Source organism: Salmo salar, chromosome 01, assembly GCF_965601325.2.
Source record: "Salmo salar chromosome 01, fSalSal1, whole genome shotgun sequence".
Lineage (NCBI taxonomy): Eukaryota > Metazoa > Chordata > Actinopteri > Salmoniformes > Salmonidae > Salmo > Salmo salar.
Window position 1 is genome coordinate 13,666,584 of NC_138291.1, and position 142,010 is coordinate 13,808,593.

At 42.4% G+C, this 142,010-nt stretch overlaps 10 protein-coding genes and 3 non-coding genes across 18 annotated transcripts; 4 read left to right on the forward strand and 9 right to left on the reverse strand.

Moving 5' to 3' along the window:
* Window positions 1-9,090: 9,090 nt before the first annotated feature.
* Window positions 9,091-17,547, reverse strand: LOC106562977 (heterogeneous nuclear ribonucleoprotein R). The gene is made up of 11 exons (XM_014128176.3): window positions 17,398-17,547; window positions 14,205-14,362; window positions 12,737-12,855; window positions 12,526-12,633; window positions 12,297-12,410; window positions 11,528-11,707; window positions 11,192-11,327; window positions 10,582-10,787; window positions 10,244-10,393; window positions 10,012-10,133; window positions 9,091-9,868 (listed from the first exon to the last, which is right to left on the reverse strand). Exons 2-11 carry the CDS (start codon window positions 14,356-14,358, stop codon window positions 9,259-9,261), a joined length of 1,899 nt encoding a protein of 632 aa, XP_013983651.1. The 5' UTR covers window positions 14,359-14,362; window positions 17,398-17,547; the 3' UTR covers window positions 9,091-9,258.
* A 360-nt stretch (window positions 17,548-17,907) lies between these two features.
* rpl13a (ribosomal protein L13a) lies at window positions 17,908-22,579 on the reverse strand. The gene is made up of 7 exons (XM_014128281.3): window positions 22,485-22,579; window positions 21,076-21,148; window positions 20,803-20,868; window positions 20,393-20,494; window positions 18,760-18,845; window positions 18,534-18,593; window positions 17,908-18,162 (listed from the first exon to the last, which is right to left on the reverse strand). Exons 1-7 carry the CDS (start codon window positions 22,503-22,505, stop codon window positions 17,953-17,955), a joined length of 618 nt encoding a protein of 205 aa, XP_013983756.1. The 5' UTR covers window positions 22,506-22,579; the 3' UTR covers window positions 17,908-17,952.
* LOC123726809 (small nucleolar RNA Z195/SNORD33/SNORD32 family) lies at window positions 18,282-18,363 on the reverse strand. Its single transcript, XR_006758960.1, has one exon. It is a non-coding gene; the product is annotated as a small nucleolar RNA Z195/SNORD33/SNORD32 family (small nucleolar RNA).
* Window positions 20,118-20,189, reverse strand: LOC123726819 (small nucleolar RNA SNORD50). The gene has a single exon (XR_006758972.1). It is a non-coding gene; the product is annotated as a small nucleolar RNA SNORD50 (small nucleolar RNA).
* Window positions 20,594-20,675, reverse strand: LOC123726808 (small nucleolar RNA Z195/SNORD33/SNORD32 family). Its single transcript, XR_006758959.1, has one exon. It is a non-coding gene; the product is annotated as a small nucleolar RNA Z195/SNORD33/SNORD32 family (small nucleolar RNA).
* A 1,107-nt stretch (window positions 22,580-23,686) lies between the features above and the next one.
* Window positions 23,687-25,604, reverse strand: atp5if1b (ATP synthase inhibitory factor subunit 1b). Its single transcript, XM_014128385.3, has 3 exons — window positions 25,446-25,604; window positions 24,134-24,246; window positions 23,687-23,971 (listed from the first exon to the last, which is right to left on the reverse strand). Exons 1-3 carry the CDS (start codon window positions 25,512-25,514, stop codon window positions 23,830-23,832), a joined length of 324 nt encoding a protein of 107 aa, XP_013983860.1. The 5' UTR covers window positions 25,515-25,604; the 3' UTR covers window positions 23,687-23,829.
* Window positions 25,605-27,553: 1,949 nt separating this feature from the next.
* On the reverse strand, window positions 27,554-36,405 carry zmpste24 (zinc metallopeptidase, STE24 homolog). 2 transcript variants are annotated; one of them, XM_014128473.3, is made up of 10 exons: window positions 35,936-36,390; window positions 34,971-35,117; window positions 34,727-34,813; window positions 34,514-34,630; window positions 34,225-34,377; window positions 33,930-34,071; window positions 33,534-33,691; window positions 33,072-33,176; window positions 32,809-32,952; window positions 27,554-31,984 (listed from the first exon to the last, which is right to left on the reverse strand). In XM_014128473.3, exons 1-10 carry the CDS (start codon window positions 36,038-36,040, stop codon window positions 31,760-31,762), a joined length of 1,383 nt encoding a protein of 460 aa, XP_013983948.1. In that variant the 5' UTR covers window positions 36,041-36,390; the 3' UTR covers window positions 27,554-31,759. The 2 variants fall into 2 exon arrangements, with proteins under 2 accessions (XP_013983948.1, XP_082822614.1); XM_082966488.1 differs by lacking the exon at window positions 27,554-31,984 and adding an exon at window positions 32,016-32,708 and having other exon boundaries at window positions 35,936-36,405.
* A 4,320-nt stretch (window positions 36,406-40,725) lies between these two features.
* Window positions 40,726-41,867, forward strand: dynlt1a (dynein light chain Tctex-type 1a). The gene is given in 5 exon segments (NM_001141503.1): window positions 40,726-40,789; window positions 41,079-41,120; window positions 41,228-41,351; window positions 41,468-41,545; window positions 41,678-41,867. Coding segments are annotated over 5 exon segments (342 nt in total). The 5' UTR covers window positions 40,726-40,762; the 3' UTR covers window positions 41,749-41,867.
* Window positions 41,868-43,828: 1,961 nt separating this feature from the next.
* rlf (RLF zinc finger) lies at window positions 43,829-56,801 on the reverse strand. The gene is made up of 8 exons (XM_014128598.3): window positions 56,542-56,801; window positions 54,395-54,549; window positions 54,076-54,157; window positions 52,457-52,592; window positions 52,105-52,307; window positions 50,358-50,494; window positions 50,077-50,218; window positions 43,829-49,155 (listed from the first exon to the last, which is right to left on the reverse strand). Exons 1-8 carry the CDS (start codon window positions 56,719-56,721, stop codon window positions 44,356-44,358), a joined length of 5,835 nt encoding a protein of 1,944 aa, XP_013984073.1. The 5' UTR covers window positions 56,722-56,801; the 3' UTR covers window positions 43,829-44,355.
* A 19,556-nt stretch (window positions 56,802-76,357) lies between these two features.
* znf593 (zinc finger protein 593) lies at window positions 76,358-78,019 on the forward strand. The gene is given in 4 exon segments (NM_001140614.1): window positions 76,358-76,446; window positions 76,802-77,019; window positions 77,129-77,191; window positions 77,370-78,019. Coding segments are annotated over 3 exon segments (390 nt in total). The 5' UTR covers window positions 76,358-76,446; window positions 76,802-76,819; the 3' UTR covers window positions 77,497-78,019.
* Window positions 78,020-81,995: 3,976 nt separating this feature from the next.
* Window positions 81,996-89,241, forward strand: selenon (selenoprotein N). Its single transcript, XM_014129048.3, has 12 exons — window positions 81,996-82,489; window positions 83,851-83,968; window positions 84,093-84,223; window positions 84,534-84,746; window positions 85,000-85,124; window positions 85,210-85,347; window positions 85,518-85,599; window positions 86,460-86,648; window positions 86,812-86,917; window positions 87,157-87,269; window positions 87,632-87,733; window positions 87,935-89,241. The coding sequence occupies exons 1-12, from the start codon at window positions 82,268-82,270 to the stop codon at window positions 88,100-88,102; spliced, it is 1,707 nt and encodes a 568-aa protein (XP_013984523.2). The 5' UTR covers window positions 81,996-82,267; the 3' UTR covers window positions 88,103-89,241.
* Window positions 88,634-118,568, reverse strand: si:ch211-15d5.11 (oxidation resistance protein 1). 4 transcript variants are annotated; one of them, XM_082966568.1, is made up of 17 exons: window positions 118,414-118,528; window positions 117,143-117,965; window positions 116,631-116,841; window positions 114,285-114,475; window positions 112,789-112,868; window positions 105,683-105,793; window positions 104,919-105,092; window positions 104,111-104,242; window positions 98,898-99,082; window positions 98,185-98,600; window positions 97,764-97,926; window positions 97,341-97,521; window positions 96,429-96,545; window positions 94,437-94,589; window positions 94,001-94,096; window positions 93,376-93,449; window positions 88,634-90,160 (listed from the first exon to the last, which is right to left on the reverse strand). In XM_082966568.1, the coding sequence occupies exons 3-17, from the start codon at window positions 116,693-116,695 to the stop codon at window positions 90,025-90,027; spliced, it is 2,274 nt and encodes a 757-aa protein (XP_082822694.1). In that variant the 5' UTR covers window positions 116,696-116,841; window positions 117,143-117,965; window positions 118,414-118,528; the 3' UTR covers window positions 88,634-90,024. The 4 variants fall into 4 exon arrangements, with proteins under 4 accessions (XP_082822694.1, XP_013984190.2, XP_013984335.2 ...); XM_014128715.3 differs by lacking the exon at window positions 117,143-117,965 and having other exon boundaries at window positions 118,414-118,568; XM_014128860.3 differs by lacking the exons at window positions 105,683-105,793; window positions 117,143-117,965 and having other exon boundaries at window positions 118,414-118,568.
* Window positions 118,569-118,992: 424 nt separating this feature from the next.
* On the forward strand, window positions 118,993-130,001 carry mtfr1l (mitochondrial fission regulator 1-like). 2 transcript variants are annotated; one of them, XM_014129176.3, is made up of 8 exons: window positions 118,993-119,111; window positions 120,040-120,188; window positions 120,406-120,513; window positions 120,654-120,766; window positions 120,997-121,208; window positions 122,193-122,568; window positions 125,626-125,776; window positions 125,972-130,001. In XM_014129176.3, the coding sequence occupies exons 2-7, from the start codon at window positions 120,174-120,176 to the stop codon at window positions 125,747-125,749; spliced, it is 948 nt and encodes a 315-aa protein (XP_013984651.1). In that variant the 5' UTR covers window positions 118,993-119,111; window positions 120,040-120,173; the 3' UTR covers window positions 125,750-125,776; window positions 125,972-130,001. The 2 variants fall into 2 exon arrangements, with proteins under 2 accessions (XP_013984651.1, XP_013984721.1); XM_014129246.3 differs by having other exon boundaries at window positions 120,427-120,513.
* The last annotated feature ends 12,009 nt before the right edge of the window (window positions 130,002-142,010 follow it).

Below are 142,010 nucleotides of genomic sequence, written 5' to 3' on the forward strand. Positions count from 1 at the left end.
CCAGTTCGCCCTGTGCCAGCACTCCGCCCGTGCAGGGCTACAGTTACAACCCAGCCAGGACGGGTTGTGCAGGCTGTGCGCTCCAGACCTCCAGTATGTCTTCGAGACCCAGTCTATCCTGTGCCTGCTCCCAGAGCCAGGCCTCCTGCATGTCTCCCCAGCCTGGTGAGTTCTGTGCCTGCTCCCAGAGCCAGGCCTCCTGCATGTCTCTCCAGCCTGGTGAATCCTGTGCCTGCTCCCAGAGCCAGGCCTCCTGCATGTCTCCCCAGCCTGGTGAGTCCTGTGGCTGCTCCCAGAGCTAGGCCTCCTGCATGTCTCTCCAGCCTGGTGAATCCTGTGCCTGCGCCCAGAGCCGCCAGAGCCGCCCGCCAGTCCGGCGCAGCCAGAGCCGCCCGCCAGTCCGGCGCAGCCAGAGCCGCCCGCCAGTCCGGCGCAGCCAGAGTCGCCCACCAGTCCTGCGCTGCCAGAGTCACCCGCCAGTCCGGCGTCGAGGGACCCCGCTCTAAAGGCGCCACCAGTGTGGTGAGCCAGTGGTGGAGCGGGATCTGCGTCCCGCTCCTGAGCCACCACCGTAGGGGGAAGGATTGGAAAGGGGGGGGGGGGTGTAGCACAAGAACTGTCGTTGACGGTGGCCACCCTCCCTTCCCTCCCTTTAGTTTGGGGTTATTATTTTGTGAGTTTTTGTTTCAGGTGCATTCGGGGACTGCACCTTTGGGGGGGGGGGGTACTGTCACGTCCTGACCAGTAAAAGGGGTTATTTGTTATAGTAGTTTGGTCAGGGCGTGGCAGGGGGTGTTTGTTTTGTGTGTTTTGATGTATGTTCTATATTTTATATTTCTATGTTCATTCTATGTTCCCTATCTATGTTTTGTATTTCTATATTTTGACCTGGTATGGCTCTCAATCAGGGACAGCTGTACTTCGTTGTCGCTAATTGGGAGCCATACTTAGGTAGCCCTTTTTCCACCTGTCTTTTGTGGGAAGTAGATTTTTCATTGCTGTTAGTAGCCTGCGAAACTGTTCGTTCGTTGTGTTGCTTCTTGTTTATTGTTTTTGCTGGTTCACCGTTTATATTATTAAAATATGATGAACCCAACCCACGCTGCGCCTTGGTCTCACTCTAACGACGGACGTTACATCATGTAGCTGCTGGGCTTGTCGAGCTTGCACTGCAGGAAGGCATCTGTGGTGTCCACGAGCGTGAAGACTCTGGCCTTCGGGAGCTTGTAAAGAACATCGCAGCCTGATTAACTTTTTCAGGAGTAGGGCCATTTGAAGTTTTTATTTGGCAGGTAACTTAGTAAATACCTTTGGTAATGGTTAATCATGGTTAATGGTTCATCTATGTCTTTACAGTTCCTGAATCATGTCAATGACCTTATGCATGGCCACTACTGCAGTGGTTAGCCACCCACTCAGTTACCAGGGACCTATTCTGCCACATCCCAAGAAAAGGAGAGTGAACCACCCCTCCTTAAATCTATAGCCATTGACTATGATACACGCTAAGAAAATAATTACATCAAAAAATGGTTCTTCGGTAGTCCCTATAGTAGAACCCTTTAAAGAATCCCTTTTTGGTTCCAGGTAGAACCCTTTTGGTTCTAGGTAGAACCCTTACCTGGAAACAAAAAGGCTTATCCAATGGAGACAGCCAAACAACCCTTTTGGAAGCCTTTTTTCTAAGACTGTAATCTGATCTTCAATGTGGACAGAGGAGCAAATGCCTTTGCTACCACTCATGTGCACACCAGTGTAGTTGCTAAGTTACATGTGAGTTGAGACATTTAACATAGACAATGAGACATTTTTTGTAGATTCTGTTAAATATACAGCATTTTACTGTGCGTTACTGTTCTGTGGTGTCTTGCATGTCTACATTATGCCAATAGGTAATTTATTTTCTTCTCTTTTTATGCTTACAGTAAGTGTCATGAAAAGCCAGAAAACTCAAGAGGTTGATGTGTTGCGGGCCCTCTGGAAAGTCCTAATATACACCCCTGACCGCCGTAATAAAGCTGATTCTCTTCACAACAGATCTGACTCATCACACCACTCTTGAAGAAGGCCACCCCGCTCCAGTTCGCCTTCTGTGCTCAGAGATCCTTGATGAGGATCTACCCCATCACACCATTCATCATTAATACTATGCATGTAATGTCTGTGGGTGAATCTTGAAACAATTACTGTATGCAGATGTGCAAAAAATTGTGATGTAGATTTGTTTTTGCCATTGCTTGATCTAATAGGGGCGGCAGGTAGCCTAGCGGTTACAAGGTAAAAATTTGTCTTTCTGCCCCTGAACAAGGTAGTTAACCCACTGTAGGCCGTCATTGTAAATAAGAATTTGTTCTTAACTGACTTGCCTAGTTAAATAAATGTTAAGAATATGTTGCAGATTTCAACTTTCATTGGTGCCTATGGAAACAAATAGAAAGGTAACGAACAATGTATTCAATTTCCAACTTTATCCTCTGCAATACTTTTTGCAGCAGGTGGGCATTATCAGGTTATGATGAGGTCTTAACTATGACCACATAACATAGTGGTCAGAGTTAACAATTATGGTAACAATTATGGCCAACTGGTCGTATGGTGGTCAGAAAAAATATGTCATATTCTGGTCAGTAAAAAGATGTACAAAAAACAACGTCCATTTCAACCAGTTTGTGAACAGAAGACGTCTTTTCAACCAAGTTTTGCCCACTGGGTAGTCTTTTGAATGTGAAACATTTTAGTGCCTACAGCTACTATGATATAAATGGAGCTATGAATTTGCTATGACAGCAAAATTCAGATTTGTTTTCTCAACTCCATAAGTGGAAAAGTGAAGTTATATTAATAAATATTCAATTAGCTACTGGGCATTGACGCGGATTTTTTTTACAAAACATAGAGCAACAAATTGAATTCCAGAGAATCATAGAGCTGTCACTCCCTGATCTGTTTCACCTGTCTTGTGCTTGTCTCCACCCCCCCATCAATTGTATCCCATTTTCCCCCATTATCCCCTGTGTACTTATATTTGCGTCCACTGTTGGTCTGTTGCCAGTTCCTCTTGTCAAGTCTTACCAGCATGTTTCCCATATCTCTAGTTTCTGTTTTCTAGTCCTCCTGGTTCTGACCATTCTGCCTGCCCTGACCCTGATCCTGCCTGCCTGCCATTCTGTCCCTAATTGAAGCTGCCCTGGATTACTGACCTCTGCCTGCCCTGGACCTTCCGTTTGCCTGCCCCGTTTTGTAATAAACATCTGAGATTTGAACTGTCTGCCTCCTGTGTCTGCATCTGGGACTATCCTGAGTCGTGTTAAGAGCAACAAATTGAATTCCAGAGAATCATAGAGCAATAAATGTAATTCCAGAGAGAAATAACTCCAACACTGGGAGCTGATATGCAATTGGAGTAAGCTCAAAGAGCTTCAGGCTCGAACCCAAAGAATTTATAATGGGGTCTGTAGTGGTTTAGACTAGAGACAGAGCTCTTGTTTTCACCTCTAAAAGGCAATTGCCACAGGCAGCTATTTTTGCTAATCCTTACGACACATTACATTTGATAAAAGTAGTGTTTAGAGTAAGTTTCTGTAAACTAAGGCTTTTGATAATGAACAGAATTAACAATTTTTGGTATTCTGAATCGTATACTGTATTCTTTCTCCAAGTAACTCAAAGTTTCTTCCAACTCCAAAGTTAACTTCTCTAACTGTGTATTGAGGGATACAGTGCTTTTCTCTCTACCTAAACTCACCCAGACACTGACGTTTGCTTTCCACATCTTAATCCCCACAGGGATTTGGTGAGACCTGAATCAGAGGGAGAGAAAGACAGTGAAAGAGAACAATGGTTTGGGAAGAAAACATCCTAAACTTACCCCGTAGTCCTTACAGCTGCCTCTGTCTGGGAGCCCCACCTAGCAAGTCCACATCGTGACAAGACTGGGTCGGGGCCACCTCGGACACGCACCCTGATAGATAAGCCAGGTGACAAAAGCAAGGAGTTAAAATACGATAGAGAAGTACCTACATCACTCCTCCTGGAAGTCATCTGAAATTAATCAGATTCTTTTCTTGATTCCTTTTTGTTTTTTGGAACCACAGGGTTGAGAATTAAAACGGTTTGGTCGTGAATTTCTAAAGTTAGGTGTAGCTAGTGCTTTGGCACCATTTGGTTGTTGAATCTTTTGTAGCATGGTAATAATCGATTGTATTTGGCTTCTGGTTGAGTGATCATTTGGTTCTAATTGCAAAATTGCATTGCATTGCAAATTGAGCATAAAATATATATTCTGTACATGATGTTATCCAGTGTTTATCAATTAATTTGAAGCAAATTAGCAACATTCAGATCCTTATTCAGAGATAAGGGTGCTTGTGTGAGCCAAAGTTTGATGAATTTACATAGGACTTCCACTTCATAGTCATATACAGCATCAACAAGACAACTCTCAAAATCTTACATTGCAGTTCCATGGCATTAAAAGTGTTTGTAACATACAAGAGATAACAGGGCAAAATACATGTGGAACAATATACAGTACCAGTCAAAAGTTTGGACACACCTACTCATTCAACGTTTTTTTCTTAATTTTTTTACATTTTCTACATTGTAGAATAATAGTGAAGACATCAAAACGATGAAATAACACATATTGAATCATTGTAGTAAGCAAAAATGTGTTAAACAAATATATTTTTGATTCTTCAAAGTAGTCTTGATGACAGCTTTGCACACTCTTGGCATTCTCTCAACCAGCTTCAAGAAGAATGCTTTTCCAACAGTCTTGAAGGAGTTCTCACATATGCTGAGCACTTGTTGGCTGCTTTTCCAGGTGCTTTTCCTTCACTCTGCGGTCCAACTCATCCCAAACCATCTCAATTGGGTTGAGGTCAGGTGATTGTGGAGGCCAGGTCATCTGATGCAGCACTCCATCGCTCTCCTTCTTGCTCAAATAGCCCTTACACAGCCTGGAGGTGTGTTGGGTCATTTCCTGTTGGAAAACAAATGATAGTCCCACTAAACCCAAACCAGATGGGATGGCGTATCGCTGCAGAATGCTGTGGTAGCCATGCTGGTTAGTGTGCCTTGAATACTAAATAAATCACTGACAGTGTCACCAGCAAAGCACCTCCACACCATCACACCTACTCATCCATGCTTCACGGTGGGAACCACACATGCAGAGATCATTGGAACCAAAAATCTCAAATTTGGACTCATCAGACCAAAGGACAGATTTCCACCAGTCTAATGTCCATTGCTCATGTTTCTTGGTCCAAGCAAGTCTCTTGTTCTTATTGGTGTCCTTTATTAATGGTTTCTTTGCAGCAATTTGACCATGAAGGCCTGATTCACGCAGTCTCCTCTGAACAGTTGATGTTGAGATGTGTCTGCTACTTGAACTCTGTGAATCATTTATTTGGGCTGCAATTTCTGAGGCTGGTAACTCTAATGAACTTATCCTATGCAGCAGAGGTAAATCTGGGTCTTCCTTTCTTCCTGGGGTCCTCACGAGAGTCAGTTTCATCATAGCACTTGATAGTTTTTGAAAAAACTTGAAGAAACTTTCAAAGTTCTTGAAATTTTCCGCAATGACTGACCTTCATGTCTTAAAGTAATGATGGACTGTCATTTCTCTTTACTTATTTGAGCTGTCCTTGCCATAATATGGACTTGGTCTTTGACTAAATAGGGCTATCTTTTGTATACCATGTCACAACAAAACTAATTGGCTCAAATGCATTAAGAATGAAAAATTCCACAAATTAACTTTTAACAAGGCACACTTGTTAATTTAAATGCATTCCAGGTGACCTCATGAAGCTGGTTGAGAGAATGCCAAGAGTGTGCAAAGCTGTCATCAAGGCAAAGGGTGGCTACTTTGAAGACTCTCAAATATAAAATATATTTTGATTTGTTTAACACTTCTTTGGTTACTACAGGATTCCATGTGTTATTTCATAGTGTCGATGACTTCACTATTATTCTACAATGTAGAAAAAAGTACAAATAATGCAAAACCCTTGAATGAGTGGGTGTGTCCAAACTTTTGACTGGTACTCTATAGGTATACAAATTTCACATAAAGATGCCTGGGGCCATATGTGTGCAGGGACCATCATGTATTTATTTTAGCATAAGATAGCACTTGCACAGATGCACATTAGGGCACGGGTCAAAACTATACGATACAGAACGGTGGAGGGCTGATATGTCAGGAATAACACCAAGTAAAAATTCCGAGCCCACTCCAGGATATGACTCAGGAACTGAGAGCAGCCTGAGATCTCCATTGAAAAGATAAATAAGCATATCCAATAGATTGCCTCACAGTTGAATCAAACAGCAATAGGTACAGCAACAGGATTTACTCTGGGTTGGGTACGGTCAGATACTTAGCTACTTTTCATTTTACTTTTGAAATGTATTAGGATTGAACATGATTGCTAGCTGTGAATGAGAGGACGTGAGTATCCAGCCTGGAGCGCTGTAAGCTGGATAATCAATTATAATAAATGTATTATGTAATATATAATACATTTAATTTTTGAACATTCAAGCCTATATTAATAATGAACAGAATGTGATTATATTATCATAGTTGGCTCTCTTATAAAAGTCGACCATCAACTGTATTAGGAGAAAAAAACTTATACCAGACGCCATTGTATTGAAAACCCTAACACATCAAATATCACTATTCACTAACCTCCAACATGATGATAAACACTAGACACGCGGTCCTATTCTAAACAAAACGTATTCTGTCTATAATACAACAGTAGCAGGCTAACGGCTTTATTCCGTCCAGCTAAACCAGCATGGAACTCTGTGCCCAATAATCTGTTAGAAAACAGCTATCTGATGAGGGAAGTAATGTGAGTGTATAAACAGATGACTTAGGGGGGTTGTTGGTTCAACTCCAAGGCATACCATTTCTGTGCCCTTAAACTGATTAAGTTTGGCAAATTTGTATAGATGTATATCTGAATAAGCCCTAGACAGGGTGCCAGAGTAGAGACAATGAACAGCGATCATAAAGTTCATATGTACTTCCAAAGATCCATTATGGGGCAACAGCATCCAATCTGTCAGTACAAACAGATTAGCCAATCGTGTGGTCCTTCCACGAGACGTTCAGCAGACATAAGATTCCAATTGCATTAGTCCTCGAGATTCCAAATGGTGAGCAGAAAAACATTTATCTCTATCTTCAGATTTGTTTTGCCAAATTTAGACATGAGCATTTGGAACATGTGGCCATGATAGGTCAATAAAGCAGGATTGTCCCAAGTGCAGGACACAGTTGAATGTTGGCTTTAATTCACTCTTTTCAGGTGAACTCAAACAAAAAAATGGCTAACGCAGCACTTACACGTAATCACAGGATAGTCTTTTTCATCTGCCCTCTTTTATGATTCTCGTTCAGGATGGCAGTGAACTTTTGACTTTCAACAATCAAGTGATATGCTAATACAGCATATACACACAGACTGATCCTTTTTCATCTGCCCCCTTTTTGTTTTTGTTAAGGACAGCAGTGAACTTTTAACTTTCAACAAAGGGTGACACCTAATCTGCATAACCTGTACCTACAATATATCTTTGGTCTCTGGCAAGGTAGCCTAATAAAGGCAGCGCTAGTTTGGGGAAGCTTTGTGACTGTAGTCCTCATACGAGGAGAGAGCTATTTTCTATGTTCTGCTCAGTAAACACACCACTGCATTATCTGTGTTCACGCATAAACCTCTAAGTATTAAGCAGAATTTCCCATTCACCTTACCACAATTTGTTTTACTAGAGGTGTTTACCAGAAAACGAATTGAGTCATTTTCAACATGATTTAACATCAGATACTAGCTGATGTAATAAAACTGGTGCATTATTTTACTGAGCAAAACAAGTGAAGTGGGCCGAGCCCCTCAGCAGAGGAGAGTAGCGCCAGTTTAGCGGTGAAGAGGTAAACCAGGCTCACCCTTCTTTGGGGAAGAACACAGCAGAGAATAGATGTGTTCCTCACTCACTCAACCGCTGCCGTTCTCGCGTCTTCACCTGGGGTAATTCGGAATAAAAGGAGAAACTTAAACAAACAAAACACAAAATAAAACTGTTAAGTTGTAATAAAATGGGAGAGTAGCTAAATAAGAAATCAAAAGGATAAAAAAATTATCCGAAAAATATGCTGTACTATTTATATTGCCGGGAAATGGAGGGGCCAGGAAATAGCACATTTGCGTGAATTGCCAGGTGTTCGGTGTAAATGTTTTGATGTCACTTTACACTATTTGGTGTAAAGATGCCCAAATTGGAGTAGCAAAACATCAGTCAAATAACTATATGATCTTAATAAAAGCAGTTGCTTTGTGTCTTTCATAAAATAATTCAGATCACTCACATTCAAGGCCAAACATGGAGGTCAAAATTAGTCTAATCATGACACGACTTGACACAACTGAATTTGAAATTGCTGATAATTGAATGAAGTATGGTTGAGTTTTATTGAAATGTAACAAGAACATTTTTATAAATACAAACACATCAAAGAGCAAATTGTCTTGGCGATTAAGGTTTTGCCAGACCCATTATCTAAAAGGGCAAATTTGAGAGAGTTGTAGTAATACGTTTAGAAAAACACAGTTTGTCTACTTCTACGAATGCTTAACATACAACTTTTACGTAACTATTCCGGTACATGAAAAAGTGCAATTTTCCTCTCCTTTTTTCCCCACCTCTGCAACAAAACTGAAAATAAAGCTTTCAGTTTAAAGCCTTTATGTACAAGCAAAGTCCTATGCCTACCTATCAGAAATCTGGGAGGGAAAATGTCCAATGGGGAGAGGGGTCTGGGAATGGGTTGGTGGCCAGTCACTGAACGATTCTCATGATTGCAAATGCTTTCTCAAAGAATTTTTCTCTTCTTTTTTTTTTTATGATCGTCCAATTTTTCCTGTAAATGCCAGCTTAAAAAAGCTAAACAAAAAAATCTTAAATTTTAAAAATAATAAAATAATGGTAAAAAATGTCCCAAGTAGCCACAAGCAAAGCAAAAAAGGATTAGCACAAATTATTAAGCAAGCTTATGTATGTACATTCATATTTTGCTCCATATTGGTACTATAGTGCAACAAATCCATATTTCTAATGTTATTTATGCATTTTGATTCATTTTTTTATTTTTTTTCTATTTCTTTTGAATGTGAAGGGTGATATATACACACAGCCAATCAAAGGTTGCTGTCAAAGCCCAATCCGTTCATGTTTTGTCTACTTCCATTGGTGCCCATAAGAATCTTGGTAAAACTCCTGGTTGTCATTATTGTAACCATAGTTACCAGAGTAGTCGCCACCTTGTTGCAGGGGTTGCTGGGCAATGGGTTGGGAGCCCCAGTTCTGGATGTTGGTCTGCCTGCGCTTGGAGTCCGGTTGGTTGTAACCGTCAGCCTTCCTCTTCCCGCCCAAGTTGTCCCCGCGGTTTCCCCTGGCCCCTCTGATGCCGCGGCCCCTCTGCTGGGGCGGGCCTCCCCGGCTCCCACGGCTTCCCCTCGGTACACCCATAGGAGCCCCCCTTTGGACGTAGCCACCTCTGCCGCGAGGGGGTGGTGCTCCTCGGCCTCTAGGGGGAGGGGGGGCACCTCGACTCACCCTGCCCCCCCTTCCTCTCGGCACGTAGACATCATCGTATCCCCCATAGTAAGGGTCGTCGTAGCCACCTCGGTAGTCATGGTAGTCGTAACCACCACCGTAGTAATCATCGTAGTAGTCCTCGTAACCGTAGTAGTCTGGAGGGTAGGCATAGCCACCTCTCCCACCTCGGCCTCTGCCTCGCATGGGAGGCGGCATGCGTGGAGCAGGATAATAGTAGTAATCATCATATCTGTGACAACAACAAAGCAAACAGGGACATAGGAAATAAGACAAATGGCATATATATAGAACAGGAAAAAAATATCATAATACAGTCATACCAGCCACTCCCAGCGGACTGGGCGTGGCTAGGTGCGGTCAACCTCTACTCACCCTGTGGTCCTAGTTGGCTGTCTCTGGGCCTGCCGCTCTTTCCTCTTCCTGTCCGGAGGCTTTGCCAGAACAATCTCTATCTCCTCGCCTTCCAATTCTTTGCCATTCATTTGTTGCATTGCCTAAATAGTGATGGGTTTCCCCAAGTGAATTTCCCAGAGATTTTCTACAAGCACAAGGCAAACACATAGCATGCATACTCCAAGGAGGTGTAGAAGATGCCAGTACTCACCTTCACGGCAGCATCTCTGTCCTCAAAGTGTACAAAGGCATAGTCCTTCAGCTTCTTTACCCGCTCCAACTTCCCAAACTGGGAGAAGGTTTTCTCTAGGAGCTCCTCTGTGACTGGTGTGGCCAGGTTCCTCACAAACAGCACCTTTACCTGGTGGAAGACCAACTCAGACAGTTTAGAAGTTGTTCTCTGGCATATTACGGCCAGTTCTCTCAGTGTAATGTTTCTACATGAAAGATATCTGGGTATTTCCTCTACTCCCTAGTATCTGTGATTTAACATCCTTGTCTGTAGTCAGATACTAGCTTGACGGAGGGGGGGGATCTTCAGGACCTTACCTTTGCCATAATCTCTGGGTCCGGTTCGTCTACTGGATCTGCCCACTCAACAGTAACAGGGTTCCCCCACACCTTCACCTTGCCACTCATGAGGCGGCGACGGGCCTGGGCTGCAGTTTTGTGGTCCTCGTATTCTAAGAAGCAGAAGCCACGGTTCTTCTTTTTATCATCTGGCTGGTGGTAGAGTATCACCTCCACGAGGCCCTCTGGTGGAGGCACACATATGTGCATGGTCAAAAAGAATCACAGGAAAAGCCTCCATTACACTGATTATATAATATGAGTGTAATATGATTGACTAGGAAATGAGGTCACCGGTAAGAATAGATTCATGAAATCATTTGGGATGAATGTCAGAACACACAGGGCTGCACCAACTAATATACGGTATGAAGATAGGGAAAGAATGGCAGATATTTATATCTAGGTGGGGTACCCAGGTATTCAAGCATGAATCAGATAACTTAATAACTTGTTGAAAATCTCTATGAAAGTATGTAAGAATCTCCAATTTCCTTGTACTTGTCAGCCGATGTTTCAAATATAAAACCTTGTTTAGATTGAGGGCACCAAAAAAGATGACATAACAATGGTACTGATTTTCTCTAACCTGTGACTTTGCTGAAATCTTCCAATATGCTTTCTCTTGTCTTGTTCTTTGGAATTGACCCAACAAACAGACGATTGTTTGCGACAGAGATGCAGACACCCAGGTATTTGCCCGACCGGATTTCATAATTATCACACTAGAACAAAAATATAAACAAAAAGTGTTCTCAAAATTGACCCCCACACAGATAAGTCATGCAGTTACACTTCATAGATAACTCTGGCATGATGATACACAGTGACCAACCTGTCTACAACGTTCATGGCTAGCAAAGCAAACACAATAAATTACCAAGTCATGCTCTTTACTTGTGGCGATTAAAAGGGGAAATCTTACAAGCTTGACGGCCTCTAGGGCAGCATCTTTATTGCAGAAGGTGATGAAGGCATATCCTCTGTTCTGACCCGAAAGGAGGGGGTCCATCATTAGACGCAGGTCCCAAATGGGCCCGGCTTTCTCAAACAGAGGCACCAGCTCATCCTCATACAAGTCTCTGGGGATCTTGCCAACAAATACCTGCATTGATAAGATCAAATTGGCAAATTACAAGCATACTGTGTAGCTTTGATTGTATTCAATGCATTTTTGACTTGGACAAGATGGAGCACTCTAGAAACTTTAGAGGTCGATTTGTGAAAAGGCATATTAGATAATATTATAACTTTAAAGGCTGAGTAAGATGTTTCAGAAGATTGTAGTCATTACTTACCAACAACAGCTGCAAATCACAATAAAACTACATCAAGTTTTAAAGTTGACTTTCCTTCCGTTGTCTACCTAATACTAAAAATGTTGTGGTTCAAAGTGCGGTATTTATTTTGTTCCAATAGCACCAATGTTTGCTAGCAAGTTTCTAACTGCATTGTGGCATTAACTAACCATTAATTACTTACATATAACAGATTTTAATTTCCGTATATTTGTGGACAAAAATCGGACTTATTGCACCTTAAAAATGTTGAACCGTAATAAAATTGCATTCGTTTCCATAAGGTTGCGAATATTTTTTTCAACAGCCCAAAATTGAGAGGAGGACACCTCCTTAACAGCCAATAGCCTGCATGAGAAGACTGACAGGCAATAGAAAATAGGTTGTGCTTCTTGCCTCTGTTCCGATTCCAGGCTGGGCCCCTGAGTACACCTCGTCAGGTGGAGGCCCCCCATACTTCCTCTGTCCTGTGGTGACGTCCAAAGTGTAACCTGTTCTTTCCAGAAGAGCCTAGACAGTATCAAAGACAGATACATTCACTCAGAGACCTTTAGTCCATATGTCCATCATTGTTAAAACATAAGCTTATGGCACTTAATGGGAAAAGAAGAAACAATTTGTTCACCTTTATCTTAGTCTCATCAGGACCCTTTGTGGATTCTTGAACTTTACTTCCTTGCTTTTCTCGCTGTCTGTATGTCTTCATCACACCACAGAGAAATGCACTTTTGTTCTGAGAGAGAGAGGACCAATAGCGTTTAGTGTAAATCACTTTTATACCTTGTTGCGTCTTTGTATGACTACTCTTGAGGGACGATGTGGACAGGACCACTCACCTGCACATGTGACAGGTCACTCTCCCTGAACTGCTGTAACACTGACAGGGCTCCCTCTTCATTGAACTCCCTCAGGGCGTCGATGGCTCTCTCGTCCAGGTCAGCGTAAGCCACCAGTCCTGGGATGCACACACACACCCACACAACACACAGAGAGAGACAGAGACAGAGACAGAGACAGAGAGAGAGAGAGAGAGAGAGAGAGAGAGAGAGAGAGAGAGAGAGAGAGAGAGAGAGAGAGAGAGAAAATGTTATTTAGGCCGAGTCTGCGGATCCATAGGTAACCACCCTGCCCCCTTGTTTTTTTTGCCCCGAGAGCTGAAGATCCAATTTACGTTCTTTCGCATGTATTATTTTACAGACACATTTTTTTTAACATAGCTGCTGCTCAACCTCCCCCTTCACATTTCTCTCTTTACCCACCCTCTTCTGAACCCTCAACCAATTTGATCTACATGATCATGTAGGCTACGTCTCTGCCTCATATTTCTGAACATGCGGCTATTTGAATGAACATTCCAAAAAAAAAAGAAAGTTGGCTAATTTAGGGTGTAGGCTACAACCTTCTCTGTCTGTTGAAACTAAGGATAATGCCGTAGCACAAGCAGGGGCGCAGTTTACACAATGCATTGGGGCAAAACAATCTGCGTTTTAGTCACACGTGTACATCTCTAATAATGTCATCTTTATAGTTATGCTTCCATACTGTAGCCTGAGAAGCTAAAAAAAGAACACTGCTACTTTGACTGCCCCCTGCTTTACAAATGTTTGCAGTGACGGTGAACAAAATAACATTAAATCGCTATTTAGACTGCGTGTCTGTGTCTTGCTCGTGTTTGATATGCTGTCTAAATTGCTGCATGTACAGCCTCTTGACAAAAGAACATGAAATCGTTACTTAGACTGCCATTTTGTGTTGTGCTTATGTTTGCAATAGCCTACTGTTACAACAGACAAAAATGTTTGCTGTACAATAAGTTGATCATGTCTATTGTACAACATGTCAAAGTCTGTAGACTACACCAGGCAAAGATGTCCGATCATCGATGGGGAGAGAAAGGGGCAGCGGTAACATAAAAAAAATCTACATAGAGAATCCTGTACATGCGCAGGCCCTCTCTGACCTTTAGTTGTCGGGAAGAAAGGTTCAGGAAAAGTCGGATCAGCAGCCACTCCGTTCTATTTATAGGGTCACAACTAAGTCATACATTCCTGGTGAGAGTCACTGAAACATGATGATGACGCCCGGGGGAGAGGGCTCTCTCTGTAAGTCACCATTACACAGCTATGAGCACAACGCTCACTGACTCCTTCACTCAACGTGACTTACATCATACCACCGACCACGGTGGAATCCTTTGGTTGATAGTCTTCTTGAGCTTGCAGAAATATACATTATGATGTCTTAAGAAATATCATGCAATGCAATCAAGAAGTAGTGTGAACAACCCTCGCCCTTTGCACTTACCAGTCTGAAATATATTATCCAGGCTCTCCGCCACTTTCTGTGGAAGGCCTGCATCTATGAGTGTCTGGTAGTTCTCTGTGTGTGTTACAGTTATGTCCATTGGTTCGTCTTCCTCCTTAACTGGAGCTGAACTGCCATTCACTTCAGCTGCCATTCTCCTTTGGGTCAAATGATGTGAATCAAAAGAGATAGCAGGGGACTAGACACCACATGAAGAAGCAGGCCTATACATCACCTATGCTGCGCATTCACAAACAATATGTAAGACATAATAATACAATACTAGCTACTCTACAATGAGCAGAATACTATTTACTGCCCAATTATGGATATGAACATGTTAGGTATTGGGTAAAATGCAACTGTGATGCAATAGGCTTATTTATTTTCCATTGCCACCTGACCCACCATTAGCTAGCTAGCTAATGTCATCGTCATGCAAGAGTCCAATAAACCTCCACAGCAGGGAAAGAATTATCAAGCCTATGTCGACAGAAATTCAGTGGATACATTTTTAAATGTGAATAATAGAAATACGGAAAGTTCAGCTTGGTAAGTTAGCTAGCTAGCTCGCTATCTATCTACAGAGCATTGTTATAGAGCCAACCACTGATGTCTGACAGGGGGCACTGTATTGAAGCCACCAAGCAGCCATTTTCATACTCCTCCATGATAAAAAATTATTATTTTTAAATAATAGATTTTGGAAGGTATAAAGACATTTATTAATGTCTACAGTCATTTTTGCAAAGTATATTCTATTACAGACACCTTAACACATATTTTTTTATTATATTATGTGAACTAAACAAAAAAAGTAAAAATATCAAATAAAAAAATATATTTAATGTAGGTTACTTTTAGTCAGTAGTTCTGAAAGTAGCACTCACGAGCCAAAAGTGGTCCCCAAAGTTGTGTACTACATCACATATGTACACTGCAATATGTGCACCATGTCATTGCTCTCTCTCTCGCTCTGATGTATGTGCATCTTGCTAGATGTCACTCAAATGGCGAGGGGCTGAAGCTCATTGGCTAGAACTCGAATTGCTAGGGGGCTGGCACACGTGGGGGGAAATGTAGGGAAATGGTGCAGAGATTTTGTGGCTAATGGGGAACATGCATAAAGATGGCAGAATTCAGATATGATGTCATTGGCCTTGTTCGAGAAGATCAAAACTGTAATGTATCATGGGCAAATTGTGATTGACTGACCTACAAATAATAATGAGTAGTTATTTATGGTTCAAGGTTCTTTGTAGATCAGTCAGTCAAACAAGCCCATTGTCTTAGCCCTATATACTGAGTTTTTAAACTACTGCGACACGATATGGTTCAATGTACCAATAAATCAGCACAATCTACGTTTTAGTTTTTCCAAATTGCTGGTGTCTTGAAGCTAAATTTGAGATCATGTATGCTCTAATGGCCATACAAATAAAAGCACAACGGAGAGAGCTATATACAATACTGCTAATTTAGCAAAACGAGGAATTTGTGGTAAGTACATGAGAAACACCATCTTTATACACCTCCGCTATTGAGGTAAAACAGTAATTCTGCTCATAGATTATGCACGCATGAACTACACATTGACACATCCAGACCAAAGCGGGTGGATTAAAAAATACTTAGTCGCCAAAGTTCCGGAGCATGTCTTTAAAACTTCTTCGGGATCGGTGTCCAGTCCACGGGACAGTTGAGCTAACGTAGGCTAATGCGATTAGCATGAGGCTGTAGTAACAAGAACATTTCCCAGGACAGACATATCTGATATTGGCAGAAAGCTTAAATTCTTGTTAATCTAACTGCACTGTCCAGTTTACAGTAGCCATAAAAGTGAAAGAATACCATGCTATTGTTTGAGAGTGCACAGTTTTGAACATGGAAGTTATTAATAAACAAATTAGGCACATTTGGGCAGTCTTGAAACAAAATTTGGAACAGATATGCGATGGTTTATTGGATCAGTCTAAAACTTTACACATACACTGCTGCCATCTAGTGGCCAAAATCTAAATTGCAGCTGTGCTGGAATAACACATGGCTTTTCTCTTGCGTTTCAGAGATGGTACCAAAAAATAAAAGGTTTTTTTCTTTGCATTATATTTTACCAGATCTATTGTGTTATATTCTCCTATATTCCTTTCACATTTCCACAAACTTCAAAGTGTTTCCTTTCAAATGGTTACAAGAATATGCATATCCTTGCTTCAGGGCCTGAGTTACAGGCAGTTAGATTTGGGTATGTAATTGTAGGCGAAAATTGATCCTTAAGAGATTAACAAATACTTAAATACATGTAATTTTGTCCTTGTAACGTCTTACTAAAATACTGTAGAATTCAATTCATTCCTGTGGTCTGCTGCTGAGAAGTACCAATATGGCAACCGGTGGCTTCAAAGCCTCTCATTGGCTATTACATTGCATCCGCAATACAGATTTACACATCATTGGAGCCAACCAAGCAGGAGTTAAGTGCCAGTGTAATGTGATGTTATTTTACCCCCTAGCCCAACTGTCCATTGTATACTCTTTATATACACACAGACACACACTTGTGTCCCCCATGTACCTTTGTATTGATTTGTCAATAACGGTAGCATTCTGTAAAACCACACACACAAAAATGAGTGCCAGTGTCGACCAGACAGCCACCTGGATACTTTTTCGCGCGCTATATTACAAGTACGAGGTAATACACCATTCACGTGCTAGATTGCTAACCGAGATGGTTAGCAATTAATCTATGAAATTCAAGCACGATATTACAGTAACGTTGCTTTTAACTGAAAAGTGCGACAAGTAGCAAAGCTAGTCGTTTGAAATATATTTTGCATGTGGGAGGTACATCTGGCTAACGTTACTACTAGCTGGGTTGCACGATGCATGTCTGGTTGGTATGTCTGAGACGTGGGCTCGTCTGTAGTACACAAAGCCAAGCAGACCCGCCCCCCTCGACTGAGCATAATTGGCAATTCGCTTACATTAATACCAGTACACACGCAATTAAAAATGAGATCAAAAGGCAGGGATTAAATTCCATTTGATTTCAAATGTTTTCCCCCTATGATTAACTAGTGTCCAACACCGGGGCCTAATCGCTCTAGCTAGTTGCTACAGTATCGCAATTTCAACAGCCCATTTTGCTAATCCTTCCCGATCAAGAACAACAAAACCTGGAAGCACTTACCGCTCCACAAATCCCAGTATTAAAAAAAAAAAAGTTAAAATTGTCACAGTATGCCAAATGTGAACAAAAGTGTTCCGGAAAATGTGATTCTTGTTTATTTGGGTTTGCACATCGGAGAATGACCGAACTGGCGCTCGTTCACGCCCCTTTCTCGCGGTCAACCCGACCCTGCCAGCCGCGCGCACGCATTTGATCCACGGGGTTTCCTACAGCATTTCACAAGGACCAACGCCATAGAAATATGTTACATTATTAACGCATTTAGCACCGATTAATAATCACTTGTTACACGCAAAATGTGTCCGTTATGAAAAATGTACAACCTGGATGTTGCTCCAATTGTAAATAAAACAGCATTTTGTCTAGGCGTGCTTCCATTGTGTTCTAACTTTGATTAGAAGTAATACTGTTCATCTCTAGCAGTAGGACTGCATCTCAAGATTCATTACATTTCCTTCTCAACTTCATGCAACTCAAACACACCAAAAAAATGAATCAAGCGAGTCAAGCTTTCTATAAACATTTATTTATCTTTATTGGCCACCACGAACCAGCTCAGACAAGGACACCATATTGTTTCAGGACAGCAGTGTACTTTGAAATCGTGCTCTCCACGTTCTTCTCTGCCAGCTTTGACAGCTTGGTCACTGTCTTTTTCTTGGCGTACCGGATCTTGGCCTTCTCCTTCCTCTTCTCCTCCAAGGTGGCTGTGATGGCCTGGTACTTCCAGCCGACCTCGTGGGCCAGACGCCCGAGGAGGGCGAACTGGGGAAGGCAGGTTCACACAAAGTAGAAACAATGTCAAACAAATCATTAGCCCAACAACCCATATAAAGGTCATAAGAATAGTTTCCACTACTTAGGGTTATAATTATTATTTGGCTGTTGTCTCAGATGGTAGTGCATGTAAAGTATTCTCATGGTCGTTAAACTCGAATATTTACCGATGTAAACGTCACTGACAAGAATAGATGGGTACCTGGCTAAATACATTTCGGCCAATGTCTGGCTAGCAAGAATGTGGCTAAACATTAGCTAAACTACAGTGTTGCCTGCAACTTTTGACATCTACCTACTAGTCAATGAAGAGTTGATCAATTCAGTGGTGTTATTTGCTAAACCGATTTTAGGCTTACCTTGCGAGTGGGCTTCAGACGGACAATCTTCAGGGCAGCAGGTACGACCATGCGCTTCCTCTGTGGAACAAAATAAATGTCAGCTCCAAAAGCAACAGCAAGTTCATTAAAAGGGGTAAGACATTCACTTCTCATACTCAAAGTCAATACTCAAACAATGTAAGTATTAAAAAGTAGCATCACCAACAGCACAAGATCAGTTATGCTGGATGATTGAAACACTCACCTTGTCATAAGGAGGTGGGACACCATCGAACACCTTCAGCCTCTCCAGTGCAGCCTGTCCCCTCTTGGTTTTGTGAGGCAGCATGCCTGTTGGGTTCCAAGGGGGATCAATAAAGTTCGGATCTTACTAGGCAATTAGGTCAACCCACATAGGATAGGCAATACGCTGTAGCACAAGGGAAGCCAAGGGAAAAAAATATATCTATACTTATGGAGACAGTGTCACACACAGGTTCCATGCCAATTTTAAATTGTAAATATGAAATAGGTATAAATCCCAAATGTGCAGAAACTTCCCTCTAACTGTTAACTTCTTATGGCTTGGGGGCGCTATTTTCACATCCGAATGAAAAGTGTGCCCAAAGAAAAACTGCCTGCTACTCAGGCCCAGAAGCTAGGCTATGCATATAATTGGTAGATTTGGATAGAAAACTAAAGTTTCTACAACTGTTTGAATAATTTCTGAGTATAACAAAACTGATTTGGCAGGCGAAACCGAGCACAATCCATCCAGGGGAAAAAATTTGAGGTCAATCTGTTTTCCATTGGTTTTCTATGGTAAGCCCGTTAATAGAAACATGCTTGCAGTTCCTATAGCTTCCACTAGATGTCAAAAGTCTTTAGAAATTGGTTGTTTTTCTTTAGAGAAATGAAGTAAGGCTTTTCAGAACGAGGGTCCAGCCTAGGGCTCTCTAATGTTTTGATGAGCGCGACCTAGAACACGCTCTTTGTTTTCCTCCGGTATTGAACAGTTTATCCCGCCTTAAATTCGATTGATTATTTACTTTAAAAAATACCTAAAGTTGTATTAGGAAAGTTGTTTGAAATGTTTGGATCAAGATTACAGGTAACTTAAGATATTTTGTAGTCATGTTGCGTGAGTTGGAACCGGTGTTTTTTTATTTTAATCAAACGCGCCAAATAAATGGACATTGGCGATATAACGACAGAATTAATCGAACAAAAGGACCATTTGTGATGTTTATGGGACATATTGGAGTGCCAACAGAAGAAGTTCTTCAAAGTTAAGGCATGAATTAAATCGTTATTTCTGACTTTTGTGTCGCGCCTGGCGGGTTGAAATCTGATTTTCATGTGTTGGTATGCTGGGCGCTGTCCTCAGATTATCGCATGGTTTGCTTTTGCCGTAAAGCCTTTTTGAAATCTGACACGGTGGCTAGAATAACAAGAAATTCAGCTTTAATTTGGTATATTGCACTTGTATGAAAGTTATTTATTTTTTTTAATTTGCATTTGGAGCTCTGTCATTTCACCGGATGTTGGTCAAATCGATCCAATTAATGGGATTTGAGCCATAAGAAGTTAACAGACACCAGCACAACATTGTGGCCCTGACTAAACTCAGCAATCAGATCCGAAAGTTTGTCTCATCAAAATGATCAGCTTCGGGATAAGTGTTCATCACAGTCAAGTAGGAACCATATGCTGTGCAAGGTGGAGTTCAGAATGTGCATACTTCATGCCACTGAATCACCCCATAGGGACCATTTAAATCAATGTCCATAAAGGTGAGGTCCAAGGAAGCCCCTGGACTAGTAAAACAGGCAGCTGAAAAACAGCCAAAATTTGAGCTCGAAAAAAATCCCAGTTTAAAGAAGGGACTGTGATCTTACCCCTTACGGTCCTCCAGAAAATTCTGCTGGGCGCTCTGAAGTGATATGGTCCACGTGAGGGGTTGGTGTTCATTCTCTTACGCAGGAAAGCCAGGTACTTCACTATTCATAAAGATAGGCGCAATACATTCAAGCTATGCCAGTGTCTAAACCGTTACACAACAGCCACAATTTCACAACTCTGGTCATACCATATTGCTTTATGTCTCAGATGGTAGTGCATGTAAAGTATTCTCATGGTCGTTAAACTCGAATATTTACTGTGGTAAACATCACTGACAACAAGCAAATCTTAAGATTTGGCTCAAAATAGTTACTATGAATCAAAGGTAGGACATCAGAATCACACAACACATTACAATTACACCAAAGGGGTTAACCTGAATATATACAAAGTGTCAATAACTTACATTTGTTACGGTAGAAGTTTCCAGAGATGTTGATACCCTCACATCTCACAACTACCACCTTGTGGCCTGAAACGGGAGAAATCATGACTTACATGAGTTATCATTGTAGTTAAGCAATGTAGGTTAAAAGCATCACTGACAGTTGTAGCAAGCTAGTCAAACATAACTAGGACCAAATCAAGGTGCAATTACACATCAAGTGACATGAAATTCTTGGATTTAATATTGATTAAAGTAACAAGATGGGTATTAATTTATCGCGACATGACTCACCAAGCAGAACTTGCTTCGCCACAATGGCAGCGAGACGACCAAGTAGATGGCCCCTGCCATCAAGCAGCAGAACCTGGCAAGGTAAGACGCACATCAAGTAATTGAGAATAGCTGCACACCACCTGTGGTTCAAATGATTCAACAAAGTTGCCTAAGTCTCAGATCGTAGTGCATGTACAGTATTCTCATGGTCGTTAAACTGACAAACAAAACAAATTAACTTGGATAAATACATTATAGCTACGGTTTAGGGCCAACATGGCCGAATCTGGCTAACAAAAGCATCCAGTGCCTTCAAGTAAAGATATAACATTCAAAATGGGTATTGTTTTTGTGCATCTCTGTGCAGCGTTCCAGCGATTCCATGGCAAATTTCATGTTCACGTGAATCTGAGCTACAGCCATTCAAGCAGGGAGAAATTAGGCTCGTATGACGTAGCATCGAGATGAAGCCACTCACTAAACTGTTAATAGGAAAACGACTATTAGATCTAAAACGTCCATCATACATGTCAGATATCAATATTGGCCGATGTCATAAGGCAGGAGGTTGTACTCTACAAGGAGCCATTATTCATATTTTTGTTGCATTCCTACCTCAAAATGTCTAATTCAATTGGGGGTTTAAAACATTTCTCCCATTGGTTTGCATTTTCAGTTCCGGTTGCATTGCGCCATTGCGAATGCCAAACTCCACTGAGGCACATCGATCTTCATGCTGAAAATCGTGAGATTGTAGAATCCTAAATTGAGCTATTTTACAGCTAACTACTCCACAACACGCTGATAATGACTTGGGTATTATAGTGTGTTGCTACGTTTGCTAGCTAGCCCATAGAGAGCATTGCATTGTGGGGTTAGTCGATTTGAGCTGCAACAGATATCCACATGTTGCTACCAACCTTATCACGATAAAAATCAAACATTCACAAAAAATTGTTCGTGTTAAGTAACCCTTTAAAATTATAGGAATGAGTGGTTTCGGGGGGGATTCCATTTTAACTGGGTCTAAACATTAACTCGCGTCAACGTGGCCCTTGGCTTACCCAACTACCGTTATAACGTTAAATAGTAAATTCAGTGTTAAGAAATCTTCAAAACTAGACGCATTTGACCTCAACACTTCACCAAAAATGCCAACGAACCAGGGATTTATTCTGAAGGGTTTTTGTAGCCAACTATCCAGCCTAGTCCGAGTTAGCCGCGTTGCGTTCTTTTAGCTATTTAGCTAAGTTGCGTTAACCAACATATGACATCCTGGATGTGTCAAATAATACGACAAATGCTACGAAATGATCTCCACTAGTCTTCATTTACAATACACAGAGATATTTAACCGGAATAAAATGTATCTATATGGATGTATTATTTACAAATATAGATATGTTGGTTCTTGAGCGCTTACACACCTTATTGAACCGGTCCGCCATGATGTGCGAAAAGAAAGACAGACGGGTTGTCCCGCAGTAAAAGACAGGGGTTTCTAGGCGGAGCAAAAGTTTTAGAGGAAATGACGAGTATGTTCATTCTTATTTACGGGATTTATACAGGGCTTTATACGCAGTGTACAATGTGCTAATTGCCACCCTCTGGACAGCGTGAGGATTAAAGAAATCATTACTCTCCCTAGACATGCATTGGTCCCTCTTTATCTGGGTCCATTGGACACTCTTACAGACTGTTGTGGCTGCTTTGCTTGATGTATTGTTGTCTCTACCTTCTTGCCCTTTGTGCTGTCTGTGCCCAATAATGATTGTACCCTATTTTGTGCTGCTACCATGTTGTCATGTTGCTCCCATGCTGTGTTGCTGCCATGCTATGTCTTAGGTCTCTCTTGATGTAGTGTTGTCTCTCGTCTTGATGTGTTTTGTCCCATATTTTTATTTTTAATCTCAGCCCCCATCTCCCCAGGAGGCTTTTTGGTAGGCCACCATTGTCAATTCTTTTTTTTTTTAACTGACTTGCCTAGTTAAATAAATCCATACAGTCAATGGGTTAGATGCATGTAAATATCAGAAATAGACACGTCTCAAATGTATAATACTCCACAACAAGCATCTCCTTCACAAAGTGTCAGCTTCATGTTTTCATACATGTATTGGCTTTCATACATCTATAGCAATTAGATAAACATGACTATTGTGTGTCCCTTTCAGGAAATGTCTTGCATAGCAACAGCACAGCATCAATACAATGAAAATCAAACAATATTACAAACATGTGGATAAGGTTCATGTGGTGGGGGTGATTTCTGTGCTCTGGCGGATGTGTACATGGGATCTGTATCTGCGGCCTGATAGTAATAGCTGGTATCACCTTCAATTAGCAATGTTGCATGATTGTTTCTTCAATGGAGGATGTTATGGCATTGGCAAAACAGAGTTGTGTACGGACACCAATTCATGGGATAAGTTTCAATAAAAGACATAGCATCAAATTGTCTTCTCTTTGCCATTCATATTGCCAGAACCCATTTGGACAGTACAGCTACACTAGCTGTAATCATCCTTCTGTAATGTGGCGAACAATCATCCTCCATAATGGCACCCCACATCTCAAATCTTAATTTTAGCACAAACAATAATTGAAAGCAATAACCATGACAAAACAATAACCATTTCAAATAAATGTTTAATAACCTCAAGCATATACAGAACAATCAATCACATATACACAGCTGCCCAGAGACAGTGCAGGCGATGACTAGGATTTGGCAATAGAGAATCCCTGGCCTTTATTCTAATGGAGTGAGTCTCAGTCATCGTGCTTCAGTTTCCTAATTTTTCCCTTGTGACGGTCAATCTCACTCTGCAGCCTCGAAATCTCCTTCTTGTGGTGGTCAATCTCCTCTTGGTGATGCTGCTTTAGTGCAGCCAACTGTTCTTGCTCTTTACGCCTGTAGAGGGAGATTGGAAAGTGTTAGGTACAGTGAGGACACAGTATGAATACAGGCCAGGCAGACTGCCACAAAGCCTCGATAAATATACAGTGTCAATTTTGGCAAACAAATAGGTCTACCACCAATTGGTCGTACAGTATACTGTAAGTCCCAACTAACCGGAAGTACATTTCCTCCTCTGCTGCCTGTTTCTTTCCGAGGGCTCCTCCTGCCTCTCTGACAGATCCTCCACCGCCACCTCCTTTCCCTGCACCTTTGCCCAACTCACCCAGCTGGTACATGGAGAAGATTAATCAACAGGTGAACATATAAGAACAACAAGATGTTCCTTAGTAGAACTATGTATGAGATTGAAATGTTGGCTTATGGACAACCTTTGTTTGAGAAAAAAACATGACCACATTGCATAAAGCTTTCATTTTACAATGGTAAAGGCTAGGCTGTTATCAGCATACAGTATATAGAAGTAAAGGGTTCTCACAGAGATGGAAAGAGGTATAATCTTTGCATCAGTGCCATTATGGCGTCTGACAGCATGGGCAGCGAGAATGAGCTACCTCCATTTTAAAGTAGTCAATTGTTTTTCTGTTTGAAAAAAGTGCAAAGCTAATATTAGTGATTAACCACCACCTGCAGTGCTGGAGTCCTGAACCAAATCTTGTCATTCATATGTTGTGGCCACTAGATGCTGGTATCATAGTGGAGATCATTTCATAGCACCCCATTTGAAGGGGACAATGCTCTGATCATTGGCTCTCTGCTCCCAAACCATAGACATCCAAGCCCAATTTACTACTTTAAAATGGTGGAAGCCCTAAAAGGCAACGTCCATGCTAAAACTGGTTATTTCCAAGTTGAGTCCTGTATACATCTCTATGGGTTATCCTTATGAAGTGTCACGTGACATGCAGCTAAGGCACATATTGAAGTGGGGAGTTTTTTGCACGCGGAACACCGTAATCTATGTCAATGCATTGCAAAGTGTTAGGCTATGTAGCCTCAAATAATGCATACACTAATTCTCATGTCCCAATGAAAAACTCCCCCCTTTAATGTTGACTGAAAAGACCAACAGAATTGACCAGAGAACGTAAACACTGCCTTTAAAAAAAACCTCTGACCATTGTGGGCAACAACTGTAAGGTCAGAGAATTGTTTCAATAACCATTCATAGCGGACGCATTCAACCAAATTCCATACACACATTAGACCGAGGTGTATGATTGAGCTGCTTACAAAGCTATTTCGATTCATAGAACGGCGTCAGTACAGTCGTTTGCTACAATTTGTATCAGAACGTTCCAAATACCAGCTAAACATTGTAACATACTGACATAGTAACAAGAGCATTACAAAGTGTCCAAGGCCATCGCGAAATCACTTGACAATTGAATACGACTCGTTTCATTTTAACTTTGGACTGTATTAGCAGCGAGACGTGGTTGTCTAATCATATGTGGCGCATTTTTACCTGGTCAGATGCCATCCTTAGCTGTGTGGTGAGGAGACTCCTAACATCAGCTCTCAAAAACCTTGCCATTTCGTCCCAAAAAACAACTAAATTTAGACCGTTTGCCCTTGTCTACCAAAATAAACCAAATCAGGGCCTAACCATTTAATACAATGGGGGTGTTTGTGGATGAGAATGAACTGAGTCTTTATTTTTCTATGAAGGATCAATAAGATACAGCGAAATAGATGACCATCTGTGAAAAGTGGGTTTTTACCAGTAAGAACGTTTTAATAAATGGTGATCTGCCTCAAACAACAATTATATTTGAAAAAACGTTCACCCCTATGCGTAATGGTACGGTCTCATAACGGACAGTATGATACCAAAGATGTTTTATCATATTGACAAGATAGTCGAGTGACCGCTCTTACAAGGGAAATACATGTCCTCAAAATTGAAGGCAGGCTGAATGACGCAAGATCAGTTGGGACCATTTTATAAAGTCGTTTTATGTCAAAGTTGCCGAAATGCCACGTGCGTCTACTTACATGTGCATTCATAACAACCTAACCATTACAAAACTTATATTCGATCAAATGAGCTTCACGTAGCAAAAGAGCAATTACATGTTTTGTTGACCAAATTCGACACTCTCATTGACCTCCATACAAAAATTCCTCACTTTCAGGGCGGCGTAAACTCCTTCGCTTTGCCTTTCTGATGACACCGCTATAGCTAGACCGTTTGATATAGATGGACTGCGTACTACGTAGTGGCGTCGGGAGTGGCCTTGCACTTCTGCTAAATTATGGCTTTGATGACCACATATGCATGTTGTCAAACACACAGTAGGCCTACACCACAACTATTTGACATTTCAAAATTAAATTCTATTTCGAAATTAAGGTATTGTATTTATAGCCTACTATTAAACAAGTTCAGTCATCAGAAAACAAGCAGGAAAGCCATGCATGACTCTTTACCCAGTAGTAAATCGTTTGGGTAACTGACATTTTCCATGACCTATATTCCAAGTATCACACTTTAGAGGCAGCGTGAAAACAAAACGTTTGTTTTATGGTGTAACAAGTGGTCAGTTAAAAGGGCAATCAGCAGGTGCAACAGCAATTTTTGGCCTTAAGTATATAAATGATATACACATTGATTTTTGAAGAATTAACTTATGCCTCATGAGCTTAGTTCATCTGTTGTACTGCATCAGAACCCAAAATGTAAATTAGTTTTATTCCAATGTTTGTAAACAAACTAAATGTAACACTATATAGCCTCAAAACATGGTTAAAACTGTACATTTAATATAATTTATGGCCAGTCCTTTGAGAGTGGTTACATTTCTCCAGCCCCATCCCTCAGCTTTTTACCGAAAGAGATGTGGGGATCAAGAACACTTTGTTTCAGGTGCTGACTGCCACTTTAAAGTCAGTAATGAGATTATGTGGTCTGTAATTTACTGTAATTGGTCCCTTATGCAGGCTATGCTTACTATGTGTAGACATAATTATTGTTTTGATAGCCATAATCAACTACGCTATACAAGATATTGGGCTAAAATATGTACCCTTAGCCTGGTCTCAGACTAGACGGACATAGTAAATGTAAATCCAGGACACTCATTAGTATGATATGTTACGTTTGGCATGGTTACACAAGATAGATGGTTACTAACGAAAGTAGGGTGGTTGGTCGGGGTGGGCGTATAACGCGAATGTCTAGCAAACCAAAAGTTGCGAGTTCAAATCATCACAGCTAACCCTTCCCCCAACTCCTAACATAGCTAACATTAGCCACCTAGGTAGAATTAATAAAATATCACACAGTTTGAAAATTCATAACATAATACGAAATGTAATTCGTAACATATCATACGAAATGGACATCCACAAATAAATACCAACGAAACATGAGTGTCTCAAAACTAAATGAGTGTCTCAAATTTACGTACACAATAATATTGTACACAATAATATAAAAAGCTTTGAGACCTGGTTGGCAGCGATATGACTATACAAATGGGCCATATCACAGTTAGTGCAGTAGTGCATCTGTCACTATATGTGACTCTCACTACCCATAAAAAGGTTGAGACACAAATAGGAAAAGACAGCTGCTGTAAGGGACTTTATTCACAATGCTGCAAGAAAAGTATGTCCTTCTATAACAAACCAAACACTTGATTCATCTGATGTAGCCCCCCCCTCTTCAGTCAAAACTGGGTTCATTATCACACCTCGCACACACAGGCACCAGAAGATAAGAAACAAAACAATAACACATTAACAGTAGAGTCCAAACCACATATTACAAATGCATTCACTTTTTTTCTCCCTTTGCCATTAAGCTATTCAATGATTTAAAAGTACAGTATGGTCAGACCGTTAAAAGTGCATTAAAAAAACAGAAATTGTGTTGAAAAAAAAAATAAACTTGGAAATGTAACCTTAATTGAAAATTCCTTTGGTCCATCATTGGCCCAAATATTACTTAAAAACTATCACCACAAGTGACAGATCCCTGGGAAGTCACAGGCACTCAAACCTTAATACAGGTAACTGCCAAAATAAAGGAAATACCAACAAAGTGTCTTAATAGGGTGTTGGGCTACAATGAGCTGCCAGAACAGCTTAAATTCACTTTGGCATAGCTTCTACAAGTATCTGGAACTCTATTGGAGGGACGCAATACCATTATTCCACAAGAAATTCCATAATTTGGTTATTTTAATGGTGGTGGAAAACGCTGTCTCAGGCGCCCTCCAGAATCTGCCACAAGTGCTCAATTGGGTTGAGATCTGGTGACTGAGACGGCCGTGGCATATGGTTTACATAGTTCATGTTCATCAGGCCAAGTCTAGGTCCAAAAGGCTCCTTAACGGCTTCTACTCCCAAACCATAAAACTAATGAACAGTTAATCAAAAGGCTACCCGGACTATTTTCATTGACCCCTTTTTTTACGCTGCTGCTACTCGCTGTTTATTATCTATGCAGTCACTTTACCCCTACCTAAAAAATCCAAATAATTTCAGATCTTCATTGTAAAGGGTTTAAACACTGTTTCCCATGCTTGTTCAATGAACCATAAACAATTAATGAACATGCACCTGTTGAACGGTCGTTAAGACACTAACAGCTTGCAGACGGTAGGCAATTAAGGTCACAGTTATGAAAACTTAAGAAACTAAAGAGGCCTTTCTACTGACTCTGAAAAACACCAAAAGAAAGATGCCCAGGGCCCCTGCTCATCTGCATGAACGTGCCTTAGGCATGCTGCAAGAAGGCATGAGGACTGCAGATGTGGCCAGGGCAATAAATTGCAATGTCTGTACTGTGAGACGCCTAAGACAGTGCTACAGGGAGACAGGACGGACAGCTGATCGTCCTCGCAGTGACAGACCACATGAAACAACACCTGCACATACATCCGAATATCGCACCTGCGGGACGGGTACAAGATGGCAACAACAACTGCCCGAGTTACACCAGGAACGCACAATCCCTCCATCAGTGCTCTGACTGTCCGCAATAGGCTGAGAGAGGCTGGACTGAGGGCTTGTAGGCCTGTTGTAAGGCAGATCCTCACCAGACATCACCGGCAACAATGTCGCCTATGGGCACAAACCCACCGTCGCTGGACCAGACAGGACTGGCAAAAAATGCTCTTCACTGACGAGTCGCGGTTTTGTCTCACCAGGGGTGATGGTCGGATTCGCGTTTATCGCCAAAGGAATGAGCGTTACACCAAGGCCTATACTCTGGAGTGGGATCGAGATGGAGGGTCTGTAATGGTCTGGGGCGGTGTGTCACAGCATCATAAGACTGAGCTTGTCTTTGCAGGCAATCTCAACGCTGTGCGTTACAGGGAAGACATCCTCCTCCCTCATGTGGTACCCTTCCTGCAGGCTCATCCTGACATGACCCTCCAGCATGACAATGCCACCAGCCATACTGCTCGTTCTATGCGTGATTTCCTGCAAGACAGGAATGTCAGTGTTCTGCCATGGCCAGCGAAAAGCCCGGATCTCATTGAGCACGTCTGGGACCTGTTGGATCGGAGGGTGAGGGCTAGGGCCATTCCCCCCAGAAATGTCCGGGAACTTGCAGGTGCCTTGATGGAAGAGTGGGGTAACATCTCACAGCAACAACTGGCAAATCTGGTGCAGTCCATGAGGAGGAGATGCACTGCAGTACTTAATGCAACTGGTGGCCACACCAGATACTGTTACCTTTGATTTTGACCCCCCTTTGTTCAGAGACACATTATTCAATTTCTGTTAGTCACATGTCTGTGGAACTTGTTCAGTTTATGTCTCAGTTGGTAAATCTTGTTATGTTCATACAAATATTTACGCATGATAAGTTTGCTGAAAATAAACACAGTTGACAGTGAGAGGACGTTTCTTTTTTTGCTGAGTTTACATATTACATCAAACATGGTCCAAGCACACCAAGACAGTCGTGAAGAGGGCACAAAACCTATTCCCCCTCAGGAGACTGAAAAGATTTGGCATGGGTCCTAATATCCTCAAAAGGTTCTACAGCTGCACCATCGAGAGCATTCTGACTGGTTGCATCACTGCCTGGTATGGTAACCGCTCGGCCTCCGACCGCAAGGCACTACAGAGGGTAGTGCGAACGGCCAAGCTTCCTGCCATCCAGGACCTCTATACCAGGCGATGTCAGAGGAAGGCCCTAAAAATTGTCAAAGACTCCAGTACCCTAGTCATAGAATGTTCTCTCTGCTACCGCAAGGCAAGCGGTATCGGAGCGCCAAGTCTAGGACCAAGAGGCTTCTAAACAGCTTCTACCCCCAAGCCATGAGACTCCTGAACATCTAAACAAATGGCTACCCAGACTATTTGCATTGTCCCCCCTCTTACTCTGCATTGTTGGTTAAGGGCTTGTAAATCAGCATTTCATGGTAAGGCCTACACCTGTTGTAATCGGCACGTGACAAATAAAATGTAATTTGACCACTCATGCCCTGTGGATTGGGCATCGTCATCCTATGGGGGCATAGTCATGGTAGCCAAAATAATGGCCTGCCCAGCATTTTTATACATGACCCTAAGCACAATGGGATGTTAATTGCTTAATTAACTAAGGAACCACACCTGTGTGGAAGCACCTGCTTTCAATATACTTTGTATCCCTAATTTCCTCAAGTGTTTCATTACTTTGGCAGTTACCTGTATAACTTCAACAATGATCCATCTCAAGCATAGTCTTGACTAAATCTGAAAAGGTGTGTATCTTTTGAAGTTCTAGTGTTCACACACACGTCTCATAATAAACAGTTGTAGATGGAGCCAATCAACCAGCAGGATATACTATTAATAATAAATTGATGGCCCATTCGCTGTACATCCTATTGTCATTCTTGATATTTTTTTCTCAAACACCCCCCAAAATGGATTGGATAGGGATAGTTCCACCCCTAGTGGCCAGGGATAGTTCCACCCCTACTGGCCAGGGATAGTTCCACCCCTACTGGCCAGGGATAGTTCCACCCCTACTGGCCAGGGATAGTTCCACCCCTACTGGCCAGGGATAGTTCCACCCCTACTGGCCAGGGATAGTTCCACCGCTACTGGCCAGGGATAGTTCCACGGCTACTGGCCAGGGATAGTTCCACTACTGTACATTGAGGTTTTATGAGAAAACACTTGGAATGACAAATTCTCAGGGGAGTAAATGAAATTCAAATAGAACTTCAGTAAAAAAATGTAAACCTTGCTGAAATATGAGAAATCCTTGATCAATGTGACCTGTACTAGCTGGAAGTGCTTAAACTAAAAATGTTTGGGTAATTATTTATGCCCACAATTGTATTGCATGTTCATGTTTCCCTATGTTACGGACGTCACTCTGCTTGCTTAGTGAGTACAGGTTCCTCCCGATTCGGCTCGCAGAGCTCGAACTCAGGACCTATGCCTGGCTAGCACACGTGACCGCACTCCTTGACAACTTACAAACCGTTTGAGCTATCGGGAAAATGTATAAATCGATAGCTCCATCGGCGACATGTCAAGCTAGCTGTGGCATGAGCTTATGGTACATTCTTAACTCCATTACACCTAGAATAAGCATAGCCGATAGATCTTGTCTCACACTAGATTTCTGAAAACTTTTGGTATTGTGCAAATTTGAACCTGGAAGAAAAAAAAATTACCAAAAAAGGAACATAATGGCGAGGATAAAGGAGAACAAGAATAGGGAAACAGAGGTAAATAAGGGAGACTACATCAGAGTGCCAGAAGAGGCCTGCGGAAACCCTTGGGGAGAGGCAGCGGGCGTGGCTCTCCTTTTGGGACTTGTCAGTCCTGCTTGGTGCTTCCCAGGGCCCGTAGGCGCTCCAGGAGGGGAGGGTGGGAGTAGTGCCACATGGAAAAGAGCCAGTCAGCCACAGGGAAGCCCAGGTTGTCTTTGTTGAGCTTGATGAGTGCAGAGTAGAGCTCTGAGGCTCGACCCATGCCCCGCGCAAAGGAGTCCGCCTGGAACTCAAACCTGCGGCTAAGGACAGTCAGACAGAATGACAGGACCTGGAGGTAAGAATGGGAGAAATATCAGTTTTCCTCAGTGGCCTGTAGCAGGTACTCATCTGCTCATCGCCATCACAAAAACACTTTCTGTTTAAGCGGACTTAAGAAATATATTGTAGCTTTAGATGTATATTTCTTTGGCCAATATTTACTACTAGTATGCTCAACGTATTTTCGCCAAACAAACACTGGACTTAATGAGAATAGCTGCCACAGCACTTGCAGGGCCAACAGATAAGGCCTCCGCTGAAGTGTATTAAGAGGTCAGATAGACAGAGTGTACAAAACATTAAGAACACCTGCTCTTTCCATGACAGACTGGCCAGGTGAAAGCAATGATCCCTTATTAATGTCACTTGTTAAATCCATATCAAAATCAGTGTAGATGAAGGGGAGGAGACCGGTTAAATAATACTTTTTAAGCCTTAAGACATGGATTGTGTCTTTGTGCCATTCAGAGGGTGTATGGGCAAGACAACATACTTAAATGCCTTTGAAAGGGGTACGGTAGTAGGTGCCAGATGCACCGGTATGAGTCAAGAACTGCAACGCTGGTGGGTTTTTCACGCTCAACAATTTCCTGTGTGTATCAATGATCTACCACCCAAAGGACATTCAGCCAACTTGACAGCTGTGGGAAGCATTGGAGTCATCATGGGCCAGCATTCCTGTGGAACGCTTTCGACACCTTGTAGAGTCCATGCCCTGACGAATTGAGTCTGTTCTGAAGACAGAAGGGGGATGCAACTGAGTATTAGGAAGATGGTCTTAATGTTTTGTCCACTCAAGTGTAAATGCATTGTTTAGGAGACGGAGTCACTCACCTCATTGTATGGGGAGAAGATGAACTGGAATATGATCATCAACCCAATCAAAGTCGGCTGGCTGTTATAGAAACCAAAGGCCACGAACAGCTCCTTCCGTCCAATTAGCACAGCAAAGAGGAAGAAGCACAGGAAGGAGTTCATCTGCAAGGACAGAGGCAGGGGGGAAAATTGTATCGATGACATTTCTGCATCAACATGAAAGTGGCCTATTGGTATAGAGGTGATGTGCAGATGCATATCAAGGGAATTCTCAAACAAACCTGACTGATAACTATGTTTTTCACAGTGTGGCCCAACTTCCAATGGCCCAGCTCGTGGCCCAACACCGCCAAGACCTCTGGATTGTTGCAGCCTTGCTTCTTGTTCTGGAAAAAAATAATCAGTTAGAACATAACTGGTTTGATTTTTAAAAGAATTATGCATGAAATATTGACTACAACTTCTAGTACACCATGTTATGTTTCTATGATAGGACCACCACGACAAATTAGATTTATAACATGAAAAGTTGTAATGTGCTGGCGGTGCTCTAACCAAGACTACAGAAATGGTATGTATGGCTGAAGTGGTGCTCAGTAATACTGGAGACCTTTGAAGAAGAAGTTTGCTTCAGCAATAAATATTATTGAATGGAATCAAGTTGCCTTCCTAAACCTTTTTTCAATATTTTATATTTATAACATTGTGACACCCAGTTCTCTGCGTAACGGAGTAAGTCTGACCTTGAGCTTGGATTTGTCCTCGGTTGGTGTGTCAGTCTCTGGCTCTCCGTCCTTGTTGAGGGGAGAGTAGTCCTCCAGCAGGGTGTCGAACAACACTATGCGCTTGTTCTTGAAGAACCCATAGAAGTAAGCGTTACTGTGAGAGGAACGCTTGGAACCTGAAAGAGTAGGTCAAAATGGATCATTACAATACAACTTTATAGTCCATAAGTAACAGCAAACATCGGAAAGGTGTTTCTGCTATGTTTTCAACCCCCACACGTCACCACACACAGTTAAGACGAACACAGGGTCAAGCTGCAGAGTAGCGCCCATTATGCCTTGCTCTCCTCTGATGTTAAACAATTATAGATACAGTCTATGGTGTTACATCTTTGGGACAAAACAAGTTATTACCTTCTACAACATAGACCTTAGTGAGAGGGAAACTGATAGACTTCGACATGCTTTCAATCTCTTCCTTCAGCTCACCCTCTGGCAAAGGGGTGAACTTGTCAAATAGGGGCGCAATGTAGTCCGCATAGATGGTCACCAGAACCTAAGAGAGAGAAGGAACAACGAGAAAGAAATACATTTGTAATCTATTAGGATATATTGGATATTAGTTTAGCTCCATTAATTCCTCCCCAGACCCTAAACAACTGTTGTTTGAATATTCCCATCCAGCCAGTTATGAGGTGAAAGGACTGACAAGTGAGACACCCAGTGTGAAGAGCCAGGCGTAGATGAAGAAGAAGTCTCCACCAATCTTGATGATGTAGAGGAGCAGTGAGGTCACAGGCAACAAGATACACTGGGTCACAATAAACTTCTTTACAGCATCCTTTAGGAAGAACCCCAGCGTCTGGAAGGAGGAACATAGACGACAACAAAAACAAATAAACTGGGTGTTAGAAACCATGCCAGTGAAAAAAAGTAATTGATTCAATCTAGGAAACTGTCTGTATAATAAGAATGTCCTCAGAGAGTTGACAGTCTACCTGCTGATTGAAGCCATGCTTCTCCTCAATAACAAAGGTGTTGTAGATACTCCAGGGAAGGCCAGTGAATGCACTGAACAGGGTTGCTAGTATCAGAAACGAAAGAGACTGGAAAATCTAAAAGAAAAGACAGAGCCATGGAATGATTCAAGAAAATTGCCAAAACATTTGTAATACTGGACTACCAATTTTAACTGTGGACCATACACACACCTCATACTCTGGACCCAATCCAAAACGAGCAGTCACTGTCCCAGCAACTTTCCAAACAAAAGGGATTCCGCCAAATAGCAGGATCAGCTATGAGAGAACACAACAGTGTTATATCGGGAAAAAATGAAATTCCCTCTGTGTGGAGGTGGTACTCTCTGTCAGCAGATAAATTGAGGTAGACAACTAGGTTGTAATATAACAAAGTAGGTCCTAACAAATCAATGGATATTTTAGTTGTACCCACCGTCCCCTCTGTTTCTGAATACAGTCCAGACCAGAAACTGAAGTTGCTCTTGTCTAGTTGATAAAGGCGTGACTTCTCAAAGGTATCTGTGTCCATGATCTTTCCCAACTCTTGTGGTACGTGCATGGTCAACCTGTATATTCTCCGCTGGGTGTTAGAAGAGACACTTAAACATAATGTTTTTTCTATTCAACATAGCTAATCAAAAAAAGAAATGTCCATGTTACAGAATGATTAGTGGGGCCTCGAGTTGCAGTTGGGCAATTCCATGTTAGTGGAATTTTGCCAAACAAAAACCATTGTTTTCAAAGTTTAACAAACCATATAACTCTACGCACAATGAGAACTTTAAACAATTGACACAGTAAATAAAATAAAAACATTTACTGGAAAAACTGCAGATGCAAAGTTCTTTCTGTAAACGTATTTCTGTAAAAAAAATAAAAATCTGTGGAAATTGTTAAAAATAGTTATTGTGGATAGAGTTGTATGGTTTGTTAACCTTTTAAATCAATGATTTTTGTTTCTATTTTTTATTTTATTTAACTAGGCAAGTCAGTCAGTTATTTCTTATGACGGGCTACACCGGTCAAACCCGGATGACGCTGGGCCAATTGTGTGCCGCCCGATGGGACTGCCAACCACGGCCGGCTGTGATACAGCCTGGATTCGAACCAGGGTGTCTGTAGTGACGACTCAAGCACTGAGATGCAGTGCGTTAAACCGCTGCGCCACTCAGAAGCCCAGTTTAGAATACATTTTAGAGCGTAAGTCTGTTACCATTGATTTGCACTGTATAAAGAAGACGTCACTCCCGAAAACAGCTTTGTTCTTGGTAAAATATTGTAGACAAACAACAATGACAACAGTCAGCATGCGGCCAGCTAGCCAGCAGTGAAATGCAGTAAAGAAAGCCTTGTTATTGACAGAGACCGTTACGAAACAAAGTAAAGTTCAACAATTACCTGTCTGTAGGCAAGGTAGGCCTCCCATAGATACACCGTCCATGAGAACACCAGAACAGCATAAAATATTTTATTTTCGATTGGTAGGTTAAGTATCGTTTCCATCTTTATTCTGGCCTTGGTCTCTATTTAAAGTTAGCAAGCTAGCTCGCCTGCATGTGTTGCTAGTTGGACTCACTGGCTGAACCCGTTGTTCACACGCCTTCCAGTCTTTATTCAGAAGATACGATTGTTTATATTTAAATAACTTAGTATGGTTTATATCCCCAGTTTAAATTGATTAGCATCCAGTCCACTCAAAATGATAGCAAGCTCATTCGCATCCAGTTCCCATTCATGCTAAATGTTCTTCGATAAGGTTTAACGGCGGTTGTCATCCAATAGAGGTTGCCATGCTAAATGTCAGTGCAGCAGTTAATTTTGTTCCCAGTGAAACTAAACCAGTCGTCTAAATAACTAAGGTTCCATGCTCACTATATTATCTCTCAAAATATACTGAACAAAAATATAAAAGCAACCATTTAAAATATTTTACTGAGTTACAGTTCATATAAGGAAATCAGACATAGGCCCTAACCTATGGATTTCACATGACTGGGCAGGGGTGCAGCCATGGGTGGACCTGGGAGGGCATATGCCCACCCACTTGGCAGCCAGGCCCAACCACTGGGGGGCCAGGCCCAGGCAAACATAATTCGTTTTTCCCCACTTAAAGGGCTTTATTACAGACAGAAATACTCCTCAAAAATGCCTGTGTGTGTGTTTTGTGTGCGTGTGTGTGGGAGTGTCAGTGTAGTATGTGTGAGTGTGTGGTTAGAGTCCAGTGACTATACATCGAGCCTGTGCAAGAGAGTCAGTGCAAGAAATAAGAATAAATTAGGGTTAGGGTAATGGCGTTGTGATGAAATTGTATCTTCTTACTTTACACATGCTAATAAATACATTTATATAAATATATTTATATATACATATATATATATATATATATATAAATGTACTTATTAGCATGTGTAAAGTAAGAAGATACAATTTCATCACAACGCCATTAGTTGCTTTCATAATACACTTTTGCCCCCCTCCCCATGAGTTGTATATACACATGTACAGTACCAAAAAAGGTACAGCAATGAATACAGGGAAAAAATCTGACCTACATATAATTATTATGAGGACTGTTTCGCTAGCACAGACTGGAATATATTCTGGGATTCATCCAATATACACTGCTCAAAAAAATAAAGGGAACATTTAAACAACACAATGTAACTCCAAGTCAATCACACTTCTGTGAAATCAAACTGTCCACTTAGGAAGCAACACTGATTGACAATAAATTTCACATGCTGTTGTGCAAATGGAATAGACAACAGGTGGAAATTATAGGCAATTAGCAAGACACCCCCAATAAAGGAGTGGTTCTGCAGGTGGGGACCACAGACCACTTCTCAGTTCCTATGCTTCCTGGCTGATATTTTGATCACTTTTGAATGCTGGCGGTGCTTTCACTCTAGTGGTAGCATGAGACGGAGTCTACAACCCACACAAGTGGCTCAGGTAGTGCAGCTCATCCAGGATGGCACATCAATGCGAGCTGTGGCAAGAAGGTTTGCTGTGTCTGTCAGCGTAGTGTCCAGAGCATGGAGGCGCTACCAGGAGACAGGCCAGTACATCAGGAGACGTGGAGGAGGCCGTAGGAGGGCAACAACCCAGCAGCAGGACCGCTACCTCCGCCTTTGTGCAAGGAGGAGCAGGAGAAGCACTGCCAGAGCCCTGCAAAATGACCTCCAGCAGGCCACAAATGTGCATGTGTCTGCTCAAACGGTCAGAAACAGACTCCATGAGGGTGGTATGAGGGCCCGACGTCCACAGGTGGGGGTTGTGCTTACAGCCCAACACCGTGCAGGACGTTTGGCATTTGCCAGAGAACACCAAGATTGGCAAATTCGCCACTGGCACCCTGTGCTCTTCACAGATGAAAGCATGTTCACACTGAGCACGTGACAGACGTGACAGAGTCTGGAGACGCCGTGGAGAACGTTCTGCTGCCTGCAACATCCTCCAACATGACCGGTTTGGCGGTGGGTCAGTCATGGTGTGGGGTGGCATTTCTTTGGGGGGCCACACAGCCCTCCATGTGCTCGCCAGAGATAGCCTGACTGCCATTAGGTACCGAGATGAGATCGTCAGACCCCTTGTGAGACCATATGCTGGTGCGGTTGGCCCTGGGTTCCTCCTAATGCAAGACAATGCTAGACCTCATGTGGCTGGAGTGTGTCAGCAGTTCCTGCAAGAGGAAGGCATTGATGCTATGGACTGGCCCGCCCGTTCCCCAGACCTGAATCCAATTGAGCACATCTGGGACATCATGTCTCGCTCCATCCACAAACGCCACGTTGCACCACAGACTGTCCAGGAGTTGGCGGATGCTTTAGTCCAGGTCTGGGAGGAGATCCCTCAGGAGGCCATCCGCCACCTCATCAGGAGCATGCCCAGGCGTTGTAGGGAGGTCAAACAGGCACATGGAGGCCACACAGACTACTGAGCCTCATTTTGACTTGTTTTAAGGACATTACATCAACGTTGGATCAGCCTGTAGTGTGGTTTTCCACTTTAATTTTGAGTGTGACTCCAAATCCAGACCTCCATGGGTTGATAAATTGGATTTCCATTGATTATTTTTGTGTGATTTTGTTGTCAGCACATTCAACTATGTAAAGATTATTTCTTTCATTCAGATCTAGGATGTGTTGTTTAAGTGTTCCCTTTATTTTTTTGAGCAGTATATAATAATACCATGAATGTAAAATGACTGAAAACAAAGTAATTTGGAAAGTAACATGATTATGAGCGTGATAAACATCCGAGCAGCGTAGCCAAGTGGTTAGAGCGTTGGACTAGTAACCGAAAGGTTGCAAGATCAAATCCCTGAGCTAACAAGGTACAAATCTGTCGTTCTGCCCCTGAACAACCCACTGCTGTTATTGAAAATAAGAATTTGTTCTAAACTGACTTGCCTAGTTAAATAAAGGATAAAAATAAAATGTGGAAACAAAGTCAACTGAGTAGGTAAACCTATTTTGGATTTATTCCATGCTATGAACATTACAGATAATCAGTAATATTCTCCTGTGGGAAGGCATTGATTTCAAGCAATTAGAGATTTATTTGTTGTAGTATGGCTGTATGACCGATTACTTAGCCCTTTTAAGTGGTGCCTATCATTTTGTTAGTACAAGAATGAAAGAGACAGCAGAGATATTATTGAAAGAAAATATATTTAGAAAACAAGTGTTTTCTCATGCCAATGAAATGCTGTATACACATAGGTGTCCTGCACAGTCTAAACTGCAGGGTCAATGAAATAACCATTTAAATGTCTCCTTTGGAGTGGAGTCCATGTTGTCTTTATGACCTATGCAGCACTCTCCCAGTCTGAAGAGCTGTTGGTGTGTACAGAGCCCTTGGTCTGGAGAATGTTTTGAGAGCAGTGTGGGGAGGAACAAGATGGGGAGGTTTGATGTGAACCATGCTTCATCAAAGTTCTCTTCATAGCAGTCACTTTCAATTCAAGCCGCTTGACTTTGATCAGTGGAGGGCTTTGCTGCCTTTTTCTGGACCTTCGCCGCACCACCTTCTCCCCTGAGTTCTTCCAGCTAGCTGGACATTTGGTCACCCAAGTCCAGGCAGCCTTAATGAAAACGTTGAGAATGTAACACATCAATAGCCTTTAAAAGGATAATTACTACATTTTAAATTAACACATAACTATTAATGGACAAAACATGAACATGGGATTATGAGTGGCTGAATGAAATATTTGGTTACAGAAAATGAGTTTATGGCCTCCTTTCATGATCATTTGACTGCTAAATCATTCACTAATGGTAATGCATTTTGATTAAACATAGCATCAAGCTGCTTGAAGTAGTCAACTGCCACTCCGATGGTGGTGGTGATGCCCACTGGGCACACACTGGTTGAATCAACGTTGTTTCCACGTCATTTCAAGGAAATTCCGTTAAACCAACCGATGAATAGACATTGAATTGTCTTCTGTGCTGTGGGTGATGATGATGGATGAGACAGGAGTTAGGACCACACTTACCTGTGAAGGTAGGAGAGAGCAGCCACAAATAAAGCTGTGAAGCATTTCCATCCTTCAAAGACAGTCTTCGGCGACGAGACAACCATATTGAAAGTTGCATGTCTGACTCTGTTGCTACCAGTGAAGCCTGTCGTTAATGCACAACGCATCCTTGACAACTCAGATGATTGGGATTCAACTCCTTCAATCCAATCCATTTCAATCAACGTTTTTACATTTTAACTGGCTAGATGGATGAAATACACTGATAAAACGTGTTGTGGAGCAATTTTATTTCCCACAAATTGGTCGACATTCCAGCATCTAAAATGAGATTCTAGTAATTCTATACGCATGACTTCACAAACGCTGCAGATAATTATGACAGGGCCTAGTTAGGCGTCTTTCTCCACAACATTCCATCCATTATTTCCATTTAATGTTTTTCATTACATCATGTCCACACATTTGTGCTTAAGGCCTATGTTATCCAGAAATAAATTAAAATATCTGGCATCTTAAAACGTCCCCTTTTTCTGAATATTCGGGATATGGCATAGACATAAAAGGGTATTGAAAATAAAATCCTATTTACACTATAGTCGGAAATAATAGCCTAAACTTGAAACCAAATAATCTCAGAATTTATGTTGCACAGATTCAGGTCCCCGTGATTTGACGTTGACATATTTGTTTGGAGGTCCCTATAGCAACCATCTAAAACTGTCATACGCCACAGGACCATGGACGAATTTCAATTATCTGAAGAGGTAGGTTTAAAGAAAAAACGCTACATCAAATTATCTTGGGGAAACATTTGAGGTCTTTCCCGGCTGCATGGTTCATGCATCGGTATATTGTTGCATTGTATCACATTGACAACATTATGTTGCTGTGACGTTATGTCTATTATTTGAGCGGGCCAGATAAACTGACCTCTAAAATCAGGTGGCTATATACCGTATGTGGGAAATAAAACAAGAGACAAAAACACCAAATGTCATACTGCAAATGTTACTTTCCTAGCTAGAAAAATTAATATTTTCGCTCCCTTTTCAGACTGCATTTGTCGTTGATGATATAACTACAATCATAAAAGATGTAAGTATTTGCGCAATTGGTGATATTACTACAATCATAAAATGTATTTGCAATTTCCTAAACAAGTGGTGATTGACATGTCGGTGTTAACTGAAATAAATACTTAGACTGTGGAGACAACTATTGGAAGCAGTGCCTATCAACAAAATCGAATTAACCAATGGACATCCAGTGTGGTGGAAACAAGTCTGAATCAACTGTCCAAACTAGGAAAACCCTTTAAATACATAGGTAACCCTTCTTGTTATGTTGTGTACAGTACATTTGTAAAATGTAAAAGTATGGCAATGAAAGGACCCAACAAAATCAGGTAATGATTTACGCATCTTTACTGTGTTCATCATTAGTGACTTGCATCATACTGCAGAAAAATGGAGCAGGCCTGCACACTGCCAGCTCTTGCTTCTGGGACAACACTATGGACAGTAAGCAACATAACAATGTTTTGCAGACAGTGTCTACAAAGCTAAGCAACAGCAGAGGCCCACAATGGTTTTTCATCATCTGTAGAATGTTGGAATGGGAACTATCACAATCTGTGTTTGTTTCTCTTCCAGGAAGCTGTATGGTGAGATGGGAGAACAAAACCACATACTGTATAGTCTGTGTCTTTGGGTTGGCTGTCTGACAACCACCATCTTCTATCTTCCCCTGTTTTGTAATCAGACATTTTCCCAACCCCAGTGAAACCAATCTTTTGATTTTCAGTATAATCAACTAATAAATGTAGCCCTTGGTTTTGAACACAACTGGTCAATCATTGAACACACCCGTCTTATTCCTTATCATATTAAGAGGTTTAGCAGTTTAGCTAAGTTCATAAATCTGCAATAAACAGTTAAAAAGACATTGAAATTATCATTTTTTCCCTTTCTTCCCAAATGATGATTGCACATTATTGCAAACTGATCATTGCAGATTTAAAACCATTGAATAATGAACAGTTTAATACCACTTATATGCCTTTTTATTAATAGACCTTAAAAGGTAGTCTCAGCGATATGATGTAGATGCAGAAAATAAACAGCATAGTGGGTCAATTTACACATCAACTAAGAGCATTGAAGTGCAAGGCTCAACTTCTCCCTTGTTTTGGTCCTGTTCCTACCACACTAACCAGTGTTTGTGCATCTGAAAACATATTTTAAATAGTTTATTTAACTTGGCAAGTCACTTAAGAACAAATTCTTATTTACAATGATGGCCTACCCTTGCCAAACCTGGACAACGCTGGGCCAATTGTGCGCCACCCTATGGGACTCCCAATCACAGCCGGATGCGATACAGCCTGGATTCAAACCAGGTACTGTTATGACGGCTCTTGCACTGAGATGCAGTGCCTTAGACCGCTGCGCCACTCGGGAGCCCAGTTTACCCAGCCACCAATTACTTCAACCTGGAAAAGTTAAGCTACCCTTAAGAAACATATAGTTTACTTAACTAAAGTTATTTTGAAAAAGTATACTGAAGAAAATATAAATGCAACATGCAACAATTTCAAAGATTTTACTGAGTTACAGTTCATAAGGAAATCAGTCAATTGAAATAAATAAATTAGGCTCTAACCTATGGATTTCACATGACTAGGCAGGGGTGCAGACAATCATAATTAGTTTTCCCCCACAAAAGGACTTTTATTACAGACGTGCTCCATCAAAACATCTGTGGCATTGTGTTGTGTGACAAAACTACACATTTTAGTGGCCTTTTGTCGCCAGCACAAAGTGCACCTGTGTAATGATCATGCTGTTTAATCAGCTTCTTGATATGCCACACCTGTCAGGTGGATGGATTATCTTGGCAAAGAAAACTTGCTCATTAACCTGGATGTAAACAAATTTGTGCACAACATTTGAGAGAAATAAGCTTTTTGTGCATATGGAACATTTCTGGTTGATGAATTGATGAAACCAACACGTTACATGTTGTGTTTATATTTTTGTTCAGTGTTGTTCACTACAACCAAACTGCTTTGTGAAAAATGATCATTCCTTAATCTGAAATGTCAAACCAGGTTTTCATCCAACCTTATGCAAGTAAAGTACCTCATGACAGGCCTGACAGAAACAGACATGGTCGGTAAACTTTCCAAATGGGTTTTCTTCACAACTGGTGTCAATAAAATTAATTATGCGAGAGAAGTCAGTGGAAACGCTTTTATGCACAAATATTGATATAACCATAATATTGAAGAAAACTTGGGAGTATCACGATGACGTGTGGTCCTTCCACTACGACTGGTCGGGAAATCATGCAGTTTATTAGGCTACAGATTAAATAAATTACGATCAACTTCACAGGGCGGTGAAAGTGCAAGGTGATGAGCTTGATGCTCATTTCCAATAAATAGAGGGTCTTATTCTGGCGATATTATCATTGATGCTTAGTTGCCATTTGACAAATAAAAATAATCTTGATCTTTTGTCCATAATAATCTCACCATATAGGCTATACGTGCGTTCTAGCCAACAGTGTGCAGATAGATACTTTAACTGCACGCTTTTTGCTAGAGCGCACGTGCCACTTTGCTAGTGGGCACACTCGTTATAGAAACACTTTCTTGTGAGAAAAGCCACTAAAGTAAAATGGGTTTATTTTCATAGATAGTGAAAATATAGTGGACTATTTAATACTGACTAGTTCCCTGAAGAGTTTAAAGACTAATCAATGTAAAGGCATGACAAGGAAAATAAAGATAGACAATGCAATTTCATATTTTTGAAAGGGCCTATTCAAACATTTATTATTCTTATAAAGCATTACACATCTGCCCACTGCATTGGAAAAAAAAAAGAAAGGGGTCTTGATATTCAGAGGGGACAACATTTTTCCTCAAGTTATTAGTGGGCAAATGAGATGTTTCTGTCCCATGAAAGCTATTTTCAGACAAATTAATAGCATTGAAATGGTACAATGAGCTACACCGTTCTAAATAATATTTGAAAATGTTTTATAAAAAACTTCATTGTGTAGTGAGAAGACGCATATATATACATATATATACACATTAGAACGTTCATCACCTGACAGAAATGTAATACAAATACTCTAAAGAAGTTTTTAAAAAATCAGGGGAAGGATCATTTTACACACGTATCTGTTGTATGTCAATTAAGGTACTTGAGCTAATCAGTTTGGCAACTTAAAAAGATACTGATAATATCAGAGTAGTAATTACATTAGAAAAAAAAAAACACTGGGATAGTCTTTATATTGGACACAAAGGTACTCAGTTCTACGAACTGTCGAGAAGTAGCTTATCATTAGTTTTTGTGGGGAAGAGGTCAAGCAAGGAGGTGGAAAACCTTGGCCTCTCAAGAACTACCACGGGCCTGAGGTACTGCAGCTGCTTAATGGCTAGGTCACCACAACCCGTCAGAGCCTTGTCCAAGATGAGGCGCAAGTTCTGGACTGATGTGTATTCCCCTGTCCTGGGAAGAGGCTGAAGTGGGGAAGATCGAGCCCGCCTGCTACGGGTAGTAGTGAGGCCCATCTGGCTGTTCTCCTTTACAGAACAGTTACGTCTGTAGGAATCCCGCCGCCGAGCAGACACCACAGGTGGTTCAGGCCTGTGGCTGTTGCAGTGAGAAGCCCGGGGCCTCATATCATCCTTAGTGCTCTCCTGTATGAACTTCAGGAAAGATGACTCGAATCCCATTGGTTTATAAGCAGCCAGGTCAAATGTGCGAGGGGGAGGGCTGTGAGGCTGGGGGTCCTTTGGAATGGGAAGGAGCTCAGAGAGCTCATTCTTACGTTTAAGTGGCTGGCGGGCTTGAGGGGAGGGCAATGGCACAGAAATTGTTGGTTTGCCACCATCTTTGCCTGAACTGTCCATGAAGCCCTCATCAACACTGAATCGGAGGGAGGATGGTGGAGAGAGATCAAGAGCGGGCGGGTTTGAGGATTTTCGCCTTGGCCTCTCCTCTTGGCTGTTTTGAGTAACAGGCTCTTCAGTGTGCCCACTAGGTTCTCCATAAAGCAAGTCATCGGCACCCACCAAAACATTCCTCTCAGCAGGTGGCTCCTCTTTGAACCCCAGTGGGTCATGCTCATCAAGTGTGTCTGCTTCGATGGAGTGCAGACTCATAGGGACAGATGGACCACCAGGGTTATCTGGCTCTGCTTGATACTCCATCTTCAGAACTCCGTTAGGTGCCCTCGTCATATCAGGGCATGCAGATAATACAGTATTCCTCTGAATCAGCTCATCCAGTTGCTCTGCACTAAACACAAGCTTATCCTCATTCAATTCAAAAACATGATTGGTTAATTTGTGGCAAGTCAAATAATGACGGCGCATACTACGTATAAATTTCACTACAGAATCACAACCTTGCACCATGCACGGGTAGGCTTTACGTTGAGAACGATCTTGGCACATCTGCAAGGCCTCCTCATGGGAACGGAATACCATATCTTCAAACCTTCTGGATTTCTTTTCAGTTGACACATTTTCGCCGTCATCTTCATCTTGCTCTTGCTCTTCACTAGTTTCTTCAGCCTTAACATCTTCAGGAGACTTTGGGCAGTGTCTTAGAGATTGCCTGAGGGGTAGCTTGGTTGCATCTTTCTGTGGCGTAGATGTGATGATCAGCTTCTTTTGGCATCCAGTGGCTGACGTGTCCTTGTGAGTATTCTGGAGACGTAATACGAGTGAATCATAATAATTGAGGTGGCTAGAGAGTACATGTTTTTTCAGACTACTGCTTTGGGTGAACACTTGTGTACAGCCGTCATACTTGCAGCACAAGGTCGCCTGGTAAGGATGATCACTTTTTCTGTGACGCTTTAAGCTACTGGTCGCCTGGTTAGGATGATCACTTTTTCTGTGACGCTTTAAGCTACTGGTCGCCTGGTTAGGATGCTCACTCTCTGTGTGTCGCACCAAGCTACTGTTCAGGAGGTAAGAAGCATTACAGTTGGCATAGCTGCACCTAAACTTCTGTAAAGCTGGGTCTTCTGAAAGCACGGAAGGATGTCCCATCACCTGCGAATGAAACTTCTTCTGGTGGCGATAAAGACTGGAGGTGTGGGAGAAAATAACCCCACAGTCCTTGAGCTTGCACATATAAATGCCGCCCTTGCCTCTTCGCATACCTCCATCTTCACTTTCCTCCTCTTCGAAGTGATCCTGCACAGAAGATGGAGCATGACTGCATTTCTTACGCTTGTCTCCAGATTTAGCAAATTGTACAATATTTTGTCGCATTATTTTCTTTTTTTGGTACTTCTGCTGCCAGGAGGGGTGTTGCCAGGTGGGGGTCTGAGATTTTTGTGTAAAGGAGGATGTTTGCTTGGTGTGTTCTGGGGGCTGTGTAAAGGAGACTATTGGCTTGGTGGGTTCTGGGGGTTGTTTTATGGAGACTGTTGGCTTGGTGGGTTCTGGGGGTTGTGTTATGGAGACTGTTGGCTTGGTGGGTTCTGGGGGTTTACCCTCAACCCGCTTTTTAGACCAACAGCTCATTTGCTCCACAACTGCCTCGCTAAGTCTATGCGTCTGAAGATAATGAACCCTCAAGTCCGTCTTCTCTCTATGGCATTTGGAGCAGAGGTGACACTTAAATGGCTTAAATGTCAGTGATTTGAGGATCTTCATTCCTTTCGCCTTCTTCTCTGAGAAATTATGCTTGTTCATGTAGTGGCGCATTAGGGTTGTGCTGGTCACACTTCTAAAGTTGCAATCATTAAGCTCACAGAAGTATGGTTTAGTAGAGGCTTGCAAAACAAAGGGGCTGACCTGGTCTGCATCTAAGTGTTGCTCTGAGGGTAGACTGTGGGCTACTGATGATTCAGTGTTTGATGTCAGTTTCACCCTCTTGCCAACAGCGGGTTGCGCTCGCTTTTGCAAAAACACAACTGGGGACCTGGTACCAAGACCCTGCTGGCAGGATATCTTTGATGTGGATCCTGAGATTGGATGGAAGGGCTCACAAAATCCATTTGTAGAGCTGGAGAGAGTCAGACTAAGCTGGCTAAGCCCAATCAAAATCTCTCTCAAAGGGTCATTGTCCAGGCTTGAGGGAGATATTGCTGTGTTCTTAATAGAAGCATTTTCCTGGCTTGACCCCTTCATTAGCAGACAAGCTGCAAGTTCATGTTTGTTCTTGTCATCGTTGTTCTTCTCTGTTTTTATCTTTAGACCTTTCGATTTCAAGTCCTTCTCTTTGATAAGATTTTTGCGTTCCTTATTCTCAGACTTGAAATGTTCTGGATGAACACACCTTAGGTGCTGGTGGACATCTCTAGCTTTGGAGAAGGTCAATCCACACCTCTCGAAACCACAAGTGAACTTTTTTCCATCAAAGCACACAGCAACAGATGCCATTGTTCCCTTGGGCTCCTTGCAAATCTGTGAGGAGGAGGCACTGCATGTAGAGAAAGTAGCATTGTTTTCCCCGTTGACTACCTCCTCCAGTACAGTCTTTATGTCACACGACTTTTTGGGGCTGGTTATCTCCTCTGTTATGGAGTCAAGATGTTTTCTTTTGGCCTTCCTCTGTGCCTCAAAGTCTTCCTCAGAGAAGGTAATGCCATGTGTGGCTAAATGCCGGCCAAATTCCTTTTTAGAAAAGTAGAACTTCTTGCAATCAAGGCTAGTGCAGCTGTATGCTGCATCACGAAAGTGCTGTGCTTCATGATGGTATACCTGCCCCAAGTCACAGAAAGAAAGACTACAACCTTTGAGCTCACACTGGTAGCTAAGTTGAAAGCCATGGCTCTGCTTATGTGTGACAAGCTCATTGGAGGTGCTGAAACGAGCACCACAATCTGTGACCATACACATGTAAGGCAGGTCACCGTAGTGCACACGCCGATGCCTGCGGTGGTGATAGGCAGACATGAAGTGGCGCCGACAGTAAGTGCACTTTTCCCTACGGTCTCTCATTTCACAATAATGTTTCACATTCTCGTCGCTAACATGGTCTTCTGATTTAAGGTGCACACCCAGGTACTTGGAATGCTTAAAAGTCTTTGTACAGTGAGTAGCAGGGCATGTGTATATGTCACGATTCTGCAATTCAAAATGAACGTTAATGTATTCAATTGTGATGTTATCCTCATGACCAGGCTTCCTGGGTGCAGATGAAGCTTGCTCTAAAATGTGCTCCAGAACATCAGGATCATGTGTGGACTGGTAGTACAGCATTAAGGATGGGTCAAGGGCAATCTCACCAGGCTCCAAGTCATCCAAGTCGTCCTCCTCCATTTCCTTATCCAAATCAACCCTCTTTTTGTCCTTTTTCTTCTGTCGAGTGCTTCTGGATGGCATTTGAAGGTGTAGTTTGGTGTGTGGGATAAAATCCTTTCTGCTCTTAAACTTCTTCAGGCAGACAGGGCAGGTGGAAACACCGTTTTCTTCATGCCTCTTAGAGTGAAGAAGGATTCGGGTCTCAGTAACAGATTTCTTACAAATCTTGCAGAAGAACTTGTATTTTTTCTGCAGTGAACCCTGCTCTGAGGTACCCTCAGCATCTGGCTTTGAAGGTGGTTTACTGTCCCGGTCATTTTCTTCATCTTTCTCATGACCATCAATGCTTCCACTTGTCCCATTTACATATTCTTTTGGCATATCAACAAATCCCGTCTCCACCTCCTCCTTTACATCCTGCTCAAGACTAACCTCCTCCTGCCCCCTCCCTTTCTCCTCTTCCTCCTCCGGCTCAGGTTCAAGCCCCAGCAGCATGATGCACTGATGCTTTAGTGTCTTCCAGTCCCAGAATTCAGGGTCGAAAGGCCAGTGGGCTTTAAGTGCCAGGAGCAGTTCACACCGCAGCGAGTTGGGGATAATGGCATTTTCCTGGTCATACTTCTGATCGGGCCGCAGATAGAGCTCTTGAAGGGTGCTGAAGGCCACATGAGAGAGGCCTAAGAGAAACTCTGTCAGCTGGCAGGCCCGCAACACCTCAAGATCGTCTGGTAGGAGGCAGGATACAGTCTTGCACACAGATATCCTCGTTTCTGTGTCCTCTTGCTTTGGGAGCTGTAGTGCTTTAACACATAACTCCACAGATGAAGCCAGACCCAGCTCCTCTGCCTGTAGAATAAACATGAGATCGTTTTTTCCAATGGTGTGACAGTGGCCTACAATTTAAAGTAACTGCCCAGTGAAAATTTCACTTAAAAAAAAATATTCTGTTAAGTCATATCCAAATGTTGTTGACTCGTCATATACTCGTGGCCAAAGTATAAAATAAAAAAATAAACACTTCAAAAACCCCACCTCAAACCTATCTCAAACAGACCGTTTCAAAAATGCTGCCATTTCCTCAGAACATGTCGTCATCTCACTGAGGATTGAGCTGGCCAATTAGCGGTTTACTTACATGAATATTTAATGACCAGTATAGACGGGTTGGCTGACAACGTCATGAAAATGATGCGCGCATTGATGTCTAGCAACAATGACAAAAATCTTCCTTGTGGGACATTGCAGATGGCTCATTTCAGCATGTATCTTGTATTGATACCATGTCTTGTTTTGACTGATGTCATGTCTATGCTAATATGGCTCAAACAATTGTAACAATGTATTTCAGAGACAGTAAGTGCTCATTGAGCAAATGTATTTATGTTTTCATTAAACATTGAGGCTAATTATATATGTCGTCAACAGTGTAAGCCAACCGGTCCGTTTTACCCCATAGTTGCGCACGCATTGCTTTTGTTATTAAACAACCAACCCGTCTATACACCCACACCATTCTGTTGTTGGGGTACGCCGACATCATTCCAACACAGAAAAGTTGCTTTTTAACATACTTAATTATCATTTTTTGGAACTAAAACGATTTCACTCATATTGTAAGTAATTATAGGTCATATTTCATAGAAATCTGCAAACACTGGGCAGTTACTTTACATTTTGGGAAATTGTAACTGATATTTTACTAAAATAAGTTAACTTTATATTGCAATGACATATCAAAATCAGAGGTAGAAAAGTCTATTCTCCTACCTCTGTCCGGATGACACGCACAAGGAAGAGCAGATGGTAGACAGTCTTAGCAATTGCACCTAGCTGCAGGCAACGCTCCAGCAGTGATTCCAAAGATGGGTCGATCCTTCTCTGCAGCTTACTCCACAACAGTGTGAGCTCCCTAAAAGTCAGAAAAGATGAAGTAGCATAGAAAAATATAAAATTAGAACAAGACCCAAAAACACACCTGCGCAGAAATAAGAATTTCAATTTATCCATATGCTTTGCAAAACTCTTGACATTGACCACTGAAAACTCACCAGGAGCAGTACAGGCTCTGCTGCTGCAACTGTTGAGTTAGGAAGGTAGTACACAGGATGAAGGCCGTGTTATCCTCCCCCTCGGTCTCCAAATTGCATGTAATATCCAGCACATCCTTACAGTCCAGTCTGGATATCTGTGGGATAAATAAATAAAAGGCCAAGTCAGTGGCCTTCAGAAAGTATACACACCCCCTGATTTTTTCCACATTTTGTTGTGTTACAGCCTGAATTTTAAATTGATTAAATTGAGATGTGTCACTGGCCTACACACAATACCCCATAATGTCAAAGTGGAATTATGTTTCTAGTCATTTTAACAAATTAATTAAAAACAAAAACGCTGAAATGTCTCGAGTTAATACGTTTCCAACCCCTAAATAAGTTCAGGAGTAAAAAATATTCTTAACAGGTCACCTAAGTTGCATGGACTCACTGTGTGCAAAGATGGTGTTTAACATGATGTTGAATGAGTACATATCTACATCACCCCAAACATATGTAAGGTCTCTAATCAAGCAGTGAATTTCAAACAGATTCAACCAAAACCAGGGAGGTTTTCCAATGCCCCGCAAAGGGCACCTATTGGTAGATGGGCAAAAAATAAATCAGACATAGAATATCCCTTTGAGCAGGGTGAAGTTATTAATTACTGCAAATATTGTACAATCCAGGTGTGCAAAGCTCTTAAAACCTCTTCTGGATTGGTGTCCCTTCCACGGGACGGTTGCGCTAACGTAAGCTAATGCGATTAGGATGAGGTTGTAAGTAACAAGAACATTTCCCAGAACATAGACATATCTGGTATTACAGAAAGATTAACAAGAATTTAAGCTAACTGCACTGTCCAATTTACAGTAGCTATTACAGTGAAAAAATACCACGCTATTGTTTGAGGAGAGTGCACAATTTTGAAAATGAAAAGTTATTCATAAACAAATTAGGCACATTTGGGCAGACTTGATACAACATTTTGAACAGAAATATAATGGTTCATTGGATGAGTCTAGAACGTTGCATGTACACTGCTGCCATCTAGTGGCCAAAATCTAAATTGCACCTGGGCTGGAATAAAATGGCCTTTCTTTTGCATTTCAAAGATGGTAAAAAAAAAAAAAAAGAATGGTTGTTTTTTTCTTTATATTATCTTTTACCTGATCTAATGTGTTATATTCTCCTATATTCCTTTCACATTTCCACAAACGTCTAAGTGTTTCCTTTCAAATGGTACCAAGAACATGCATAACTTTGCTTCACAGCCTGGGCTACAGGCAGTTAGATTTGGGTATGCCATTTTAGGCCTTATTTTTTTTAAGGGGCGGATCCTTAAGCGACTTACCCAGAACAGCTGTTAAAGTTGATTCTAACATGTATTGACTCAAGGGTGTGAATACTTATGTAAATGAGATATTGCTGCATTTCATTTGCAAAATGTTGTAAAATCATGTTTCAATATGTAATTATGGGGTATTGTGTCTAAATCCATTGAATCCATTTTGAATTCAGGCAGTAACAACAAAATGTGGAATAAGCCAAGAGGTACGAATAATTTCTGAAAACACAAACTACAGTATTGTGGAAAATATCACTTACATTTTAAGGGCAAAGGAGTTCAAACGAACAATACTGTCAAATTCACTAAGCCATCACATTTATTTCCTTACATAATAGCATTCTCTGAAAGCTATTTAAATAGCAGTATGAATAATAATGCAACTGAGCTGAACTCAACAACACACTGACAGACCTCCATGATGGCCTCCTCGCCCGGCAGCAGTTGGCAGAGGAGAGAGACATAGGTCTGGCGGAAGGTGGTTTGGTTGGAGACAAGATGGCATTCAGCACAGGCCTTAGCCAGTACCACAGCCTTCGCCACCTCCCCCACTTTCTCCAGGTGTTTAACTCGCATCTCCATGAAGCCCTCCCCCTCCAAGGAGATGTACGCGTCAACTACAGGAACATGACAAAGCAACAGATGCTAGCTGATTGGCTGACCGGAATCATAGTAAAATACATCAAATAGACAAGATGAGGTTTATTACAGTCACTGCTACTTTATTATTGCACTGTTGACAATAGAGTAAGGTTGTGATAGTGACCTTCCTCTGCGGTTGTAGGATGACCGGTGAGAAGGGCGCTTAGGACAGGGTTACTCCACGCTCCACCCTCCCCTGTGATTTGGAGGAGGGCTTGTAGATCTATGCTCCCATACTCCAACAAGGCATCATGGGCCACCTGCAAAACCGGCAAGAACACACAAAAAAGGGGGTTGTGCCACAAATGTCAGGTGAGGTAACAGTGACAGCACGGTAAAGTAATAGGGCTGTGACGATACCAGTATTACAATATTTTTTTCCACAGCAAAAAAATGAAAACATGAAGCAGACCAGACTCTTTGGTAATTTAAAAACATGCGGTATATAAAATATTGTGTGCTATAGCTTGGAAAGTAAATGTGACTCTGGATGACAACATGTTTGTTTCTAACATTAGGGACGTTTTCCTAAAGAAGTTACAATCCGCTGTTTGTTTCATTTCCTTGCCACGATACTAATGAGTATCGCGATACTGGTATTGTCCCAGCCCTATAAAGTATGTAATGTAGGACAGGTCCTCACTATATCAAGATTTGGATTGGAAATAAAAAAATCCCCACTGCAACTTGTCTCAATTCCCCCTCCTAATGTGTTGTCATGCTTTCACTCCCTTCTTCCAGAACACATTTACTTTCAATGTAAAACATTTACTCAAACCCCTCTGGTGGATTCCCAACTTCCTATCAAACAGGCCCCAGGTGGTCAAGAACCACGGCACGTTATCGGATGGGGCCACAGTGTCTCCTGACCCCTCCTGTCTCAGCCTCCAGTATTTATGCTGCAGTAGTTTGTGTGTTGGGGGGCTAGGGTCAGTCTGTTACATCTGGAGTATTTCTCTTGTCTTATCCGGTGTCCTGTGTGAATTTAAATATGCTCTCTCTAATTCTCTCTTTCTCTTTATTTCTTTCTCTCGGAGGACCTGAGCCCTAGGACCATGCCTCAGGACTACCTGGCATGGTGACTCCTTGCTGTCCCCAGTCCACCTGGCCGTGCTGCTGCTCCAGTTTCAACTGTTCTGCCTGCGGCTATGGAACCCTGACCTGTTCACCGGACGTGCTTGTTGCACCCTCGACAACTACTATGATTATTATTATTTGACCATGCTGGTCATTTATGAACATTTTAACATCTTGACCATGTTCTGTTATAATATCCACCCGGCACAGCCAGAAGAGGACTGGCCACCCCTCATAGCCTGGTTGCTCTCTAGGTTTCTTCCTAGGTTTTTGGCCTTTCTAGGGAGTTCTTCCTAGGGAGTTTTTCCTAGCCACCGTGCTTCTTTCACATGCATTGCTTGCTGTTTGGGGTTTTAGGCTGGGTTTCTGTACAGCACTTTGAGATATCAGCTGATTTACGAAGGGCTATATAAATAAATTTGATTTGATTTTGATCAGACAGCACCAGTGTATAACGTAGTATTCCCCAGGGAACATTGCTTGGGCCACTGCCATTCATCAACAACACAGCATGTCAATAGTACCACCAAGCGATAGTAAATACATCTCTTTATACTGCATCCACTTCTCTATAGTTCAATCAGTCGACCAATCATTATTTTTCCTTCCATCTTCTCTCTCTCTCATTAGCTACTATTTCTTAACATCTCACAGCCCATCCTTTACCTGAACAGAGCGGTGAAATTGAACCCAGGCCTCATAAGGGATTTCGTTTTCAGGCACAGATAGCAACAGTTCAAAACAGCTCCTGGAAGCAAAATAACAGAGACAACGAAGGACAACTTGTGAAACTTCATGACACAACGTTATCTATTTCTAACATGCAGCACAAAGAAAAAACAATGAAGCCATGTCAGCAACAAAAGAAGGCTATGCATTGGAGCGCACAGTAGAAAGGGTGGTGATCACTATACTTCTCTAGTTTCTAAATAATAATCTAGGTACAACCCTAACAATGTAAAGCACTGTTACTGAGTTGACTCACAGTGCTAGTCTCTTCAACACCAGGGCAACAGTGTCAGAGTCTGCAGTGAGATGTGGCCTTGCAGCAGCAAAGCAGTTGATGGCCAGGCAGTAGACCTCCAGGAGAGGAAGACCATGTTCCACAGAATTCCTGCTCCCAGCGTAGTCCATCAGTGCCTGCAAAGACAGTCATGGAGAAGTCAAAAACACTTTCAATGACAAAAAAAAAAACAGGCAGCTGGGTTAAGGTTATTAAAAAATATGTTTTCTTTGCACTTTCACTAGGATTAAGACAACTAACAGCTATCTTATTTAGTTATGGAAAACACCCTGAATGCCAAAGACATTGTGTTGATAGCAGGCAGGGCAAGCACCATATGCCATTGTTAATTAGTCTTCCTGTGAGGTGTGGCAAGGCTCATTGGGGAAACAGGCTACAGAGTGTTTCCCCTAGGATTTATTTTATTCTCCCTCCTAAATTGCATGGAATTTGTTGTTTCAGTTTCTTACGAAGGGCCCATTATTTTTTTGTCCAAAGTGATGAGTCTCGCTTTTACGCCATCTACGTGTAGAAAAGTAAATATATATATATATGAATTGTCATGGCAGGTTGGTGGGTGTGGGGTACCTGTCTGATTGGTCCCAACTTGCACTCTCTCTTTACCTTGATTGGGCCTGGGGGAACAGCCTATGTATTTGACAGCTCTAAAACAAGGTGTACCTAGAGAGCTGTGGACCCCCAGTCTGTCACATCAACATTTCCTCAAAGCCTCTCTTGCCAAGAGTCCTCAGTGTGCACTTCTCTACCACCATTACAGTGGGTTGGCTAAATTTAACCTCCATCTAGGGTAAATATGAGAGTCGCTCCTCCAGAGAATAAGCTCCAGCCTGGGTATATCTAACACCCAATTAACTTCTAATTAATGGTTAGCAGCTATAATTAACCCAGTTTAGGGTTTTTCGGTAAAATAGTTAAATGGAAAGTCTGCAGTTCAAACAATAAAGTAATCTCCCCACCACTGATTCTGTAAACAGCTGAGGGATGGGGCTGGAGAAAAGTAAGCACTATCAAATTCATAGACAGAGCTATATATGCAAGGACCATCAATTATATCAACATAGTATCAACCAGGTTGAGGTTATACAGTGTGTGTTTAAAATGACATTCTTTACAAAGACATTAGTTTAGAAAAAGCCTATAAAACAAACAAGACAGTTAAAACTAAGATTGAGCCATTTTAAAGTTATATTCAAGAATGAATGGCTATATCATTAATTTAAAAGTAAAACAAGGATGTAGCAATCTGATTGTCCCTTTAAACTCTCAACTTTACGAAAGTAGATAAAACAGCATAGCAAACTGATACTACAGAACAGTCTGTTTAAAACAAAATAGTCTTCATTTTCAAATTATTTATACTTGAATATTGATTTTGACACAAGTGTTAGTGTTAAAAACAAAATGAACGTGGATGAACCACGTTGTTGCCATCAACTAGAGAGAAAGCATGTTTTTGTAGCGTGAGGGTCAAATAAACTCCTCAACTCGATAATGAAACAAGTAAGGTTGAAGTTAACAAATAAAATGTCTAATAAATAATCTAACTAGGCTAATTGATAAGTAGGCTGACGAAGAACACTTGCACTGCAGGCCTATTTACATGCATGCCTGCAAGTGCCTGAAACAAAACGTGAAACACCCCGCCCCGCTTACTTTAAATATTCTAAACGTTGCAAATAGCAGCACGATAAACTAGTTAACTACTAGTTTGTACAGACTGGACATCGTACTAAAATATTTTGCATGCATGGTTGTCGTCCTGGACCACTGCATCCGTCTCTCTCTCGGACAAGCTTGCACAACAACCATGACAACATTGGTCGCTAACGTTAGCTAGCTGGCTAACTATTAGGTAGCCCAACTGATGATAGCATGGCTATGTTTTGCACATCATTGGTGGTTATGTCATGCAGTTATGTTATACTTTGCTGGGATCGTTTATTGTGCATTAGATGCATATTGTTCGCTTATCCTGATCAAAATGTTCCAGCTAGCAGCTAAAGGCCATATTGGCGCTGACGCATACACAGCCAACATCGCTAGCTAGTTTAGCTATGCGAAAAAACATAGCTTTTCCTTTGAGTTTTGCATGCACGCACGCTAGCTACCTGGCAGAAGTTGTCGCAATATTCGGTGGATGATATTTCCGAAATGTCTTGTTGCCTGAGCGTTGCTTCAAGCGCTCTCAAGGTGGTGAGCAAGCATTCCATGGCGACGAGAGTGTCCTCGGCAGTGTTGGAAGGCCGATTACTCCAGTCGGGCTCTGGTTCAACATCACTATCCGCCATCTTCAGTCCCCGCCACCGCGCGTATGCATCCCCTTCATGTGACGCGCGTGCACCAGCGTGCGCTCACCACTTCTTCTTCGTGTTGTTTTCCGACGGACTAGACGCTTTGTGGCGTATTGCTGCGTTTTTCAGGTCGGAGTTCAAATTGCACATTTTGTTCACAAAAAAAGGGAAATGAGCACCATCTAACCCTACAAATACGCCACTATCCCCAACAAAACCACCACTTTGTTCCTAACAGATCCACCAGGCATTTGGCCTGGGAGGCTGGAACCCCTTCTGTACAATATAATGAATGACTAGAGCAATAAACACCAATAAACCAAACTTACTAAATGCACAATTTCGGGTCACTCTCAACTGGTCTACTAGGCCTACCCAACTAGCACATTTGTTTCATTGGAAGTTGTGGGAAGTACGTTTTTGGTTTGCCATTGGTTTTTGGAACTAAGCCATATGTTTCCTGACTGGTAAAACTGAACATTTTTTAAATGTTCTGAGAACAGAAGTGAAAAATGTAGGTTGCAGTTTTTTTAGGTGGAATATATGTTTTTTTTTTAAGTATTCTTAGAATGTTACTAAAGTTCTTGTGTTTTTTTAACAAACATTTTCTTCATATTCTGAGAATGGAATTGAAAAATACTAAGGTTATTTTCCGGAAGGACCATTTTGAACGGGCACCAGTAGAGAGCTCTAGGTGCCATTGGATAAGGTTTAGCCACCACAGGTCTGCCCAGCAAGAACAAGTCCAAGAAATCTTCAAACAGGTTTATTCAGATAATGTGGTTCACTACACCAAACTCCTAGTGCTGACTGCTCAAATAGAAAGTATGAGTGTAAAATTGGTTCTATGGAAAGATAAGGAAATAACCATGAGTAACAGCTTACATACAATATACAGGCCCAGTGTACTGTGGAGGTATATCTGATAGTATCTAGAATACACATAATGACATACATCGAGTACACAAATCATTAAGAACACCTTTGTAATATTGAGTTACGCAAACCAGACGGCACTGTTTTCTTGTTTTTTTTATTTATTAGGGGCACACCAACAGTCAGACATAATTTACAAACAATGTGTCTGTGTTTAGTGAGTCCACCAGATCAGAGGCAGGAGGAAGGACCAGGGATGTTCTCTTGATAAGTATGTGAATTTGACCATTTTTGTGCCCTGTTAAGCATTCAAAATATAACAAGTACTTTTGGGTGTCAGGGAAAATGTATGGAGTACAAAGTACATTATTCTCTTTAGGACTGTAGTGAAACAAAAGGTGTCAAATATACATAGCGAAGTACATATACCCATAAACACGACTTAAGCGTAACTGTAAATAAGAATTTGTTCTTAACTGACTTGCCTAGTTTAATAAATAAAAGTAGTACTTTAAAGTAATTTTACTTATATCCTTTACGCCATTGTCTACAAGGTGTTGAAAGCATTCCATAGGGACACTGGCCGATGTTGACTCCAATACTTCCCACGTTGACTCCAATACTTCCCACTTCCCACTTTATTTAACCAGGTAGGCCAGTTGAGAACAAGTTCTCATTTACAACTGCGACCTGGCCAAGATAAAGCAAAGCAGTGCGACAATAACACACTTACACAAACAAACGTACAGTCAATAACACAATTGAAAAATCTATGTACAGTGTGTGCAAATGTAGAAGAGTAGGGAGGTAGGCAGTAAATAGGCCATAGAGGTGAAATAATTACAATTTAGCATTAACACTGGAGTGATAAATGTGCAGATGATGATGTGCAAGTAGAGATACTTGGGTGAAAGAGGGTAAGTTATAATATGGAGATGAGGTAGTTGGGTGTGCTATTTAAAATTTGGCTGTGCACAGGTACAGTGATCGGTAAGCTGCTTTGACAGCTGATGCTTAAAGTTAGAGAGGTGCACTGGTTGTGTCAAGTTGGCTGGATGTCCTTTGGGTGGTGGACCATTATTGACACAGACAGGAAACCATTGAGCATAAAAACCCAGCAGCGCCGCAGTTCTTGACACAAACCGGTACACCTACTACCATACCCCGTTCAAAGGCACTTAAAACTTTTCTCTTGCCCAGTCACCTTCTGAATGGCATGGATGAACATAAGATTCAACAACAGACAAACTGAACAAGCTCCACAGACATGTGACTAACAGAAATTGAATAATGTGTCCCTGAACAAAGGGGGGTCAAAATCAAAAGTAACAGTCAGTATCTGGTGTATCTGGTGTGGCCACCAGCTGCATTAAGTACTGCAGTGAATCTCCTCCTCATGAACTGCACCAGATTAGCCAGTTCTTGCTGTGAGATGTTACCCCACTCTTCCACCAAGGCACCTGCAAGTTCCCAGACATTTCTGGGGGGAATGGCGCTAGCCCTCACCCTCCGATCCAACAGGTCCCAGATGTTCTCAATGGGATTGAGATCCTGCAAGAAGGGTACAACATAATGGAGGAGGATGTCTTCCCTGTAACGCACAGTGTTGAGATTGCCTGCAATCACAAGTTCAGTCCAATGATGCTGTGACACACCGCGCCAGACCATGACATACCCTCCATCTCGATCCCGCTCCAGAGTATAGGCTTTGGTGTAACGCTCATTCTTTCAACGATAAATGCAAATCCGACCATCACCCATGGTGAGACAAAACCGCGACTCGTCAGTGAAGAGCACTTTTTGCCAGTCCTGTCTGGTCCAGAGACGGTGGGTTTGTGCCCATAGGCGACGTTGTTGCCGGTGATGTCTGGTGAGGACCTGCCTTACAACAGGCCTACAAGCCCTCAGTCCAGCCTCTCTCAGCCTATTGCGGACCGTCTGAGCACTGATGGAGGGATTGTGTGTTCCTGGTGTAACTCGGGCAGTTGTTGTTGCCATCCTGTACCCGTCCCGCAGGTGTGATGTTCGGATATACCGATCCTGTGCAGGTGTTGTTACATGTGGTCTGCCACTGCGAGGACGATCATCTGTCCGTCCTGTCTCCCTGTTGCGCTGTCTTAGGCGTCTCACAGTATGGACATTACAATTTATTGCCCTGGCCACATCTGCAGTCCTCATGCCTTCTTGCAGCATGCCTAAGGCACGTTCATGCAGATGAGCAGGGGCCCTGGGCATCTTTCTTTTGGTGTTTTTCAGAGTCAGTAGAAAGGCCTCTTTAGTTTCTTAAGTTTTCATAACTGTGACCTTAATTGCCTACCGTCTGCAAGCTGCTAGTGTCTAAACAACCGTTCCACAGGTGCATGTTCATGAATTGTTTATGGTTCATTGAACAAGCATGGGAAACGGTATTTAAACCCTTTACAATGAAGATCTGTGAAGTTATTTTGATTTTTACTAATAATTGTTACAGGTTGTCACGGGTACCAAGAACTTCACAACATCCTGTTTGCTAATAGCAGGTGCCCATCTCATTCACATGTAGCCGCGCTGTCAGCACACAAGGCAATTTACAGAAGCAATCTCATCTCCATTTATCTCAAATCTTTTCTTTATATTCACGTTTCTTTTATATTGACTGGACTGGAGGTCTGGCATGATGAGAGAGATGGGAATTTCAGCAAATTGATGGAAATGATGTCCTGTTAAGTTTGTCTCTCTGTTTGCAATGGAGATATTCCCATTAGGGGTCCTTGGAATCGTGACTTCTCATCATTGGCATTGTGAACTCTAGACTCGTCCTTATTATACGTATGCACATTGCTGTTTATTGTCCTTATTTCTCAATGGGACGGAATGGCTCAGCTACAGGCTACTGTATGCCCGATATTCATAACATCAACAGATCTGTTCAGTAGCTCAATTCCACAACCACTTCAGAGCTAGTGCAGTGAAGGGTCATTTTTAAATACAGGAAATACATGGGATCTACTGTAACAGTAAGGGAAATCCAACACTGCCTGACTGCTTTGTATCAAAAACTATACGTCTGTCTGTGCAAATATTTGTCATCAATGGGAAATTTCCAGTTTGTAGAAATTGGTTGTTCTTGAATTGCGGTGGCATTTGGGCATGGCATTTTGGGAGAAATAGACATTTTCAAATGTTCTTTATTTAAATGTATTTGGGTACATCTCCCCATTTTACATCAACTAATATAACATCTTAATGACAAATGTTTACCATTATGATAACATTGTGGCACCAGTAGGTGTAACACGAATGATGCAACACCTGAGACATTTTTGGTTGAGGTTTTTCTTAAATTATGCTGAAATCATAAACCCTTTAAAATAATTTACTGAATTAATATGATGAATAATTTTGTTCACGATGTAATTTCTGTTAATTTAAATGGACAAACACCAAGTGACACCAAATTGTCAATGGAATCCTCAAATGTATGACATTAAAAGGGTGTAACTAGCTAATACATTTCTTTAATATAGACTCCTTCTCCCTATTGTCATACCCTGATCTGTTTCACCTGTCTTTGTTCATTGTCTCTACCCCCCTGTAGGTGTAGACCATCTTCCCCATCATCCCCTGTGTATTTGTACCTGTGTTCTGTTTGTTTGTTGCCAGTTCATCTTGTTTGTCAAGTCAACCAGCATTTTTGTGCCTCAGCTCCTGCTTTTCCCAGTCTCTCTCTTTCTCGCCCTCCTGTACCTTTGCCTCACCTATGGATTATTGACCTCTGCCTGCCTACGGTCCTGTACCGTCGTTCCACCTTTGGTTTACTGACCCCTGCCTGCCTTGACCTGTCTATTGCCTGCCCCTGTTGAATTATTAAACCATTGTTAATTTGACGTTGTCTGCATCTGGGTCTTACCTTCATACCTGATCAAATCTAAAAGTAAAATAATGGAATTAAGAAATATATAAATATTAGGATGAGCAATGTTGGAATGGCATAGACTAAAATACAGTAGAATAGAATACAGTATATACATATGAGATGAGTACAGCAGTATGTAAACATTAATAATGGAACACTAGTCACTTCAATAAAGTGACCAGTGATTCTATGTACATAGGGCAGCAGCCTCTAAGGTGCAGGTTTGAGTAACCGGGTGGTAGCCAGCTAGTGATGGCTATTTAACAGTCTGTTGGCCTTGAGATGGAAGCTGTTTTTCAGTTTCTCGGTCCCAGTTTTGATGCACCTGTACTGACCTCACCTTCTGGATGAACAGGTATTGGCTCGGGTGGTTTTTGGCCTTCCTGTGACATCGGGTGCTGTAGATGTCCTGGATGGAAGACAGTGTGCCCCCAATGATGCGTTGGGCAGACCGCACCACCCTCTGGAGAGCCCTGCAGTTGCGGGCGGTGCAGTTGCCATACCAGGCGGTGAAACAGCCCGACATGACGCTTTAAATTGTGCATCTGTAAAAGTTTGTGAGGGTCTTAGGGGCCAAGCCAAATTTCTTCAGCCTCCTGAGGTTGAAGAGGTGCTGTTGCACCTTCTCACCACACTGTATGTGTGGGTGGACCATTTCAGATTGTCAGTGATGTGTACTCCGAGGAACTTGAAGCTTTTCACCTTCTCCACTGCGGTCCCGTCGATGTGGAAAGGACCGTGCTCCCTCTGCTGTCTCCTAAAGTCCACGATCAGCTCCTTCATTTTGTTGATGAGGGAGAGGTTATTTTCCTGGCATCACGCCGCCAGGGACCTCACCTCCTCCCTGTAGGCTGTCTTGTCATCGTTGGTAATCAGGCCTGCTACTGTTGTCGTCTGCAAACTTGATGATTCAGTTGGAGGCGTGCGTGGCCATGCAGTAATGGGTGAACAGGGAGCACAGGACGGGGCTGAGCACGCACCCTTGTGGGGCCCTGTGTTGAGGATCAGTGAAGTGGTGGTGTTGTTTCCTACCTTCACCACCTGGGCGGGCAGCCCGTCTGAATGTCCAGTTGCACAGGGTGGGGTTCAGACTCAGGGCCCCGAGCTTGATGATGAGCTTGGAAGGTACTATGGTGTTGAAGGCTGAGCTATAGTCATTGAACAGCATTCTTACCTAGGTATTCCTCTTGTCCAGATGGGATGGGGCAGTGTGCAGTGCGATGGTAAATGCATCGTCTGTGGATCTATTGGGGCAGTAAGGTGGAGGTGATATGATCCTTGACTAGCCTCTCAAAGCACTTCATCATGGCAGAAGTGAGTGCAATGGGGAGATAGTCATTTACTTTTGCTTTCTTGGGTACAGGAACAATGGTGGACATCTTGCAAGTTGGGACAGCAGACTGGGAAAGGGAGAGATTGAATATGCCCGTAAACCCTCCAGCCAGCTGGTCTGCGCATGCTCTGAGGATGAGGCTAGGGATGCCGTTTCGGCCGGCAGCGAGGGTTAACACACTTAAATGTCTTACTCACGTCGGCCATGGAGAACGAGAGCCCACAGTCCTTGGGAGCGGGCTGCGTCGGTGGCACTGTGTTATCCTCAAAGCGGGCGAAGAAGGGGTGTAGCTTGTCTGGGAACAATACATCGGTGTCCGTGACGTGGCTGGTTTTCCCTTTGTAATTCATGATTGTCTGTAGACCCTGCCACATACTTCTCGTGTCTGAGCCGTTGAGTTGCGACTCCACTTTGTCTCTGTACTGACGTTTTGCCTGTTTGATTGCCTTACAGAGGGAATAACTACACTGTTTGTATTCAACCATATTCCCAGTCACTTTTCTATGGTTAAATACTTTGGGTTCGTGCTTTCAGTTTTGCGCGAATGCTGCCATCTATCCACAGTTTCTGGTTTGGGTAGGTTTTAATAGTCAGTGTGAACAACATCCCCTACACACTTCCTGATGAACTCAGTTACCATGTCCGTGTATACGTCAATATTATTGTCAGAGGCAACCAGGAACATATCCCAGTCTGCATGAGTTGCTGCTCTGATATCCAAAAGTTATTTCTGGCTGTATGGAATAACACAAATGTTGTGGGCAAATAATGTAAGAAATAACACACAAGCTATTCTGCAAAGTTGCTTAGGAGCTAGAAGAAGAGCTGTCATGTCTGTCAGCACCATTTTCATCTTCCTAAGCCTGTGTAGGGATGTGGTTTGGATTATCACTGAAGGATTATCACCCCCCACCTTCCACCACCTGCCAACCCCTCTTTACGCTACTGCTACTCTCTGTTTATCATATCTGCATAGTCACTTTAACCATACCTACATGTACATACTACCTCAATTAGACCGACTAACCGGTGCCTGTATATAGCCTCGCCACTGTTATTTTTCACTGTATTTTTTTATTTCTTTATCTATTGTTCACCTAATACCTATTTTTACTTAAAAATTGCACTGTTGGTTAAGGCCTGTAAGTCAGCATTTCACTGTAAGGTCTACAGCTGTTGTATTTGGCGCATGTGACAAAAACTTTGATTTGATTTCCTGCAATGCATATTTTCATTTTTCGTTCACTACCTGTACAGTAGGTTGCGGCAATACACCAATAGTTGTAGTCTGCCATAAAACCTTGAAGAAAAACGTATTATAAAGTTGGAGAAGATACGTCCCTTACAAAGTCCTACAGGAGTAATGCACTAAACATCATGCAGAAATCCTGCAGAATATGCAGTACCAGTCAAAAGTGTGGACACACCTACTTATTCAAGGGTTTTTCTTTTCTTTTTACTATTTTCTACATTGTAGAATAATAGTGAAGACATCAAAACTATGACATAACACATATGGAATCATGTAGTAACCAAAAAAAAGTGTTAAACAAATCCAAATATATTTTACATTTCAGATTCTTCAAAGTAGCCACCCTTTGAGAAGCACTTGGGTAACAGGTGCTATCACAAAGGAGAAGTGGTAGAAAAGGGTAATGGGTTCACTAGAGTGTATCCTCTGAAGGGTAATGGGTTCACTAGAGTGTATCCTCTGAAGGGTAATGGGTTCACCAGAATGTATCCGCTTGAGTGAGCCAGAGCCACACACAGACACTAAACACCTGCAGAGAGGTTGCCTTGGTGATCGCGTGAGCCAGAACCACGCACAGACACTAAACACCGCAGAGACGTTGCCTTTGTTGTAGAGTCAGGGAACATCATACATAGTGTTAAGGGCCCGTCTCCTTTAATGTTCCTTACGGTTTTCAACGTGATGGCAGGGTTTGCTATTGATTACATGCACGGCATCTTACTTGGCACGTGTCGGTAAATGACTACACTGTGGTTTGAGTCCAAATATCACCCTGAGTCCTGGTACATTGGAAAAGAAATAGAGCACATAAACAAAAGATTGCTTGCCACAGAGTTCTGACACTCCCTGCTATTCTATAGCCTCACCTGTTTAAATGGGATTTTACCCAGGCAGAACTTCCACCATTTTCTGCTACAGGGTACCTATTGTCTACTGAAAGACACGGTTGCATCTCATGACATTGAGATGTTCTTTCCAGAATTTATTCGGTTTGAACAATTGTATGGGAAATGTCATGTCAGCTGCAATGTCCACATACTTGTACATGCACAGTTTCTGTCTGAAACTGGGGACCTTTGTGGGCTCAGTGCATTAGTCTTTGAAAGTTATAATGGGAGACTTGGTAAACTCCTCCATGGCACTCAAGGTGTACGAGGACAAATAGTGGAAATGTTCACCATCTACCAACACATCCAGAGACTACTCACTATTACATTCAACACAGAATCAAACCAAGCTAGCAAAAGGTTTGTTGAAGAAATGTTAAGGAGCTACAAACACGGCCAAACAAATGTGAAAAAAATTCTGTATTTTTACTAGGGTATCCTGTTGCACGGAGCCCTACATCAAGGGAGGCTTTTCTCCTTAGAGAGTCAGACGTCCAAAACAGGAAGTACCTTATGGAAACGAGTAAACCATGTCGTGGTCACCCAACATGGGTCAGTGGGGATGGTCAAGTATTTTGTTGACGTTGGCAGTGAAGAGGGCTACGCTTTTATAGACCGAGTGATGACAACAAGATGCACAGTAAGAGACCTAGCGACAGGAGGCTCTGCCTCTGGGATTCTTAAAGAGATTGGCATTTCAAATGAGGTTCAATTAATCAAATGCACAGACATCCGTAGCACCTGTGTTTAGCTGAAAGACATCCCAGGTGTACAAGGGAACTACATCTGTTTACAGCCCAACAAATGGGAAGTAGACTGAGAAAGGGTTGAACCACTTAACTGTACAAAACTTTTTTTTTTACAATATTTATTTATTCAGAGTATGTGTGTGAATGAAGGTGTTTCTTAAACTGGCAGCATGATATATAAATGCATTATTACATTGACTGAAGTGTGGGCCTACTGAAACCATTATAAATTGTGTTGGTATCTATCAAATAAAAATAGCATACACTATTTATTGCATGTGGAGATGGTCATTTATTACATTTCTCATCTGCTGAGGTGAAATGTCTATTGCACTATATTTCAAAAGTCTATATTCTCTGTTGTCACAACATACTGCATCTCAAATTCTGTAGTTAACTTGAAATTGCCATATCTTGCAGGAATTTAAAAATCCTGCAGGGTTCGGTCCTGCAGGATTCCGGCAGGAATTGTCATGTTTGTGCAAGACAATTCATATTCATCAGACTTTTCCTGCAGGATTTTGTCAATCATACAGGAATCCTGCAGGACTTTTTTGTAAGGGGTGTTAAGAACGTGTTCACTGAACTCATAAATGCTATTTTTTTCTGATTGGCTAGAGTTATGCTTACCCATTTGCAACCCCTTTAGCGTTGCTTGCTGGCTAGCTACAGTGGTTATAGCTGGCTAGTTATCTACTGTTGTGTATTTTGCCTATTCCACCATTTGTAGAATGCATACTGGCATTTTAATATAGCGTAGGAAATGGGAATCCGGACACACTGTGGACACATTTAGATGTAGATGCATAACGCATTCTGAATTCCATTATCTAAACTCTTTGATCAGAATACTAAAGCTGCATGAACTGTCAAGTCTAGACACGCCTGTACATTAAAATATGTCTACCATGTCCACAGTGTGTCCAGATTCCCTTTTCCCAAGCTATATTCAAATGCCAGTATGCATTCACCAAAGAGTGGAATAGGCAAAAGATGATAACAGAACAACAACTGATGACTGAAGCTAACTACTGTAGCTAAATAGCCAGCTAGCCTATGTTGCTAGCCAGCAAGCTAGCAATCAACGCTAAAGGGATTGCAAATGGGATCATCAAATTAATTTATAAAGCCCTTTTTTACATCAGCAGATGTAACAAAGTGCTGTACAGAAAGCCAGCCTAAAACCCCAAACAGCAAACAATGTAGAAGCACGGTGGCTAGGAAAAACTCCCTAGAAAGGCAGGAACCTAGGAAGAAACCTAGAGGAACCAGGCTCTGAGGGGTGGCCAGTCCTCTTCTGGCTGTGCTGGGTGGAGATTATAACAGAACATGGCCATTAAAGCCATTGTTCTTCAAGATGTTCAAGTGTTCATAGATGATCAGCAGGGTCAAATAATAATCATAGGGGTTGTAGAGGGTGCAACAGGTCAGTACCTCAGGAGTAAATGTCAGCTGGCTTTTCATAGCCGAGCATTCAGAGGTCGAGACAGCAGGTGTGGTAGAGAAAGCGAGTCAAACGGCAGGTCTGGGACCAGGTAGCACGTCCGGTGAACAGTTCAGAGTTCCATAGCCGCAGGCAGAACAGATGAAACTGGAGCAGCAGCACAACCAGGTGGACTGGGGAGAGCCAGGAGTCATCAGGCCAGGTAGTCCTGAGTCATGGTCCTAGGGCTCAGGTCCTCCGGGAGGGGAGAGCGAGAAAGAATTAGAGGGAGCATACTTAAATTCACACAGGACACAAGATAAGACAGGATAATTACTCCAGATATAACTGACTAACCCTAGCCCCCCGGCACATAGACTATTGAGGCATAGATACTGGAGGCTGAGACAGTGGGGGTCGGGGGACACTGTGGCCCCGTCCGACGATACCCCCGGCCATGACCAACCAGGCAGGATATAATACTTTGCCAAAGCACAGCCCCCACACCACTAGAGGGATATCAACAGACCAACTTACTACCCTGAGACAAGCTTGAGTATAGCCCACAAAGATCTCCTCCACCGCACCAGCCCGAGGGGGCGCAAAACCAGGATAACTCTAGCTAAACAATTTTTTTATTTATATAAATATTAACTAGCTTGCTACCATTTTAGGCCAGCAAACACATTCCTCACACGCTAGGAAAGTATTTCCACCAAACATAATGAAAAGGTGCATCTTGGTCCCAAAACAGACGTTTTCTGGAGACTTGTGGGAGGAGTGCTGAGGACAAAGCTGCGCACAATGCATTCCTAACCACCTCCTAAAGTGGTCAGCCAGATCTGAGCACAATCAGTGCTTTCAACCAGATCTGAGTACAATCAGATCACAAAGTGACTTTTGTGCGTGTGGAATCAAATCAAATTGACCTTACTGTGAAATGCTTTGCAAAGTGATGTGGTGGTTCATTTCTTTACTATCAAATGAGGAGAGACAAACTTATCACACAAGTCAGAGTTATACTTAAACTAAATCTTTAATAATGAGAGCTTTGCGATAGCAATGACTTGTCAACGATTCACCATTTCTAATGATCTGTTGAAAGTGGCGAGACAAAAGCACAAATGTCTTTTATAGCCAAGATACACCGCTTTCAACCTACATGACAAAGAACAGATACATAGAATGGGTCACAAGGTGAGACTTTTTAAATGAGAAAGGAGTATTCCGTAGCCAGATAGCATTCGCTATAAATTATCATTCAGTTTGGTCCCTAAGACGAGGTTCCTATCTCGTTCCTGTTACTTCTAGCACAAAAACACCAACTCGACCAATGGCATAAATCAATTGTCAACTCCAGACACTACCACACACATCCCCCAAGGCCAAAGGAGGGAGTGACTGGCGCACAGACATTGTGGAAACCAATAATTGGTTCCCCATTAATCACACCATCCCTTCACATGGTTTAACAGATACATTCACATATGAAGACAATGTTCCCTCCTGTCCTCTTCCCTTTCTGATATTCTGCATAGCACCAGGGACATGTGAAAGACAAGCCTGACCTCTCCCCTCTCTGGGCCCCAGGTGACTGAGCCCCAGCTGAGGGAAGAAGTGCAACTGCCAACACCAGAGTCCCGAAGGGATATATTCTAATAACAAGTATATCACATAAGCATATTATGCAGATAAGACATCTTATCTATGTTACACAACTAATTCTGATTCATCCGCCACAGTGACTATGCCTAGATAATAAACAGCGAGTGTAAAAATCGCTGCAGTGTAAAAACAAAACAAAAAAGTCAGGGTCAAGGTAAATAGTTTGGGTGGCCATTTGACTCATTGTTCAGCAGTCTTATGGTTTGGGTGTAGAAGCTGTTAAGGAGCCTTTTGGTCCTAGACCCGTCTTTCCAATGTGATCTTCGTTTTCTGATAGCGGAAGTCACATGTAAGTGTCAAGTGTAGACACGACCTAACATTCTGTGAGTAGCAGCACATTTATGAGTGCTTCCGATGCAGAATAGAGGAGACTGGGGCTGTTGCTCTTTTTTCCTCCCGCATGTTGTTGGAAGACCGTAGCAAAAGTAATATGAAGATTGGGACTCAAATGATGCTTCATTTTAATCATAAATGGATTTAACGTGAGCATTTTTGTCCAATAAAGAAACTTGCATGGACAAGTGGTTTTGTTTAGGAATTTTAGTTAGACTATTAGTCACATTGCCAAATTTCTAACTCGGATTTGAACTATAGCTCAAAACTGTGTGAAAACTCCCTAAGATTACTTTATTAGTGAATTGCAAACAAAATTTGACTTTCGCTTTTAACTCAACCCCTCTGAAAGACACAAATACTACATACATACCACAGGAGGTTGGTGGCACCTTAATTGGGGAGGACAGGCTCGTGGTAATGGTTGGAGCAGAATGTATGTAATGGTATCAAATACATCAAACACATGGGTTCCATGTGTTTGATACCATTCCATTCGCTCCGTCCTCCCCTCAGCAGCCTGCACTGATACATGCATATACAGGTTTTGGAGAGGTGCATGGGGCTGCCACACTAGGCGCCCGGGAAGCTGTTGTTGTGGGGGATTAAGTGCCTTGCTCTAGGGCACAACAGCAGGTAATGGCATCTAGGATTTGATACCAGCAACACTCCGGTTGCCAGCTCACTTCCAGCCAGACTCTGGCTGCTGCCACTGTATTGTAGTCGGGAGATTTAGGTTTGTACAGATTGTACTTGACGGCATTCGTCATCAACCCACTGCTTCTTCTTCTGTGAGGTTTAATAGCAGACTACAACCTATACATTGTATTGCCACCACCTACTGTATGGGTAGTGAACTGCAGAAAAATAAAATCAATCCATTGAGGAAAGGGGGAATAAAACAACATTACACAAAAGACAAGTAGATACAAAAAAAAATCATACATCCCACTCCTTCAGTCACAGTCCAATTCAAATCACATATTCATTTAGCATTCCCTGCAATGTTTCAGCTGTTAATTCCTGAAGACCCCCCCACAAAAACTTTCAACCACAGATAGATACAATTATGTACAGTTTCTTGCACCTCTTGTTTGTTTGGACAGTACAATTAATCATTTACACAATTAACGCCACAAAAATCAACCTTCTTCACTATTAGTGTATCTGTGTCTTTCAACCGGTGAATGACATTTTGAATCTCAACAGGCTGCGGGGCATCCAGTGCCATAGCTTTCTTACCTCCTCTCGCTCCATCAACTATACTGAACAAAAATATAAACGCAACATGTAAAGTGTTGTTCCCATGTTACATGAGCTTAAATAAAAAATCCTGTAAATGTTCCATTTGCACAAAAAGCTTCTCTCTCAAATTTGGTGCACAAATTTGGTTACATCCCTGTTAGTGAGCATTTCTCCTTTGCCAAGATAATCCATCCACCTGACAGGTGTGGCATATCAAGAAGCTGATTAAACAGCATGATCATTACACAGGTGCAGTTGGTGCTGGGGACATTAAAAGGCCACTCTAAAATGTGCAGTTTTGTCACACTATGCCACAGACTCCTCAAGTTTTGAGGGAGCATGCATTTGGCAGGAATGTCCACCAGAGCTGTTGCCAGAGAATTTAATGTTAATTTCTCTACCATAAGCTGCTTCCAACGTCATTTTAGAGAATTTGGCAGTACGTCCAAACAGCCTCACAACCGCAGATCACATGTAACCACGCCAGCCCAGGACCTCCACATCCAGCTATAAGGGCAAGGCGAGACCCAGATACAGACATGGGAGGCAGATGGTTTGAGTCTTTCATATTTATTAATCAACCCAAAAGGGGTAGCTGACAGGCAAAAGGTCAAAGCCAGTTCAGAGTCCAGGAGGTACAGTGTGGCAGGCAGGCTCGAGGTCAGAGCAGGCAGAATGGTTAGGCAGGCAGGTAAAGAGTCCAGAAAAACAGGCAAAGGGCAAACCCGGGAGGACGAGTAAAAGAGAATAGAAAAGGCAGGCGCATGTGAAAACCACGCTGGTTGACTTGGAACATACAAGACGAACTGGCACAGAGAGACAGGAAACACAAGAATACAGGGATAACCTGTCTGGGCTAGGGGGCAGTATTTTCACGGCCGGATGAAAAACGTACCCAATTTAAACAGGTTACTACTCTGGCCCAGAAACTAAAATATGCATTGTATTAGTAGATTTGGATAGAAAACACTCTGAAGTTTCTAAAACTGTTTGAAAGGTGTCTGTGAGTATAACAGAACTCATATGGCAAGCAAAAACCTGAGAAAAATCCAAGCAGGAAGTGGAAAGTCTGAGAATTGTAGTTCTTCTTTTGATTCTCTATCGAAACTACAGTGTCTGTGGGGTGACGTTGCACTTCCTAAGGCTTCCATTGGCTGTCAACAGCCTTCAGAATGTGGTTTGAGCATTCTCCTGTCACTGGGCAGAGTATAGGAGCTCAGTTACTGAGTGGTCTGCCTGGCAAAAAGGGATTGGATATGCGCGGTCACGCGAGCATGCCGTTCCTTCTTTTTCTTCTTGAATGAATATGCTATTGTCCAGTTGGAATATTATCGCAATTTTACGTTAAAAATACCATAAAGATTGACTTTAAACAGCGTTTGACATGCTTCGAAGTACGGTAATGGAACATTTTGACTTTTCGTCTCTGGTTTCGCGCTTGCGCGTTATGCCGTTGGATAAGTGATCTGTGCGTCTGAACAAAACGGAGGTATTTGTACATAAATATGGATTATTTCGAACAAAAACAACATTTCTTGTGGAAGTAGTTGCCCCGAACTTGGCGGGTGTCTGTATAGCTCTCTGTGATGGCTGAGCTATGTACTCAGAATATTGAAAAATGTGCTTTCTCCGTAAAGCTATTTTAAAATCTGACACAGCGGTTGCATCCAGGAGTAGTCTATCTATAATTCTTTAAATAATTGTTATATATTTTGTCAACGTTTATGATGAGTATTTTTGTAAATTGATGTGCACATTCACCGGTTTTGGTTGGAATACATTTTCTGAACATCACGCGCCAATGTAAAATGCTGTTTTTGGATATAAATATGAACTTTATCAAACAAAACATACATGTATTGTGTAACATAATGTCCTAGGAGTGTCATCTGATGAAGATCGTCAAAGGTTAGTGCTTCATTTAGCTGTGTTTTAGGTTTTATTGACACATGTCCTTGCTTGGAAAATGGCTGTTTGATTATTTTTGTCTATGTACTCTCCTAACATAATCTAATGTTTTGCTTTTGCTGTAAAGCCTTTTTGAAATCAGACAATGTGGTTACATCAAGGAGAAGGGTATCTTGAAAATGGTGTTAAATAGTTGTATGTTTGAGAAAGTTGAATTATGACATTTTGTTGTTTTTGAATTTGCCGCCCTGATGTTTCACTGGCTGTGTCCCTCAGGTGCGAAGCTAGCGTCCCACTTAGCCCATAGAAGATAACAAGCAACACCTGGAGGGGGTGGAGACAATAACAAGGACAGGTAAAACTGATCAGGGGGTGACACCAGCTTCTTCACCTGCAGGATTGTCTGAGACCAGCCACCCGGACAGCTGATGAAACTGAGAGGATTTCTGTCTGTAATAAAGCCCTTTTGTGGGGGAAAACTCATTCTGATTGGCTGAGCCCGGCTCCCCAGTGGGTGGGCCTATGCCCTCCCAGGCCCACCCATGGCTGGGCCACTGTGCAGTCAAGTGAAATCCATAGATCAGGCAGAGCTGCCAACTCTCACACATTGGCCGTGAGACACATAGATTTAACCCTCTTCTCAGGCTCTCATGGCACACCTCTTATATCTCACGCATAGAAAAGTACTGCTTTTATTTTCTAATTAGTCAGTACGTTAACTTTTCAACTGTGCTCCAAATCGTTTTGAAATCAGAGCATTTGTGCCTGCAATTTAACCTCTACGGGACGGTTGTTGCTAACGTGCGCTAATGTGACAAGAATGACGTTATATACAACAGCCAACTTTCCGGGACATAGACATGTCTTATATGGGCAGAAAGCTTACATTCTTGTTAATAAAACTGCAGTGTCCAGTTAACTGTAGCTATCACATTGGGAAAATACCATGCTATTGTTTGAGGAGAGTGCACAACAACAAAAACTTTTATAACGGCAACTGGTTTGATACATTCACCTCTGAAGGTAAATAATGTACTTACATTCAGCAATCTTGCTCTGATTTGTCATCCTGAGGGGCCCAGAGATAAAATGAAGCATAGTTATGTTTAATAAAATACATTTTTATGTTCAAATGTAGGAACTGGTGTCTACAGTTTGAACCACTGCTGTCTCTGGCTCCACACCCATCTGGCCTGGCCATCTTGATGTGTGAAAGTTAGTGTATAAGCTAATGATTCATCATGTATGACATTCCTGGGAGTGTGCAACCTTTAATTTGTTATTTGTTATTACCATAGCATTGTATGTTCTCTATAGTTATGTACTTGAAAATGCATCAATTGACCAATTCTGCGCTTTTGGGCAAACTCCTGGCAGACTTGATACAAAATATTGTGCATAATGTAATTTTTCACTGGATCAGTCTGAAACTTTGCACACACACTGCTTCTATCTGGTGGCCAAAATCTAAATTACACCTAGAATCCTTTCTGAAAGTGTGGCATTTCTCTTGCATTTAAAAAAATTATTATAAAAAAACACGTTTTTTGTTTGTATTCTCTTTTACCAGATCTAATGTGTTATATTATCCTACAGAAATTTCACATTTACACAAACTTCTAAGTGTTTCCTTTCAAATGGTATCAATAATATACATATCATTGCTTCAGGTCCTGAGCTACAGGCAGTTAAATTTGGGTATGTCATTTTAGGCGAAATTTGGAAAAATGGATGTGATCCTTAACATCACGAGCTGAACCTCTATCATTGTCCTGTCTTGCCACAGCACTGTGAAGAGCGGCACATTGTTTGGGTTACTTATGTAAGGGATCAAGGGGATTGGATGTATGTTTTAAAGAAACGCCCCTCAAGATTAGAGTGGCGCTGAATGGAGAGAGTGAACATTCTTGCTGAGTTTATAAAACTCCAAAAAGAGTAGCACAGTAGCGCTGTTTTATGTACAACGTTGTCAACAAAATTAGGTTGCTGTTACTCCCTATTGCAGAATGCAGTCTTTTGACAGCATGTACTAGTCGACATAATACACACTTGCACCAGTCCCCTCGTTTGGTGATTGGCGTTTAGGCTGTGACAATGAAAAGTCAGCAGACAGACCTACAGTATGTTTTAGCAGGGAAGTTTGGTAGGGTAATTGATTGGTAACTATTAAAATAATTTTGTCAAACAGATTGTGAACCAAAAGTGTAAGTTTTTTTCTAGAGGGGGGACAATAAATACAAAAATAATTTGGTCAGGGTGTAGGGGCAGATTTATGTAATCTTGTCTTCAGGAGATTGTATTATTTATTTACTGTCACATCTGCTTCTGCGATGCCCTCTACTGCTCATCCTGTGTCTCCCTGAATTGCCGCCACTCCCCCAGTACTTTCTCCCTGTCCCTCTCTCTCTCTGTGTGTATGTGATCGTGTGGGCGGAGACAGGTGTGCTGGAGTCAGAGCAGTTCCCCACCAGCTGCAACCTGTTCCATAATCAAGACCTCTACAAATACTCAGCCCTGCCACTTCCACACGGCCAGATCGTAATCTCTGCTCAGTCAGTCAGTCAGTCAGTCAGTCAGTCAGTCAGTCAGTCAGTCAGTCAGTCAGGTCAGTCAGTGTTTCTAGCCATTGTTACTATTAGATCCTGTTGTGCCTGTTTTCCTTGCCTGACTCTGTTTTCCTCTCCGCTGCAGTTCTGACTCTGGTGCCTGTCTCCAGTTCCATGTCTCGTCATCCTGCTACTCTGTCCTGTATTCCCCCCCGGACCTGCTTAACTTGTCCCAACCCCTCTCACTCCAGCCTCAGCCTCCGCACCTGGTTTTCTGCAACCTACCTGAGCTTCCCCTGGCTTGCACTCCATCTTCCCCTTGTGTTTCAATAAATACCTTGGTTACTTCATCCCAGTCTCCTCGTCTGAGTCTCCTCTTGGGTTCCACTCTGCGTAACATTTACTTTAGTCTGATCAGTGGAACAATTCTCATTCTTAACAGTGGGCTAAAATAAAATATAGGGTAATTACTGTGCTAGTCAGCAAGAACACTACTGTTATTCCACACATATTTAATTCAATTTCTTCCTAATTTGGCCAGCATAATCACATATTTGAAATCTATGGCTGTCTTTGAAAATGAATGCTAGTAAGTGCTGAATTTTTGCAACCATTTATGGACCTTATTGAATAAGTCATACCAATAAGCATTCGATATTAAACGCTCCAGGAATCAAATATAATTGTATTATTGTGCACATGTTAGGCAGAGATGGTAGGTGTACTCGTAAATGCATCATATGTTTATGTATGGTAAAATGAGGGCAAGGGGCTTCAACTAGTAGGAATAAGCCACATGAATATTGCTATTCATTTGATTTTGAGAAATGAATTGTTATAACAATGACATTTTCAAACACCCAGCACTTAAGGGGAGGCCAAACCTCCTGTAGAGCAAGTATGATTTTCTTCCAGCCCTATTTTAAAGAGCGAGGTGTTACAAAATGTTTTTGTCCTTACCTTGAAAGTGGTCTATGGACAAGGAGACCGCAATCTATGATTTAGTTACCCACTGCCTCAACCATTATATTACAATTTTACTTTAAATTTCATCACCCCAAAATCGCAAAGTAACAAAGTTGTCTAATTTTGAGTGGTTCATTTAATGTTCAAAGCATCCTAAATACGCTTGACCTGTGCTTTTAATTGTTCTATTTTCCACACTGGTCATACGCTTAAACCATGTTAAAAGATGTAGAATTGCAGTAACATTTTCCATTCTCGGGGTTGTGCCAGGGGGTAATGAAATTCACATAGCAAATCTCACCCCAAGCTTTCTTCAAAAATTGGCAGACCTGGATTAGGGCCTAATTAATTTATGTCAATTGACTGATTTCCTTATGATCTGTAACTCAGGAAAATCGTATATTTTTGTTCAGTATATTTCCCGATGCTCCGTGCAGGAGACATGCTGTACCGCCCGTTTTCACACATGTAGCCCTACTAATAACATTTTGGACTGTGTTCTGGCTTCCTCTAGTGGCGTGTTTAGGTACAGCATGTTGACCCGGATATGATTCCGTCAACAAACACGTGTGAAAGAATCTAGCAAGCTAGTTAGCCAAGCTAAAAAACGAACTGCACGGTTTTGTGGAAAAATAATCGACAGGGTGAGTTTAATACTGTGTTATGACTACAGAAAGGTATTGCAATCATTTTTAACTAAGGTACGTTAAACTAGTTTTGAAAAATGTTATTTCTCGCGTAGATTAATATGTTTGATTAGAAGACTGGTCCTGTCTCAGTAACTGCTGTTGCTAGCTAACTTAGCTACTACTAGATAGCTAGCTAGTTAATGTTTATATCAAGTCAAAAACTTAACATATGGCAATTTTGACAGTCAAGTCAGACAATATGCCAATGTTGTTGTAAATTGCTTGTAAACGTAAAGCAGCCTGCGGACATATTAATCCATGCAATAGAATAGCAACGATTTTGCAATCAGCCATTTTATTATTCCAATAGGTATCACCTAGCGTCACCATGGGGAAATCCAAACAGATCGGAAACCACAACAGTACCAGGAAGAAGAGTATTGGCAAGACATGGAAGACAAAGAATTATACGAAGCACTTGGACCAAATCCATGCAGACATGAAGCCTTCAGCTGCAGCCAAGTTGCTCAAACAGGAGGTGGACTATGATGTCACTGGTAGTGCCCAGCACTACTGTTTACATTGCGCGTAAGCACTTATCTGCTCTTTCTTGCATCTAACCAAAAGGTTCACAGGAAGAAAAAAAAAAAAGGCAACTGGAAAGCCGTAATTTAATGTGCATGTGTTTTGTTTACAGACGATATTTTGTTGACTTGAAAGCCCTGAAGGAGCACTTTAAAACCAAAGTGCACAAGAAACGGTAAGATCCCCACTTTTCTTTTGAAGCAGACAACTGTTTGAATAAATGTGGATACAGTTCCTGTGACGCAGCCTCCCTCCCCCCAGCACCCTAGTAGTATAACTTTGTAGCTGGGAATGTTGATGATGTTTTGATGACTGAGCAGCTACATTTCTTCACTGTCCAACACTCTGTTCAGGATTAAGCGTTTGAAGGAGGAACCCTACACTCAGGCAGAAGCAGATAGAGCTGCAGGTATGGGTTCTTATATACCTCACAAAACCGTAGAGGTGAAAACACAAGAGGTGGAAGAGAAGATGGACTGAATGTGGACTGCCGTTCTTTAAGAACGCCTTGCTTTTTGGTGACTCTGAACTATGGACATTGCTTTACATAAATGCATTACCCATATATGTACATGCACCTGTAAATATGTAATGTCTGTGGATCAAAATGGGAACTTGTTGACAGAAACAATAATAAACTAAAAGGAAATGGAGTTTCTATTTTAGACATTTTTCTTTTGTGTTATTGACTGTACGTTTTGTTTATGTGTACCTCTGTCTTTGTTGCACTGCTTTGCTTTATCTTGGCCAAGTTGCAGTTGTAAATGAGAACTTGTTCTCAACTGGCCTACCTGGTTAAATAAAGGTGAAGTAAAATACATTTAAAAAATAATAATTTGTCATTCTGGCAGCAGGCTTGAGACAATCTAGTGACAAATGCAAAATATTTATACAGTCTGTATTCAATGCCTGTGCAACCCGTAAAACATTAAATATAGCTCTGAATTTAGAATACACTATATAGACCAACTCAATAAATTGCTTGAGATTGTAACTTGAGTTGAAATGCTACTGTAAAGCAGTTTGTGCTCCTATAATTCACCGTCACACTTAAATCCAATTATAGTACCATTCCGTCAGTGTTTAGGAAGCATTTTTGGTAACACTTTCATGGATTTTACAATGTGTTGTCATGTATCTTTCAATTTATTGAGCAGTTGTGTTGTGTTTATTATTGGCACCAATGTCAGAAAGCTATGTATTTGTAGCAGCAAGAAGCCACAGATGTTTTGGGACAAGCACATCCAATACGGAAAGCCGTTTTAACATAAATTCATAGAATTTCTTATAGCAATAATTGTATTTTTTATATAAATTTTGTTGATTTAAAGGAATTCTCTATATATACACACACCACCGTTCAAAAGTTTGGGTTCACTTGAAAATGTTTTTGAAAGAAAAATCAGTTTTGACCATTAAAATATCATCAAATTGATCAGAAATACAGAGTAGACATTGCTAATGTTGTATAGGACTATTGTAGCTGGAAACGACAGTCCATAAAAAAAAATCTATCTACATAGGCGTACAGAGGCCCATTATCAGCAACTGTCACTCCTGTGTTCCAATGGCACGTTGTGTTAGCTAATCCAAGTTGATCATTTTGAAAAGCTAATTGATTGTTAGAAAACACTTTGCAATTATGTTAGCACAGCTGAAAACTGTAGTTCTGATTAAAGAAGCAATAAAACTGGCCTTTAGACTAGTTGAGTATCTGGAGCATCAGCATTTGTGGGTTTGATCACAGGCTCAAAATGGCCAGAAACAAATACCTTTCTTCTGAAACTCATCAGTCTATTCCTGTTCTGAGAAATAAAGGCTATTCCATGCGAGAAACTGCCAAGAAACTGAAGATCTCGTACCACACTGTGTTCTACTCCCTTCACAGAACAGCGCAAACTTGCTCTAATAGAAAGAGGAGTGAGAGGCCCCGGTGCACAACTGAGCAAGAGGACAAGTACATTAGAGTGTCTAGTTTGAGAAACATGCCTCACAAGTCCTAACTGGCAGCTTCATTAAATAGTACCCACAAAACACCAGTCTCAACGTCAACAGTGAAGAGGCGACTCCGGGATGTTGGCCTTCTAGGCAGAGTTCCTCTGTCCAGTGTATGTTCTTCTGCCCATCTTTATTGGCCAGTCTGAGATATGGCTTTTTCTTTGCAACTCTGCCTAGAAGGCCAGCATCCCAGAGTCGCCTCTTCATTGTTGATGTTGAGACTGGTGTAAAAGGCTCAGAATAGTCAATCTGGACTCTGCAGTGGCCTCACAACATTTACTGCGATGCGGCCTCTGCAGAAGGCAGAGCTTTCATGCTTCGCAGCGCAGAACTTTTGTGACAGAAGTGGTCAAGTGAGTTTGTGTTTATATAGGACCTCCGGACCCCCAACTACAGTCAACCAATCATGTCAATGAGGTGCTATATGGAGTCCTCTGCATTGTTAAAACATTTGGGAGGCGCAAGGCGTTGCGGTACGGAGCTCGACTTGGCCTCCGCAAGCCTCCAGAGGATGCGCAATTGTGTCAAAAACCTCTACCGACTCTCCAGATCGCATTGCCAGAGCAAGCATAAATTGGCTTTAATGCATTAACAGTTTACATCATGTCAAAAAAGGGGAAAAATAGTTACTGATGTTATGAAATACACATGTAATTATTGATTTCGTGCCAGAGAATACAACTTTAGTTACATTGTTATAATGACCGTCACTATGCGTTATTGGACTCTGGAGGAGCAGCAATAGATCGTTTTTTTTAAGGGGGGGAAATGTTTGTCTGCAGGGGGCCTCGATCTCACCGCATCTAAAAAAGTTAGTAGCACAGAACATTAGCGGCTTCTACCACATGCGAGTGATGGTACTTTATGTAAAAAGTGGTGAATCGAAGTTGATTGATTTTCAGTGTTAATGAAGATAAATATACTGCTCAAAAAAATAAAGGGAACACTTAAACAACACATCCTAGATCTGAATGAAAGAAATAATCTTATTAAATACTTTTTTCTTTACATAGTTGAATGTGCTGACAACAAAATCACACAAAAATAATCAATGGAAATCCAATTTATCAACCCATGGAGGTCTGGATTTGGAGTCACACTCAAAATTAAAGTGGAAAACCACACTACAGGCTGATCCAACTTTGATGTAATGTCCTTAAAACAAGTCAAAATGAGGCTCAGTAGTGTGTGTGGCCTCCATGTGCCTGTATGACCTCCCTACAACGCCTGGGCATGTTCCTGATGAGGTGGCGGATGGTCTCCTGAGGGATCTCCTCCCAGACCTGGACTAAAGCATCCGCCAACTCCTGGACAGTCTGTGGTGCAATGTGGCGTTGGTGGATGGAGCGAGACATGATGTCCCAGATGTGCTCAATTGGATTCAGGTCTGGGGAACGGACGGGCCACTCCATAGCATCAATGCCTTCCTCTTGCAGGAACTGCTGACACACTCCAGCCACATGAGGTCTAGCATTGTCTTGCATTAGGAGGAACCCAGGGCCAACCGCACCAGCATATGGTCTCACAAGGGGTCTGAGGATCTCATCTCGGTACCTAATAGCAGTCAGGCTACTTCTGGCGAGCACATGGAGGGCTGTGCGGCCCCCCAAAGAAATGCCACCCCACACCATGACTGACCCACCGCCAAACCGGTCATGCTGGAGGATGTTGCAGGCAGCAGAACGTTCTCCACGGCGTCTCCAGACTCTGTCACGTCTGTCACATGTGCTCAGTGTGAACCTGCTTTCATCTGTGAAGAGCACAGGGCGCCAGTGGCGAATTTGCCAATCTTGGTGTTCTCTGGCAAATGCCAAACGTCCTGCACGGTGTTGGGCTGTAAGCACAACCCCCACCTGTGGACGTCAGGCCCTCATACCACCCTCATGGAGTCTGTTTCTGACCATTTGAGCAGACACATGCACATTTGTGGCCTGCTGGAGGTCATTTTGCAGGGCTCTGGCAGTGCTTCTCCTGCTCCTCCTTGCACAAAGGCGGAGGTAGCGGTCCTGCTGCTGGGTTGTTGCCCTCCTACGGCCTCCTCCACATCTCCTGATGTACTGGCCTGTCTCCTGGTAGCGCCTCCATGCTCTGGACACTACGCTGACAGACACAGCAAACCTTCTTGCCACAGCTCGCATTGATGTGCCATCCTGGATGAGCTGCACTACCTGAGCCACTTGTGTGGGTTGTAGACTCCGTCTCATGCTACCACTAGAGTGAAAGCACCGCCAGCAATCAAAACTGACCAAAACATCAGCCAGGAAGCATAGGAACTGAGAAGTGGTCTGTGGTCCCCACCTGCAGAACCACTCCTTTATTGGGGGTGTCTTGCTAATTGCCTATAATTTCCACCTGTTGTCTATTCCATTTGCACAACAGCATGTGGAATTTATTGTCAATCAGTGTTGCTTCCTAAGTGGACAGTTTGATTTCACAGAAGTGTGATTGACTTGGAGTTACATTGTGTTGTTTAAGTGTTCCCTTTATTTTTTTGAGCAGTGTATATGCTAATATATTCGGAATCCAGCAATTATTGATATAATGAATTACTTATAGAATTTGAAATGAATTATTTTTTATATCGATAATTCGTTTTTATATAACAAAATCAGATTTTTTATGGCGATAATTGAATTATTTCTCCATTGAATCCTATGGGGAATTATTGATATCCAGACTGTATCACAACCGGCCGTCATTGTAAATAAGAATTTGTTCTTACTGACTTGCCTAGTTAAATAAAGGTTTTATATATATATATATATATATAAAATTCGAAATATTGATATTGATAAAATAATTTATTGATATACATTTTTGAATGATTGATATCAAAACATACAATTATAGATATTTGTTTTATATGAATATATGTTTAAACGGCTTTCCATTCATCCAATGTTCTCTGGCAAGTCCTACATATTATTATGGTTATGATGAACCAAGCAGATATTCCAGCGAATAACAAAATAGCACACTGGCCCTTTAATGCTGTCTTGCCCCTCAGGGAATGTATTCGATGAATGGAGAAGAAGAGATGTGGGAAATGAGAATATCAAGAAATTAATGTCGATACAGAAATAGCTAGCTGTTGGTTGCAACAGAGTAGCGATCGGGAAGTCGCCGATAGTTCTACCGAGTAGAGTACATTTGAACCGTAATTGGTAGCTGTATTTCCAATAGATTAAGGTACTTTGCGCCGATTGTCTTTCTAGAGAGCACGCCTGCGTTTGTGTAGGGGCGAGAGCAAGGAATGGCCGCGGACGTGGATAAAATAATCCCGGAGGACAAGAAAGCTAGTTTGGGGGAGGATGAGCGTCTGGACAAATCTCAAGGCGGTGAACGACTGGCGCCTGGCAGGTCCAAGCGATCTTGGATCATTGGATCAATGTCAACATTGCTTATGTTCATTAGTGTTCCCCTTCTTGCCTTTGGTTACACATATTATCAGGACTCACAGCTACTTAAACGTCATGTAAGTTCAACATCTGTATCCATGTTTTACGCATCTTGTTCAGCAGATGTCTTTAGTTATGCATCTGAATTGACTGCAGTGGTGTAAAGTACTTAAGTAAAAATATTTTAAAGTACCCCCCCCAAAAAACACCGACTAAGTAGCTCTACTTTACTTTTTATATTTTTGCCAACTTTTACTTCACTACATTCTTAAAGAAAATAATGTACTTTTTACTCCATACATTTTCTCTGACAACCAAAAGTACTCGTTACATTTTGATAGGAAAATGTTCCAATTCACACAGTTATAAAGAGAACGTCTCTGGTCATCCCTACAGCCTCTGATCTGGCAACTCACTAAACACAAATGCTTTGTTTGTAGTTGGAGTATGCCCCTGGCTATCCGTAAATTAAAAAATAAAAACTGTTCTGTCTGGTTTGCTTAATATAAGGAATTTAAAATAGTTTATACTTTTACATTTTGATACTTATGTACAATTTAGCAATTCCATTTACTTTTGATAGTTAAGTACATTTTAAACCAAATACTTTTAGACTTTTACTCAAGTAGTATTTTATTGGGTGACTTTCACTTTTATGAGTCATTTTCTATTAAGGTATCATTACATTTACTCAAGTATAAACATTTTGTACTTTTTCCACAACTGATTGACTGTGATATAAAACATGAATTACCTTTGAAATGATCGCAGAGTGCATTTTCTCTGCCAAGTCTTGTGCTGATGGCAGTTATTTTTCTTCCTAACTGTTAAGTTATTCATAGTATTTGAAATCATGGGGCTTATTTTATTTTACATTTGTGGGAAGGTTTTAGAAATTGAACACGTACCTTGCGTGCCGCCACGTATTGTCTTTGTGAGATCAAACACTTTTATACCCCATAGCGTTTTTTTAAACTATTTTTTATTTTATTTTGTTTATTTTTTTTTAACCCAAAATCGTTTTATTAGGGGGGTTGGATGTCTGCCACAGCTGGTCCCACAATCAACACCCCACTTACAGAAATAGTTGTCTGGCTCACAAGTTGTTCTCCTTCTTCCATCCATTGAGCTACCATAAGAGTGCACGCAGTCTGTATTTTTGTGTAGAAGGGCCTCAAGGTTACAACATTCTTTTGGGAAACTAATCCCCTCACTTCCTTGGCATGTTTAATTTCAAGTACACTCATTTGATAAACTGATATATTTGTAGCTGCTTTCTTTATCCAAAACAATGTTTTCAAAATTGTAGTGTGCTTAGAGGTTAGTGTTAAAAAGGTTCACTCTGATCTGTCCCAGCCATTGTCCAGGAATGTCACTGGGGTGTGAGAACTAACACAGTAAGACACAATAAGGAGCTCTTATTGTGTTCCTCCAACAGGAAGTGGCCTTGAAAGCACTGGGCACCGAGGGCCTCTTTCTCTTCTCCTCCTTGGACACAGACCATGACCTGTACCTTAGTCCTGAGGAGTTCAAACTCGTCGCAGAGAAACTCACAGGTTCACCACCAGCCTTCTTCTGCACCCTAACACATTCAAATCCAAAATACTCCATCCCCACAAACCCAACACAAATGCTCACAAACAGTCATTGGTTTGTGACCTTTTGCCTGCCTCCCTGCAGGGATCTCGCCTCCAGCAGATTTTGAGGAGGAAGTGACCCATGACCCCAATGGAGAGACCCTAACCCTGGAGGCCAAGATGCAGCCTCTGCAGCTTGACACAATGACGAAGAGCAAGGATGGCTTCCTTGGGGTAATAAGAGTAGACCAGCCCAACACTCACATTATAATGACAGTGATGCCTTACCTGTGATTTACACTGTGGGATCTGTGGGATAAGCTGGATGGTTTGAATAGAGAATAGATAACTCTACCTTGTAAACATTTTACTGCTTTCAAAGCTGTGTCTCTGAGTGGATTCGAAAGATGACCTACCAGTAAGTTGCTTTTATAAAAGGACTTATGGTGATAAATGACAGAAAAGGAAGAAAAAGGTTCAAATAGACAGTCCAAGGTTTAGCAGAGAGAGCCTCAGATATCACAATTAGTCTCCGCTTCTCCAGGTTACTCATAGTTCCCTGAGTGGGCTGCGTTCCTGGCAGAGTCCTGCTGTGCCCTCCATGTCCTTCTCTGCCAGCCAGTTCAGGACCTTCCTGCCCCCCAAAAACAAAGGGGAAGTGGGGGACACCTGGTGGGTCATTCAGAGTGAGCTCAACATCTTCACTGGGTACCTGCCAAACAATCGCTACCACCCTCCTGCACCACGAGGAAAAGAGGTACAGTCTTAGGAAGTGACTATCTGATATTTTATATTCCGTTTGACTTTTAACTGTCTACTACACTTGTTCATCACTCAAACTCTTGGCGGCGATTATATATACATCATTGGCGAAAACCAAGTGTTACTTTGACTATGAGATGATATTACAGCATAGTCTGTCAAGCGGTATCAGTAGAAAACGTAAATTGTCACAACTTTGTTGAAGGAAATACATGAACCTAGCAGTGACTGTATTTGCTTCCCCACAGGTTCTCATTCACTCCCTGCTAAGTATGTTCCACCCACGGCCCTTCATCAAGTCCCGTTTTGCCCCTCAGGGAACAGTGGCCTGCATCCGAGCCGCCAGTGACTTTTATCTGGACATTGTCTTCAGGTAAGAGAACTCTGAGATTCCTCATCAAGGCTAGTCCATTGAGTTTACAACTAGTTACCATGTTATTACCCCTGTACCTCCACAGGATCCATGCAGAGTTCCAGCTCAATGATGTCCCAGACTTCCCCTTCTGGTTCACCCCGGGCCAGTTCACTGGCAACATCGTCCTCTCCCGGGACTCCTCCCACGTCCGACAGTTCACCCTCTACGTCCCCAACGACAGGTCAGTGAATAACATGGTTGACTCTGTTATTGATAACCAGAATTACCTCTATAGTCTACAGACTTTGTGTCTTATCCATTCAGAGTCGACCTTTAGGATGATAGTAATGCTACTGATATATCCGTAAGTGAATGTAAGATGGCAGACACTGACTTCTCCCGGTCTTACAGGACTCTGAATGTGGACATGGAGTGGCTCTATGGAGCCACTGAGAACAGTAATATGGAGGTGGACATTGGATACCTGCCACAGGTAGGCTACTGTGCCTTGTCATACCAACATTTGATTTGGTGTAATGTGACATAGTAGGATGTGTTGTATTTGTTATGGGATCTCTGTGGGTGTTTTGTCAATATGCATACTACCGTGCTTCGAGCACACGAATTGGAGCATGGGACTGTCAGAGCATGAGTCCAAATCAAAGTATGCGACACGGAGCACGAAGGGCACTTCTCGGATGCATACTCCATTTGTACATATTTTGAAGCATGCATCGACGCAAGCTTCAACGGAAAGTATGCACAGAAATATGACACAACCATGTAAAAAAACGACTCAAAATATCTTGAAATCAATGGCAGAGAATATTTTAGCTGAAGCAAGAGAAAATAAACTCAGACTTTGGAATGAAATGGTGCCCATTCACATCTCATATGTTGCATGACAATATTTTATCTTGATACATTAATAAATACACACTGTGTTAATTGTGGCATGTGCATAGATCTAAAGCCCATAGTAAGTAAATATGGCTAACAGGCTAGCTAGCTACCCACAAAAAATGGACAGCTAGTCATCTACCTTGCATAACAATAGTTGTACGTCGTTGCCTGTTAAACTACCTAGCTGATAATTATGAAGTAAAACGTTGGCTTTGTGGAAATCTTGTTTCGTTTCTATTGCCAATGTCCTGGCTGGAGGCAGGTTCAGTGAATGGGGATGTGCAGCGTGAGGTAATGCATTCAGGGGAGTACGAGTGCTTCTCAAATGGAATGTTTTATGCGTTCTCCACACTCTCGTACTCAAGAGAACGTCCTCGGAGAATGCACTCGTAGCATGAGAGTGTTGAGCACGGTAGTATTCATATTAAGAAACGCTGTGTGTGTTGTCAGATGGAGCTGCGGGCCGCTGGTCCATCCACACCCTCCTTCATCCAGGATGAGGAGGGGAATATTATCGATAGCCGAGGGGGAGGCAGCGACCCTGTCCAGTTTGTCTTCGAGGACATCCACTGGACGTCTGAGATCAGCCGCGAGGAGGCTGCTCGCCGCCTCGAGGTCACCTTCTACCCCTTCAAGAAGGTACGGCTCAATACGCCTGCTCAGTTTTGTCCCATCTATTTAGGGGATTGTTCTAGTCACCTTTGAACTTCGGTCACAACTTGTTAGTCCCCAAGCTCTCTCAAAAATAACTTGATAGACTCCACACCATTGTGATGGTGTACATCTCTTCCATTGTCCACAGGTGTCATACCTGCCCTTCTCGGAGGCCTTTCAGCAAGCGCAGGAAGAGAGCAAGCTGGTGCACTCCATCCTGCTCTGGGGGGCACTAGATGACCAATCCTGCTGAGGTGACACTGCTCTATGAAGATAATCCACCTTAGTGCTCACTTAGGGCCATTAAGTGATGAACTTACAAAATATAAAGTATATCCTGGACCTGGGGGTCAAGGGGTGTCATCTTGGGGGGTTGAAGTGAGTGACTTAGGGAAAGACATCCAGCATAGCCTTACCTTTTCGAGCACTGAATATTAAAATGCCTTTAGCTTTGCATCTGACCTTTTTGCTTCCTCCAAACACATTGTCACAGGTTCTGGGCGGACTCTCCGGGAGACAGTCCTGGAAAGTTCGCCCGTCCTGGCCCTGCTCAACCAGAGCTTCGTCAGCAGCTGGTCCCTGGTCAAAGAGCTGGAGGACATGCAGGTGAGTGAGCGGCCCATATTGCTCAGCCCATCAGAGGCTGGTAGGCAGTTTAATCTAAGGATGAGCTCATTGTAATGGAATGGATGGAAAGGTGTCAAACATGGAAACTATTTATTTGTTCCATTCCAGATATGACAATGAGCCCATCCTTTGATTTAAAGTGACACCAGCCACCACTGGCTCACCCTCAAGGTTCAAGCCTAAAATAATGATACCACTTTAAATGGATAGTGTTCATTACTAAATCAAAGTTTGTCTCAAGTGACCTAATGTTGAACATATTCCACACCATCTGTTGTCGAGGTCCTGCTGTCTGTTTTGATTGTTGCGGTGGTAATGTATCCTAATACTCTTAATCTCAGGCTAACGAGCAGAACCCGGTTGAGAGTCAGAGGGCCCGCCTACACCTGGAGAAATACAACTTTCCAGTAGAAATGATGGTGGCGCTGCCCAACGGCACTATCGTAAGTCCTTACAGTTCCATCATGTTTCCATCTCAACATCCCAGTTGTTTATCAACAACCTTTAAGTGGATACTTCACTTTGTTGATTCTGGGCATTGCTAAATAACCAGCTAACAAATTTAAAAAAGGGTTTGGAGGAAATGACAACAGCCTATGGAGGGTTGAAAATGACTTGAATCTCTAATGACTTAAATTCTCTAGGTTCACCACATCAATGCTAACTACTTCCTGGACCAGACGTCCATGAAGCCGGAGGAGGAAGCTGCCACATTTAGCTTCTCTGGGGGGTTCGAGGACCCATCCACTGCTACGTACATCAACTTCCTCAAAGAGGGTCTGGAGAAAGCCAAGGAGCACCTGGCACAGTAAAGACGAACGGTGGTCAAAAGTGTGTGTGTGTAAAAACTACAGTAATTCCTCTGTGAAGGATAATGATCAAGGAAAAAGCTAACTTGTGTGTAGAGATCAGATTCCTACAGTGCTGGCAGCTGTTCAGGTTGTTTTACTAGCATCCAACATTATCAGTATTACAACAACCTCTTCAAACGACAGTGGCCGCTATACCAGTTGAGCCCTTCTGAAGACATGCTTTAGACAACTGTTTTTTTTTTATAACTAAACTCAATACTCAGTTGGTAGATGTTATTTCAAGTTAACGTGCTTCTAATCCCATTCCCTATAATCACTAATGTTGCTGTTACTTACCAACTATTTTAAAGTACAATGTTCAGGGTCAGAACAGTGGCCAGTTTCCAAACATTGCTTTGGCCTCACCTACTAGTGGCTAATTAATTTGACTTATTTATGCCTTCTGTTATCATGTCATAAGTGAGTGAGATTTATTTTGCTCAAACTTTTCTTTATATCTACATTTTCATATCAAAACAGACTGCACCATAATGCATTGTTCTGTTTTATTTGTTATATCTCGCAATATGCAAAGAACCACAAGTTGTATTTCTGTTGGAGGGGCAGGGCAAGTCGTTCCCTCTAGAGTTTCAGCAGTTTGTGACGGCCTTGCCTGAAAGTCCAAAGTTGGCTGGGTAGGGCCTGATGTCATTGCTAAAGCTTCTGCAGGCAACACACCCGCTCTGTTCCCCCAAGGTTGCCAACAGCTGTCATGTAAACCCAAAAACAAAGCTGTATGGTGGCACAATATATAATGTAATACTTTTTTATGAAAGCCAACAGTCTTATGTTGACTGACTAGTTATTTCTTAACACCTTGACCATGAGATCAGAACTCAAGGGGTGACTACACCAAAGATTATCTGACAAAATTAACTTAGAGGCAAGAAGAAGTTAATCATTGTGGATTCTACCACGTGTACATGTGAAACTTTGAAATGGGTCATATCTTAGGAAAGTGTTCTGTTTCACCATCAGCCTCTTGTTAAGTGCTGCAATGTAGGCAGCACATTTAGCCATTGCAGAGGTGAGTCATCCCCTTGAAATAAGCTTTTTGAGCAAATTGTCTGCAAAAAATAAAAATGGATCTTTACTAAAAAGTAGTCTTGAGTGAGCTTGCGCTGAACACTGGATGAAACCGACGTGTCCAAAAAGTATCAGATAAAGACGTTATAACATTAATAACCATTCATTCTGTCTATTTGTGTTGTACTGTGTGAACATTGATCAGAAATTAGATCTGAGTACATTTCGGGTTGTGTGTGGTGGATAGTGGGTAAAATGAAAAATTTCTAAAGATACTAAGTTTAGACACACCCCCCCCCAGTTCATATAAGTTGGTCCATATGCAATAAGGGGTAGTCATTTCAGTTCCTCCAATTAATTAAGTCATTCATTTTAAACTATGGTGCCAGAATAACAGTGTGAGTTGTGCTGGGATGGAAATGCAGGCTTTCACATGCAGGCAGGCCTTTAGATGGGGAGATCCATTGTTAGAAGGAAATGTGAATTTCACCATAGAACAACAATATCCACAATGCAGAGTCACCTGAAAGTGAGGACCATACCAACCTGCGGAAGGAGTGGGGGGCTGCAACAGGACAAGTCTTCCAATGCAGTGAGGCTACAATCTCTGTCCCAAACCACCAATACCCCTCCACGTAACAGTTTGGTCCACGTTAAGAATATTCACAGTTGAGCTTCCAGCCCAAAACCACACAATTAAGTCAAAATAGTCAGGTATACCCAACAACTTATTGTACTAGAATATATGGTTTCTAGAGTCCTGTTCTAGAATGGTGTTAGAGTCCTGTTTAATGTAGTGATTGGACAGCCAGAGAGTCAGAATGTGTTGCTAGGCGAGGTGAGTTGAGTTCATGTCTTCACCAGAATGTCCACACCTCCAGCTCCATGACGTGGAAGTCGTCTCTTTCCGAGAGGCAGCAGTTGTTGAAGGTGTAACAGGGGCTACTCCTGCCCAGGTACAGCATCTCATCCAGCCACAGGCCAAAGTGACCACTGGGGAAGAGAGAGCGAGACAAACTCAGTTCCTTGTTCATTGCTTTAGAGTAAAGTGATGTTTTCCTAAACATTGACACATACTGTATATACACACAAAGTATGTGGACACCCCTTCAAATGAGTGGATGTGGCTATTTCAGCCACACCCGTTGCTGACAGGTGTATAAAACCGAGTACACAGCCAAACAATCTCCATTGACAAACATTGGCAGTAGAATGGCCTTACTGAAGAGCTCAGTGACTTTCAACGTGGCACCATCATGGGATGCCACCTTTCCAACAAGTCAGTTTGTCAAATTTCTGCCCTGCTAGAGCTTCCCTGGTCAACAGTAAGTGCTATTATTGTGAAGTGGAAATGGTAGGCCACACAAGTTCACAGAACGGGACCGCCGAGTGCTGAAGAATGTAAAAATCATCTGTCCTCGGTTGCAACACTCACTACAGAGTTCCAAACTGCCGCTGGAAGCAACATCAGCACAAGAGCTGTTCGTCGGGAGCTTCACAAAATGGGTTTCCATGGCCGAGCAGCTGCACACAAGCCTAATGCCTCGATCACATCAACAGCGTCATTGCATTTTGGTACTCCAGAAGTACATTAATTTCCAATGGAACGCTGCGTTTGCCTTGCAGCATTGTGTTGCAGTGCGTTCTGTGTGGTGCATATGTTGGATTTATCGAACGTACAGTTGAAGTCGGAAGTTTACATACACTTAGGTTGGAGTCATTAAAACTCGTTTTTCAACCACTCCACAAATTTCTTGTTAACAAACTATAGTTTTGGCAAGTCGGTTAGGACATCTACTTTGTGCATGACACAAGTAATTTTTCCAACAATTGTTTACAGATAATTTCACTTATAATTCACTGTATCACAATTCCAGTGGGTCAGAAGTTTACATACACTAAGCTGACTGTGCCTTTAAACAGCTTGGAAAATTCCAGAAAATGATGTCATGGCTTTAGAAGCTTCTGATGGGCTAATTGACATCATTTGAGTCAATTGGAGGTGTACCTGTGGATGTATTTCAAGGCCTACCTTCAAACTCAGTGCCTCTTTGCGTGACATCATGGGAAAATCAAAAGAAATCAGCCAAGACCTCAGAAAAAGAAATGTAGACCTCCACAAGTCTGGTTCATCCTTGGGAGCAATTTCCAAACACATGAAGGTACCCCGTTCATCTGTACAAACAATAGTACGCAAGTATAAACACCACGCAGCCGTCATACCGCTCAGAAAGGAGACGCATTCGGTCTCCTAGAGATGAACGTACTTTGGTGCGAAAAGTGCAAATCAATCCCAGAACAACTGCAAAGGACCTTGTGAAGATGCTGGAGGAAACAGGTACAAAAGTATCTATATCCACAGTAAAACGAGTCCTATATCGATATAACCTTCCTTGCTTTCAGAAGCCACTGCTCCAAAACTGCCATAAAAAAAGCCAGATGACGGTTTGCAACTGCACATGGGGGCAAAGATCGTACTTTTTGGAGAAATGTCCTCTGGTCTGATGAAACTGTTTGGCCATAATGACCATCATTATGTTTGGAGGAAAAATGGGGAGGCTTGCAAGCCGAAGAACACCATCCCAACCGTGAAGCACGGGGGTGGCAGCATCATGTTGTGGGGGTGCTTTGCTGCAGGAGGGACTGGTGCACTTCACAAAATAGATGGCATCATGAGGGAGGAAAAGTATGTGGATATATTGAAGCAACATCTCAAGACATCATGTTAAAGCTTGGTCTCAAATGGGTCTTCCAAATGGACAATGTCCCCAAGCACACTTCCAAAGTTGTGGCAAAATGGCTTAAGGACAACAAAATCAAGGTATTGGAGTGGCCATCACAAAGCCCTGACCTCAATCCTATAGAAAAGTTATGGGCAGAACTGAAAAAGTGTGCGCGAGCAAGGATGCCTACAAACGTGACTCAGTTACACCAGCTCTGTCAGGAGGAACTTATTGTGGGAAGCTTGTGGAAGGCTACCCAAAACATTTGACCCAAGTTAAACAATTTAAAGGCAATGCTACCAAATACTAATTGAGTGTTTGTAAACTTCTGACCCACTGGGAATGTGATGAAAGAAATAAAAGCTGAAATAAATCCTTCTCTCTACTATTATTCTGACAATTCACATTCTTAAAATAAAGTGGTGATCCTAACTGACCTAAGACAGGGCATTTGTACTAGGATTAAATGTCAGGAATTGTGAAAAACCGAGTTTAAATGTATTTGGCTTAAGTGTATGAAAACCTCCGACTTCAACTGTATGCGTCAAACTGTATGAGTAGATTGCTTGACAGAAATGGTAGCAGAAGGTGAATGTTTAACTTTTGTTGCACACATATCCAGATGATGCTGCATACCATTTTGTGCAAAAACACTGTCAGTGTGATAAAGGCGTAAAATCACCATGCGCAACGCCAAACGTCGGCTGGAGTGGTGTCGCCATCATTGGACTCTGGAGCAGTGGAGTGATGAATCACGCTTCACCATCTGGCAGTCCAATGGACAAATCTGGGTTTGGCGGATGCCAGTAGAAATCTAGTTGCCCCAATGCATAGTGCCAACTGTAAAGTTTGGTGGAGGAGGAATAATGGTCTGGGGCTGTTTTTCATGGTTTCGGGCTAGGTCCCTTAGTTCCAGTGAAGGGAAATCTTAAAGCTACAGCGTACAATGACATTCTAAACGATTCTGTGCTTCCAACTTTGTGGCAACAGTTTGGGAAGGCCCGTTCCTGTTTCAGTATGGAAATGCCCCCATGCACAACACGAGGTCCATACAGAAATGGTTTGTTGAGATCAGTGTGGAAGAACTTGACTGGCCTGCACAGAGCCCTGACCTCAACCCCATCTTACACCTTTGGGGTGAATTGGAACGCCGACTGCAAGCCAGGCCTAATTGCCCAACATCGGTGCCAGACCTCACTAATGCTCTTGTGGCTGAATGGAAGCAAGTCCCTGCAGCAATGTTCTAACATCTAGTGGATTGCCTTCCCAGAAGAGTGGAGGCTGTTATAGCAGCAAAGGACCAACTCCATATTAATCCCCCATGATTTTAGAATGAGATGTTTGACAAGCATGTGTCCACATACTTTTGGTCATGTAGTGTAGCTGTAGCACCAACATGCAGTAAGTGTCAAGCAAACAGAAATAACATCAGCATCAAGAAAACCATAACCTAAGACATATTGGTATGACTCGGAGTGACCCCACCTTCCTCCTCCAATAGCAAAAGAGTCCAGGTCTCCCTTTATGAAGAAGGAGTTTTCTCCGGTCCACTTGAAACACTGTGGGACGTGACAAGGACAGAGTCAGTATAGGATACCAACACAGGAGTACCCCTCTGTGCTTATGAATGACCTTGCCCTTCTGTAATGCTATGCATATACAGTACACTATTGATAGCAATGAGTTCCTACACGTTGTTTGTGCATATAAAAGCAGAAAGTGACCTGTTTCTTAATCCACATTCATGCACTAATCGATTATGTGACGTTGGTAGAGACCTTGATGTGAATAGTAATTTGGTTGCTATGGAAACTCCTGCAATATGTCAGCAAGATTTACAACAAACAGTATCGTCTTTTCAGTTTGGCAAAACAACAATTCTGCACCGATACCTTAGAAAGCCACATTTCAGATTAGAACATGTGGGAGAGAATTATATGGCATTGGTTGTGAGTGTAGTGTATGCGTCATAATGTGTGTGTGTCATAGTGTGTCACAGTGTGTGTGTGTGTCATATTGTGTGTGTGTCATAAGGTGTGTGTGTGTGGGTGAGCCATAGTGTGTGTCATATTGTGTGTGTGTGTGTGTGTGTGTGTGTGTCTTGGCTGACCTTGAAGCGAGGAAGCAGCATGAAGAGGAATGTCTCTCCTGTGCCGTAGAAGGTCTCGCTCGGCCTCAGAGGGTGAGAGAGGAAGCTCCCAAACACCTGGGGCACAGAGAAACAAACCTACCATTAACCAAAATACAACTCTCTGGTAACCAAACGAGACAGACTTCATAAAATGGGGGACTTCATTCGGTGACCACAACGAACTCTGTGGCTCCTGGAAAATCGGTATGTTATTCAAACTAACCCCACAGTAGTCTTGACCTGTGGGTGTCCAAGTTAATGGTGCAAATGAAATGAAAAGCAGGTAGTCTATGGCACACATTCTGTGTAATCTCTAACACCTAAGTCAGATAGATCTTCAAAATATGGTGCGTGGAACATTAGGGGTGTCGTTTGTAACGTGAAAATAACAAATACGAGTACATCAAAAGGACACCTGATTAAGTGAGTCCTTGATGACCATGAGTACAGGCGAGTCGCTGCCTTTCAGCCTCCGGTAGAGGGACTTGAGGCTGGAGCCGTGACGAGACGTGCTGTATGCCAGCTGCCATGTGTGGCCTACTGTCCTGGGTGGCAGTTCCACTGAGAGCTGGAGAAAGACGGACGGATGGAGAAGGAGAAAGAGTGGCGGGAGAGAAAGAGAGAGCCGGAAGGGGCAAAAAGATAGGAGAATATACACTTATTACATGTTTAAAATGAGCGGAAAAGAAAGTGAGGAAGAGAAAGGGAGATAGTTGGTATCTAAGTGAATGAGACTGGAAACAATAAGCCACTTGCAGAGCTGACCTGCAGGGCTCATTAGCTAATGTATTGGTTCAAAGTGATCACAGTACTGCTCTGCTTAATTCATTTTTTATTTAACCTTTATTTAACTAGGCAAGTCAGCTAAGAACAAATTATTTTTTACAATGACGGCCTACCCCGGCCAAACCCTAACCTGGACGTCGCTGGGCCAAGTGAAGTAAAAAAACGTGATTTTCCTGTGTTTTATATACACTGAGTGTACAAAACATTAGGAACACCTTCCTACTATTAAGTAGCACCCCCTTTTGCCCTCAGAGCGGCCTCAACTCCACAAGGTGTCGAAAGCATTCTACAGGGATACTGGTCAATGTGGACTTCAATGCGTCCCACAGTTGTTTCAAGTTGGCTGGATGTCCTTTGGGTGATGGACCATTCTTGATACACACAGGAAACTGTTGAGCGTTACAAACTCAGCAGCATTGCAGTTATTGACACACTCAAACAGGTGCGCCTGGAACCTTCTATCATACCCTGTTCAAAGGCAGTTCAATCTTTTGTCTTGCCTATTCACCCTCTGAATGGCACACATACACAATCCATGTCGCAATTATCTCAAGGCTTAAAAATCCTTCTTTAACCTGTCTCCTTCCCGTCATCTTCACTGATTGAAGTGAATTTAAAAAGTGACATCAACAAAGGATCATAGTGTTCACCTGGATTCACCTGGTCAGTCTGTCATGGAAAGAGCAGGTGTTCCTAATGTTTTGTACCATCAGTGTATATTTCCACACCGAGTTTGGAATAATACTGTAAAATTGTGAAAATTATGATTACCGGTATGCTCTTTTAGTGTAAGAGCTGTTTGAAAAGACCGCTTGAAATTGCTAATTGCGGCCTATTGTGGTGGGATGGAGTTTTGGCCTGCCTGGTGACATCAGATAATGTTCCCTCTAGAGTTCCAAACCCCTCTGTCAATAACAGTTCATTTTCAGTTTTCCCCTCCCTACTCAGACCACTCCCAGACAGTCTTAGCAAAATTCTTGCTTATAAATTGCTCTTCGCTAAGAAGCTATATTTGTTTTATTTTTGACCATTTTAATTAAAAACAATCACAGTAAGGTACTTAATTGTTACCCAGAAATAAAATGATAGAGATAAAAATGGCTATATTGGACCTTTAAATCTCTCCACTGGAGTTCACTACCGGTGTTCTAGCTCATACCTAAACCCCTTCATACCTGATCCTTTCCTACTTCACCCTCTATCGTGAAACATGGCCACAGTAGAGGTTTTGAATATTTTCAGTACTCTACTCGGCACGAAGGTTCAGTAAATGTGTTTGACTGAAGGACAGTGCTGCTCAAGGGAGCCTGAAGTAGGAAAGTTAGGTTAAGTCTCAGACTCTGGATTTAACTTTAAACCCAGACCAGTCAATACATTTGTGGAACTAGAGGCAAGAAGAGTAACGTGTGCAATTTCTTCTATGTGTGGCGCTGGCCAGCGACACGTCATGAGAAGCAGTCATTCATTTCCCATTTGGGATTAATTAAGTAATTATCTATCTTTCTTATCCAAGAATGGATGAGATCTGTGAATGATCTTCCATTGTGAATTTGTGTGTGATTAGATGAGACGGAGCGTGTGTTTTGTGAAGTTCTGTCTATGAACATGTGCTCACACTCACCTCTCTGACAAGCGATGCGTCTAAGATGCGACTCTGGGCTACGATCTCACACAGTCCCTCTGGATCTTTGTCCATGTCCAGAGGGAGTCTCTCTCTACCATCCTCCACTGTCACCAGCTGCAACACAAGACACACAACCTAGTCATAAAATCATTAAAATCCAAAACTTGACACACACGTCAAACAATAATCCCTGACCCCACCTAAACACTTCTCAAACTTTTAAACAGTTGCCCAACTTCCCCAGGCCATGGTGTGCACAAGGGGTCTTTACTTAACGCTATAGTCAAAAGCAATTTATTGCAGTTTACCTGTATGTCCACATCAGGCACTCCAGCCTTTCTTTATGACTCTCCTCAAAGACTCTAAAATCCAGACTTACCTCCCAGTCTTCCCCAGTAAAATACACTTACCTCCCATTCCTCCCCAGTCTAAAATCCAGACTTACCTCCCAGTCCTCCCCACTAGAATCCAGACTTACCTCCCAGTCCTCCCCACTAGAATCCAGACTTACCTCCCAGTCCTCCCCACTAAAATACAGATTTACCTCCCAGTCCTCCCCAGTAAATTACAGACTTACTTCCCAATCCTCCCAAGTAAAATACAGACTTACTTCCCATTCCTCCCAAGTAAAATACAGACTTAGTTCCCAATCCTCCCAAGTAAAATACAGACTTAGTTCCCAATCCTCCCAAGTAAAATACAGACTTAGTTCCCAATCCTCCCAAGTAAAATACAGACTTAGTTCTCAATCCTCCCAAGTAAAATACAGACTTACCTCCCAGCCCTCCCCAGTAAAATGCAGATTTAACACCCAGTCCCCCTCAGTCTAAAATCCAGATTTACCTCCCAGTCCTCCCCACTAAAATACAGATTTACCTCCCAGTCCTCCCCAGTAAAATACAGACTTACCTCCCAGTCCTCCCCTGTCCGCCCATGGTCCTTGGACACCTCCTGTTCTTCTTCCTTCTCCTCCTCTTCTTCTCTGTCTTCAACCAGTACAAACTCCTCCTCGTCGCCCTCCCCCGACCCTCCCTCACGCATGCACAGGCCAGGCTTCCAGTGGTTCATGTAGGCGTACAGCTCATCTGAGCTACAGGCGACAAGACACATCAGACCTTTGATTAACTTCTAATGTGAACATTAAAAAAAACTTGAAGCCTCTACATTCCTCAGCATTCAACAGCAATTCAAATCGCTACAGGAGACATGTTAAACTTGATGTTAATGTTAGACATTGTCAGTGTGAGGTGTTAATGTTCACAGAATCTAAACGGAATGTTAATGTTAAACTAAAACAGTCTGTTTCTGTGGCTCCAGACTGCAGACGGTTACCTCTCCTGGGAGAAGGCGAACCAGGAGTCCCTCCGGGGTAAGGTTTTGTTTGTCCCCAGCAGCAAGCCTGCAGCCACACCTTTCTTCTTCCCAGTGGATTGCTGGAGTCGCAGCCTGACAAACATCAGACCTCCAGAAGTCCCTGAAGACAGTCTAGAGGGGCCTGGAGAAGAGGGAGGGGAGAATGAGGGAGAGATAGAGATAGAGAGAGAGAGAGAGAGAGAGAGAGAGAGAGAGAGAGAGAGAGAGAGAGATGGGGAGAGAGAGAGAGAGAGAGAGAGAGAGAGAGAGAGAGAAAGCGAGAGAGAGAAATAGAGAAAGGTGAAAAGAGAGAGAGGGAAGGATGGAGAAAAATGAACTAAACAGTACTCCTTGGGATAAAACCATGATCTAAACCTATTGACTTGATTCCTTTCCTTACCTGGTGTCTGATTCCTCACAGACTGCTGCTTCTTCATCCCCTCTCTGCCCACCAGCTCCATCCTCACTTTATTCCCTGTCCCTGCTGCCTCTTGTCCTCCACAACAGAAGGTGGCAGCACTGCTCAACACGGCTCCTTCCACAGTCCTGGATGACTGCACAACCAGCTCTTCCAGCGGACTACCCTTCCCCTCCAGCTGCCACTCAGCCATGTCACTGCTCCTCTCTTCCTCAGAGAACCCCTGGACCAGGCTCAGAGCCAGGTCAGACCTCAGCTCCGACGTAGCAGCAGACACCAGTGCTGGGACAGTCTCCCCCTTGTGGTGTGGAGGGCTACTGCTGCTTCGCCGCCCACCCTGCTCGAGCATCTTGACAGTTTTGGAGCCAGTTTTCTGTATGTTTTTTGTTCCTTTCCACCTAGTAACAGGTTAAAGAATACTTTTTAAGCCTCGAGACAATTGAGACATAGACTGTGTATGTGTGTCATTCAGAGGGTGAATGGGCAAGACAAAATGAATGGGGGGTGTGCAACTCAATATTAGGAAGGACAGCTGTAGGATGCTGAACAGTGGGCCATATGACAGCTGTAGGATGCTGAACAGTGGGCCATGGTACAGCTGTAGGATGCTGAACAGTGGGCCATATGTTGATCTGTGCTAAGCTACACCAAATCGGTGTGTGCCTTGAACGTGCACATAGCCATTTAGCGCTGACCTGTGTGTGGAGGAGTTGAAGTGCACGTGGGAGATGTCAGAGTAGAAGGAGACTGAGGCCAGGCTGTCCACTGAGCAGGACAGCAGGTACTCCTCACAGCCGTGCTCTATCACCAACGGGTGAGTCTTGCACGGGTCAAAGAACATCTTATTGGACGTCACCAGCAAGATACCAGAAACCACACCCTGGTGAGAGAGAGAGGGAGAGAGAGAGGGGTGAGAGACAGGTGAGCATGTGAAGAAAGAGAGGTGAGAGATGAGATCGATGAGTGGGAGGTGAGCAGGTATTTTATTAGGATCCCCATTAGCTGTTTCTGAAGCAGCAGCTACTCTTCCTGAGGTCCACACAAAACACGACATAATACAGAACATCAATAGACAAGAACAGCTGAAGGACTGTACTACACACATTTTAAATAAGAACAATAGAACCAAAAGAGGTTCTACGGACAGTTCCATGCATACATACATTAGTACATATACACTGAGTGTACAAAACATTAGGAACACTTTCCTAATCTTGAGTTACATCCCTCCCCATTTTTCCCTGAGAACAGCCTCAGTTCGTCGGGGCATGGGCTCTACAAGGTGTCGAAAGCGTTCCACAGGGATACTGGCCAATGTGGACTTCAATGCTTCCTACAGTTGTGTCAAGTTGACATGATGTCCTTTGGGTTATGGACCAGGTCAGGTCAGATAGATAGGGGAGAGGCGCTGTGCTGTGAGGTGTTGTATTAGTTATCTTGTTGTTTGCTTGAGTAATTTGAGATGGAAGGGAGTTCCATGTGATCATGGCTTTATATAGTGAGGGAAAAAAGTATTTGATCCCCTGCTGATTTTGTACGTTTGCCCACTGACAAAGAAATTATCAGTCTATAATTTTAATGGTAGGTTTATTTGAACAGTGAGAGACAGAATAACAACAAAAAAATCCAGAAAAACGCATGTAAAAAATGTTATAGATTGATTTGCATTTTAATGAGGGAAATAAGTATTTGACCCCCTCTCAATCAGAAAGATTTCTGGCTCCCAGGTGTCTTTTATACAGGTAACAAACTGAGATTAGGAGCACACTCTTAAAGGGAGTGCTCCTAATCTCAGCTTGTTACCTGTATAAAAGACACCTGTCCACAGAAGCAATCAATCAATCAGATTCCAAACTCTCCACCATGGCCAAGACCAAAGAGCTCTCCAAGGATGTCAGGGACAAGATTGTAGACCTACACAAGGCTGAAATGGGCTACAAGACCATCACCAAGCAGCATGGTGAGAAGGTGACAACAGTTGGTGCGATTATTCACAAATGGAAGAAACACAAAAGAACTGTCAATCTCCCTCGGCCTGGGGCTCCATGCAAGATCTCACCTCGTGGAGTTGCAATGATCATGAGAACGGTGAGGAATCTGCCCAAATCTTGTAAATGATCTCAAGGCAGCTGGGACCATATTCACCAAGAAAACAATTGGTAACACACTACGCCGTGAAGGACTGAAATCCTGCAGCGCCCGCAAGGTCCCCCTGCTCAAGAAAGCACATATATATGCCCATCTGAAGTTTGCCAATAAACATCTGAATGATTCAGAGGACAACTGGGTGAAAGTGTTGTGGTCAGATGAGACCAAAATGGAGCTCTTTGGCATCAACTCAACTCGCCGTGTTTGGAGGAGGAGGAATGCTGCCTATGACCCCATGAACACCATCCCCACCGTCAAATGAGAACGGTGAGGAATACTTTCGGGTCTTCCCTGTGGCTCAGTTGGTAGAGCATGATGTGTGCAACGCCAGGGTTGTGGGTTCGATTCCCACGGGGGGCCAGTACAAAAAAATAAAAAGGAAATGTATGAAATGTATGCATTCACTACTGTAAGTTGCTCTGAATAAGAGCGTCTGCTAAATGACTAAAATGTAAATGTCAAACATGGAGGTGGAAACATTATGCTTTGGGGGTGTTTTTCTGCTAAGGGGACAGGACAACTTCACCGCATCAAAGGGACGATGGACGGGGCCAGGTACCGTCAAATCTTGGGTGAGAACCTCCTTCCCTCAGCCAGGGCATTGAAAATGGGTTGTGGATGGGTATTCCAGCATGACAATGACCCAAAACATACGGCCAAGGCAACAAAGGAGTGGCTCAAGAAGAAGCACAATAAGGTCCTGGAGTGGCCTAGCCAGTCTCCAGACCTTAATCCCATAGAAAATCTGTGGAGGGAGCTGAAGGTTCAAGTTGCCAAACGTCAGCCTCGAAACCTTAATGACTTGGAGAAGATCTGCAAAGAGGAGTGGGACAAAATCCCTCCTGAGATGTGTGCAAACCTGGTGGCCAACTACAAGAAACGTCTGACCTCTGTGATTGCCAACAAGGGTTTTGCCACCAAGTACTAAGTCATGTTTTGCAGAGGGGTAAAATACTTATTTCCCTCATTAAAATGCAAATCAATTTATAACATTTTTGACATGCGTTTTTCTGGTTTTTTGTTGTTGTTATTCTGTCTCTCACTGTTCAAATAAACCTAACATTAAAATTATAGACTGGTCATTTCTTTGTCAGTGGGCAAATGTACAAAATCAGCAGGGGATCAAATACTTTTTTCCCCTCACTGTATAATAATGTGCTTGCTACGCCATTGCTTATAAACTCAGTAAAAAAGAAACGTCCTCTCACTGTTAACTGCGTTTATTTTCAGCAAACTTAACATGTGTAAATATTTGTATGAACATAGATTCAACAACTGAGACATAAACTGAACAAGTTCCACAGACATATGACTAACAGAAATTGAATAATGTGTCCCTGAACAATGGAGGGGGTCAAAATCAAAAGTAACAGTCAGTATCTGGTGTGGCCACCAGCTACATTCAGTACTGCAGTGCATCTCTTCCTCATGGACTGCACCAAATTTGCCAGTTCTTGCTGTGAGATGTTACCCCACTCTTCCACCAAGGCACCTGCAAGTTCCTGGACATTTCTGGGGGGGAATGGCGCTAGCCCTCACCCTCCGATCCAACAGGTCCCAGACGTGTGCAATGGGATTGAGATCCGGGCTCTCCGCTGGCCATGGCAGAACACTGACATTCCTGTCTTGCAGGAAATATCACACACAGAATGAGCAGTATGGCTGGTGGTATTGTCATGCTGGAGGGTCATGTCAGGATGAGCCTGCAGGAAGGGTACCACATGAGGGAGGAGGATGTCTACCCTGTAACGCAAGCTTTGAGATTGCCTGCAATGACAACAAGCTCAGTCCGACGATGCTGTGACACACCGCCCCAGACCATGACGGACCCTCCAACTCCAAATCGATCCCGCTCCAGAGTTCAGGCCTCGGTGTAACGCTCATTCCTTCGACGATAAACGCGAATCCGACCATCACCCCTGGTGAGACAAAACCGCGACTCATCAGTGAAGAGCACTTTTTGCCAGTCCTGTCTGATCCAGCGACGGTGGGTTTGTGCCCATAGGCAATGTTGTTGCCGGTGATGTCTGGTGAGGATCTGCCTTACAACAGGCCTACAAGCCCTCAGTCCAGCCTCTCTCAGCCTATTGCGGACCGCCTGAGCACTGATGGAGGGATTGTGCGTTCCTGGTGTAACTTTGGCAGTTGTTGTTGCCCTCCTCTACCTGTCCCGCAGGTGTGATGTTCAGATGTACAGGTGCAGGTGTTGTTACACGTGGTCTGACACTGCGAGGACAATCAGCTGTCCGTCATGTCTCCCTGTAGCGCTGTCTTAGGCATCTCACAGTACGGACATTGCAATTTATTGCCCTGGCCACATCTGCAGTCCTCATGCCTCCTTGCAGCATGCCAAAGGCACGTTCACGCAGACGAGCAGGGACCCTGGGCATCTTTCTTTTGGTGTTTTTCAGAGTCAGTAGAAAGGCCTCTTGAGTGTCCTAAGTTTCATTACTGTAACCTTAATTGCCTACCATCTGCAAGCTGTTAGTGTCTTAACGACCGTTCCACAGGTGCATGTTCATTAATTGTTTATGGTTCATTGAACAAGCATGGGAAACAGTGTTTAAACCCTTTACAATGAAGATCTGTGAAGTTATTTGGATTTCTACGAATCATCGTCGAAAGACAGGGTCCTGAAAAAGGGCCGTTCTTTTTTTGCTGAGTTTAACTATAAATTCAGTATAACTATATATATATATATATAGTGCCCCTTGTGTGCACCTCTGGTAATACTGTAAATGCAGGTATGGTACAGAAACAATATGACGGTAGGAAAATCTGGACACCATCTAGATACCACCCAACCCAAAATCAATCTCTCCTCTACTTTGAGCCATACTGTGGACATTAGCCCTCTGTACATAGAAGGGAAAGACGTGCTGCTCTGTTCTGGGCCAGTTGCAGCTTTTCTAGGTCCTTCTTTGCAGCACTTGACCATATCACCGGGCAATATTCAAGATTAGATCAAACTAGAGCCTGCAGGACTTTTTTGGTCGACTGTGGTGTTAAAAATGCTGAGTATCTCTACAACAATTGAATCAATATGCCTTGACCTTGACAATTTACAGTCTAAGGTGACATGCTAGTGATAGATAATTAGAGGGCCTAGTGAAATGCCACACTTTACATGTTACCATTAGAGAAGCTTCCATTCAATAAAACCCTCTGTTCTATTGGATAGATAGCTCTCAACCCATAATATGGTCGAGGATGTAAAGGCATAGCACATATGTTTTTCTAATAACAGATTATGGTCAATAATATCAAAGGCTGCAATGAAGTCTAACAATACAGCTCCAACAATCTTCTTATTACCAATTTCTTTCAGCCAATCATCAGTCATTTGTGTCAGTGCAGTACATGTTGAGTGCCCTTCTCTGTAAGCATGTGGAAAGTCAGAGAAATACAGAGAAATACAGTAGCATTGTATCTGGTCCACAAAAACAATCCCCCAAAAGTTTGCTAAGAGCCGGCAGCAAGTGATTGGCCGGCTGTTAGAACTAGTAAAGGGCGCTTTACCATTCTTGGGTAGCGGAATGACTTTAGCTTCCTTCCAGGTTTCAGGACAAAGACATTCCTCTAGGCTCAGATTTAAAGATATGACAGTTAGGAGTGGCTATAGAGTCAGCTACCATCCTCAGTAGCTTTCCATCTATGTTAATGCTAGGGGTGAGAGAGGTGGGAGAGGTGAGTGGGTGGTGAAACAGAGGTCAGCAAGAGGTTAGAGAGGAGTGAGCGAGAATGACTCGTCTCCACCCACCTTGCGGTCAGTGATGTAGCGGCAGAAGAGCTTGAGGTACGGCATGGCCGCTGACCCCTCCCCCACGGAACACTCAGGTAGGAGGGCCAGTAGGCAGAGCTGTCCATCAGGCATTTGCACCGCCTCCACATCCTATGAGAATCAAAGCAAGCACAGTTTATTTTATTTTTAAAACACAGCAGAGGAAATTCACTTTTTTAAAGTCTAGTGGCGCAGCGGTCTAAGGCATTGCATCTCAGTACTAGAGGCGTCACTACAGACCCTGGCTCGATCCCGGGTTGTATCACAACCGGCCGTGATCGTGAGTCTCATAGGGCAGTGCACAATTGGCCCAGCGTCGTCCAGGTTTATTAGGGGAGGTTTTGGCTGGGGTAGGCCCGCATTGTAAAATAAGAATTTGTTCTTAACTGACTTGCCTAGTTAAATAAAGGTTAAATAAAATGAAAATAAAAGTTAGCAGTGTTTAAAGAAGGCATTATCCACTCGTTAAAACAGTGCTTTGCATTGAAAGCTAACTAAGCAGCTTCCAAAAGAACAGCATTTGAAGAAACAATCAATCATTGCCATTAGCTAAAGGTTTTTCCAGTCCTGCATTGACTCTTGTTCTATTGAACAATTTCAGCTCTGCTAAGCTAGTTTAGCCTCTCTTAACAAGAACAGGCAGGTTCACCACACCAAAAGCAATAACACACTCCATTAAAGGCCTGACATGACACAGAAAAACATGGTTAAATCATTTAAAAACATTGTTAAATGTACTTCCTCTTCTGTGTGGATTGTGGAATAAATTCATCCACATTGTCCTTACCAGTAACTTGTCATACTCTGCGTCCGGTGACAGGGAGTGAGGGCTGGGCGATGGGGCCGGAGAAAGCCCTGGGTCAGTGTCCAACTCTGGCTCCAGCCTGAGGTCGGGGTCAGGGTGCGTCGCCACGGGAGATGAGCCTTGGCCAGAGCCTTTACTCTTGGGAACGCGGAGGTGCTTCAAAATGGAAGAGCGGAGAAACATCACAACACAGAACAACACAAACTCAAGCACCGCTGTTAATAATACTCTGCCAAGTCTAGGACCTCCCACTTCCTCTTTCTAACTGAACTTTACATCTGTGGTCTCCTCTGTAGCCTACTGGAGTGGAGGCATGGACGTTGAGTGGTAACCATGCAAATAGGTTTTCCCAGAATGCCATGTGGTGAAAGCTATGCTCTGTCACTCACTTTGCATGTCAAATCCATAGTGGAAGGGACAAACAAAACAGCAACATATAATGTCACTATGCTGACTTTTGATCATTATACTGGAAAAAAAAACCACATGTAAGGAGATAAAAGATGACAATGTACATTTTGTCCATTTCTCTTCAAATGGTATGAAGCTGATCATACCCGCAGGCCTGCAATTAGTGTGTCAGGTCTCCTCACCGTGAAATGTGACAGAAATAACCTGTCACATCTCTCGGTGAAGATAACGTTCAGAATGCTGATACAACGACAGAAGATACCAGTGTCATATACTGTATGTATGCATGTATGTAGCATCTGATAAGTTTGGGAACCATGGTGACTTTTTCTTACTTGCCGGGAGATGAGGGAGGAGGAGGTGGAGATATGCCTGTTCAGCTTGGTCTGATCTCCCATGCTACTGTACTGGGAGGTGACACTGAACACAGTGTCTTCATGGTGGGCCTGTGAGTACACACGTAGTGCAGAAATCCACGTTAGGTACTCCAATATGAAAATACAATCAGACTAAATAATACCAATCTTTTCCAATAATTTGAGGTTGAGGCCTACTTATTTTCAGAATGCTTATTAGCTGGATCTACACCTATGATTACAGAAACAGGAGGTAGGGCTCCTGCCCTATGAGGTGTTCTGGCTCACACCAGTCAAGGCTTGTGTAAGGCTACTTACTACTACACCTATCATTACAGATTAGTGAACACCACTGCTGGGTAGGTAGGTAGGTAGGTAGGTAGGTAGGTAGGTAGGTAGGTAGGTAGGTAGGTGTTGTCTTGCTGAAGCGCCACAGCCCCCTGACAAGCCCAATAATATCATGCAAATCCTCCATCCGCTGCCTCCCACACAACACAACCAAAACTCAACTATTGACAGACGGGGCCCATTGACCTAAATTACGTTCCTAACGCTTGACAGACTCCATGCAGACAGGGGCGCAACTTTCACTGGGGACGGGGGGACATGACCCCACCACATTCTAAAATTGCAGTTATATCATTGCACTGTGATACAAAAAAGCGGCTTCGGTGTGCTTTAGGACCATGCGGACGCCTCAGAGCGGTCCGGTAGGCTGTTTGGCGGTTACAGCCAGCTAGATTTAGGACTGCGCAGACACCACAGAGCATGCAGACAGGCTGTGTGAAGGCAAAGCTTCTGACCAGCATGGTGCTACTTTCTGCAGATGCTGTCTGTGTGTTGTAAAAGTTGTAAAAGCAAGCAGAGCAGAAACTGGCTACTCTTTATTTGACTGCCGTAGCTGGCAAAGTAACTTCTGTTTGACTTAACAGAAGAAAAAAAGTGTTTATTCCCAGTGCTGAGCTAGTAGTGTAACTGACATGTAACGTTAGCTAATTAATTCATCCCCTCTCGACTAAACTTCTGTCTGAAGAGAATGAACTAGCTCGGTGGTAGCTACCATGGACAGTTCAGCTCTCGCCTCTAGCTATCTGTCAGATAGCAGTATCTAACAGCTGTTGTGTGTATAGAAATATTTTGTAGCCTTTTTGTTCCGTTTCAATAGAAGTAAATTAACTTGGCTAGTTTTTGCCAGTTGATGTACCATTAGAGCCAGCCAAATCTTGGCTAAGATTAGCTAGCTAGCTAGCTCACTAACTTTAGGTATTAGTTTTGCTCCAATCACATCAGATCTGAATCAAACAATGAAACCTGCGGCAAAACAATGAAAGACTGATATTCTGACGTTTTTTTTTGTCAGTATAGCAATGTAACGTTATTGATCTGTCAGTTTCCCTTGCTAATTCCCTACTTTTCACACTTACACGGTATAAACATATCTACAGACTACACTGTCATGGTGCACAGTAAGTACACAACACAATATTGATGATGATGATGATGATGAATGGATACAGATATGTTTGAATGCCCAGTCATGTTCATATCATCTCAGACATAAATTACTGCAGTTTCAGACCATCCATTGAACATCCTATATTATTAACCTTTATTTAACCAGGAAAGGCTCATTGAGATTTAAAATCTCTTTTTCAAGAGCGTCCTGGCCAAGATAGGCAGCGCCAAGTCATTACAAAAATTAGACAAACAACATGAAAAACTACAAGTAATCTAGTAAAAACCATAAAATTAACAAAGAATATAACAAAATCAAAAACAGCAAATTAAAAACATTGACAGGTCAGGGAATCAGTCTCAAGATCATTCATCATGGATTTAAAAATACCAATCGGGACAAGTTCTTCCAGTTTAAAAGTATTTTGTAAGGCATTCCAAGACGATGGCGCAGAGTACATAAAAGCCCTTTTACCAAATTCAGTTCGGACATTTGGAACAGTTAGCAAGATAAAGTCCCTCGAACGAAGAGAGTACCCACCACATTTCTGAACAATAAAAATGCCCAAATAAAAAGGTAGTAAACCCAAAAGGGCTTTGTAAATAAAAGTATACCAGTGACTGAGCCTACGAGTGACTAGAGAAGGCCAGCCAACCCTGGTATACAAAGTGCAGTGGTGCGTAAGGGTTTTGCAATTTAAAATAAATCTCAAAGTGCCATGGTAAAGGGTGTCAATTGATCTCAAACACTGAGCGGAAGCATTTATATATAAAATATCCCCATAGTCTAGTAAAGGCATAAATGTAGCTGATACTAGCCTCCTTCTGGCTTCAAAAGAAAAACAAGCATTATTCCTAAAATAAAATCCTAATTTCAGCTTCAATTTTTTTGTAAGTTGTTGAATATGCATTTTAAAAGAGAGGCCATCATCAATCAAAATTCCAAGATATTTATATGAGGTTACAACCTCAATCTCCTTGCCCTGAAAGGTAGTAATAGGTGAAAGGTTCAGGGGTCTATTTCTTGCTTTAGAAAACACCAGAAGTTTAGTTTTGTCAGTATTGAGGATACGCTTCAATTGAGACAAGGTATGTTGAACAGTATTAAAAGCAGTTTGCAAGTTCTGGAAAGCTTTTGTAAGAGATGAAGCACAACAGTAAATAACAGTATCATCAGCATAAAAATGAAGTTGTGCATTTTGGACATTTTTGTCTAAATTATTTATATAAATAGTGAATAAGAGAGGACCAAGTACAGAGCCTTGGGGCACACCATTTAAGACAGACAATTTAACAGACCTAAGCCCATCAAATTGAGTGCACTGAGTTCTATCAGACAGATAGTTAACAAACCATGCAACTGCATGCTCTGAAAGACCTACACTCGACAATCTCTGCCTTAGTATAGCATGATCAACTGTATCAAAAGCCTTAGAGAGATCAATAAAAAGTGAGACACAATGCTGTTTTTTGTCAAGAGCTTCAGTGATATCATTTAAAACCTTCATGGCTGCTGTAATTGTGCTATGCTTCTTCCTGAAACCCGATTGGTACATTGATAAAATAGAGTTAGTATATAAAAACTCCTTTAGCTGGTCACTCACAAGGGTTTCAAGTATTTTCACCAGGGGTGACAGCTTTGAGATTGGCCTATAATTATTTAAAAGAGTTGGATCTCCCCCTTTTAAAAGTGGTAGGACAAATGCTGATTTCCAGATCTTTGGAATTTCATTACATTCCAGGGTTAGATTAAACAGATATGCAAGTGGTTCAGCTATGAAATCAGCTGCCAGATTTAAAAAGCAGGGATCCAAAAGATCAGGACCTGCAGGCTTTCTCTGATCTAAGGATTTCAGGGCTTTATGTACCACCTGCACTGAGAATGGCAAAAAGCTAAAAGTTTATGCCAGTGAAACTGGAATACATGCACTCAGAAATGTAATTCCACTCAGAAATGTAATTCCTCTGCTGGAGGTGTAAAACACAAAAGGGGATATATTTGCATTATTTTACGATCTTGTGAAGGCTCACAAGATCAGCATGTCTACAGATTCTCCCTTCTTCCTGTTTTTGATTGCTTGGAAATGTTGATACTGAAGACTGTTATCAGAAGAACCTAGCATTTATAGCAGGTAAGAAATGCATTGCCATTAATTGGAAGGTTGGTTATCCTCCCACAATATTACAATGGATGGCAGAAATGTCAAGCTATGCATCACTAGATTTGATGTATTACTAGATTAAGGGTACACTGTGCAACTTTCATAAGGTCTGGGTGCCTTATATGGAATAGCCTACTGTATGACAAAAGGGGTCTGTATTGAAAACATGAGATTTTCTTAGTCGAGCAGTCGCAAATAGAAACAAAAATGTCATGGCACACGAGACGCCTGTGTGATTTGCGCCTGTCTTAGTGGAGGCCATGGAGATGCCACGGTCCAAGAATATGGGGATTGTGGCTCAGATGCACAAGGCACGTCTCTCTCCAGAATGCGCTCTCTCTCATGCCATTTTGTGAGTATTCATTGTTTCATAACTTCCTTGCTTGCTACGTCTATCACTTCCCCATTACATACATCACCAATAGTAGCCAACATTTACCTTTAATTCACATAATTTCTAATCTGCAATATTTGTTTGGTAATGGTAATTTCTGTTAATGCATTCAATAGATTATTATTCCAATCATTTACCGTTCTCATTGTCGGAGTGGACATGTGTTTTATGCAGAACTCACAACCTATGCTACACTTGTGAGAAACAAGTTGTTGTTAATTTCATCACATTTATGAGTTGTCAATTTATTCATCATCCTTTGTTTGAAATGCTTTTGTCAAGGTTGAATAAGCACATGATTCCACATATAGAAGTAGGACTAGTCTACCTGGCCTGCGTGCAAATGTAGGCTGATAACAGTGCCCATTTTGGGGATTTCTAACAATATTTCTGATTGTTCTAACTCACCACCATTAATGAGCTGTGGAGTTTCTCAAAGTAATTTATATTCACCTCAAACAGCAAGTAAACAAAGTCTGTTTTTAGAATCAATTGAGAATGATTCTCAAACTACTTGAACAGTATTTCCAGCTCTCTCCCTTTTGATAACCACTCGGCATGAAAGGGAAAAATGTAATTCTCTGATCCAGTGGAAATGTCATAAAATACCTGATTACTTCTCATCCCTTGCACCTACAGCTGTGTCTCTCCCGAGCTCACCGGAGTGGGAAACTGAGGGCCCAGAATATTTTATACAATGCTTAAAGTTTGCTGGTATAAGTTTTTGGGTGACCGAGTTGATACAATGTTTCAAGATTGTTGGAGACAGGCCATGCGTAGCCAATGTGATTTATAGAATATTTATTTTTATCAGGATATTTTCTACCTGCAGGCTGCAATGTTTTTGTGTTGGCTTTATGTAGGTTATTATGTATTAGATAATTGGCAATGGCAATAAAAGTTACTTTAATTTTCATTTAGATTTAGATAGAATGTAGATTAACCATAGACAATGATTGTGAGATACAAAGACTAATATAAATTAAATGAAACTGTTCCATGAAAATGTGCATATGAAAATCATAACTGGTATGCAGATTGGTAGAAATGGTACAATAATCAGGCACTCCATATGGAAAAGGTTGCCCACCGCTGGTATAGTCTATTACTGGCAACTTCAGGAGAGTAACTCTGCCAAGGCCACCAGCAGCAGGAGAAGGCAGGTCGGGAACAGGTTTTGTTTCTTCTGGTTATGCTGTCTTGATCTCTGGCTCCCTCAAGTAATTTGTGTGCGTGCATAAAGCATCAGTTGACTTTATTAAACACACATGCAGGCCTCAACCACTACCCTGAGAGCACCTGATTCAGTTTATCATGCAGCCCTCAGGTACATTACAAATCAAAAATGTCTAACACATCATTGTGATCTCTACAATGCTGTTGGATGGTCGTCATTGACCTTGCGTAGGCTTAAACACTGGTATACACTGATTGATAAGGCCATATTGGGTAAAATGCAATTTTATCATCTCGGTTCTTTTTTAGTCAGGTCGGTAAATAAATGACAATTACGGTACCATTCTCATTTGCTTCTAACAGTACCAAAAATTAAGTGATGGTAGAAATAGTTTTAGTTACTTAGCTCCGTGGTCCTGGAATTCTCTCCTGAATATAAAATTTGATGATCTAGTTTCGTTGGTGGAGTTTAAACACTTGATCGACGTATATATCATAGATGAGTGTAATTGTCTTTAGGACAGCTGTTTTTAGTCAAGAGTTTCGTGTTTTTAACGTAAAATGTTTTTGTTGTACTGTATGGGTGTTTATAGTTTTGTTTAATGTTGTGTTAGTGTATGTAAGTTGTTTTGTCTGAAACATTGTTCCCCCTGCTGCTATTGGACCAGGTCTCTCTTGGAAAAGAGATGTTATCTCAATGAGAAAAACCTGTATAAATAAAAAAGGTTAAAAAAAATACAAAAATAATACAAAAATACATCATACATACATACATACATACATACATACATACGCCTATGGAAAAATAAAGGTTTTAACATTTTTAACAATTGATGGATAGTCGGGGACAGTCCTAGTAGGAATGCAGGAAATTACCTTTAGATGCCCTAAAACATTCTGAGGGAGGACCCTCTGCCAGATTATGTCCCCTCCACTTCTAAAACTAAAGTTGTGCACCTGCATGCAGTCATTATTCACGCACAGCTATGTGTGCGAGCTTGCAAACTATACTGTTGAAAATATGCCTTCCGTGTGTGTGTTGAGTATTAAAACATTTTTAAACTGATGGCGAGCCATAGTGATACAGGCTCCAAGTTCGGCATTATTTTAACACTGGTTTAGTGAATCCACTTCACATCCTACATGACAGATAGACATGGAACTCATTCATATTTCCATAACTGTAAAACAAAAGTCTATAATCCAAGTACCTAACTGCAAAGAATACAAAGGGTCTAAATGGATCATAGACATCCTGTCTACTTTACATATTCCGTCCGAGTTCAGTTATCAACACTCTCTAACATCATTGTCACACTATGATTCCAGATTCAGAGCAACACTGGTCCTTAAAAGTTTCTTAATATGCTGTATATCTTTTCAATGTATATTTTCTAGACAGATATGCATTAGAAAGGGATTTTCTAGACACCCCAAAAAAGTTATTGAATATATGGTTTTGCCTTGATTTTTTAAGTATTTTTACATTTCTACAGTAGTTCCACATATCCATATCTGCTTTATGAAAGACATGATCTGATAACAATGTTTAAAAGCTGTAGTAATAGAAGCTTCTAAATCTGTATATAATAGAATTACCAGCATTTATTTTCATCACATACCTTGGAACACACTGTCCTCCCATTATAACTGTTGTAGAGCTTCTGAATATACCGGTGGATACTCATTGAAATAGGGGAAGATCTGGGACTGATCTCTGAACTCTGTTTCACTGAAATACAGCTTGTCTGACCTTTGAACATTTATTATCAGCATCTTTCAATACCATATATACAGTATTATGCAATGTATCGGTTATCAAGTGTGTGGGTAAAGCAGGTCTTAAATATGTTATCATTATTGATCTACGAGTAGGTCTACATGAGATTGTGACTCACCATATAGTCTGCTTTGTCATCAGACGGTTGACCCTCTTCTCTGGATTTAGCTGTGGCGCCCTCTGGCACCCATGTAGCTTCTACGAAGGCAAGATGTAAAAACATTGTGTTGATAAGCGATAGATGATGACTCTTTCCACCAATTCTCTCTGCTCCTGAAATCCAACAGCTGTTTCTCCAAATCTACTTGTTTGCGGTCCTGTAAATTATTTTAATTAATGCAAAACAACTTCCTCCTCTTAAATCTAGCCCTGTGTGTGGCGTGCATCTTTACAAAATGTGGCACTGCTCTCTGCTCTCTAATACCTACATGAGGCATTTTGGATGTTTTGGAGATTGATTAAGGTACTGAGGATTCTCCTTGAATGTCAGGCCTGCCAGCAACAAGGCAGCTATGTTGGCGCTGACACACAGCATGTGTACACTTGTGCTACAACCTAGGCCAGACCAGAAGTAAAATCCCCAAATAGAATATCAAAGTTCTGTGTGGGTGCCCTCGGTACTGAATATAATCCGAAAGAAATACTACAATCTAGAATACGTGAGGCAGAAGGCATCTTGCACCTCTACAGTTCTTGGATAATTGCTTCCTCGTGTGAAAGAGAGCGACTTATTACAAAAATGCATAATCAGATTTAGGGAGAACAAGAAGTCATAAGTATTTGAGCTAAATAAACATTGTCTATGGTGAAAATGCTCCCAATTACATGTCACAAACATGATTTGTTACAAGTAAGTTAACAGATTTTACACAAGTGATTTTTCAGGTATACTAATAATCGTATCTAAATAGATATCACTAAAAGCATAATGCTGTGTTCTGTAAAAGGGACTCGAAAATAAGCCATTTACCCACAGACAAGCACATTCAGAATCACTGTTGTCTTACTGTGAGTGTTGGTGAAACCTGTCCCCTCAGATATGGATGGCATGAGGAAATGACAATAGGATCATGTGCTTATGAGTGAATGTTTCTGAGTGACAGAGTCCACAGGTATTTTGTATTTATTTATTTTATTTATTTCACCTTTATTTAACCAGGTAGGCAAGTTGAGAACAAGTTCTCTATGAGCAAGTCAGTTAAGAACAAATTATTTTTTACAATGACGGCCTACACTGGCCAAACCCGGACGACGCTGGGCCAATTGTGCGCCGCCCTATGGGACTCCCAATCACGGCCTATTGTGAGACAGCCTGGATTCGAACCAGGGTGTCTGTAGTGACGCCTCTAGCACTGAGATGCAGTGCCTTAGATCACTGCGCCATTCGGGAGCCCAATAAATAAATGCCAGAGAGAGGAATTCTCCTTACCAACCTTCCTTTGAGTGTGTTATCTGTCATTCTGTAGGTTGTTTGCTATGAAAATACACAACACATTTATAAACACCATATAAATAATTGGATAGGGAACTAATGCAGCTACCAAGCCCCTACTGGGACAAACAAAGTACAGGCTGACCTAGATATCGAGATAATCATGTTAAGAGATACCTCACCTTGGAGGTAATACTGGCGCAGTTGGGGGTTCCGGATGTGGCGGACGTGGTCAAAGGGACGCCCCACGGCACGGTGGGACTGACCGCTGTCCCTGGCCTCCTTGGTTGGGCCGGTCTGTGGCCCTGTCTCCCAGGGGCCGGCGATGAAGCCGGGGGGCTGAGCAACACCAGGAGGGAGCTTGGACCCCAGTCTGGAGGAGAGACAGACATGTCTCAAAGATCTGTACACAATTCTTGAAAGCTGAATATGTACCAGTTCTTCCATGGCCTGCAAACTCACCAGGCATGTCACCCATTGAGCATGTTTGGAATGCTATGGATCGACGCTCATACCTTTTTTAAAAAGGTATCTGTGAAATCCATAGATTAGCGCCTAATGAATGCATTTCAATTGACTGATTTCCTTATATGAACTGTAACTCAGTAAAATCTTTGAAATTCTTGCATGTTGCGTTTATATTTTGTTTCAGTGTATATTGGTAGGATTGTGGGAGTTCAGAATAGGCTGTTGCTGTTCCTGGCAAGCACCTCCACTCCTCTCTCCCACGTAATGCCCTTGACTGTTTGTGTTTGTTTTTTCAAAGGAAAAGTACATTCACAAGGGTGACTATATGGAAAATGGTGATGGAGTGCTCTAACGCGTATACAGTGCATGCAGAAAGTATTCAGACCCCTTGACTTTTTACACATTTTGTTACGTTACAGCCTTATTCTAAAATATATTAAATAGTTTTTTTCCCCTCATCAATCTACACACAAAACCCCATAATGACAAAGCAAAAATAGTTTTTTATACATTTTTGCAAATGAAAAAAATATATATATCACATTTACAAAACTATTCAAACCCTTTACTCAGAACTTTGTTGAAGCACCTTTGGCAGCGATTACAGCCTCGAGTCTTCTTGGGTATGACACAAGCTTCTTCTCTGCAGATCCTCTCAAGCTCTGTCAGGTTGGATGGGGAGTGTCGCTGCACAGCTATTTTCAGGTCTCTTCAGAGATGTTTGATTGGGTTCAAGTCTGGGCTCTGGTTGGGCCACACAAGGACATTCAGAGACTTGTCCCAAAGCCCCTCCTGCGTAGTCTTGGCTGTGTGCTTAGGGTCACTGTCCTGTTGGAAGGTGAACCTTCGCCCCAGTCTGAGGTCCTGAGAGCTCTGGAACAGGTTTTCATCAAGGATCTCTCTGTACTTTGCGCCGTTCATCTTTCCCTCGATCCTGACTAGTCTCCCAGTCCATGCCACTGAAAAACATCCCCACAGCATGATGCTGCTACCATCATTCTTCACCGTAGGGATGGTGCCAGGTTTCCTCCAGACGTGATGCTTGGCATTCAGGCCATAGAGTTCAATCTTGGTTTCATCAGACCAGAGAATCTTGTTTCTCATGGTCTGAGAGTCCTTTAGGTGCCTTTTAGCAAACTCCAAGCCGGCTGTCATGTGCCTTTTACTGAGGCATGGCTTCTGTCTGGCCATTCTACCATAAAGGCCTGTTTGTTGGAGTGCTGCAGAAATGGTTGTCCTTCTGGAAGGTTCTCCCATTGCCACAGAAGAGCTCTGGAGCTCTGTCAGAGTGACCATCAGGTTCTTGGTTCACCTCCCCAATTGCTCAGTTTGGCCGGGCGGCCAACTCTAGGACGAGTCTTAGTGGTTCCAAACTTCTTACATTTAAGAATGATGGAGGCCACTGTGTTCTTGGGGACCTTCAATGCTGCAGACATTTTTTGGTACCCTTCACCAGATCTGTGCCTTGACACAATCCTGTCTACGGACAATTCCTTCGACCTCATGGCTTGGTTTTTGCTCTGACATGCACTGTCAACTGTGGGACCTTATATAGACAAGAGTGTGCCTTTCCAAATCATGTCCAATGAATAGAATTTACCACAGGTGGACTACAATCAAGTTGTAGAAACATCTCAAGGATGATCAATGGAAACATGATGCACCTGAGCTCAATTTCGAGTCTCATAGCAAAGGCTCTGATACATTTGCAAAACTTTCTATGAACCTGTTTTTGCTTTGTCATTATGTGGTATTGTGTATAGATTGATGAGAGAAAATATTTATTTTATCCATTTTAGAATAAGGCTGTAACGTAACAAAATGTGGAATAAGGGAAGGGGTCTAAATACTTCCCGAATGCACTGTACATCTCCTGTTTTGTGCTGCAGTGCTCCTTTCACCTCAACACAACATCTCGGGAGAGAAACAGAACATGTCAGGAGAGAAGCACTGTATAGGCTGACACATTCTGGGAATAACTAAACAACGCCTCTCACAACAAGTCTAAGCAGTGCTTTTCTTCATTTTTAGCCAATAAAACGTTTAATCGCTGGTCTGACCTGGTCTTGACGTTGCCAAAGTAGCTGGGCCTGTTTTTTTCCCTCTGTTGGAGTTTATGTTCCATGGCTCCGAGGGTTTGCAAGAAGGCCTTCTCAGGGACCTATCGGCGACTACTGTGATGTTGACAACAGCAATATTCTGGTAGGTTGAGGGGCTCTGCTGGCATCCCTCCGTTCAGTCTCCATGCTTATTAAGCTCCTGTAATCGTACCTACAGGAGAGTAAAAGTTAGTGCACCATGAAGAATGAGAGTGAGACTGAGTGCATAAGCTCCAAGTAATGGTAGGTGTTAGGTATTTCAATTCAATTCAACTCGAGAATCAATGATGACTCAGAGCATTTTAGCAGGGGTATAAGCTTGTGCTGGAAAAACTGACAAATAAGCAATGTAGATCATCTTAGAAAAATAACATTTCGTATTGAGACAATGCTCTCAAACACTATATGCAAGAAACATGCAAGGGAAGAGAAGCCAGGAAGTGGATGCATGTATATTGAATGTACATGCATACTTGGTGTCATGCGGTGGAGGAAGGTAGTAAGTTGGTGGTCTGTTGATATCCCTCTAGTGGTGTGGGGGCTGTGCTTTGGCAAAGTGGGTGGGGTTATATCCTGCCTGGTTGGCCCTGTCCGGTGGTATTGTCGGATGAGGCCACAGTGTCCCTCCGTCTCAGGCTGCAGAATCCATGCCGCAATAGTCTATGTGCTGGGGGGGCTAGGGTCAGTCTGTTATATCTGGTGTAATTATACTGTCTTATCTGGTGTCCTGTGTGAATTTAAGTACGCTCCCTCTAATTCTCTATCTCTCCCTCCCCTCCCAGAGGCCCTAGGACCATTCCTCAGGACTACCTGGCCTGATGACTCCTGGCTGTCCCCAGTCCACCTGGTTGTGCTGCTGCTCCAGTTTCAACTGTTCTGCCTGAGGCTATGAAACCCTGACCTGTTCACCAGACGTGCTACCTTGTCCCGGAACTGTTGTTTTCGACTCTCTCTCTGCTGCACCTGCTGTCTCGACCTCTGAATGCTTGGCTATGAAAAGCCAACTGACATTTACTCCTGATGTGTTGACCTGTTGCTCCCTCTACAACCACTGTGATGATTATTTCACCTTGCTGATCATCTTGAAGAACGATCTGGTCTTAATTGCCATGTACTGTTATAATCTCAACCTGGTCCAGCCAAAAGAGGACTGGCCACCCCTCAGAGCCTGGTTTCTCTCTAGATTTCTTCCTAGGTTCCTGTCTAGGGACATTTTCCTAGCCACTGTGCTTCTACATCTGCATTGCTTGCTGTTTGGGGTTTTAGGCTGGGTTTCTGTATAGCACTTTGTGACATCTGTTGATGTAAAAAGGGCTTTATAAATACATTTGATTGATTGATTGATTAATAGATATTGAATGGTATTTTTGTTGCCTTATTTCTTGACAAGCAGACATAACATATTTTATTTGCAACACAGTCTATTAGGGCTAGCGCTCAAATTCCTTTGGGCCCGAGTTCTGATGCAATGAATGGAACTATATTTTACATTTTCTTTCTTTCACCAGACGATCTGTTCCTACACTAACCTCAAGTACGCAAGGTTTAGGGGTTCTTACTGTAGAAGGAAGCATCCCTACAAATCCTTATTTCTTGGAGAATATTGCAATAGATTACTGTAGTCTTTTTAAACATGGATGTTCCTCACTTCCATATCGAAAATTCGAGGCATGCGACAATAAAACGTAGCAGTGGGGTACACTGAATTCGGAAATGTTAATATTGAAAGGATTTAGGGACTGACCTGTCAAAAAGATGGCCCGGAATGTTGATCGAAAGCGAGTGATTTCGGAAGGCTTCATATTACGCACAGTGTTATGTTTTGTGATATCACTGCAGACAACAGCAAAAAGTTGAGCATGTATGCTCCGCCCATTTCATCCATCCTTCAGGCCCGGAGATTGAGGAGATTTATAGCAGATATGTAGAATCATTGCATGGCTAGAACAACTATTTTCTGTAATCATCAAACCAACCCCAATGTTTTCACGCACAAACAGTTTAAATTACAATGGTAACTTTTCAAAATTCCTTTGGTTTGTGGCACTCATTCATTGCAGAGAAATAGCCTATGCATAAAACAGTCGGAGCAAATAGCATGGCCTTCCTCAATTTAGAACAGAAAACTAGAGTGTCTTCCAGTTTAGGGAAATATTACCCTTATTTATAAGGGGGTCCGCAGCCATTCTGCAAAAAGCCTCGCACTTGCTTTTCCTGCCACACGAGGCACTATCATCACATTGCTTCGCTTGTTGATGCTCAAATTTTATTGGCTGGAGAAAAGGCATGTGTAATGATCCGACCAATCACATTATAGAATAGAGTGCTTTTTCCGGGCCTAGCAAAACGATAACATTGCTGAAGTCTGAAAGACGAAAAGGAGAACGTGTTAGTCGGAAAGAAAATAATTATTGAAATCTCTCAGACGTTGCATTAACAAATGTGAGTTGCATGCTTATAGTTTTCTTTATTTTGTGTTAAGATAACCGAAATATATGGTATAATTTCGATGTACGCTTGAGGGTCAATCAAAGGACCGGCTGAAGCTTGTTAGCTAGCAAGCTAACAGATAAACTGCGGCTAGCAACTGCGGTCAGCTAGCTAGTCAATTGATTGTGAACCGGTTAGCTAGTCAATTCATTATTAACCATTTGCTTTGCGTGATATGCTTGGTTTATACTTTTGGTGTTTGGAACTGTTGCTCTTTGAAAATCCACTCATGCCATTTGATCAGCCTCATTTACAGCAACATTAAAGGTCCAATGCAATACAGCCGTATTTATCTCGATGTCAAATAATTTCTGGGTAATAATTAAGTACCTTACTGTGATTGTTTTAAATTTAAAATGGTCAAAAAGAAACAAATAGCTTCTTAGCGAAGAGCAATTACTCAAGCAAGAATTGTGCTATGCCTGAGTGGGGAGGGGAAAACTAGCTGTTATTGTCAAAGAGGTTTGGAACTCTGTCAATTTGCTGATATATCAATAAGAAACAAACTCCATCCCACCACAACAGGCTGACAGGTGGTCTTTTCAAACAGTTTCTACACTAAAATGGCACGATCATCGTTTTCACAATTTCACAGTATTATTCCAACCTGTGTGAAAAAAAATATATCACGTTTTTGATTGCACTAAGCCTTTTAATATAATCCTCAACACACTTGAGGCAACTTCGTCTGCTAATTTCATAGCTACCGAGTTGGCTCGAAAAGGCTGGATGGCTAACATTAGCCATTCGTACTAGCAAGTCTTCTAACTTTATGTAGCTAGTTAAAGCCGTTTATATCTTTCAGCTGAATGTGTGGCCTGCTGTCGATAATCTACATAGTCCATTTTCAATTGTCAACATGTCTTTGTTTCCCTCACAGATGTTGGAAGACCTCAGTATCAGCAACTGAAGACTGTTTACGGCATGTCCTTTGTTTACTAAACACACATTAGCCAACTGAGCCCAGCGCTGATTAGGTGTCCTCTGCACATTGTATGAGCAAGATCATTCACCATGGAAACCGAAGCAGTAAGTTAGCTTGCTAGCCCTTTTTATAGATTAAAGCATGCATTCGGAAGTGTACTAACAAGAGTTTGTGGTAGCCTGGGTGCCAGTCTGTTTCTACCCTCCATCCCATTCATTGGCTTGACAATGACAGCAAAGCTGGCAAGAGCACACATCTGGGACCAGGCTAAGTTTGTGGTGTGTTGGAAAAACTAACAGCACGTTTCTTACCGCTATTCAGGAAGTTATTCCTATTTGGCAGAACAAGCCTCATGGGTCGACTCGCAGTGTGGTGAGGAGAATAGGCTCTATTGTACCCATGAAACCACCGCCCAGGGCATGTTTCCAGGTAAATATGGTCATTATCAAATTCAACACATGCAATATCATAAGTACACGGTATAGACAATGACTTTCTGTCAGAAGGCCGACCTTGTGGCCAAATTGCATTAAAGGTGCTAACAAAGGGAACCTGCACCTATTTACCAGGAACTCCCAGGTCTCCCTCCTCTGCGGCCCATGGATGGCCCCACGGTGCCCACACTGGCAGACATTGCCTGGATTGCAGCAGATGAGGAGTCTGAGACCTATGCCAGAGTGCGGTAAATATGTGCTTTTCTCACCCACAGTGCAGAGGAATGTGGCTGCTGAACTTGAGTATGTTCCTTCATTGAGTCCGCAAAAATGTCAGCTATCGTGGGGTCTCAATAATTGGCCTATTGGTTATGCTAGCGTTACTTATGACAAAGGACTCTCTGGTAGATGTGATAGAGGCTTTCACCTCCTGTTCTTTTAATGCAAACGTTTTCTTGTGGTCCATTTCTTTTCTCAGGAGCGATTCACGCCCTCTTAGACATGAGTGGCGACCCACGCCTCTCCTGGTTATGCACAGGAACTCCTCTGTGCCCAACTTCCGCCGCGACGTCAAGAAGGTGGAGACGCTGAGGAAGCCTGCGGTGACGGCCATGAACCGTACCACTTCCCTGCAGGATGAGCTGAGCAGACTCCGCTCCCAGATCGCCAAGATCGTAGCCACAGAATCTGGTAGGGAATTCACCAGTGAAAGGGGCTCTTTCGCTGGTAGATCTAGCTATCAGGGATCTACAGTGCGACCATTTTACTCGCGTATGTGCCTAAATATTTTGCTCTGCGACCTGGAGCACACATGCTCCTTGTAAAAATAGGTCAGCGTAGAGCCCTTCCTAAGTGCCTATTAGTGGAGGCTGGTGGGAGGGGCTATAGGAAGACTGGCTCATTGTATTAGCTGGAATTAAATTAATCGAATGCAGTCAATCATGTGGTTTACATATGTTTGATACCGCTCCATTTTTTTTCCATTCCAGCCATTACAATGAGCCTGTCCTCCTATCGCTCCTCCCGCTAGCTCCCTCTGGTGCCTATATACAGTATCTGATGCTTTGTCATTTATGCAGCAAGGGGATTGTCTTAGGTTATCTTGGCTTTATGTGTTGCTTTTAACGTGTCATTATCTTCAGTATGGCTACCGCATGCAGTGATGTGTAATAATAAGAGCCTCCTGTAATATACAACCACGGATATTACCATGCGTATATTTTAGAAGACGTATGTGTCTTAATGGTCCTTGGGATTGTATGTCTTATGTCGTGGATGCATTAGCATATAGTCATTGTTGTAGAAATGATGAGGACAGTGTCACATGCTATAGCCATGCGCTGTTAGATGACACTGGAGTTCTTATCAGGCAGATAACCTGATTTTCCTAGACGAGCGTAGGGCTCGCCCTCTGAAAGTGATGGGCTTTGGGATTAAAACTGAAGGCACACTAACCTGCCTGCCCATGCCTCAGAAGCTCATCAGAGGACTCTGTATTTTAAATAGCCTGACCATGTGACCCTAGTGCAGGAGATTAGTTGATTGCCAATCTGCATCCCTTTAAGGCTCCGTCTGTCCCAATTCTGAGGTTTATTTATGGGAAGAAAAAAAATATGGATCAACTCTGAAAAGTGTGATCACTAGCCTGTCTCTGCTCTGTTTGTACCTCTAAAGGCTCCAACCCCTTGACCCCCGACCTCCTGTCCCCCGACGACACCAGCATGAGCTTTTCCATGGCGCCCTTCGAGACGGCGCCCTACCAGCCCGCCGCCTCAGCCTCCTTCGTCATCAGCGACGTGACGGAAGAGGAAGAGGAGGAAGACGAGGAGGAGGATGTGGTGTCTGTGGTTTCGGAGCTTATGCCGGACCCAATGCCGCCCGCAAACATGTCTGCCTCCATGACGGCCTCGGCGACCTTTGACCTGGACCATCCCAGCATGGACTTCCGGGAGGCGGAGGAGGATACAGTGTCGCTGTCCAAGTCCACCAGCTTTGCTGACGTCATGGACATCCTGAAGGACATGAACCGCATGAAGATGAGCAAGGACAGGTAGGTTAACTAGTATGGGCTATGTGGGACGGTAGCGTCCCACCTGCGGGACACAGCCAGTGAAATAGCAGGGCGGCAAATTCAAAACAGCAAAAATCTCATAATTCTAATTTCTCAAACATACAACTTTTACACCATTTTAAAGATACACTTCTTAATCCAACCACGTTGTCCGATTTCAAAAAGGCTTTACGGCGAAAGCAAAACATTAGATTATGTTAGGACAGTGCCTAAAAAATAAAAGCCAGACAGCCATTTTCCAAGCAAGGACAGGCGTCACAAAAAAACAGAAATACAGCAAAAATGAAGCACTAACCTTTGATGTTCATCAGATGGCACTCATAGGACTTCATGTTACACAATACATGTATGTTTTGCTCGATAAAGTTCATATTTATATCCAAAAACCACATTTTACATTGGCCTGTAATGTTCAGAAATGCTTTTCCTCCGAAAACATCTGGTGAATGAGCACATCAATTTATAGAAATACTCATCATAAACGTTGATAAAATATTCAACTGTTATTCAAAGAATTATAGATAAACATCTCCTTAATGCAACCGCTGTGACAGATTTTAAAAAAGCTTCACGGGGAAAGCACACTTTGCAATAATCTGAGTACAGCATTCAAAAAACATCAGGCAATACAGATACCTGCCATTTTGGAGTCATCTAAAATCATAAATAGCATTATAAATATTCACTTACCTTTGATCTTCATCAGAATGCACTCCTAGGAATCCCAGGTCCACAATAAATGTTGTTCTGTTCGATAAAGTCCATTTATGTTCTCTTTGTTAGCGTGTTCAGTAAGCTACTCCAATTGTAGGAAGCGCGCTGAAAATTTCACCACGAAAAGTCAAAAGAAGTTCTATTTACGTTCGTAGAAACATGTCAAACGATGTATAGCATCAATCTTTAGGGCCTTTTTAACATAAAAGTTCAATAATATTCCAACCGGACGATTCAAATGTCTTCAAAAATGTAATGGAACACAAGCTACCGCTCACGTGAATGCGCACAATTGAGGCCATGTCATTCTCTCGGTTATCAGACTCCAGGAGGTCTTGTTCGCTCTCTGTTCACTGCAAAAGCCTGAAACAACGTTCTAAAGACCGTTGACATCTAGTGGAAGCCTTAGGAAGTGCAAAATGAACCCTAAGTCACTGTATACTGAATAGGCCCAGTCTTGAAAAACTACAAACCACTTCCTGGTTGATTATTATTTTTTTTTTCTCAGGTTTTTGCCCGCCATATGAGTGCTGTTATACTCACAGACATCATTCAAACAGTTTTAGAAACGTCAGTGTTTTCTATCCAAATCTACTAATAATATGCATATCCTATGTTCTGAGCCCGAGTAGTAGGCAGTTTAATTTGGGCACGTCATTCATCCGAATTTCCAAATACTGCCCCCTGTCACTAAAAAGTTAAAGGGCGAGTCAGGATACGGAAGAAAATGGCTTCCTCTCATGTCTCTTAGTACACACACACAGTGTAAATACCATGTCAGCAGAAGGTGTATGATAATGCATTAGCTGGAAACACAAGGACAGCTGGTCGTTGTCCCGTTTTCCACAGATAGGAAAAAAGCAAGAGGAATCAATTAGGTCAAGGATGGGCAACTTTGATGGGTGGGGTCACAAAAAATCTGAACTCATTATGAGGGGCCACAGTGGTTTGCCGGTCTGCATTCCCACATTCATACCCACTAGTAATGGGGGACGAAATCAATAGTTACATATCGCAATATTATTTTGGGACTATCATACCGATATTTGACTCCGAATTTTTTTGCTACTGTAAGTAACGTTAGATTGTGCTACTCGGCTGTATCTGCGCCAAAACTCCGGTATTTTTCATCCTATAGCTTGTGACTCCTTTTCTTATGCTCTCTTGTCTCTCTGCAGCAGACATATAGTGAGCCATATGTTTGGAAAATCAAATCACAAAATCACAATGCATATAGAATCGTGAGAATTGCATAACATCATATCAGTACTTAAGTGTATACAGTAACCAAAAAAGTGTTAAACAAATCAAAATATATTTTAGATTCTTCAAAGTAGCCACCCTTTGCCTTGATGACAGCTTTGCACCCTCTTGGCATTCCCTCAACCAGCTTCATGAGGTAGTCACCTGGAATGAATTTCAATTAACAGGTGTGCCTTCTTAAAATGCGTTTGAGCCAATCAGTTGTGTTGTGATAACATAGGGGTGGTATACAGAAGAAAGCCCTATTGGGTAAAAGACCAAGTTCATATTATGGCAAGAACAGCTCAAATAAGCAAAGAGAAATGACAGTCCATCATTACTTTAAGACATGAAGGTCAGTCAACCTGTAACATTTCAAGAACATTGAAAGTTTCTTCAAGTAAAGTCGCAAAAACCATCAAGCGCTATGATGAAACTGGCTCTCATGAGGACCGCCAAAGTAAAGGACACAAAAAATGGACACAAATATGAAAGGACACATATGAAGAAGAGACTTCAAAATGAGCAAAAGACATTACACCGGTGGAAACCTGTCCTTTGGTCTGAGGAGTCCAAGTTTGAGATTTTTGTTTCCAACCGCCGTGTCTTTGTGAGACGCAGAGTAGGTGAATGGATGATCTCTGCATGTGTGGTTCCCACCATGAAGCATGGAGGATGTGGTGTGATGGTGTAGGGGTGCTTTGCTGGTGACACTGTCAGTGATGTATTTAGAATTCAAGGCACACTTAACCAGCATGGCTACCACAGCATTCTGCAGCGATATGCCATCCCATCTGGTTTGCACTTAGTGGGACTATCATTGATTCCATATGTGTTTTTTCAAAGTTTTGATGTCTTCACTATTATTCTACAATGTAGAAAATAGTACAAATAAAATGCCTGGGATGAGTAGGTGTGTCTAAACTTTTGACAGGTACTAATATATTTAATCCCGTTTCTGAAAATCTGTGGGGCTACAAACAGGGAGGCCTTGGCCGCCAGTTGCCATTGCTGAATTAGGTCATGGATTTCAGTTTGTCTTTGTACCAGACCATGCTCTTAATGTGTGTGTCCATGCAGGTGCAACAGAGGCTGCACCTCCCTGATGGGGGAGTCGGACTCCGCCTCGCTGATCTCCGAGGCCTTGAGGAAGAAGTTTACCCTGAAGGATGAAGACATCAGGGGGATGAAGAAACACAACTAGAGCCCCCGTAGTCCTCCACCTCCCCACGTAAGTCAGGCCACACAGAAAGTAGTCCCTCTCCACAGACATTCAGGCTTGCAAGATTAGACAGAAACATCTATCAAGCTTTATTTTGAAAATGTTCAATTGCCAGTGGACTTTCCAATGTGTGTTGCATAACAGCATTTTACTCTTGGTTCACAGAGGATATTGTCTCATTGCGTCTCTCTCTTCTGTTGCCAGGCCTGTGCCTGACGACCCAGTCCCGTGGAGACCCGGGTGCACCTCATCAACCGTGGCAACGGTTAAACCAGATGTCTGGAAAAACAAACCACCACCTCCCAGCAGGCCCAGTCAGTCTGAACCCAACCAAATCTAAACCATACCCTAGCTATTAAAAATATTGCCTAGTCAGACCATGGTAGCAGCTGGCTGATAGGCACTATTAGATGGGTGCTGTTTGACGTAGCACAGAGAATTTTTGAGCAAACTTAACCTGTCGATTCTTCCTCAATTCCAGACTTGGAAGACAACTAATGTCTTCTAAAAGTCAATGTCTAGTTTCAGGGGGTTTGAATTTAGAAAAATCAATTGTCTGCCACCCATTAACAATGATTAAAAAGAAAAGTCAAAAGGTTTGACAGCAGTACCGTATAAAATGCAAGTCAGTTCGGAACAGGTTTTTGATGTCCCAATACCTTGACATCGAGTCTATGAACTGACATATAAAACAATAATTTATCAATCTGTTAATTTTAATTTAAGCTATTATATAAAATACTTACTACAAAAAGAATGCTCAATATATGGGGTATTGGACAGTCAGCCTTGTGCACACTCTGCCACAAGGAAACAGAATCAATAGAACAGTCAGCCTTCTGCAGACTCTGCCACGAGGAAATATAATCAATTTAACGTTTTCTGGTACTGTCCATCGTTGGCTCGCTTTTGGAGTCAGGTCCAGGAATGGTTGTTATGTCATATCAGGGTTCAGATGGACAGGCCGACTATTGTTATGGCATCGGAACAACCACGATCAGTCAATGGGGAAATATCATTGTAGTCTTGGGTAAAGTATTTCTTTTCAGGGCAATATCGGTAGAAATGTTACAAATAGGGAGGTTCAGGAACCTCGTAAGACATCACAGTAAAATGGAGGTATGTATTGCAAAAGGAAATTGCTAAATGGCGTTATATTGGGAAAGATGGGTTTATCTGAGGACATGGGAGGGCTGGAGTTAAGATCGGGAAGGAAATGTGAATTGGCTGCTGTGGGTGAAAATCCAGCACTTGAAGTAAGACTAAATTAGAAATATAATTGTATAGTTATTTAATGACAGGTACCGTAGATGTGAGCGAAACAGCTGTAAATAGCAGAAGTATTGTAGTCTGTTAGTTTACTCCAATCAGAGTAGGGAAATGAATAAATAAGGAGATTGCAAATGATGCAGACAATTTCATGGATAGAACCTACAATCTATCTGCAATATTAAAGCTGATCTACCCCCCCCCCCCCCAATAAAGAAATGGAATTGTTTTGCTCCATGAGGTAATCCAACAATGTGTACACCACCATCGTGCTCATCTTCTCTCATTGATTAAGTCAGGTGGGTGTCCACCCTGTAGTGCCGCATGTCATGATGAAACTCACTTGACTTTGAAATAGTCAAGATGGTGGCGTACACATTGTTGGATTACTTCATAGATCAAAAAATGTATAACAGCATATTCTAAATTCAAACAAACCGCCTGCAACTAGATATGGATGTTTTAAAATACATTTGGTCTTCCAAGTCAGGAATGGAGGAAATCTCGCAAAGTGAACGTTGGTTGAAAATTCTGTGCTATGCTAAATGGTACCTAACCTGTAACGGCTGATGGAGCATCACATTAGCCATTACAATATGCTAGCTAAACCACACCCCTCCTGTTATTCAATCAACACTCTGTTTACACTCACTGTCTGCTCCCAGACACCTCCCAAAAAGGTAGAGCCCTTATCCCATTGCTTCAGGAGCAACGTAATTTTGTGGGCACTGTATAACATGCCCTACAGATTCACCTACTTTGATGGCTCTCGCTAATCACCAGACTGACTCCAGTGCTGCCCAGTCATCTTTTTATGTACAGGCTGGGGTTTCTCTAGGATATAGTACCTGTCCTAGTACCACGAGAGAAACCATTTCCCCCTTCTTTTTGTTGTTGTTGACAAGCTTAGACTTTGAACAGAAGAGTTGTGGATGGATGCATTTGTTGGAGTGGGATTATTTTTTTCTCATTTGTATAGTTGTGATAATACATACTTGAAGTTGTATGTACAAGTAAGACTGCGGAGAGTAACGGATTACTACAAAACACTTAATTCTCTGTTAATTTACAGCTAAAAAAGCTCACGTTTTTCAGTGTATAGTTGCATTAGAAATACAATATTGACTTTGCGGTCATAGTCAATGTGTACAACACAGGTTTATTTATTTGCTGTCTTCAGGACCTACTCATTAACCCATTGCATCAATACGAGAAAATGTTATTGCTGGCCTTGGGGTAATGAATCTCAGAATTTAGCTTGATTGATGGCCCCTTGGTTTAACATGATACAGATAAATAAATCCCAATTAAAATCAGTGGACGGCCATGGCTAAATATGAATGATATGTGTTTGATGTGTAGTCTTCGGACTTGTGATACAAGGAAAGCTTGGAAGACTTATAAATCTACCGTAAAATGTGAATGAAAGTTTTCTCTTTCCTTGTGTGATGTTGAGCTATATCTGCCTGTTAAGACACCAGAGAACAACTGTACAGGTTTTTTTAATGTAGATACAAAATGTCAGATTGCCCTGTGGTGTAGAATGCGTGGCTCTTGGGAATGTGACAATGTGCATGTTTGCTGTCACGATACACTAAAAGAGATGAGTATGAGTGACTCTTGTCTTTTTGAAAATGATCTCCTGTTGACGCCTTATAACAAAACCTATTGCCTCTTCCAATATGGCAGTTATTTTTATTTATTGGTTGGTGTGCCGTAACTTTCCACAGTTTGTCGTTTTCCTCAGTTTGCCCCACCTCTTGAGCCCTTAAACTTTTACGCAACCACCCATAGACACATTGTATCTGTCCCATTATGGCGTCTGTGAGAGCACCGGCAGCGCCATTGAGGCCATCTCCATTTTGAGGTAGTCAGGTTTGTCATTCTACTTCTATGAGTTGGCAAACAAACTGAAAGGGTGCGCACTGCCACCTAGAGTGTGTTTGAACAGGTATAAAGACTAGGTTTGTCGATTTACTGCCACCTGCAGTTATGGAATGTTTGCTCACTAGTATAATTCATTGGCTGATCCCTCCTGGTGACCTGGATTCAATTATGTGATCCTTCCTTAAGCCATAGGAATCCCTACCCAGTTTACTACTTTAAAATGGTGGGAGCCCTCAATGGCAATGTCCATGAAAAAACGTGTTTTATCCGTCTAGAGACCTCTATCAATCTCTTTGTCAACAACCACACTTGACATTTCCTTACATCAAGTGACTGACTTGACTACTTCGGGAGCCAATCATGTGTCATTTCTTCTCCTTTATCATGAAACCCCTCCCCCCTCACAGAAGAAATGCTTCTCCACTCATTTTGAGTTCTTATCATATCAGGATAAGATAATTATATTACTGTACCCTTTGTTGAGATGTGTGAATACCAACTTGCGTCTAGGCAGTGGAACTGTAGTTTAGTTTGCAGTGAAAGCGAGGTCCCACAAAGTTATCTATGGGGTGAAATAAGGACGTGCCCAGCTGTGTGTTAAGGTCTGTATCTCGTCTGTTTTTTTTTCTTCAGTGTCTGGCTCTTAGGTCTTTAACCAATATTCCCATTTTAAGTGTGCAAAATCGAGAGAAGCAAAGCTTTGAGCTGAGCATTTCACAAAGTATGTTTCAGATTTATTTTACATTTAAGGTTTGGCATTACCCATGTGGTCAAGAGTCTGTCTTTACAGGCGTTTTGTGAACCCCACAGGGAACGGAACCAGGGCAGTTATTACCATTCTTGGTGCACCGGCGTTCCTATTGATAGAAAGGGATCTTTACTGAACATTTCAATCGCCAGCTTTGTTTTTTATTCTCCTTTGCCTCCATTTTTGTTTTGGATAACTATTGACCATGCCACATAATGGTCTCTGATAATATGCCCGCCATACTTGTCCGTTTTATTCTGCCAAATGGAAGAAAGAGCTCTTTGTCTGTCTTGTTTTGAAACGTAAATAAAGATGGGCTGATGTTTTAAACTCCAGACTCATTCTTTATCATCCCCTTTGATAGTTGACCATTGTTCAAAAACTCTTGTTGCTTTAACAATGTTGTACTATATATCCATACAAGCTGTCATTGCTATAAATAGTGTGGACAGTTGGTTGATGGTATGGTTGGATGTATTTTGATTGTAAACACAGAACAGGCCAAAATGGCCACCTTTGGTATAGTTGTGCATTCCCATATACAGTGAGCACTGTAATTCATTGGCCAGTGACCATTTTTTTTTTACATTTTGGTTCTGTACTCTAGCACTTTGAGTTTGGAAGGATACAATGAGGGTGAAGTGCAGACTGTCCGCTTTAATTTGAGGGTATTTTCATACATATCGGATGACCCGTTTAGAAATTATAGAAGGTTTTGTACATGGTCCCCCCCCCATTTTCGGGCATCAAAAAACATTGGACAGTTTAACATAATGTAGAATAAAGTCATCATTGTTAATATTTGGTCGCATATCCTTTGCATGCAATGACTGCTTGAAGGCTGCGATGCATCGACATCACCAGACGCTGGGTATCTTCCCTGGTGATGCTCTGCCAGGTCTGTACTGCAGCCATCTTCAGTTCCTGCTTGTTTTGGGGACTTATTGCTTTGAGTCTCCTCTTCAGCATGTAAAATGCATGTTCAATTGGATTCAGATCCGGTGATTGACTCAGCCAGTCAAGGATTTTCCACTTTTTGGCCATCAAAAACCCCTTCGTTGCTCTAGCAGTATGTTTAGGGTCATTGTCTTGTTGCATGATGAAATGCCGTCCAATGAATTTGGAGGCATTTGGTTTTATCTGAGCAGATAAAATATTTCTGTAGACTTCAGAATTCATTATTCTACTTCTGTCTGCAGTCACATCGATGAAGACAAATGAGCCTGTTCCACTGGCAGCCATACAGGCCCAAGCCATAACACCCCCTCCACCATGTTTCATGGATGAGATGGTATGCTTTGGATCATGGGCATGTCTTTCTGTTCTCCACACTTTCCTCTTTCCATCACTCTGGTACATGTTAATTTTTGTCTCATCTGTCCACAATACTTTTTTCCAGAGCTCTTGGCTCTTTTAGGTGCTTTTTAGCAAACTGTAATCTCGCCTTTCTGTTCTTCAGGCTTATCAGTGGTTTGCATCTTGTAGTGTACCCTCTGTAGTCCTGCTGGTGTAGTCTTCTACGTATGGTAGACTTTGACACATCTACACCTGCATCCAGGAGAGTGTTTTTTATATTTTGGGCTGTTGTCAGGGGGGGGTTTCTTCACCATAGAGAATATTCTCCGGTCATCCACTACAGTGGTCTTCCTCAGTCATCCGGGTCTTTTGACATAATTGAGTTCACCGGTTGTTATTTTCTTGTTAATGATGAACCAACATGTTGACTTGGACGTGCCAAGGGTTTTTGCAATGTTCCTGATTGATTTTCATTTCTGAGCCTTATGACGGCCAGCTTCATTTGCATCGACACTGCTGTGTTCCTCATGTTGTCACACCCCAACAACAACCTCCAAAGGCAATAGCAAACTCTAGAATCAATACTATTCATCAACAGCAAAGAATATACCTGCCTAACGACACACATCTGTGAAGCCAATTCAACAAATACCTGTAGTACCCTAAAATGGGGGGACCATGTACAAAAGGTGCTGTCATTTCTAAACGGTTCATCCGATATGTATGAAAACACCCTCAAGTTAAATCTGACAGTCTGCACTTCACCCTCATTGTCATTGTATCCTTTCAAACTCATAGTGCTAGAGTACAGAACCAAAATAACAAAATAATTGTCACTGTCCAATGAATTATGGTACTCGCTGTAGTATCACTAAATCACCACTGGGTGGCAGTGTAGGTTCACTATTGCCTGAACTGTTATGCTGAATCAATAATTAAATCAGTAAATGTATTTATACTGAACGAAAACATAAACGCAACATGGAACAATTTCAATGATTTTACTCAGTTACAATTCATGTAAGGAAATCAGTCCATTTGAAATGAATAAATTAGGCCCTAATGTATGGATTTCACATGAATGGGCAGGCCATGGGTGAGCCTGGGAGGGCATAGGCCCAGCCAATCAAAATGTTTTTATTACAGACATAAATTTACTCTTCAGTTTCATCAGCTGTCTGGGTGGCTCGTCTCAGATGATCCCGCAGGTGAAGAAGCCGGATGTGGAGGTCTTGGGCTGGCATGGTTACACGTTGTCTGTGGTTGTGAGGACGGTTGGACGTACTCGCAAATTCTCTAAATGAAGTTGGAGGCGGCTTATGGTAGAGAGATGAACATTAAATTCTATAACAGCTCTGGTGGACATTCCTGCAGTCAGCATGCCAATTGCACGCTCTCTCAACTTGAGACGTGGCATTGTGTTTTGTGACAAAACTGCACAGTTTAGAGTGGCCTTTTATTGTCCCCCAGCACAAGGTGCACCTGTGTAATGATCATGCTGTTTAATCAGCTTCTTGATATGCCACACCTGTCAGGTGGATGGATTATCTTGGCAAAGGAGAAATGCTCACTGAAAGGGATGTAAACAAATTGGTTCACATCATTTTAAAGAAATAAGCTTTTTGTGCATATAGAACATTTTATAGGATCTTTTATTTCAGCTCATGAAACATGGAACCAACATTTTACATGTTGCGTTTCTTCTATTTTTGTTCAGTATACATTTTATTCGTATGTAGCCAACAGGGTTGGGTAGGTTACTTTCTAAGTGTAATCCATTAGTTACTTGTTACCTGTCCAATTGTAATCAGTAACTTAACTTTTGGATTACCCAAACTCAGTAACGTAAGCTGATTACATACAGTTACTTTTAGATTACTTTCCCCTTAACCTGTTGGGTCTAGGGGGCAGCATTTGCACGTCTGGATAAAAAAAATGTACCCGATTTAATCTGGTTACTAATCCTACCCAGTAACTAGAATATGCATATACTTATTATATATGGATAGAAAACACTCTAAAGTTTCCAAAACTGTTTGAATGGTGTCTGTGAGTATAACAGAACTCATTTGGCAGGCAAAACCCTGAGACATTTTCTGACATGAAGTGGATACCTGATGTGTTGTATTGACTTTAAACCTATCCCATTGAAAAACACAGGGGTTTAGGAATATTTTGGCACTTCCTATTGCTTCCACTAGATGTCACCAGCCTTTACAAAGTGTTTTGAGTCTTCTGGAGGGAGATCTGACCGAACAAGAGCCATGGAACGATGATGTCCCATTAGACACCTGGCGCGCGAGTTCATGTTGGGTACCCTCGTTCCAATACGTTATAAAAGAGTATGCATTCGTCCACCTTGAATATTATTCATGTTCTGGTTAAAAAAGGCCCTAATGATTTATGCTATACAACGTTTGACATGTTTGAACGAACGGAAATATATTTTTTCCCCTCGTTCATGACGAGAAGTCCGGCTGGCTTACATCATGTGCTAACGAGACGGAGATTTTTGGACATAAATGATGAGCTTTTTTGAACAAAACTACATTCGTTATGGACCTGTGATACCTGGAAGTGACATCTGATGAAGAGAATCAAAGGTAATGGATTATTTACATAGTATTTTCGATTTTAGATCTCCCCAACATGACGTCTAGTCTGTATCGCAATGCGTATTTTTCTGGGCGCAGTGCTCAGATTATTGCAAAGTGTGATTTCCCAGTAAGGTTATTTTTAAATCTGGCAAGTTGATTGCGTTCAAGAGATGTAAATCTATAATTCTTTAAATGACAATATAATATTTTACCAATGTTTTCTAATTTTAATTATTTAATTTGTGACGCTGACTTGACTGCCGGTTATTGGAGGGAAACGATTTCCTCAACATCAATGCCATAGTAAAACGCTGTTTTTGGATATAAATATGAACTTGATAGAACTAAAAATGCATGCATTGTCTAACATAATGTCCTAGGAGTGTCATCTGATGGAGATTGTAAAAGGTTAGTGCATCATTTTAGCTGGTTTTATGGTTTTGGTGACCCTGTCTTTGACTTGACAAAACATTACACACAACTCTTGTAAATGTACTGTCCTAACATACTCTAAATTTATGCTTTCGCCGTAAAACCTTTTTGAAATCGTAAAACGTGGTTAGATTAAGGAGATGTTTATCTTTCAAATGGTGTAAAATAGTTGTATTTTTGAAAAATTTGAATTTTGATATTTATTTGGATTCAAATTTGCCGCTCTTGAAATGCACCTGCTGTTGATGGAGTGCACCACGGGTGGCACGCTAGCGTCCCACCTAGCCCCAAGAGGTTAAGAGGCATTAGAAGAAAAATGTATGTTACCAATTGAATGACATCTATTGTAGGATAAATCAATGTTAAAGTTTACATAGCTGGCCATATTTGGATGTTACATTTTACTTTATGGGTTGGTTATGTAGGCTTATTCTAACCCATCGCTTTCTACTACATATAATAATACAATTAAATGTAGGGATGTACCGATATAAACATTTTGGCCGACATCCAATATTTTCCTTTCCAAAAAAAAGTATACCGATAATCGGTATATAAAAATGTTGCGCATTTTAGTACAGTTAAATAGTTTAAACACACACACACACTGACCAAAAAGTTATTTTGTTGGCATTTACGTATGTCCCCCTTACCCGTAAAACATAATCAAAACCAATTTCTTTCACTTATTTGCTGTGCTGTTTCGTTGTTCATTTGTTCAGTCTCAACCAGGATTTCATCATACATGTCAAGCAGTGAGGTTTCAGCTGTCCGTGGCCTCTCTTCCTCGGTGCGCACTGTCACTGTGTCCGTTTCCATCTTGTCCAACTGTGTCTGTAACATTTCACTTAAACCCTATTTCTTGTCTGCATCGAAGTAGCGGTCCTTGTACCTAGCATCGAGCATGACACCATAGAGGCTCAGAGAGAATGCCACCAAATCGCTTGTTCACAGCCTCTAGTAGAGTTATTTTCCAAGTTAACCCCATGGTCTGTGTTGGCATTTTTGTTGAGCAGGCGTTTCAATGCCATGACAGGGTATCACGTCTGCTGCAAACACAGTTGAGCTTATTTCACGAGTCAGTTGTTCGAATGGAGCTAGGAGTGTTCATGTTTCCAAGTTTCAAACATGTTCTCAAATGCCATTGAAATGGCAGCAGCGGTATGAGAACCAGCACATTCTTCAGCATGCGATATGGCTTTCTTCAGTATGAAATCCTCGTGGACCCACTGGACTGTCAGACTCCTAATGCTCATGGGGCTGACATCGCTGGTCCAAATGTCAGTCATGAAGCTAATAGCAGTGACACTCATGGATGTGAGTTTCAATAATTCTGTGTAACTCCGGTAGGGTAGCATCTGAAAAATAGCGCCAACTTGGTAGTGTGTACCAGTGCTCGACCAGTCGGCAAAAGCCAACATCATCCACGACAGAGAACGGTTGATTGTCAAGGGCAATGAATTCCATTATCTTGGCGTTTAATGGATTTTGCCTTTGAGTTGTCTCGCTGAAATGTTCTTACTCTTTCAAATGACTGCTCGACCTGTTGACTGCTTGATCCACACAGCAGACATTGTGGGCTAGGTTAGGAATGCTGTGTTGCACGTGTAGCACTATGTTTTTCATGGCGTCATTTCTTCATCTACCTACGTTATATAGGTATGCACATCAGCTTTGACATTGGTTTTGCCCATCGGCGTTAAACTAGACATTTTTAGCTATAATCGGCCGATTCCGATATGCTTAGGGATATATCGTGCATCCCTTATTAAATGATAGACTTTGGTTTTTAATGTAAATATATCATAATTCCAGTCATTCCAATAAATGTTATACCTGTCCTTGTGATTGTCTCCACCCCCTCCAGGTGTCGCTTATTTATCCCTGTGTTTCGTGTCTCTCTCTGCCAGTTCGTCTTGTATGTTCAAGTCAACCAGTGTGGTTTTTCCCGTGCTCCTGCTTTTCGATTCTCTTCTACTAGTCCTCCCGGTTTTGACCTTTGCCTGTTTTCTGTACTCCATTCCTGCCTGCCTGACCTCGAGCCGGCCTGCCATTCTGTACCTCTGGATCTCTGAACTGGTTTTGACCTTTTGCCTGTCCACGACCATTCTCTTGCCTACCTCTTTTGGATTGTTAATAAACATCTTGGACTCTAACCATCTGCTTCCCATGTCTGCATCTGGGCCTCGCCTTGTGCCCTTATAGTACAAACTGGCTATGACAGACCCAGCAGACTTGGACCAGCTCCGCCACGCTGTCTCCCTGCAGGGAGCCACCATTGGGAGACATGAGGAGCTGTTACAGGACCTTCTGGAAGGGCTCCGTTCCTTGACGGAACGCCACGACTAAGGGTTTAAAGCTATAATGGAGCAAATCAGGGAGTTAGCTCAGAGGCAGCCTGCCACCTCTGAGAAACCCCAACCAGCCAGTAACCTTTTCCCTATTTGTGGTGCGTTTGTACAGCCTACTCCGGCTCCCCGAGAACCCCGCTTACCTCCTCCGGAGCGAAATTCTGGGGATCCTGGTACCTGCTGGGGTTTTCTTTCTCTCTTATTTATGAGCTACAGCCATCCTTCGTTTCCTTCAGACTATTATTATGCTGATGTCGGGAAGGGCGCTCTCCTGGGCTATGGCAGTTTGGGAGCAACAATCCACCATTTGTTGTCATCTGGAGGATTTCATGGCAGATGTGAGGAAGGTATTCGAGTCTCCGGTATCCGGGAGAGAGGAGGCCAGTAAACTTCTTGAATTACGTCAAAACTCCCGTAGCGTGGCAGACTACGCGGTTGATTTTCGCACATTGGCTGCCGAGAGTGACTGGAATCCCGAGTCTCTTTTTGATACCTTTCTTCTTCATGGATTATCTGAGATGGTAAAAGATGAGCTAGCTGCTCGGGAATTGCCGGAGGACCTCAACTCCCTCATCGCCCTAACCATTAGAATTGATGGACATTTAAGGGAAGTGAGAGGAGGTCTGGCCTCGGGCACACTCGTTCCTCCGCTATGGCTCGCTCACCTTGAAAGGATTCCAGAAGTTCCCGAAGGCAGTTTTTCCGAGAGGATCCGAAGCCACCCGAGTTCCCTCGTGAATCATCAACGACAGGTGAGTTGGATACTCCTGAGCCTATGCAATTGGGAAGAACTAGGTTATCGGTTGGGCAACGCTCACGTAGGCAGATTTCAAACTGTTGTCTGTACTGTGGAGGGGCAGGACATTATATAGCTACCTGCTCTGTTAGGAAACCCTTGTCTCTGGTGGGTACAAGTACTCTGGTGAGCCAGACTGGGAGTTCCCTAATTCCCATCACTCGCACACCTTTTTTTGTGCTTTTGCTGTGGGGAGACCAATCTAAGTCTCTCTGAGTGCTCAATTGACTCTGGGGCTGATGAAAGTTTTATGGATGCCACTATTGCTTCGGAGCTTGGTATTCCCACTCTACCTCTCTCGGTTCCCATGGATGCTAGGGCACTGGACGGCCACTCAATAGGTGGAGTCACCCATATTACTGTGCCCGTTCATATACGGGTTTCAGGTAACCACAATGAGACCATAGAGTTCCTCCTCATTGCATCTCCCTATGTTACTGTTGTCTTGGGATATTCCTGGCTCCAAAAACACACCCTGTTATTGACTGGACCACAAGCTCTATCCTGGGTTGGAGCCCATTTTGCCATTCCCACTGTCTTCAAGCAGCACAGCCTTCCCTGAGACGTCTTCCTCAGGACGTTAGCAAGGCTTTAGATGTTTCTGCCATTCCCACTGAATACCATGACCTCCTGTTAGTGTTCAGTAAGGCACATTCTACTTCCCTTCCCCCGCACCATCCTTATGATTGTGCCATTGATCTTCTCCCAGGCACCACACCACCTCGTGGTCTGCAATATTCTCTATCCGGGCTGGAGACCAAGGCTATGGAGGAGTACATAGAGGAGTCTCTGGCTACTGGGGCCATTCGTCCTTCTGCATCTCCTGCCGGTGCAGGGTTTTTCTTTGTGGAGAAGGACAAGACCCTGCGTCCGTGCATTGACTACCGGGGACTGAATGACATTACTGGTAAAAATCATTACCCCATACCACTCCTCTCCTTGGCTTTTGAGCCTCTCCAAGGGGCCATAATTTTTTCCAAGCTGGACCTTCGGAATGCCTACCACCTGGTTCGGATACACGAAGGGGATGAGTGGAAGACAGCCTTCAACACAGCCAGAGGACACTATGAGTACCAAGTCATGCCGTTTGGACTCACCAACGCCCCCGCTGTCTTCCAGGATTTGGTAAACGATGTTCTCCAGGACATGCTAAACCATTTTGTGTTCGTCAACCTTGACGACATCCTGTTTTTTTCCCAGCCTGCCCAAGAACATGTTCTTCATGTCAGGCAGGTCCTTCAGCGCCTCCTGGAGAACCAATTGTTTGTGAAAGCCAAGAAGTGAGTTCCACCCCTCTACAATCGCCCTGGACCTACGTCCAGGGTGCAGTTGCAACGTTGCCTAGGTTTCGCAAACTTCTACCTCCGTTTCATTCGGGGTTATAGCACCCTGGCGGCCCCCGTCTCGGCACTCACTTCTCCCAAAGTTCACATGGTCTCCAGCTGTCGACAAAGCCTTTGTGGACCTGAAGCATTGGTTCACAACAGCACCCATCCTCATCCATCCGGACCCTTTTCGTCAATTTCAGGTTGATGCTTCTGGTGTTGGATTGGGGGCCATCCTGTCCCAGTGATCTGCCCACGATCAAAAGCTTCATCCCTGTGCCTTCTTGTCCCATCGTCTCAACCCTGCAGAGAGGAACTATGACGTAGGCATCCGAGAACTCCTGCCAGTCAAGATGGGGTTGGAAGAGTGGAGGCACTGGCTGGAAGGAGCAGAACAGCCATTCTTGGTCTGGACCGACCATAACAATGTGGAATATCTCCGTACAGCCAAGCGTCTTAACTCCAGGCATGCCCGTGGGCTCTCTTGTTTACTAGATTCAACTTCACCATTTCCTACCGCCCAGGGTCCTAAAATGTGAAGCCTGACACTCTCTCTCGCCTATACAGTTCCTCTGCCACACCCTCGACCTCTGAAACCATTCTCCCTACCTCAAGCCTTGCAGCCACAGTGGGTTGGGGTATTGAGACCCTGGTTCGCAAGACACAACGCTCCCAGCCTGGACTTGAAGGGGGCCCGGGTAATCGGCTGTTTGTCCCTAACTCAGTCCGGTCCTGGAATGGGCTCATTCCTCCAAGCTAACCTGTTATCCAGGTTCCCGCCCTACCCTAGCATTCCTCCAACAACGTTTCTGGTGGCCCACAATGGTTCCTGACATCTCTGCCTTCGTCGCCTCATGCAAGGTGTGCGCCAGAACAACACACCACGGCAAGCTCCTTCTGGCAGAGTATGCCCGAAACACCCTTCCCTGTTCTGCCACGGGACTCATCCCATGGAGCACTCAAAAGGGTAATCCGCCTCCTCCCAGGACAAGAACCGGAAGTCAACATACCCTCGGCCCAGATGTTCATCCGCCGCTGTCGACGTACCTGGAGAAGAGCTCGGGTAGCACTTCTCAAGACCAACTCTAGGTATCGTCAACAAGTGGACTCCTGTTCCCCGCTACCGCATTGGGCAGAGGGGTATGGCTGTCTACACGGGACCTGCCCCTTCTGGTAGAGTCTCGCAAACTGACCCCCCGTTTCTCTGGTCTGTTTCCCATCTTTAAAGTCCTTAGTTCCACTGCTGTCCATCACTTGTTACCCCGTATCCTCTGTATTCGCCCTACTTTCCATGTGTCTAAGATTAAGCCTGTGTCTCACTGTTTTTTGTCTTCTGTTCCCAGACGCACCCCCCCACCTCCCTGTGTCATTGACAGCCATCCGGTATACAAGGTAAAATGCCTCCTGAGTGTTCGACCACAGGGCAGGGGTTTCCAGTACCTGGTTGACTGGGAGTGTTACGGCCTGGAGGAGAGGTGCTGGGTTCCTGCTAGAGACATCCTGGATCCAGCCCTCATCGCCGACTTCCACTGCCGACACCCCGGTCAACCAGGTATGCGTCCAGGTAGGACGCCAGGTGGAGCCCCTTGAGGGGGTACTGTCACACCCTGATCTGTTTCACCTGTCCTTGTAATTGTCTCCACCCCCCCAGGTGTCGCTTATTTTCTCTGTTGTATTTATCTCTGTGTTTCCTGTCTCTCTGTGCCAGTTCGTCTTGTATGTTCAAGTCAACCAGTGTGGTTTTTCCTATGCTCCTGCTTTTCTATTCTCTTCTAATAGTCCTCCCAGTTTTGACCTTTGCCTGTTTTCTGGACTCTGTACCTGCCTGCCTGACCATTCTACCTGCACGGCTCCTCGAGCGTGCCTGCCATTCTGTACCTCTGGAACTCTGAACTGGTTTTGACCTTTTGCCTGTCCACAACCATTCTCTTGCCTACCCCTTTTGGATTGTTAATAAACATCTTGTATTCTAACCATCTGCCTCCTGTGTCTGCATCTGGGTCTCACCTTGTGCCCTTATAATACCCCTTGATCTTCAAGAATAGGACTTGGAAATATGGAAGTATAGATTAGCCAAATTGTTCTACCTGAGCAGAACCCCAAAACTAAGGACTTATTAGCCAGCCCTACTCTGTTGTTTATGATTTTGTTGTCATGGAGGACTGATTGGGCTCATTGATTCAAGTTGAAAAATAAATGCGGCGCTCATGAAATGGCGTGCTTTGAGCACTATTGAAAAGTGCTATGTACATGTGAAAAATGAATGCCATATGCTGCATTTGCTATAGGCCTATTGTTTACCTTTTTGTTGGTGACACTTTGACATCTTGTTAATATGCAGCTGTTTAAAGGTCAAATCTACAGATGAAACAATAGCAAAACAGTCACCCTGCTTCTGTTTTGGTAAAAAGCTGAGGGATGGGCCTAGAGGAATGTTTCCACTCTCAGATTACTAGACAGAGCTATGGATGTAAGGACTGACTATCCATGATATCAAAATTATTGTTTTAACCATTTTTATGAGGCTATACAGTGTGTGTTTCTGTTTACAAACATTGGCGAAAAACAAGCTTATATTTTGGGTTCTCATGTAGTGTGACAGTTGAACTAAGCTCATGAGGCATTTATAAGTGAATCAATGGATATATACAGTACCAATCAGAAGTTTGGACACACTCATTCAATGATTTTTATTTGTACTGTTTTCTACATTGTAGAATAATCGTGAAGACAACACAACTATGAAATAACATATATGGAATCATGTAGAACCCAAAAAAGTGTTAAACAAATATATTTGAGATTCGTCAAAGTAGCCATCCTTTGCCTTGATGACAGCTTTGCACACTCTTGGCATTCTCTCAACCAGCTTCATGAGGTAGTCACTTGGAATGCATTTCAATTGACAGGTGTGCCTTGTTAAAAGTTAATTTGTGGAATTTCTTTCCTTCTTAATGCATTTGAGCCAATCAGATGTGTTGTGAAAAGGTAGGGGTGGTATACAGAAGTTAGCCCTATTTGGTAAACGACAAAGTCCATATTATGACAAGAACAGCTCAAATAAGCAAAGAGTAACGACAGTCCATCATTACTTTAAGACATGAAGGTCAGTCAATCCGTAACATTTCAAGAACTTTGAATGTTTCTTCAAGTGGTCGCAAAAATCACCAAGCGCTATGTTGAAATTGGCTCTCATGAGGACCGCCACAGGAAGACCCAGAGTTACCTCTGCAGCAGAGGATACGTTCATTAGAGTTAACTGCACCTCAGATTGCAGACCAAATAAATGCTTCATGGAGTTCAAGTAACAGACACATCTCAACATCAACTGTTCAGAGTAGACTGCCTGAATTAGGCCTTCATGGTTGAATTGCTGCAAAGAAACCACTACGAAAGGACATCAATAAGAAAAAGAGGCTTGGGCCAAGAAACATGAGCAATGGACATTAGACTGGTGGAAATCTGTCCTTTGGTCTGAGGAGTCCCGAATTTTGGTTCCAACCGCCGTGTCTTTGTAAGACGTAGAATAGGTGAACGGATGA

Bases quoted from the DNA above. Each gene is read 5' to 3' on its own strand.
- LOC106562977 (XM_014128176.3), bottom strand. From the start codon at position 14,358: ATGGCAGCTGAAGTGAATGGCAGTTCAGCTCCAGTTAAGGAGGAAGAC. The intron at 12,634-12,736 runs GTGAGTGGTCCT...TCTCTCTCTCAG, and splicing joins GTGACCTGTCACATGTGCAG to AACAAAAGTGCATTTCTCTG. The intron at 10,788-11,191 runs GTTAGAGAAAAT...TGCCTCCACCAG, and splicing joins AGATTTCAGCAAAGTCACAG to AGGGCCTCGTGGAGGTGATA.
- rpl13a (XM_014128281.3), bottom strand. From the start codon at position 22,505: ATGGCGGACCGGTTCAATAAG. The intron at 21,149-22,484 runs GTGTGTAAGCGC...TTACCTTGCCAG, and splicing joins TGGCGGACCGGTTCAATAAG to GTTCTGCTGCTTGATGGCAG. The intron at 18,163-18,533 runs GTAAGCCTAAAA...TGCCTTCCCCAG, and splicing joins GTCTGAAGCCCACTCGCAAG to TTCGCCCTCCTCGGGCGTCT.
- atp5if1b (XM_014128385.3), bottom strand. From the start codon at position 25,514: ATGGCAAGGTTTTTGAGAGCTGATGTTAGGAGTCTCCTCACCACACAG. The intron at 24,247-25,445 runs GTAAAAATGCGC...TCCATGTACCAG, and splicing joins TAAGGATGGCATCTGACCAG to CTGGGTGAGTTGGGCAAAGG. The intron at 23,972-24,133 runs GTTAGTTGGGAC...CTCCCTCTACAG, and splicing joins GAGGAGGAAATGTACTTCCG to GCGTAAAGAGCAAGAACAGT.
- zmpste24 (XM_014128473.3), bottom strand. From the start codon at position 36,040: ATGGAAACGATACTTAACCTACCAATCGAAAATAAAATATTTTATGCT. The intron at 34,378-34,513 runs GTAGACTGTCAA...TCCTCCTTCCAG, and splicing joins AGCATGGCTTCAATCAGCAG to ACGCTGGGGTTCTTCCTAAA. The intron at 33,692-33,929 runs GTAATAACTTGT...CTACTCTTTCAG, and splicing joins TAAGGTCTATGTTGTAGAAG to GTTCCAAGCGTTCCTCTCAC.
- rlf (XM_014128598.3), bottom strand. From the start codon at position 56,721: ATGGCGGATAGTGATGTTGAACCAGAGCCCGACTGGAGTAATCGGCCT. The intron at 52,593-54,075 runs GTAAAGGATGGG...CCGGTTTTGCAG, and splicing joins AATTTCACCGCTCTGTTCAG to GTGGCCCATGATGCCTTGTT. The intron at 50,219-50,357 runs GTGAGTTTTCAG...TCTGACTTTTAG, and splicing joins CAGAGCCTGTACTGCTCCTG to GGAGCTCACACTGTTGTGGA.
- si:ch211-15d5.11 (XM_014128715.3), bottom strand. From the start codon at position 116,695: ATGGAACATAAACTCCAACAGAGGGAAAAAAACAGGCCCAGCTACTTT. The intron at 114,476-116,630 runs GTCAGACCAGCG...TCTCTCCTCCAG, and splicing joins TTTGGCAACGTCAAGACCAG to ACTGGGGTCCAAGCTCCCTC. The intron at 97,927-98,184 runs GTAAGGAAAGGA...CCTCTTCTCCAG, and splicing joins TGTGAGGAATCAGACACCAG to GCCCCTCTAGACTGTCTTCA.
- mtfr1l (XM_014129176.3), top strand. The intron at 120,767-120,996 runs GTAAATATGTGC...TTCTTTTCTCAG, and splicing joins GAGACCTATGCCAGAGTGCG to GAGCGATTCACGCCCTCTTA. The intron at 121,209-122,192 runs GTAGGGAATTCA...GTACCTCTAAAG, and splicing joins GATCGTAGCCACAGAATCTG to GCTCCAACCCCTTGACCCCC.